Source organism: Mobula hypostoma, chromosome 12, assembly GCF_963921235.1.
Source record: "Mobula hypostoma chromosome 12, sMobHyp1.1, whole genome shotgun sequence".
Taxonomy (NCBI): Eukaryota; Metazoa; Chordata; class Chondrichthyes; order Myliobatiformes; family Myliobatidae; genus Mobula; species Mobula hypostoma.
In genome coordinates this window covers 79,065,171-79,209,349 of record NC_086108.1, presented here as the reverse complement: position 1 = coordinate 79,209,349, position 144,179 = coordinate 79,065,171, and the positions used below count along the sequence as shown (strand labels likewise).

General features: G+C 40.4%; 1 protein-coding gene across 8 annotated transcripts; it reads right to left on the bottom strand.

Moving 5' to 3' along the window:
* Nucleotides 1-81,199: 81,199 nt before the first annotated feature.
* Nucleotides 81,200-132,276, bottom strand: LOC134354940 (very long chain fatty acid elongase 4-like). Of its 8 annotated transcripts, none has more exons than XR_010019932.1 (9): nucleotides 132,120-132,276; nucleotides 102,532-102,618; nucleotides 101,799-101,986; nucleotides 100,829-100,909; nucleotides 96,906-96,962; nucleotides 95,072-95,186; nucleotides 88,241-88,368; nucleotides 86,619-86,718; nucleotides 81,200-85,782 (listed from the first exon to the last, which is right to left on the bottom strand). XR_010019932.1 is itself a non-coding variant. In XM_063064459.1 (9 exons), exons 3-9 carry the CDS (start codon nucleotides 102,587-102,589, stop codon nucleotides 87,158-87,160), a joined length of 795 nt encoding a protein of 264 aa, XP_062920529.1. In that variant the 5' UTR covers nucleotides 102,590-102,618; nucleotides 120,717-120,781; nucleotides 132,120-132,252; the 3' UTR covers nucleotides 81,200-87,157. The 8 variants fall into 8 exon arrangements, 4 of the variants coding, with proteins under 4 accessions (XP_062920529.1, XP_062920527.1, XP_062920528.1 ...); XR_010019929.1 differs by having other exon boundaries at nucleotides 86,619-87,325; nucleotides 132,120-132,253; XR_010019931.1 differs by having other exon boundaries at nucleotides 81,200-81,387; nucleotides 86,619-87,325; nucleotides 132,120-132,253.
* Between the last annotated feature and the right edge of the window lie 11,903 nt (nucleotides 132,277-144,179).

Here is a 144,179-nt window from a genome sequence, read left to right as displayed (position 1 = left end):
CAAAAAAAACCGAAACTGCTGAAGGAGCTCAGTGGGTCAAGCTACGTCTCTAGAAGCAAGAAGATGGTTTCTGTTTTGGGTCAGGACTGATGCAGGATCTTGACCCAAAATGTCGACTGCACCTTTGCCTCCACAGATGCTGCTTGCCCGCTGAGTTCCTTCAGCTATATTCTTTACACTGCAGATTCGAACATCTGCAGTCTCCTGTGTCCCCATGAGAAACAGACGGTTGAGAATTTGAGCAAATACATTCTCTGTCTTCTTCACTAAAAGTGTTTCATTAATAGTAGAAAATTCAGATGCAAAAGCAAGGAAAGATTTAAAACATTTATTAACAATAGAGAAAAATTCTCATGGCGCATAAAAAGCCAAATAGACTGCAGATGCTGGAAATCTGAAATAAGAATAGCAATACTCAGTAGGTCAGACAGCGTCTGCGAAGAGAGAAATGTGGTTTATGTTTCAGATCAAACACCTTTCATCAGGTTAAGAAAAATCAGAAAACAAGAAATTAGAAAGAGGGGAAAGAAGGAACAACTGGCCTGAGTCAAATTGGTTGGGAAATATTAAAATCTTTAGTAAAGGAGATGCCCTGAGAAAGACTGAGCGAGGTCAACATGGATTTATAAAGGGGAAGTTGTGTTTGACCTATTTGGACTTTCTTGAGGCTTTCCACAGGCCCCACACAGAAGTTGCCAAAAAAAATTAAGGTTCATGAATTTGAAAGTAAGATTTGAGAGTGTAAATTGAGAATTCGTTTGCAGGTAGAAAACAAAGAGTAAGAAAAATAGGTCTTTCTTAAACTGGTAGGCTGTAACCAAAGGGATCAGTGCTTGATTATCTGTTCACAACTTATATCAATGGCAGAGAGGACCAAATGTAACATCTCCAAGCTTACTAATGATACAAAGCTAAGTGAGAATGTGAATAGTGACAAGAAATCTTCAACAGGATATGGACAAACTGAACGATTGGGTAATAACATGGCAAATAGGATTGAATGTGGAAACATCTTGTGATACACCTTTGGAAGAAAAGCAGAAATCTGAACATTTTAAAATGAAAGGTGAGATATTGAGAAATGTTGATGTTCAAAGCGTGTTGCAAGCAAATCACTAAAAGTTAACATGCAAAGGGCAGCAGGTAGATAGGAAAGCAAATGGTATGTTGGCCTTTATTACTGCTGGGTTTGAATGCATGAGTCAAGATGTCTTGCCACAATTAGATAGGATATTGAAGAGGCTACATCTGGACTATTGTGCACAATTTTAGTCTCTTTAGCAAAGCAAAAGTGCGTGCAAGCTAACAGTCACCAGACTAATTCCTGGAAAAGCAGGTCTGCATGTGAGAAGTGATTGAGTAGGCTTGGCCTCTTTTCTTTCAAACTTACAAGAATGTGAGTTAACCGCACTGTAACATACAAAATTAAAAGATTAGAAAATTACCTTTATTTGTCACATATACACCAAAATATGTAGTGAAGTGTGTCGTATGAGTCAAATCAAATCAGTGAGGATGTGCTGGACAGCCCACAATGTCATCACACGTCCAGCACCAACATAGCAAACCCACAACTAGGGTTGCTAACTTTCTCACTCCCAAATAAGGAAGAAAAGTAGCAGTCAAATATGGGACACGTGTTTATCCCAAGAAAGACTACCATGACCATGAAGCCTTGCGCCGGCACCTGTGTGCGCATGCGTGATGTGCACATATGTGACGTGCACATGTGCATACGTGCCAATTTTTTTCCCACAAATCGGTTTTGGCTTAATCTTCCCAACTACACTGTACATACATTATTTCTACATTATATAGGCTGTATATTTATCATATCATTCCTGCTTTTACTATATGTGAGTGTTATTTTAGGTTTTATGTGTTATTTGGTATGATTTGGTAGGTTATTTTTTGGGTCTGGGAACGTTCAAAAATTTTTCCCATATGAATGAATGGTAATTGCGTCTTCGCTTTATGCCATTTCGGCACAAAAGGTTTCATAGGAACGCTCTACCTTAGCAGGAGAAATACAGGACAAGGGCGGTCCCGTATGCGACAAACAAATTTAGCCCAATATACAGGATGTCCCGGCAAATACAGGACAGTTGGCAACCCTACCCACAGCTCACTAACCCTAACCATACATGGGAGGAAACGGAAGCACCCAGAGGAAAACCACACATCATAGGGAGAATGTACAGGAGAAACCCCTTACAGACTGAAGTGGGAATCAAATCCTGATCATATAGCTGGCGCTGTAGAGCGTTGCATGAACAATGCTGGTCCCTCCACTGGGGTTCAACAGGGCAGCTGTAGGGAGAATAACTCCCAGGCAGAGAAGTCTAGAATGAGCAATCTCTCTCTCTCAATAAAAGAGGTAGGCTGTTCAGCACTGAAATAAGTACACCTTACACTCAAGCAATTTAAGGTAATAATTTGGATGAAGAGACTGAATATAATGTAGCCATTAGCAATGGTGGAAAGATTAGCAAAATTTCTACAGGTGTACTATGGAGAGCACTCTGAGTGGTTGCATCACCGCCTAGTGTGGAGGCTCCATAGTACAAGATCAAAAGAAGTTGCACAGCATTATAGACTCAGCCAGCTTCTTCATGAGAATAAGCCTACCTGCCATCGAGGACATTTTCAAAAGGCAGCCTTCATCATGAAGGACTTTCACCATCCAGAACATGCCCTCTTCTCATTACCTAGTCAAGTTGAATGTATGACAATCTTTTAACCAAAATTATAAAAGATTGCATTGAAACAGGCACAGAAATTTGACTGCGACAAATGTTTTCCTTTTATCTGTTTTATAATATTTTTATGGAAATGTATTATGTAACAGAGTGCTCTGGATATATTATGAGATATGATTTACATTTCTACCTATGACTCTGATTGTAACCAAGTATCAGGTCACGCAACTCTTAAAAATATAAATCATGTCATACCATCCCATACAGTACTTTGAATGTGTTAACAACTTTCATTTTGATATTCCCCAGGTTAAAGATCTAATGAGAACATTGGAGAGATCAACATTTGATAATTGGTGGCTTTATAAGGAAAGTGACAAAGTCAAGCTCCATTGTCAGTCAAGGTTTCAGACTCCAGGGTGGTATGAAAATTAAGGTCAAAAAAGCACTGCCGCATTTAAGGGCTGTCAGGATTAATATAGTGAATAAAAGCAGTCCAGTCAATCTTCCAGCTACAGAAGTAATGAAACAAGAGGATATTTAATTGCTATCCACCATCCTAAAGCTGCATTTTCTTTTATGTGCGCGTACAAGTTTAGTAAGGTGCTGAAACCATTTACTGAATATTTTGGACCTCACTTATCGTTCTATTTTTATTTCCTCTTTTAAAGCTGAAATAACCACTGTATTTATTTTCTGAGTGGCAGTACATTCACAATGACATTTTGCAAGGTGAAGGACTGTAACGTATAAAAAGGCTAACAAGAATTTGATGTAATATATTTTACATTAAAAAGAAATACATTGTTCAGTGAAGTTTTTTAATGGTTAGGCATCCATAATATTTAAATTCAAATCATTCATCTTGTGTATTTAATACTTCAGTAATATTTGAGTAATATTGTAAATATACTGTTTGATTAAACATTCTTGTTCATTTCAATAATTCACTACAGGTTATAAGTAAAAATACGTGAATTGCATACGTTAATATGCTACCATGTGTTGTGTGGCTTAAAGTTAAATAAAAGTTAGACTTGCAATCCTGGTCCCGTGTCGTTCTAATTAGTTTAATATTTTAGAGTTACGAAACATACCGTACCCTACAAACTCAGTGCTTAAATCAGTTACAAAATATGTACAAATAAATCACAAATGCTGCCTAAATAATTTACTTCTTTAAATTTTAGTTGTATAAATTTGGGAAAATGAACCTCATCAAACTGTTCATAATTAAAGCTGATGATTCAACTTAAACCAGGAACAACTTTGATTAGTAGAGAAATGCAATTGACAGGGCACATGTGTTCACAAACTCTAGGTTGCTCAGAGCTAGTACAACGCACATATGTGGCACTTCGTCTATGAAGTCGATGAAGAGCATTTGCTATTCCCTCTCCCCACCTTCCCTCCAGCATCCATACTCAGCCACTGGTAACAGACTGACAGTAGACTGTGGCTATTTTGCAGAATGCTAGCTGACTGTAGCCTGGTTCGCTCCCTGCTGTATACCAGTTTCACATCTTTGTTCCTTGCCCTGTTGCCCCAATACTTTGCCCCACCTCCAGTATATTCTCAGGCATGGCGTTTCCTGAGAATGCAAATTTTATACAAATGCAAATTTTATACATTAATATCTAAGCTTGCCACGTGTCCTGGAGGTAATTTAGCCAACTGTGAATCATGATATTTGTACAAATTTATTGTCCTGTAGATAATGTGCAACTTTTGGTCTAGTTGAAAGCCAGTGCATCCATTTCTTACTTCTTCTGTCGGTTCTTATTAAAGTACCATTTTCCAAATTTGCATTTTGTTTTTGTCAGTCAAAAATTGTTCCTGTTATAATGTAATGTAAAAATATGTATATTATGTAGCTATGTGCTATAGAATCTGAATAGATCTGTGCAGAACTTCCAATCTCATAGCACAGAAAATTGGCAGCCATTGTTGCATATATTGACCTGAGTGCTTTCAAATTCTAGAAATCTCAGGGGCAAAATCAACCTCTTCTTACTAGTACCAAAGACATACAAAATTTAAAGGCAATAGAACCAAATCTGTGGAGTCAGTACAACTGATAGTCAATATTCTTACATGCACTTGGTACTAAGTACTTAATACAGCTGCAGAATATTCTCAAGAAGGAGGGTGAGAAGCCAGAGGTCATGGTCCTCATTGGCACAAGGGGAAGAGGTCCTGCACAGTGAGTATAGGGAGTTATCAAAAAGGCTGAAGAACAGGACCTCCAAGGTGCTAATCTCGGGATTACTCCCAGCACCATGTGCTAGGCAGGGAGGGAATCGGATGATGGTGCAGTTGAGTGAGTGACTGAGGAAGTGGTGCAGGAGGCAGGGTTTCAAATTTCTGGATCATTGGGATCTCTTCTGGGGAAGGTATAACCTGTACAAAAAGGACGGGTTATACCTGAACTCAGGGGGGAATCAATATCCATGCGAGCAGGTTTGCTAGAGTTGCTGGGGTGTGTTTAAACTAAGTTGGCAGTGCGATGGGAACTGGAGTGATAGGGCTGACAAAAGGGCAGTTAGTATACAAGTCAATGCAGTATGTAGTGAGACTGTGAGGATGGACAGGCAGATGATAGAACAAAATTGCAGTCAGTGTAATGAAGTGAATTACAACATGGGAGCAAGTTCGGAAGGGGTGAAGGATATGGGACTGAAGGTGTTATGTTTGAATGTATGCAGTAAATGGAATAAGGTAGATGATCTTGTAACACATTTAAAGATTGGCAGCTATGGCATTGTGGGCGTCACTGAGACGTGGCTGAAAGAAGATCATAGTTAGGAACTTAACATCCAAGGATACGCATTGTATACAAAGCGCAGGCAGATGAGCAGAAAGGGTGGGGGGCTCTTTTGGTAAAAAGTGAAACCAAAACCTTAGAAAGAGGTGACATATGATCAGAAGATGTAGAGTTAAGAAACTGCAAGAGTAAAAATCCTTGAGGAAGGCACTTAACCACACACTGCTCCAGTCCATCCAGCTGAAAATGGGTACCGGCAAAATGGTGGGGGTTAACCTCGCGATAGACTGGCGTCCTATCCGGGGGGGTGGGGAGTCTCGTACTCTCAGTCGCTACACGCCACGGAAACCGGCATAGGCACTAGCCTGATGAGCCTATAAGGCTTGGGACAGACTTTAACTAACTTAACTATCTAAGAAAAGATGTGCTGACATTGGAGAGGATCCAGAGGAGGTTCACGAGAATGATTCCAGGATTGTAAAATGCTTATCATATGAGGAGCATTTGATGGCCCGAGGCCTGCGCTCACTGGCGTTTAGAATGAGTGGGAGATATAATTGAAAGCTATTGAATATTGAAAGTCCAACACAGACTAATGTGAAGATAATGCTTCCTATAGTCATGAGTCTACGATCAGAGGGCACAGCCTCAGAATAGCGGGATGTTCACTTTGTACAGAGCAGAGAAGGAATTTTGTTAGCCAGAGGGTGGTGAATCTGTGGAATGCATTGCCATGGATGGCTGTGGAGGCCAAGTCATTGAGTATATTTAAAACAGAGGTTGATAGGTCCTTGGGTACTCAGAGCTTCAAAGGTTACGGAGAGAAGGCAAGAGAATGGAGTTGAAAAGGATAATAAATCAGCCATGATGGAGTAGAGGAGGAGGTCAATTGGACTGAGTGGCCTAATTCTATTCCTATTTCCTACTGATTGCCAAGGACATATTCCTTCCACTTCTTCCATTGAGCAAGTCTGCAGTTACTAATCAAGCAGAATGTTAGATAACGCAATATTGTTTTTGTTGCTGTTCCTTTTCGTGCCTTGTGGCGCATTGGGCGGCATTTTTGTTGTCTCCTTAGGATTTGTCTGTGTTTTTTCGAGGCTGCTAGCTCAACGCTCAACCCAGCATGGATGGAAAGCGTGCAAAGGAGCTGACCAGATTTGAACCCAGGACCATTCGCCTTGAAGTCTGGTGTTGATGCCACTACACCACCAGCCTGCTATAATACAATATAATACCACAAGTAATGTACTGTATGTAGGATCTTGCAACCAAAGAGATTCCATGTGAGACCACAACACCCATACTTTAGTGATACTATTATGCTGGACACAGGTTAGCTATGGACTAGAAATGATATTTTACCCATGATTAGACATAAGCATAAAATAAAATAACCATTTCTCCATGGAAATGGACAAGGAACTTTGAATCAAGTCCATTAAGTGAATGGAGACAGCTCTGTGATTATCAACTTTAAACTAAAAGTTCTAGCTGTTTACAGTTCAGTAAATTTCCATGTTTTTCCAATTCATTTTAATAGGCAGCTCCTTTCTGAATTTAAGAACCATTAATAAATATGTTGGGTATACTGCTGCTTAACTCACTCCAAGGTAAATTTTAAAACAGTTTAACACGGTGATTGAAATCATCCACTTCAAAAGTTTGCATTATCTTCTTATGGTTAAGAAAATACTTTTTGTCATCCTTATTATATTTCACATTCAAACCAAACTGTGGTATTATAATCTCAGGAGCTTATTTCTTTGCCTTTATACTGTATTACGAAGCTCATTGAAATGTTTTGGTGTTCAATTCTCCTTCCAACAGCAGAAGTAACTACAGTGAGAAATGAGGACTGTTATCAGATAGGCCAGAGTTCCACAGCACTCAAGTTTACATGAAAGCGTTCTCGATAATTGATTGAGAAACTGACACCAAGTTGCAAAATTAAACTGTCTCTGACAGAATTGATTCTCTTTTGTGTATGTGTAGTTGCCTAGTAAAGTGGGCATCAATTCTTCTGAACTGCTTGGATGCCAAAGAGAGTTCCATCCATTTCAATGAAGATGTGGAAATGTGAAATTAATAGAAAAACAGTCTGGGGAAGGACCTTGTAATTGTGAGGTTTCCTGAGGTCACGACTCTTTCATTGCATTCGTTGGAAATCAGCCAACTTTAGCCTTTGCAAATGTATAATTTTACATTCATCAAGGAAAGCCACATCAGGGTTCTAGATGTTAGTGTTAAGGAAGTCAATTATAGTAAACTTAATATGGAGTTAACATCAGAAGGTGGAGCAGAATGGAGAAGATTAATGGAGCATATCCACCGTATAGTGATGTTAAGGGCTGCCCAGCATTTTTTGGTGGGACTAATGGTGAAATCTAGCTGCTTCACAATGTTGCTCCTTAAAGAAAGCATGAAATTCTTTGCACGTCTGAAAGTGTCTTTTGATGATTTGCACTGTCCATTGCACACCACATACAGTCACAAGCTTCAGGTGACTCTATGGACACTGAGGCCTTAAAATAGACTGCACTTTTTATTTCAGATAACCGTTTCAGGCCTTTATAATGTTATTTTTTTTTAAAGAATTACCTATTTAGAGATACAGCGTGAAACAGGCCCTTCTATCCAACCACCCAGCAACCCATCTATTTAACACTTAGCCTAATCACAAGATGATTTACAATGACCAATTAACCTATCCAGTTAATTACTTTGGACTGTGAGAGGAACGCACACACTCATGGGAAGGATGTACAAATTTCTCACAGAGGACATGCTAACCACTATGCTACTGTTGTGTCCTGTTCTCTGTATATTTCTATGTTCCTTTGAGTTAAGGCAGCACATAGTATTTTCAAGAATCTTTGTATCAGTTCTTATTTTCTAATTTCACTCTCCCCAACCCCACTACCAATATCCACCCTAGTACAAGGAAAGACTTGCAGTGGGAATCTCCTAAAGTGACATGTTTTGTGGAAGAAGGCAAAAAAAATCTGCAGTTGCTGGAAATCTAAGCAACACACACAAAATGCTAGAGGAACTCAGCAGGCCAGGCAGCATCTATGGAAGAGAGTGAACATATAGAACATAGAACATAGAATAGTACAGCACAGTACAGGCCCTTTGGCCCACAATGTTGTGCCGACCCTCAAACCCCTGCCTCCCATATAACCCCCCACCTTAAATTCCTCCATATACCTGTCTAGTGGTCTCTTAAATTTCACTAAACAGTCGATGTTTCGGGCCAGTCCTCACTGAGGTGTCAGCAGTGGAAAGGGTGAGCAATTTTAAGTTCCTGGTTGCCCCGATGAAGGGTTTCAGCTGAAAACATTAACCACTTATTGTCTCCATAGATGCTGCCTGCTCTGCTAAGTTCCTCCAGCGTTTTATTTGTGTTGCTCTGGATTTCCAGCATCTGCAGAATCTCTTAATTTAGTCTTTAAATGACCTGTGTACTGCCAGCAAGCTGTGACGTGACTGTTCCATTCCGCAAAGCTCTTCACCATGTTCTGGGGCAAGGCCTCTTTATTATGCTACTGGAGAACCTATCACTATTCAAACCATAGTTTCAGACACTAAGCCAAGTGGCAGAATTGGCCTTTCACATCCAGAACCAGGAATTACGGAAGCTAGGATGGGAAGCAAGGCTATCACATGCATAAATTCTGAGTTTGGAGGTCACTGGACCAGCAGGATTTGCCCTAAACTTGCAGCTCCCAGCTACGGATTTTAAACTGGAAATTATTACTGTGACCTGAATCCACAATATATTACAGCTACCTTGAAGTCAGAAGTATTTAAGGTCCAAGTTGAATATTTCAGTAAATTCTCTCTGCCGCACCTTGCCACTAGACTTTGTACGCTGACTGAGCACAGACTACTGTATCTTTAAAAGTGTGCATAATTAATATGACCTGACTGTATGCCTGTCCCGAACCCATTACTGTTACCCAGAGACAGACAGTTATGGAATTGGAGCCCTCTGGATGGCATTGGTCAGAAAATTATCAGACTCACAGTGTTCCTTCACAGCAAAAAAGGCTGTACTTCCTTTCAAAAGATTATTTTTGTACACATTGTCTAAGGTGCACATAAGCTTAATGTTCAAAGTGCATTTTATGTCTACAACCTTAATGGGTGCATTCCCAAGAAAATTGCAACAATACTGCAGTAGCTTTAGTATTTTGACAGGCCTGATATAACGTAATGCTTGAGTACTTAAACATTCAGGCTGTACATTCACAAAGTGACACTATTCTACATGCAGGTTGTTAATGGTTTGTTACCCCCCACTGACCTTCCACTCCCTAATCCTTGCACTCACTCTCTTCTGCTAAAAGTTATGAGTTTAGGAAATGATCTCTCATTCCTATCTCTTCTCATTACTACCACTGGGGAGAAGATATGTGAGCCTGAAGACCCTCGCCCAATGTCTCAGGGACAGCTTCTTCACATGTTCCATCAGATATCTGAATGGTCCATGAATTCCACATCATCAACCCTCTTTTGTACTATTTATTTTTTGTAACATAAGAGTCATTTTTATGTCACCTATACTACTGCTGCAGAACAATAAATTTCACAGCGTATGTCAGGAATGATGAACCTGATTCTGATTCATGCCCTTCTAATTTGACCCTAATAGACAAAATCATATTACTGGTTTGGTACATTATGTGCTTATTACCAGTGCCTAACAAAGGTGGGATTTTCACATCCTGGCAGTCTCAAACCCTTGGTGTATCAGGTGATAGGGCTCCATTATTCAAGATCTCAAATTCAATTTGATTGAAGGGACGAAATATATTTCCAAGATTACTATGCCAATGATGCAAAACCAGAAGAGACTGAGCAATGAGGAGGACATAAAAAGGCTTCAAGAAGATACAGACATGCTGAATGAGCAGCTGAGAACTTGACGGATAGAAAATGAGGTGGAGGTCTCATTTCAGACTGAGATGAGAAGAGATTTCCTTTCGAAATGGATTAGGAATCTTTGAAAATTTCTACTTTAGTGGGCTATAGAATCTCAGTGAAATGATTCAAAGTTGAACATGATAGATTTGTGGATGTTCATGGATCCAAGGGGTACATGAACAGTGGGTGAAAGAGATGTGAGGTACATAATCAACTATGGTCTTGTTGTATGGCAGAGCTTACTGTAATTTCTCATTCTCATGTCAGGAAAAGTGGGAAATATTTAGTAACTGCTCTGTGAATAATGGAGACCTTTTTCTCATTTTTAACATCGAAGTTCCACATAATAGAGGAGACAGATTTCCACCCACTAAGATTTATCTTCCCCATTGTAATCCTTATTTACAGGGTTTTGTAGATTCACATGACAGCCAGAGTGTGAGCATAAAGAAGAAGGCTGACAATTAAAAGTCTTGGTGGAGTTTATTTCTACCTTGGCAATAGGTTATTGATCATCAATAATCAAAGGCTATCCCCGCTGTCGATTTTCTATTTTGTGTTCTGACTTGGCAATACTTAAGGGTCTTAAATATTTTAATCACTTTCCATGGCTTTTGATGTAAATTTGGCCCCCATTTTCAATCTTTCATTCCATTATTTTATATTGTGCTCAGCTTTGCAGAGCACCTGGACACTGTATCCTTGCCATTGGCAAAGAACGACTAATGTCCTCTTGGATTGTATTTAGCATTCTAGTGTTGGTTACCCAAAAGTTGGCGATGATTGGAGTGTTTTTTCAATCCACAGCCATGTGTCTACTATACACAGTGGTTAATGTGGAAACAGAGGCCTGATTGCAGCACAATCCCATTCATTATAAATGATTAAAGGATTTTCAAGAAAATAATAGCTGAAAAGTAATCATGCAAGTTCCAAAATGTTTATAGCATATTCAGGATAAGGTTTCCCGTGAAATGACTGTTTCTAATTACAGGATGTTTAGAAATTAGTGAACAGGGGCATATTTCAGAGTCTAGACTGTTTATTCTGTGAAATGCACATGTAGCTTCTTTGCAAGATGGAAAAATCCAATTTCAGTGGAATATTGCTTTCTTAATCCAGGTTCATTTAGAATGCATTGAAACTTCATATTCAATTACATCGTCATTCAATTTTTACTAATTGAATATTCATTGTAACACCTATTCTGATGCCAAATGATCATTTTCTTTTATGGTGAAATGAACAACTTGTGACTAGTTCAATCTTTGTTCAGGTCTTGCATCCCATGCATGACTTCCGGTTCTTCATTTTCTCTTCAGGGAGAGTGAAAAAAGAATTATTACTTTAATAATGGGAACTGAATCAGCTCTGACCAATAGAAACAAAGTTTGTTGCTTTCATAACTGCACTAAGAGTAGTCATGAAGCATAGAACGACTTTCTGCATTCAGTGAATACAATTACCTCAGGTATGAACTGCCAAGTAAATTTCAGTGAGGAACATCATCTCCTTTCTGTCAGGTGATAACAACTCAGTGTCTGCTCTGAAAGGAAATAACAGCTATTCTCTCTTTCGAACAGCACAGGTTCTTCAAGTGAATTTGAGCACAACTGGTCTTTGAATATTAAGCAGCCGGCATTAAAGATGCAATTGTGAAAGAACAGTGGGATGAAGAGAATGCTTCCTTTTTTACACAGTGAGTTATAATGGTCTGGAATATAGTGCATGAAATTTCTGTCAGATTCCACAAAGATTTCTCAAAGGGAACTGAGCACAAGAAGAATATGTATATTGACTCATATGCTTCGATTCAGCTTGATCATGGCTGACTTATGCATATGGATAGAAGAACACATTGGCAGCGCAAAGAAGGTTCACTGAATAGTTTCCTGAGATAAGGGATTTGCCAAAGCCGGTGGTGTTAGCACATCTTGTGTTCAGAGAATCATTGCTCCTTTTGTGGCCTTCTGGGAAGATACAAACTTCAAGTGTTTGGGAGAATTCTACCACAGATTGGTGGCAGGACATTAGACTGTCATTAATCTGTCCAGTAGAGAACACCACCTCCTGACAACAAGGAGAACCAAGTCAATGCGAACAATGGAGCCACTCACCAGCAAGGGCAGACCCTGATGACAAGTACTATACTCTCAGAGATGCTACCTTTTCAATAAGATAATAAAGCAATGCCCCATTTGTTCTCACCAAAGGGCACACATATATCTGAGATAAACAGTGCTCCCTCTGAATCAGGCCTAATATTTATCTCTCAACCAACATTACCAATGTAGATCATTGGTTTATTTCCTTGTCGCTGATGGGACACTGCTATGCACAAATTAGCTGAATCATTTATCTACAACAGTAGATGAATTACTTAATTACTTCAAAAATTACTTAATTGGCTGTAAATCCCAACAGAGATCAATTAGTGTTATGTAAAATTACAGACTAACTATACAGTATTTAGAAGCCACCAAACTCTGTTTCATTATGCTATTTTCTGCCTGCCTTTGAATTAGTATACAAAATAGTCAAAGCACAATATTCTGCAGATCTGGCTGATTAAATAAAAAGGAGCTCTGAATGCCAACACATGTTACATTGTCTCCATTTAAAGTAAATAGGTATATACTGGGGGGGGAGGTGTTTAAGACATACTTTCAGCACCACCGTGCTTAATTCTGATGGGAGACTGAAGTACAATGAATTACTATTTCGGCCTGTTAGAGAACCTTTAACATGGAAGAAATGCGCACAAATAATTCACAGAGAAATAACCAGACTGAAAACAAACAGCTGGCCAAATAATCGTGTAAAATCTAATTCGCTTCTCCATATACTCAAATTAAAAAATGGTGTTTGTGTCCACCTTGACATCAATCGTAATCTCCTTCCAGTGGTAAATTCCTAATGCCCCTAATGGCATTGAAAGCTGCCACTTACTACGTCTGCTGACAGCTGATCTCGCAACAAAATCCTTCAACCTCAACTGGAGAGCTTCGTATGCTCCTACATTGGTATGATGGAGCAATCATTAAACTGGGCTAACAGTTCAATTAGTTCGGCTAACGACACAGAGAATATTTCAAATCTCACCACTGCGAACAAGATATCTGAATTCTGTTAATTTAATAAACCTGGGTTACGGAGCTAGTATGAGAACATAACGAGCAAGAGCAGACTGTTTGGGCTCTTGAGTTTCACCACCATTCAATAAACACCCAGCAGATCTGTTTTATGATTTCTGAAATGTCTTCCTTCTACTTCCTTATAAATGGTTTTCAAGATTTTCCCACATGGCAGACTGATTGGCCTATATTTTGCTGCTTTCTGTCTCTTTCCCATCTAAATAGGGTCTAACATTTGTAATTTTCCAGTCCATCTGAGCCCTTCGTGGAACTTATGGAACTTCAGAAGATCAAACTAATGTGTCCTCTATCTTTGCATCCACTTCTCCTAAGATCCTTGTATGAAAACCATCAGATCCAGCTGATATTTTAGTCTTCCATCCCCTCAGTTTGTCTTATAATAAAAGTTTATATTAATTTCCTTCTGAACTTTTAAGACCATAAGACAAAGGAGCAGAATTAGGCCACTTAGCCCATCGAGTCTGCTCTGCCATTCCTTCATGGTTGATTTACTATCCCCTATCCCATCCTAATCCATTTGTCATGCCTTCTCCCCATAACATTTGATGTCCTGAATAATCAAGAACCTATCAATGTCTGCTTTAAATATACCCAATGACTTGAGCTGTACAGCTGCCTGTGGCAATGAATTCCACAGATTCACCACCCTCTGGCCAAAGAAATTACTGCTCATTTCTGTTTTAAATGCTCTAGTCTGAGGCTCTGCCCTCTGGTCCTAGACTCATCCACTTTAGGAAACGTCCTCCCATATCCAGACCTTCCAGCATTCGATAGATTTCATGAGATCCTCCCTCATTTTTCTGAACACCAATCAGTACAGGCCCAGAGCTGTCAAATGCTCTTCATATGTTAACCCTTTCATTCGTGGGATCATTCTCGTGAACCTCCTCTGACCCTCTCCAATCTTTTCTTTTCTTAGATGAAGGGTCCAAAACAGCTCAGAGAGAGGATTGTCTCTCTGACTGGAGGCCCAAGACTAGTGGGGTGCTGCAGGGATTGGTGCTGGGTCCATTATTGTTTGTAATCTATATCGATGATCTGGATGATAATAAGGTTAACGTGATCAGCAAATTTGCGGATGATACCAAGACTGGGAATGTAGTGGACAGTGAGGAAGGCTATCGTAACTAGCAGAGGGATCAGGACCGGCTAGAAAAATGGGCTGAAAGATAGCTGATGGAATTTAATGCAGAGAAGTGCGAGATTTTGCACTTAGGTAGAACTTTATAAAGCTAATGTAGTTCTTTTAATGGACTCTATGAAACAATTATTTTCTAGATGGAACCCACTTACACTTTCTTTAATAGGTCGTATTCATGCCGTGAAAATGATGATTTTACCTAGATTTTTATGTATTTTTCAAAATATACCTATCTTTTTAACTAAAAAATGTTTTGATCAAATTGATTCTATTATTTTGTCCTTTAGTTGGAATAATAAAAAACCAAGAATTAATAAGTATCATTTACCAAAATCTAAAAAAAATGGTGGACTTGCACTACCTAATGTAAGATGGTATTATTGGGCTGTATTCGACAATGATGTTTTTGTCTATATTGGCTTGACAAGAGCCGAAACCCAGCTTGGATTGATTTGGAATTAAAAGCTATCAAACAATTTAATTTAACCTCATTATTAGGAGCTCCGTTACCTTTACAACTTGCTAAAATTCCAGATTTAAATCTCTACCCTGTTATTAAACAGTCCTTACGGATTTGGTTTCAGTTTCGCAACTCTTTTAATTTGAAAAAAATTAAATTGTGTAGCTCTTTATATCGAAATTTTCTATTTAAACTTTCAATAACTGATCCATTTTTCTCTTATGGAGAAATAAGGGGATCTGTTTTTTTGCAGATTTATGTTGTGATGGTCGATTGATGACTTTTGAAAAGTTAATTAGCAAATATTCTCTATCTCATACACACTTCCTGCAATATCTTCAGGTTAGACATTTTTCACAAAAATACTTATCTAAGTTTCCATATATGCAAGAATCTGATTTGTTGGATACTATTTTGAACATGAATCCTTTAGTGAGAGGTTCCATTGGTAGAATTTATAATTTATTTTTACTACAAAAAGATAACCTCTCACTAAAGATTAAACAAGATTGGGAGAGAGAACTTAATATGACCTTTGTTAATGAAGATTGGTTGCGAGTTCTGAAAATAGTCAATTCTTCTTCAATATGTGCAAATCACTGTTTAATTCAATTTAAAATTGTTCACCGTTAGTGTTTAACAAAGGAGAGACTATCCAAAATATTTCCTAACATAGACAACTATTGTGATAGGTGTAAAACTGAAGTAGCCATTTTGTCACATATGTTCTGGTCATGTTCTTCATTAAAATCTTTTTGGAAATCTTTATTTTCTACAATTTCTAAAGCTCTGAAAATTAATTTACAACCTAATACATTGTCTATTCTATTTGGAATAGTTCCGCATCATATTCAGGATATTTCATTTTCAGACCAACATGTAATTGCATTTGTTACATTGTTGGCAAGAAGGGCTATTTTATTGAAATGGAAAGATACCTCTGTCACTACATTAATTCAATGGTTTTCCCAAGTAATGTTATGTCTTAGTTTGGAAAAAATTAGAAGTAGAACTTTTGATCCTCGATTTGATTTTGAGAGAAGATGGGGCTCTTTTGCCAAATATTATCATTTAATTTGAATTAATTTATATGGTTTCCTTCCAATCTTATTTTATATAAATGTGAATTGGCAGTTGATGATTTTTCTTCTTTATATATATAGATGATTGTAAGACATATTGCTCCGGGAGTTGGTTCCTAATGTTTTTTTTTCTTTTTTCTTTTCCTTTCTCTTGTAGTTAGTGGGGTTTTTTTCTTTTAGTTGGTTGGGGTTCTCTTTTTTCCTTCTTTTCTTTATATAAAAAAATATAATTTTTTTCATTATCATATATTATTCTTTTCTGATAAGTTTTTTTTCAGCTTTATTAACTGTATATATCAATTTGTGAAGTCTTGTATCATTTTATAGCTGTAGAAGATTATGTATCAACAAAAGATTTTTAAAACGGTATGGCACTGAGGAGTGTAGTAGAACAAAGGGATTTGGGAACACAGGTACATAATTTGATGGAAGTGGCATGACAGGTAAATAGGGTCATAAGGAAGCTTTTGATATATTGGCCTTCATAAATCAATGTACTGAGTGTAGAAGATGGGATGATATGTTGAAGTTGTGTAAGATGTTGGTGAGGCCTAATTTGGAGTTTGTGTGCAAATTTGGTCACCTACCTACAGGAAAGATGAAAACAAGTTTGAAAGAGAAAATTTCCAAGGATGTTGCCGAGTCTGCAGGACATGAGTTATAAGGAAAGATTGAATAGGTTAGGGCTGTATTCTTTGGAACGTTGAAGACTGAGAGGAGATTTGATAGAGGTATACAAAATTATGAGGGGTATAGATAGGGTAAATGCAAGCAGGTTTTTTCCACTGAGGTTGGGTGGAACTACAACCAGAAGTCATGGCTTAAGGGTGAAAGTTAAGAAGTTTAAGGGGAATATGAGGGGAAACTTTTTCACTCAGAGGGTCATGAGAGTGTGGAACCAGCTGCCAGGCCAAGTGGTCCATGTGTGCTCAATTTCAACATTTAAGAGAAATTTGGGTAGGTATATCGATAGTAGGGATATGGAGGGCTATGGTCCTGGTGCAGTGTTTGGGAGTAAGCAGTTTAAATAGTTTTGGCATGGACTAGATGGGCCGAAGGGCCTGTTTCTGCGCTGAACTTCTCTATGACTCTATGACTCCAATATTCCAAGTGTGGTCTGACCAATGCCTTATAAAGCCTCACGATTACCTTCTTGCTTTTGTATTCTGGTCCTCTTGAAATGAATGCTAGCATTGCTCTTGACTTCCTCACCAACTGACTCAACCTGCAAGTTAACCTTTAGGGAATCCTGCATGAGGGCTCCCAATTCTCTTTGTACCTCTAATTTTGAATTTTCTCCCCATTTAGAAAAGAGTCAATGCCTTTATTCATTCTGCCAAAGTGCATGACCGTGAACTTCCCTGCACTGTATTCCATTCTTTGCCCATTCCTCCAATCTGTCGAAGTCCTTCTGCAGACACCCTACTTCCTTAACACTGCCCTTCCACCTACCTTTGTACCGTCTGCAAACTTGGCCACAAAGCCATCAATTCCTTCATCCAAATCATTGATGTATAACGTGAAAAGATGTGAAACCCATACCAACCCCTGCAGCATACCACTAGTCACCAGCAACCAACCAGAAAAGGCTCGCTTTATTCCCACTCTCTGCCTTCTGTCAGTCAGCCAATCTTCCATCCATTCCTGTAATACCATGGGCTGTTATCTTGTTAGGCAGCCTCATGTGTGGCACCTTGTCAAAGGCCTTCTGAAAATCCAAATTACTAACATTCACTGACTCTCCTTTGTCTATCCTTCCTGTTATTTCCTCAAAGAATTCCAATAGATTTGTCAGGCAAGATTTCTCCTTTAGAAAACCATGTTGACTTTGGCCTATCATCATGTGCTTCCAAGTACCGTAAAAACTCATCCAAAGTAATAGAATCCAACACCTTTCCAACCACTGAAATTAGGTTAACTGGCTTATAATTCCCTTTTGTCTGGCTCCATCCCTTCTTAGAGAATGGAGTGACATTTGCAATTTTCAGTACTCTGGAACCATCCCAGAATCAAGTGAATTTTGAAAGATCATTACTAATCCTTCCACAATTTCTTCAACAACCACTTTCAGAACACTGGGGCGTACACCATCCGGTTCTGGTGATTTATCTTCAGACTTTTCAGCTTTTCAAGCACCTTCTCCCAAGCATCAATGTCATTCACTTCTACCCCCAGACACTCTAGCATTTTGGGCATTCTGCTAGTGTCTTCCATGTTGAAAATTGATGCAAAATACTTATTATGTTCATTTGCCATTTCTTTATCCCCCATTACTAACTCTCCAGAGTCATCTTCCAGCGGTCCAATATAAAGAAGAAATAGCGAGGCATTTGGAAAGAAATGGATTCATCAGGCAGACGAAGCATGGATTCAGCAAAGACAGATCCTGTTTGACAAACTTACTGGAGTTCTTTGAGTATATAACGAGCGCAGTGGATAGAGGGGAACAGATGGACATTACAGTATTTACTTGGATTTCCAAAAGGCGTTCAATAAGGTGCCGCAAAAAAGACTTATCCATAAGATAAGGATGCATAGAGTTGGGGGTGATATATTATCATGGATGGAGGATTGGTTAACTAATAGAAAGAAGAGACTTGGGATACATGGGTATTACTCTGGTTGGCAATCAGTGGTGAGTGGGGTGTTGCAGGGGTCGGTGCTGGGCCCACAATTGTTCACGATACACATTAACGATCTGGAAGAGGGGAACGAGTGTAGTGTATCTAAGTTTGCTGATGATACTAAATTGAGTGGAAAAGCAAATTGTGCAGAAGATACAGAGAGTCTGCAGAGAGATATAGATAGGTTAAGTGAGTGGGCAAGGTTTGGCGGGTGGAATACAATGTTGGTAAATGCGAGGTCATCCACTTTGGAAGAAAAAATGGAAGAGCAGATTACTATTTAAATGTGCAGAGGGACTTTGGAGTCCTTGTGCATGAATCACAAAAGGGTAGTTTGTAGGTGCAGCAGGCAATCAAGAAGGCAAATAGGATGTTGACCTTCATTGCTAGATTGAATTTAAGAGTTATACTGGAAATGTACAGGGTACTGGTGAGGCCGCACCTGGAGTACTGCATGTGGTGCTGGTCTCCTTACTTGAGGAATGATATACTGGCTTCAGAGGTGGGGCAGAGGAGGTTCACCAGGTTGATTCCAGAGATGAGGGGGTTAGATTATGAGGAGAGATTGAGTCAACTGGGACTGTACTCACTGGAATTCAGGAGAATGAGAGGAGATCTTATAGAATCATATAAAATTATGAAAGGGATAGATAAGATAGAGGCAGGAAAGTTGTTTCCACTGATAGGGGAGACCAGAACTAGGGGGCATAGTCTCAAGATTCTGGGGAGTAGATTTAGGGCGAAGATGAGGAGACACTGCTTTTCCAACAGAGTAGTGAATCTGTGGAATTCTCTGCCCAATAAAGCGGTGGATGCTACCTTAGTAGATACATTTAAGACAATGTTGGATAGATTTTTGCACAGTAGGGGAATTGAGGGTTATGAGGAAAGGCAGGTAGGTGGAGATGAATCCATGGCCAGATCAGCCATGATCTTATTGAATGGCGCAGCAGGGCTCGACGGGTGAGATAGCCTACTCTTGCTCCAATTTCGTATGTTCTTATGTTCAGTCTTATCTCTCTTTTATTCCTTATATATCTGAAAAAACATTTTGTAACATCTCTTATATTACTGGCTAGCTTATTTTTATATTTCATCTTTTCTCATTTTATGTTTTTTTTCTGTTGGTTTTAAAAGTTCTCAATCCTCTATCTTCCCACTAGTTATTGCAATATTACAGGCTCTCTCTTTTGCTTTTAATTTTGTCTTCCCTTGTCAGCCATGGTTGCCTCACCCTCCCTTTAGAACACTTCTGCATTTTTGGGATGTATCTTTCCTCTGCCTTCCAAATTCCCCAGAAACACCAGCCATTATTCCTCTTTGCATCATTCCTGGTAGTGTTCCCTTCTAATCAACTTTGGCCAGATCCTCTTTCATATCTCAGTAATTCCCATTACTCCTCTGTAATACTGATACATCCAATTTCAGCTTCTACTTTTCTAACTGCAGTGTAAATTCTTTCATATTATGATCACACTGTCTCTTAAGGATTCCTTTACCCTAAGCTTCCTAATCAAATCTGGGTGATTACATAACAACAAATCCAGAATTACCATTCCCCTAGTGTGCTCAACCATAAGTTGCCCTAAAAAGCTGTCTCATAGGCATTTTACAAATTTCCTCCCAGGGATTCAGCAAAAACCTGATTTTCGCAATCTTCCTGCATACTGAAATTTCCCCCGGTTATCACTTCATTGACCATTTCATATGCCTTTTCTACTTCCTGTTGTAATTTGTAGCCCATATCCTGGCTACTGTTAGGAGTTCTGTATGTAACTCTCACATCAGGGTTTTTTATCTCTCAGTTTCTTAACTCTATCCACAAGGATTCTACATTTTCCTATCCTCTGTCACCTCTTTCTAAGGATTTTATTTCATTTTTTACCAGCAGTGCCACCCCACCCCTTGGCCTACCTGCTGATCCTCTCAATACAATGTGTGCCCTTGGATGCTGAGCTCCCAACTATGATCTTCTTTCAGCCACAGCTCCGAGATGCCCACCTGGCAATCTCTAACTATGCTACAAGATCATTTACCTTCTTCCATATACTGCATGCAATCAGATATAACACTTCAGTCCTGTATTCATCAGCCTTTTTTTTGATTTTGGCCTCCTGTTATACTTCAACTCATCCTACTAACTACAATTTTGCCCTATCATTTGCCTGTCCTTGCTTACAGTCTCACTACACACTGTATCTAGTTGTATACTAAATGCCCCTCCTCAGCTCTCTCACTCTGGTTCCCATCCACTTGCCAAATCATTTTAAACCATCCACCACAGCTCTAGCAAACCTGCCTGCAAGGATGTTGGTCCCCGTTAGGTTCTTGTGTAGCGTGTCCTTTTTGTACAGGTCATACCTTCCCCAGAAAAGAATCTCTACCCCCTGCACCAATTCTTCAGCCATGCATTCTTCTGCCAGATCTTCATATTCTTACCCTCACTGGCACATGGGCACAGGCAGTAATCAGAGATTACTATCCCGGAGGTTGTGCTTTTTAGCTCTCTACTTAGCCCCCTAAATTCTCTCTTCAGCATCTCTTCCCTTTTTCTACCTATTTCATTGGTATCAATGTGTACCTCAGCTTCAGGCTGTTCACACTCTCCCTTTAGAATGCTGTGGACTCGATCCGAGATATCCCTGACCCTATGCAACATATCTTCTGGGAGTCCCTTTCCCATCCACAGAACCTGCTTTCTGCTCCTTTAACTATGGAATCTCCTGTCATGACTGCACTCTTCTTCTCCCCCTTCCCTTCTGAGCCACAGTCAGATTCAGTGCCAGAGACCTGGTTGCTGCAGCTTCCCGCTGGTAAGTCATCACCCCAACAGTATCTACAGCAGTATGCTTATTTTGAGAGGAAAAGCTTCAGGAGTTTTCTGCACTGGCTGCCTATTTATTTTCCCCCTCTTGACAGTCACCCAGGTACTTGCCTCCTGCAATTTAGGGGTGACTACCGCACTCTCTAACTCCTATCTATCACCTGCTCGTTCTCCCGTATGAGCTGAAGGTTATCCAGCTACAGCTCCAGTTCCTTAACACTGTACCTAAGGAGCTTCAGCTCGGTGCACTTCATAGAGATAAAGTTATCAGGGAGACTGGAGGTCTTGCAGCAATCCCACATCTCACACAAAGGACATACCACTCTGTCCAGACATATTCTCAGCACACTAGCCATGTACTAACAGAAGAAAAAAAATCGCTAGAAACCATATTACTTACTTACTTAGAACATCTGCCTGTTGAGCCAAAGGCTGACACTCTAACATTGGCCCACTCTCACAATGGCCACTCTGTTTAGACCTCTCTTCTTTTTATTGGTGCCGCTCTGATTTCAGCCCAATGAAAGAGCCAAAAGCACCGGAGCTCTTTTCAAAACTGATGCTGCGTCACCAATGAATGACTTCTTGCGCTGATTTCAGCCTGACGACAACAGGATTTTTCTCTTGTTATTGGGATGCTTTTAATGTCATCTCCCATTCCTTTATTTTCTGGTCTTAACATCCATGGGACTAGTGTTTATCTTATATATACTCTTCTCTTTCAAAAACTTGTAGAAGCTCTTTCTGTCCGTTTTAATATTTCTTGCCAGCACACTGTCACAATACATTGTATGTTCTCCTGCTTTTAAAATCATCCTTTGCAGGTTTTTGTAATGTTCACAATCTTACAGTTTAAGATAAATTTTCATAACATTATATGTCTTTTCTTTCAATTCATATTATCCTTAATTTCCTTAGTTAGCCACAGATGAATCATCCTTTTGTAGAGTCTTTATTTCTCAATGGAATCAATCTTTGTTGAGAATTATAAGATAGTTCTTTAAATGCCTGGCACTGCTTATCTACTGTCTCACCTTTTAATCTCTTTTCCCACTCCACTTTAGCCAGCCTTTCGTACCTTTTCAATTGCTTTTATTCATGCTTGAGACATTAGTTTCAGACCCACATTTCTCGATCTCAAACTGAATATCACATTGTGTGTTATCGCCATTCATCACCCCGGAGGATCATTAATTAATTCTGTCACATTACACATGACCAGATCTAAAATAACCTGCTCCCTGGTTGATTCCACAATATATTATTCTAAGAAATTGTCTCAAATATAATCCACGAAATAATCCTCAGAGCTACCTTTTATAAGTTTGGTTTGTCCAATCTAAGTTACCAGCAATTATTATAGTAACTTTCTTACAAGCCCCCATTACCTATTTACTTATTTATACTATCTCTTTCCATGTGGCATCAAGACAACTCCCTTGCTGCAAGTTATTCCTCCCCAAACTGATCCTGTTTCTTCTTCGTCTGAAATGTCAACTATCCATTTTCCTCCATAGATGCTGCCGGACCTCCCGAGTTTCTCCAGCACTTTGCGTGTTGCTCCACATTCCAGCATCTGTCATCTCGTGTCTGTCTTGATCAAGATCAATTCTCATCACCATTCTGATCTTACATTTTGTTCGATTGTCTCTCTTCTTTTTTCCTTTTTGTGTAGCTTTCTCTAAATGTCAAATACCAGAATATTAACTCCCTAACCTGAGCCACACAGAGACATAATTGCAAGGTGACCATAAGACCTGTCTCACATTTTTAATCTGTGTCATTAATTCATGAATTCTGCATCCATTCAGATTATACTTGTATTTACAACACCCCCCCCCCAAAACAAACAGGAAATAATCATCTTCAACAAGAGAATTGATGATTGAGCCTCCACAGCCCTCAGGGTGGGGGGGAGGGGGAGGGGGTAGAGGGTAGAGGGTGGGGGGTTGGTGTGTTTGTAGAAACTTCCAAAGTTTATTATCCTCTGAGCAGAGAAATCGCTCTTTATGTTAGTTCTAAATCACCAGTCTCACATTTTGAGACTGTGACTCACTGTTCTTGGATCCTTAATGAGAAATATTCTCTCTTTTTATAAATTCACATCATCCATACTGACTAGTTTCCTGTGTCTTTCTACTAGATACATTCTCAAGGAACCTCAAGAAATTGATCAAACATGATTTCCCATTCTGAGAGCCATACTGTCATTCCATCATGTTACAGTATTATTTTCTAAGTGAATTAACATCGCATATTTTATTGCTGATTCAGATTTTTAAACTACTTTCTCAGCACTTCAGTTAATCCCCATTTTCACTCCGCCAACTTCCTTAGTGAGTACACATCTGTCTAATCTGTAGGAAACATTCCAGAACTAAAAAACTTTTATTATATATGTAGTAATCTCTTTCAAAGCTCTGGGAGATTGATCATTAGATCATTAGGATTAATCAGTTATCAGGCTCATTTATTCTCTTGTTATTTGTTACTCGTTCTAATCTCTTTTTGTCCTTCATTTGCACTAGATATTGGTTCTCAAGTACTTTTGGGAAGTTCTTTGTATCCACCCCATGGAAATACAGAAAATATTCCATTGCAACTTCTTTAATCACATTATAAATTCTCTAATTTTATCTGAGAGGGATCCATCTTTGTCCTCCCTAATCCATTCACTCTTACATAAGACCATAAGATATAGGAGCAGAAGTAGGCCATTCAGCCCATCAAGTCTGCTCCACCATTCAATCATGGCTGATCCAATTCTTCCAGTCATCCCCATTCCCCTGCCTTCTCCCCATATCATTTAATGCCCTGGCTAATCAAGAACCTATCTATCTCTGCCTTAAATGTACCCAGTAACTTGGCCTCCATAGCCGCTCAAGGCAACAAATTCCACAGATTTACCACCCTCTGACTAAACTAATTTCTCCACATCTTAGTTCTAAAAGGACGTCCTTCAATCCTGAAGTCGTGCCCTCTTGTGCTAGAATCCCCTACCATGGAAAATAACTTTGCCGTATCTAATCTGCTCAGGCTTTTTAACATTTGGAAAGTTTCTATGAGATTCCCCCTCATTCTCCTGCACTCCAGGGAATATAGCCCAATAGCTGACAGGCGTTTCTCATACGGTAACCCTTTCATTCCTGGAATCATTCTCGTGAATCTTCTCTGAACCCTCTCCAATATCAGTATATCCTTTCTAAAATTGTGGCATCCGTTAGTCTTGCGAGACCATGTATCTGTGCCTGGAAAGTCTTGCTTCAGTCCGTGTTAGAGCAGCGCCTGTTGTGGCTGTAGAGGCCCACATGGGAGTGACAGTTTTGGCTGCAGTGACTGCACTTGAAGGCGCTGTCCTCCAGTGTTGTCTTGGTGCTGTTTTTCCGACAAGTGTGCTTTTCTTCAGCAGCAAGCCTCAGCTTCTCTTCTCCTCTTTTTAGACCTCTGCATAGTTCCAGCCTCCAGTGAGAGCGATCACTTGCGATGTCCTCCCACCTCTCGACATTCGTGTTCAGTGACTTCATGTCTCTCTTGCAGACATCTTTGAATCGCAGATGGGACCACCCTTGTGCTCTCTTGCCGGAGACCAGTTCCCCGTACAGCAGGTCTTTCGGGATCCTCCCGTCTGACATGTGGTGTACGTAGCCCAGCCAGCGGAGATGGCGTTGTTGGAGCAGGGTGAAAAGGCTGGGTACCTGAGCACGGGCCAGGTCCTCATTGTTGGTGACTCGGTCAACCCACTTGATGTCCAGGATGCGTCTCAAGCTGTGATGGTGGAAGGCGTTGAGACGCCGCTCTTGTCTGTAGTAGAGGCTCCAGGTCTCACTGCTGTAAAGCAGTGTGCTGAGGACGCAGGCCCTGTAGTCTGCGACCTTGGTGTGCGTCATCAGCTTTCTATTCTCCCAGACTCTCTTCGTCAGCCTAGCGAATGTTGAGGCTGTTCGTCTGATCCGTCTGTTGATCTCGGGGTCTAGGGAGAGGCTGTCTGTGATGGTGGAGCCAGGGTATGTAAACTCGTGAACTACCTCCAGCTCGTAGTTGTTGATGGTGATGGCAGTGGGGTGCTCAAAGCCTTGGCCCAACACATTTGTTTTCTTCAGGCTGATGGTCAAGCTGAAGTCCTGGCAGGCTCTTGAGAAGCTGTCCATGAGGCGCTGCAGTTGCTCTTCAGAGTGTGTTGCCAGTGCCGCATCATCTGCAAACAACATGTCCCTGATGAGTACTTCACGAACCTTGGTTTTTGCCCTCAGCCAGGACAGACTGAACAGCCTCTCGTCTGATCTGGAGTGGAGGTAGACACTATCAGTTGATGTACCAAAGGTGTGCTTCAGCAGGACTGCGAAGAAGATGCCAAACAGGGTGGGGGCAAGCACACAGCCCTGCTTCACACCGCTGCGGATGTTGAAGGCCTCTGAAAAAGAGCCGTCGAACTGAACGACGCCCTTCATGTCTGTGTGGAATGACTGAACTATCCTGAGGAGCCCTAGGGGACAACCAATCCTGGCGAGGATTTTGAACAGGCCGTCTCTGCTCACAAGATCGAAGGCCTCCGTAAGGTCAATGAAAGCGACGCAGAGTGGTTGTCTTTGCTCTCTGCATTTCTCTTATAGCTGTTGAAGGGAGAAGATCATGTCGATTGTGGAGCATTCTGACGTGAAACCACATTGAGACTCGGGATATACCCTTTCGGCTATTTCCTGCAGTCTGTTCAGGACCACGCGGGAGAAGACCTTCCCAACAATGCTCAGCAAGGAGATTCCCCTGTAGTTGTTACAGTTGCTTCTGTCCCCTTTGTTCTTATATATGGTGACAATGTTGCAGTCTCTCATGTCTTGCGGCACTGCTCCCTCTACCCAGCACTGGCACAGTAGTTCGTGCAGGTGGTTTAGCAGGACGCCCTTTGCGAAATTGATGGCCACTGGTGGAATGCCATCCAATCCTGGTGCCTTCCCAGTGGACAGGCTGTCGATGGCTTTACTCAGTTCTTCGGCAGTTGGCAATGCACCAAGTTCCTCCATGACAGGCAGGCATTCCACGGTGTCTAGCGCGCTGTCTGAGATGCTGTTTTCTCTGGAGAGGAGTTCAGAGTAATGCTCCACCCATCTCTCCATCTGCTTGCCTTTGTCATTGATGGTCTCACCTGTTATGGTTTTCAATGATGCTGTCTTGCTCTGAGTTGGCCCGATGGCTTTCTTAATCCCCTCGTACACTCCACGGATGTTGCCTATTTTAAATGATGACTGAATGCTTTCACATAGTTGTAGTCAGTAGTCATTTGCACAGCATCTGGCTGTTAATAAGGAGCCCAAAACTGCACACAATGTTCCAAGTGTGGTCTCACAAGTGCCTTATAGAGCCTCAACATCACATCCCTGCTCTTATATTCTATACCTCTAGAAATGAATGCCAACATTGTATTCACCTTCCGCACCATCGACTCAGCCTGGAGGTTAACCTCTAGGGTATCCTGCACGAGGACTTCCAAGTCCCTTGCATCTCTGCATTTTGAATTCTCTCTCCATCTAAATAATAGTCTGCCTGTTTATTACTTCCACCAAAGTGCATGACCAGACACTTTCCAGCATTGTATTTTATTTGCCACTTCTTTGCCCATTCCCCTAAACTATCTAAGTCTCTCTGCAGGCTCTCTGTTTCCTCAACGCTACCCACTCCTCCGCCTATCTTTGTGTCATCGGCAAATTTAGCTATAAGTCCATTAATCCCATAGTCCAAATCATTGATGTACATCATAAAAAGCAGCGGTCCCAACACCAGCCCCTGTGGAACTCCACTGGTAACCGGCAGCCAGCCAGAATAGGATCCCTTTATTCCCACTCTCTGTTTTCTGCCAATCAACCAAAGCTCCACCCATGCTAGTAACTTCCCTGTAATTCCACAGGCTCTTATCTTGCTAAGCAGCCTCATGTGTGTCACCTTGTCAAAGGCCTTCTGAGAATCCAAGTACACCACATCCACAGCATCTCCTTTGTCTACTCTGCTTGTAATTTCCTCAAAAAAATTGCAGTAGGTTAATCAGGCAGGATTTTCCTTTCAGAAAACCATGCTGGCTTTGGCCTATCTTGTCATGTGCCTCCAGGTACTCCATAATCTCATCCCTAACAATTGATTCCAACAACTTCCCAACGACTGATGTCAGGCTAACAGGTCTATAGTTTCCTTTCTGCTGCCTCCCACCCTTCTTAAATAGCAGAGTAACATTTGCAGTTTTCCAGTCATCTGGTACAATTCCAGAATCTATCGATTCTTGAAAGATCATTGTTATTGCCTCCTCAATCTCTCCAGCTACTTCCTTCAGAACCCGAGGGTGAATTTCATCAAGTTCAGGAGATTTATCCACCCTCAGACCATCAAGCTTCCTGAGCACTTTCTCAGTCATAATTTTCCCTGCACATACTTCACTTCCCTCACACTCTTGAATGTCCGGTATACCGCAGATGTCTTCCACTGTGAAGACTGATGCAAAATATGCATTCAGTTCCTCTGCCATCTCTGTATCTTTCATTACAATATCTCCAGCCTCATTTTCTATTGGTCCTATATCTACCCTCAACTCTGTTTTACTCTCTATATACTTAAAAAAACTTTTAGTATCTTCTTTGATATTAGTCACCAGCTTTCTTTCATAATTTATCTTTTCCTTTCTCATGATCTTCTTAGTTTCCTTCTGCAAGTTCTTAAAAGCTTTCCAATTCTCCATCTTCCCACTAACTTTGGCTTCCTTGTATGCCCTCTCTTTTGCCTTTACTTTGGCTCTGACTTCACTTGTCAGCCATTCCATTCAAAAATTTCTTCTTATTTGGAATACATCCGTCTTGCACTTCTCATTTTTCACAGGAACTCCAGCCATTGCTGCTCTGCTGTCCCTCCTGCTAGTGTCCCTTTCCAGTACAACTTCGGCCAGTTCCCCTCTCATGCCATTGTAATTTCCTTTATTCCACTGAAATACCGACACATTGGAATTTAGTTTCTCAAATCTCAATGTGAACTCAATCATATTGTGATCACTGTTCCCTAAGGGTTCCTTAACCTTAAGCTCTCTTATCACCACCAGATCATTGCACAACACCCAGTCCAGCACAGCCGATCCCTTAGTGGGCTCAACAACAAGCTGTTCTAAAAAGCCATCCCATAGACATTCTACAAATTCTGTCTCTTGAGGTCCAGTACTGGACTGGTTTTCCCAATCCACTTTCATGTTTAAAACCCCAACGATTATCATGACATTGCCCTTCTGACACACCTTTTCTATCTCCTGCTGTAATTTGTAATCCACATCCCGGCTGCTGTTTGGAGGCCTGTAAACAACTGCCATTAGTGCCCTTTTACCCCTGCCATTACTTAACTCAACCCATAGAGATTCTACACCTTCTGATCCTATGTCATCCCTTTCTAATGATTTAATATTATTTCCTATACATAGGGCCACACCACCCCCTCTGCCTACTAACCTATCTTTCCAATACACGTATATCCTTGGACGTTCAGCTCCCAATGGCAGCCATCCTTTAGCCAAGTTTCAGAGATGGCCACAACATACTTGCCAACCTGTAGCTGAATTTCAAGATAGTCCATTTTATTTCTTATGCTGCGTGCATTCAAATATATCACTTTCAGTCCAGTATTTGTTGCTTTCTGTTTTAACTGCACCATGCCTTTATCGCCCTGTAACTCATCCCACTGGCTCTGACTATGCCTCATCTCCTGCCTGTCCTTTCTATCATCTCTGTTGCACGCTATCTTTGATTTATTTCTGTTTTTGCCTTCCTCAACCCAGTTCCCGTCCCCCTACCAAATTTGTTCAAACCCTCCCTAACAGGTCTATTAAACCTGCCTGCTAGGATATTGGACCCCTTTGGGCTCAGGTGTAACCCGTCCTTTTTGTACAGGTCATACCTCCCCCTGAAGAGACCCCAATGATCCAGGAACCCAAAGTCCTGTCTGCCACACCAGTCTCTCAGCCACGCACTAATTTGTCTGATGATGCTATTCTTGCACTCATTAGCACGTGGCACAGGCAGCCATCCTGAGATTACTACCCTGGAGGTCCTGCTTTTCAGCTTCCTACCCAACTCCCTGAATTCGCTCTTCAGGAGCTCCTCGCTTTTTCTACCTATGTCATTGGTACCAACATGTACCAAGACTTCTGGCTGTAGAAGCTGCCAAAGCACCTTCAGTCTTTTTTATGCCTCTCATGGATTTACTCCCAAATTGTTTTCCTACAGTCTTTGTCTGTGCAGAGTAAAAAATATACTTGTTGGACAAACTATCTTGTAATACCTTACAAATTGACACTTGGCATATGCAAAGTGACATACTTCCTACCCCCTTTTGCTAGAGTATTTATCTTAATGCTGGAACAAAGTAATACCATCAAATTCTGCATCATTGTCAAATCATTATTCTTACTTAGTCCAGTCTTTGTGTGACTCTAACCATTAGGAATGGTTGATGATTTAATGATACAGAATTAATCAGTTCAATCTTAATTTGGAATGGGAAAACAACAGTAATACTAGTATATACTTTCTTCTGTAAATGAGTGCATTGAATCAAGTTTTAATTTCCAGATTCTGAATGAATGATGGAACTTTCCCTCCTGGTACACAGGATCAAAGAGCTGAAAAGCAAACTGTAAGGTATTTCAAAGCTCAACAATTTCTCTGCGGGGATCTTAACTACAATATATCAGATCATCCAATGCCCTCTTCCCACTGCAGGTAAATCACTTCAAAGCTTTATGTAGGTTCACAAAGACAAGGTTAAAATAATGTTCAGGCCAAGGAAGCTTTATTTTCTCTTGGACCACTTGTGAGGCCTTTGATTACACTTGCAAAATCTTGAATATAAGACACATGTGAGATGCAGCCCGGCATTGCTTTGAGAAGTAGCCATGAACACAGACTAACCATCTTTCTTTCCTCAGATTCATAAAGTTATGCTTTCAGAAATCCAGAGCAATGATAAAGCCATTGATGAATACTAATAGACAGGAAATATCAACGAAGAGAAGAAGGCATGGAAGATGTTACAATCACAAATTTGAATGTTAAGAGCTACTTGGTGAAGGGAATAATCTGTATTTTTTAAGGAGATGTGAAAATGAAAGAGAAGCAGGAATAGGTCATTTGGCCTTTTGAGACATCTGATTCATCAAGGCCTTCACTGATTTTCTAGCTCTGTTTTCCTTATTGCTTAATCTTTTGCATCAAGTTGGTCATGAGGACTGAGAAAGCACAAGCCACCACATTTTTATGCGAAATCTGAGGCAGAGAATATCAGAAGGTGTTGCTTTGATTCCAAAAATGCAATATAATTTGTTTTGATAATTAATGCTTTGCAAACCTTGTTAGTGACAGCCAGGCAGCAGAATTGCCATCAGTGTGGAAAAGATGGGCCTGAAACTCTGGAGAGACAGATATCCATCAACACTGTGCAGATGAGTAAGTGCTGGGTTTTGTCTCGTGGATATTTGCGAACTGCTGACAGAGCAGGATAAGTTGGAGGTGTAGTGTGCTAGACCACAGTAGAACTAGAGATCGCTTTGGGATTCACTACAGGTTAACTACCACAGCCAGGCATTTCCCACTGAATGCATGGAATGGTCACATACTAAGTAGCAAGGAATTCTGGAGTAACAATAGATGAGATGGGGAGGCTGAATATAACATCTGTTTATTTTGAATTTACATTTTTAAATTTTCCATTCACAGATAGCAACATGGTGTCAATATGGCTTTAATAATTTCCTCACTACTCGTGGCTCATACTGAACAACTGTTAAGGTAGCTTAAAGCTTACGTGAAAATGTAGTTCCAGTGTTAGTCAACGGTGTTGTGGTGGCAAAAATATGACTGGCTGCAATATTGAACATGCTTGGAGATCTTCCTTAAGAAAAATATGCATGACACGACTATCGCTTACATACACTTTAAAATGTAATATGTACAAGATTGAAACAGGCTTTCTTGTATCAAATACAAAATAGCTGTTAGTGAGTCTGGATTCAAAGAGTTAACACAATCACTGGATAAGAGTTCATCTGCTCTGTCCTGTCACTTAAAATTCAAAATTCAAGGTTCAAAGTTCAAGTAAATTTATTATCAATGTACATAGATGTCACTATCTACAATCCTGAGATTCATTTTCTTATGGGCGTTCGCAGAGAATAAGAGAAATACAATAGAACCAATGAAAGACCGTACCCAACAGGATGGACAAACAATCAATGTGCAAAAGACAACAAACTCTCCAAATATAAAAAAGAAAATAATAATACTAAATAAATGAACAATAAATATTGAGAACATGAGATAAAGAGTCCTTGAGACTGGGTCCATTTATTGTGGGAACTATTCGAGGATGGGGTGATGAAGTTATCCCTCTGGTTCATTAGCCTAATGGTTGAGGAGTAATAACTGTTCCTGAACCTGGAGATGTGGGCCCCGAGGCCCCTGAACCTACTTCCTCATGGCAGCAACGAGAAGAGAGCATGGCCTAGATGGTGGTGGTCCTTGATGATGTATGCTGCTTTCCTGTGATTGCACTCTGGTTAGATGTGCTCAGTTGTGGGGTGGGCTTTACCCATGTTGCAAACAGTCAATATACGCTTCACCACACCTATACAGAAGTTTGTCAAGGCAACATGCCGAATCTTCGCAAACTTGTAAGAAAGCAGAGGCAATGCCATGCTTTCTTCATCAAGGCACCTATGTGCTAGACACAGAACTGATCCTCTGAAAATGATAACACCAAGTAATTTAAAGTTGCTGATCCTCTCCATTGATCACCCAATGAGAACTGGCTCATGGACCTCTGGTTTCCTCCTCTTGAAGTCAATTATCAGCTGCTTGCTCTTGCTGACATTGAGTGAGAGGTTGTTGTTGTGATACCACTCAGCCAGATATTCAATCTTCCTCCTATATGCTGATTTGTCACCAACTTTGGTTTGGCCAACGACAAAATTAAAAATGGCATTGGAGCTGTGCTTAGCCGCACAGTCATAAATATAAAGTGAGTAGAGCAGGGTCTAAGCACATAGTCTTGTGGTGCACCCATGCTGATTGAGATTGCGGAGGAGATGCTGTTTCCAGTCCAAACTGACAGGGGTCTGCAAGTGAGGAAATCGAGGATCCAGGAGGTATTGAGGCCAAGGTCTTGAAGATTATTGATTCATTTTGAGGGGATGATAGTATTGAATGCCGAGCTGTAGTCAATGAAGAACATTCTGAATCTATGCATCTTCGCCATCCAGATGTTCCAGGGTTGAGTGAAGAGCCAATGAATGACATGGCATCTGCTGCTGACCTGTTGTATCATGTGCTCGGTGGCCTCAAAAGTCCTCTTCTAATGATGACATTAATCTAGCACTGCCCTCATTCACTGGTTGTCAGTGAATTTCTTACCCCCCCCCCCCGCCCCACCGAGGGTTTGCACAGATTGTATTAATGATCCGGGGCTGAAATGACAGCATTGTTCTGTTCCTAAGAATCCTGTTTACTGCAGACAGCAATGTGTACCCGTTTGCCCTAAATATCCAGCCGAATTTTCAATAAGATTTACTAACATGCACACAGCGTTGTTGCATTAATATACTGCAGTCATACGCTTCATAGGATGAGGTCTGGAACACCGTCTGAAGATTTGACAGGGAAAAAAAATAATAGGTCATCATTTGCCAGCTGCGTCACAGTAGCTGTGTGACTCACGGAGACCCGGTGTGTTTATTTATAGAAGGGGCTGGGGAAAAGCTGAGAGACTTCTTACCCTTGAGAAACAAATGCCGTTTTTTCAATGACCTCGCAAGAAGACTAGGGCTGCAATCACAACAGGCAGGCTGAAGCTCAAGTACATCAAACTCAGTAAAGCTGCTGGTGGTAAGGAAAACGATTTGTTTCAAAGGTTTCAAAAGTTTCAAACGTACATTTAATGTCAGAGAAATGTATACAATATACATCCTGAAATGCCTTTTCTTCGCAACCATCCATGAAAACAGGAGTGCCCCCAAAGAATGAATGACTGTTAAATGTTAGAACCCCAAAGTCCCCCTCAGCTCCCCCCTCCCCCATGCGTAAGCGGCAGCAAGTGACAATTCCCCCCCACCTGCAAAAAGCATCGACACCCACCACCACGCACTCAAGCATGCAACAAGGCAACAACAAAGACACAGACTTGCAGTTACCCCAAAGACTACATGTTCACCCAGTATTCGACATACCACAGGCTCTCTCTCTCCCTAATAAGAGAGAAAGAGTGTCTCCATTTCTCAGCGAGAGAGGACGCATAACAAACAACTCACTGGTTTACGATGGTAAGAGTCCGTTGTGTCACTTTTTCCAAGCTCTGTGCTCAAAGGTCTCAGGTCTCTGGGCGCACAGCCAGAGAGCTTCCGACTCCCACAACACACGGATTTCCTGCTGGGACACCGGCTTTCGATCCGCCTGTCTCCAGATCTCGGACCTTTGAAGGTGAGCTAAGCTCTTAGGCTGCATCCTTGGCAAATCGAATAACGGCCAGTCGTGAAATCCCGAGAGCGGGTCCAATTCCCGCAAAGAACCGAAGTCAGCATGTAACTCCAGGTCAGGGTCTTCAAAAGAACCCTGAACGGGAAAAATAAGGATATTAAAGATTGAAATAGAGCTGTTTCCCAAGATGCAATCAAAAGAGTCGCTATTTAGTGCCATCATAACTAAGCTCCGCCCTCTTTGGATGTTTATACATTTTATTGCAGAACTTTGCCATTCTGTCTCAAAGTTGTATGTCATTTTCTCCAAGGCAGCAGATGGGCGCATGGTGCTCATAAACTTTATCGTTCGTTTATAATTAACTCTCTAGTTCTCTTTAGAAGTATAACAAAACTGCTTCAACAACATGCAGCAAAAAATTTAAACAACCTTCTGTGCAAAGAACTTTTTTCAGACTTTCTACTTAGTAGTAGTGATCTTAAATTTATATTCTTTATAAGTAATAAGTAAAGTTCGAAGTATGTATACAGCATATAACCTTGAGATTTCTCTCCTTATAGGCAGCCACAAACAAAGAACCCCAGTAGAACCCATTAAAAAACTGTCAAACACTCAATGTGCACAGAAAAGCAAATCCTGCAAACAATAAAAGTAAGCAAGTAACATTCAGACCTGAAGCATTCTAAATTTGTTGCCAATCCTCCATTGTTTAGAAGATCCCTGACTAATCATCCCATAAACATTTCAGCTATCACAGATTTTCTCAAGTTTCTCTCTGTAGTTATAATTCTCACTCTAGGCACAACAAAAATATTGTTAAGTCCCAAGCTATCATCTTTGATCCAAATTACAAAACCCCCCAGGGCTCTCCCTAGCAGTTCACTAGAACAGAACCAGGTTCTTTGCAACCCTCATAAAAGTTATGAACTGGGTACTGGACCACTAACTCAGCCACTACATCATGCTTCTAATTCCCCATGAAGCTCCTTGGGACATCAAAGATGCTGTATAAATTCAAGTGTGCTGCTATTGAATCTGCATGGTACCTTTTTTTACATTCATGTGTTCTGCAATGGATCAGATTTTAAAAATATACCTCTTTCATACTGATGATGATAGGAAACATATCCTCATCCTCACTGTTTAGAAATCCATGATTCCTTTAATTAGAATGAAGCCAGTTAACTCTGTTAAGTGTATCTGCAGGTTGTCTCGCTGCATCAGTATTGTTGTTACAAAATGGAAAATGTAACCGGGAGGGGGTGGTGGGGGTGCATGTGTCTGTATGTTGGTGGGTGGTTGGGTAGAAAGGGAAGCACGGGGATGTGGAAATAGTAAGAAATAGGATCAAATGGGCAGAAACCTGTACAATTAGACAACTTTGAAAAAAACTCTAACCAAGTGAAAAGGTAATTTCCCCACTATAATCATGCAGCAAGATATATATTTGAAATTTTTAAAAAGTCATTCTGAAAATTACAATGAATGCAATGACTTTTATTCCTTCTATACCTTTGATCACTTTGTTGACAACTTTCAGCATTAAAGTTATCATTTCAAAACTTGTCTCCAGCCAAAGATAAAACCTTGGAATGTTCACTAATTCTTAAAAGATAGTTGGTTGGAAAATATAATGGGTAAGGCCAAGTTCAAATGGAATGTGATCATCGGAAAAGGAATGCTATAATCCATACAGTAAAAGGCTTGTGTTTTTTTTCCAATATTTTTATTATTAATTTTACATATAAGAATACAGAGTGCAAGAAAAAAATATATATCAATACATTATACTAAATCGCTTATAAAGACTCCTTACCCTATATTCGCACAGATTAATTAATTCGTAACATTGAAATATAGTAATTTTTATTATATAAAAAAATCTAACCCACTACCAAGATTGAAGCTGATTAGTAAAGAAAAAAAGGGAAAAGATTATTAGTCATCATCTGTGCTTTACCAGCAAATCAAAGGTTTTGAAAATAATTCAAAAATGGTCCCCACAATGTTTGAAAGTCTTGGTTATATTTAGAGATTAAACATCGAATCTTCTCTAAATTTAAACATGACATCACATAACGTAACCATTGAGCGTGAATAGGAGGGGCCACATCTTTCTATTTAAGCAAGAGTGTCCTTCTGGCCATAGGAGAAATAAAAGCCAATGTGCAAGTCAGATGACTCCAAAATAATATCCTTTCCTCCAACAATACCAAATAAAGCGGTCAAAGGATTAGGCTTAAAGTTTACTTTGAAAAGTATCGAGAAAGTTTGAAATACTTCTTTACAATATGTTCCAAGACTCGGACATGTCCAAAACATATGAATGAGTGAAGCTTCTCCATTATTACATATCTCTGTATTGTGATAAATGTCTTAATAAAAACAAGACAACTTATCCTTGGTCATATGGGCCCTATGGACCACTTTAAATTGTGGGAGAGAGTGGCGGGCACATAATGATGAAGTGTTAACCAATTTCAAAATTTGATTCCAAGTTTCCTCAGAAACTGAAGTTTGTAAATCTTGTTCCAAATGATTTTTAATTTTATCTAAAGGAACACTTCTCATTCCCAACAACATATTATAAGTATTAGATATAGATCCATTATAAAAAGGTTTCAAATTAAAAATTACATCTAATAGATTCTTATCAGGACTTTTAGGAAATGTACTTATTTGAGACCATAAAAAATCTCTTGGCTCATGTTTTAATGAGACAGTGAACATGTGCACTAATTTAATATCACTTCTGCAGAAACTGTTGACGAAATTTCCCAATCTCATGGAGAGAATGTGGGAGAAGTACCTGGGCTTCCATCACAAGGGTTCGTCATGAAATGTGTTTATTAAATGCAGGGAGTGCGTACAACAAACTAGAGAGTGTAAAACAATTTTAACCACCTCTAATAACTCGGTTTGATGACTTACTCTGACCCTGTTATTTAAGCTCAGAGATTTATTTATTTTTTATTTGAGGAGTGGGACCTTCCAGCACTTCGGGCCACATCACCCAGCAATTCCCCCAATTTAATCCTAGCCTAATCACAGGACAATTTACAATGAACAATTAACCTACCGTCTTTGGACTATGGGAGGAAACCAGTTATGGGGAAAATATGCAAACTCCTTACAGGCAGTGGTGGGAATTGGGCCCGGTTCACCTGTACTGTAAAGCATTGTGCTAACCACTATGCAACTGTGCTACCCATTAAGATTAAAAACAGAGCAACTTTCTACAGAGGAAAAGGGAGACAAGTCCAAACCCCCTCAGTATGGTCATGAATTAGGCTTGTAAGTAAGAAATAAATAATGGGTCAACAGAACTAAAACTGCGTAATCAAATAAATAACTGCTCCTTCTGTTTGAGAGCTGTGGATAATGTATTTTGTAGGATTAAGTAGCTCATTGGCTAGAGTAAGGGTTGTTCAAAAACAAATTCCACTAAAATAATCTGCTGGGAAATTATGCGCATTTTAATTGAATGTTCTTTCCAAGGAACAAGAGTTCATGCAATCAAAAGAATGGAGTCTCAGGAGTGTAATTGCAGTGGAGTAGAAAGCGAAAAAACAAAATTCTGATTAAAGTCACACTGAGTTTGGAACGAAGGAAGGATTAAAAAGAAAGAGAAATGATTCCCAGAATGTTTTGCCATTTCAAAATAAAGAAAAAGGTAGGTCCTCCCAAATGGTCTACTTGGAAGATAATTCAAAACTGCCTTGCTACATAAATAAGTTGGCCATGTTAACCATCAGGGTCACTGTCTATTAGTGCAAAACTAAATGTGATATTTTGCTAATCACAATACATTAAAATGATGAGGTTTGAAAAAAATAATTAATTTTTAAATGTTAGAACTCATTATTAAGGCTAAGAGTTCACATTCTTTTCTACCACTTCACTGCATTTTTGAAACCAGCCTCCTCAAGCATCTCTTGATTAATTTCTTGAAAATCAAAGTTCAGATAATCAGAGCCCCTGGAGAAAAAGAAAAGTAGGCTTCAAAAAGTCTAAAAGCTCATCAGCAAAGATTCCATTACCGGGAATCAATTAGATTGTGCTATTTTTTGTGCAGTGTATTTCTGAATTCCAGTTAGAGTAGATCTAATACAACGTGGATTTATCATATTCATTTCCGTGGATCAATTCAGCCTGACAACACTTCTCCCACCCATGACCTCTCACAACTCAGCAGGAAAAGAGCGCCCATACTTGGGAATGCCATCACCTACAAGTTCCTCTTCAAGTCACTTGCACTTCTGATTTGGAAATCTATTACCTATACTGCAGTGCTACTGGGTGAAGATGTTGAGCACATCTACAAGAAGCACTGTCATATGAAGGCAGCAGCCATGATAAAGGAGCACCACCATCCCACCACACTCTCTTCTCACTGCTGCATTCAAGAAAGAAGTAGAAATTGCCTGTCTTTTCATTTTCATATATGCCACCTGACCTGATGAGTTATTCCAGCATTTTGTGTGTGTTACTTAAGAAGCAGAAGAGCCTTAGATCCCACACCACCAGGTACAGGAATGGTTACGTATTACCCTTCAACCATCAGGCTCCTGAGCCATTGGTGATAACTTCACTCTGAACAGATTCTACAACCTATGGATTGACCTTGTAGGACTCTACAGCATGTTCTCAGCATTATTTATTTATCTATCTATCCATCATTCTGTATTTGCACAGATTGTCTTCTTTTGTACAGTGGTTGTTTGTAAATTTCTGATTGTGTGTAGCTTTTCATTGAATCAATTATATTTATTTGTTCCACCATGAAGGCCTGCAAGGAAAAAGAATCTCAGAGTATTATATGGTAACATATACATACTTTGATATAAATGTAGTTTTCATTTTGATCTTTGAAAATAATAGAATCCTCTACCTATGAGTGCTTCACCTTAACAACAACAGCAGTGCAGCTCTAATCCAAACTCACCATCACCAAGCTAATGCCAATTAAGGATGAGGATTAAATGGCAGCATTCTATGACTAAATAAATGTTTTATTTATTTTTTAACTCAGGCTGAATGTCTAATCAAGAGGAATTAATCAAATATGAAGCACTTTGGAAATGAAAGGGCACTCTACATTCTTTCATTACAGTCACTGATCAATCTAAACAATAGAAGAACTGTTACACTTAATATATAATGTGTAAAAGTACCTGCAAGACTGAATGTAGAAGAAATAGACCAGTACTTGCCATATCAGAGATGGAGGACAAGATGTTTACCTCACTATAATTCCAAACATGATGAATTTCCAAGTTCAGACTAAGTTTAAGAGAATAAAGCTGCATGGTCCTCATAAACTACCAAGTAACTTGTACAGAAAATGGTTGAAATACCAGAAGAGAAGAGAAATAATGTATGCTCTAAACATTGCAACAGAATCAGAATCAGGTTTAATATCCCCTGCATAGAGTGTCGTGAAATTTGTTAAAAGGTTTGAACTTGAATAACACCAAGTAATCCTACCAAATGTCATCTGTGGGAAGGATGCAGAAATCTTTAACAGCTGGAATTATACAGAAAGAATGTTATCAGAACCCAGTTATTATTACAGCTCAAATCAATGGTGAAGAATTGTGTCCAGTCTCTGTTATCTTCATTGATGCCCTTTCATCCTATTATTACTGAGCACTCCACAGCCCAACTTCCCTTAGTTCTCCACTGATATTTATTGTTTGTGCAAGCTAACATCAGAACCTGCAGTTGGTTTTTGGAGGTAACGGGAGGAAATACCCAACACATTTCTTACTACCCTGGGTGAAAGCAGAATGAGGCTTTGTATCCACTAAGTTGTATGTTGCATTAATATATTGCTAGTTTGCAAAGTTATTGGCTTTTTATAAAGGTATTCTCCATAACGACGAGAAGGTTTTAAGGTGGAAAGGCAATGATGGTAAGTTATTTTTAAGAGTTAAAGTCAACACTGAAAAGTTCCAGCTGTGGTCTAATGAAAAAGAATTGAGCAGGGAAATATTGATGGATTTAGAGAAGATGTCCATGATACAGAACTGGGTAATATCTGTTTTAGGATTGTGATCAATGTCCTGACATCTACCATCAGCTTCAGTATGTACTACTTATAGGATGCAGTGCAACAAATCCTCTGCGAGGACCTCCCAACTTCAGGATTTCCATCAGCAATACAGAATTACACAGAATTTACAACACAGAATCAAACCATGTTCACTGATCACTCCAAAGTTCAACTCCATTCACAGTTCCACTGATATTTAGTGTTTATACCAATGAACAATGAGATAGACCATCAGGCATAGGAGCAGAATTAGGACATTCAACCCATTGAGTCTGATCTGCCATTCCATCATGGCTGATTTATTATCCCTCTCAATCCCATTCTATCTTCTCCCCAATAAGGCTAGCTCTGGCCAAGTGTTCTTTAAATACTACATGAATATCATCATTCTCAAGGTTTTCTACCAGTCATGGAAACTTGGACAATGATTGCTGTTCCTTCACTGCTGTCGAGTCAAAATACAGCACATAGCCTCTCTATTAACATCATAAAACAGCTATGCGCACTAGGACTGCAGTAAACCAAACAAAAGATTCAAGATAAATTTGTAGAGCATCTTGAGATGGGGCAACCAGTGCGGCTTTGACAACATTAACCATTCCACAAAAACAAATATTGAATTATTGACTAAACAATTTAGGGTTCACCAATAGATCACAGATTGAACTATAAAGTAAAAATTGTCCGATTTGTCACAACCCATAAGACATAAATACACAATGGAGTGAAGTATTGTGCCTTAAAGAACATTTAGGTTACATCTTTGAACTGAGATTAATTTCAAGGCTTAGCATCCAGAGAAGGGAAATATCTACTCATTATTATTGGCTGTAATACTCCATGAGGCAATGCTCCAAAGAGGAGCAGCAGGAGACTGAAAAAGCTGGGTGAATTTGGATGCACACATTCAGAAGTCAATGGATGCCTTGAAGGTTCAGTACAAGAATATTGTAGTCTTCAAAGTGTATGTCAAATTATAGTCTCCACTTTTAATCTTGGATGACTTTTAATCACTTCATGTGAACTATTCATTGCAAACTCTACTAAATTATAAGACTTAGGAGCAGAATTAGACCACCAGCCCATCAAGTCTGATCCACCATTCAATCCTGATTAATTTATTATCCCTCTCAACCCCATTCTCCTGATTTCTTTCCATAAATTTTGGAGTCCTGATTAATCAAGAAACTACCAACCTCCGATATAAATATACTCAATGATTGGCCTCCACAGCTGTCCGTGGCAACGAATTCCATAGATTCATCACCTTCTGGTTTAAGAAATTCTTCCTCATCTCTGTTTTAAAGAGGTGACCTTTTATTCTGAGGCTGTGCCCTTGAGTTCTAGACTCACCTACTATAGGAAATATATTTTTCACACCTAGACCCCTCAATATTTGATAGGTTTCAATGAGGTCCCCCCCTCATTCTTCTAAACTCCAGTGAGTGCACACCCAGAGCCATCAAAAGCTCCCCATACATTAACCTTTTCATTCTCAGAATCATTTTTTGAACCTCCCCTGGACCCTTTCCAATGCCAGTATATCGTTTATTAGATAAAGAGCCCAAACTGCTCACAGTATGCCAAGTGCAGTCTGACCAATGCTTTATAATGCTTTAGCATTACATCCTTGCTATTATATTCCAGACAACTAAGATGAATGCTAACATTGCATTTGCCTTCCTTACCATCAACTCAATCTGCAAGTTAACCTTTAGGGAATCCTATACAAGCTTTCCCAAGTCCCCTTACACCTCTGATTTTTAAATTTTCACCCTGTTTAGAAAACAGTCTTCACCTTCAGTTCTTCTACCTTTCATCTATCTTCATATCATCTGCAAGCTTGGCCACAAAGTCATCAATTCCATCATCCAAATCATTGACATATAATTTGAAAAGGAGTGGTCCCATACTGACCCCTGCAGAACACCACTGGTCACTGCCAGCCAACCTGAGCTAGCTCCCTTTATTTTGACTCTTTGCCTCCTGCCAATCAGCAATTCCTCTAACTCTGCTAGTACTTTTCCTGTAATACCATGGGCTCTTATATTGTTGAGCCAGCCTCACGTGCAGCACCTTGTCAAATGCCTTCCGAAAATCCAAGTAAACAACATCCACTGACTCTTTTTTGTCTGTCGGGCTGTATGATGATAGGTAAACATTGCAGGAGGTGTTGTAATTGCACAATTCTGATCATATTGTCATGAATCTAGCAGAACAGCTGACATCATTATCAAACTAGCAAATGGAAGAAAAGTGGTTTGTTTTTAAGTTGCGTTATCTGCTACACCTGATCATTTTCACTTCTTGAAAGGTAATCATATACCCCATTGACCCTACCATTATTTTCACATTTTTTGTTCGCACTTGATTCTCATAATGTCTGCTTAGAGATTCAAAAAATGCTTAATGGACATTCAGTGGCCACTTTATTATGTACCTGTTGTACCTAATAAAATTGCCATTGATGTGTATGTTCATGATCTTCTGCTGCTGTAGCCCATCCTCTTCAAGGTTTGATACATTGTGCATTCAGAGGTGTTCTTCTGCATACCACTGCTGTAACACGTGGTTATCTGAGTTACTGTCACCTTCCTGTCAGCTTGAAACAGTCTGGCAAACCTTCTCTGAACTCTCTCATTAACAAGACCTTTTTGCTCACAGAACTGCTGCTCACTGCATGTTCTTTGTTTTTTGCGGTTTTGTCTGTAACCTCTGGTGATGGTTGTGCGGGAAAACATTAGGAAATCACCAGTTTCTGATAGACTCAAACCACCCTGTCTGGTACCAGCAATCATTCTATTCAGATCATATTTCTTCCCCATTCTGATAATTGGTCTGAACAACTACTGAACTGTGCCTGTATGCATTGTGTTGCTGTCATGTGACTGGCTGATTCAAAACTTGCATTAACAAGCAGGTGTGCCGGTGTACCTAATAAAGTGCCATTGAATGTGTAATCAAACATAGATCATCCTTGAGCCAGATGTTAACATTTGCATTCAGAGCCCTAGAGAGTCAATTGAGACTTTATCCTTTCCCTCATTACCACAGGCAGCTAAACTAATATTGACATCTATGGAAAATTATTTGATAAAGTAATAATATGGAGATTGAAAGTACTGTGGGTAACTCACTGGACTTATACTCTGGAACATTTTACTTCAGTCACAGTTTGAACTCTACCATAGCACTTAATCATGCCTGAAATGAAACGGGGACCACCGAACTTCTGAATTGTTTTTGATTTACTTTGTTTCTTCTGGGTAGCAAAACAGTGTCCCTGTAAATCCAGACCCACCATTTGGATGACTGCTTTCAGAGAGGACCAGGGAAGTTCAGATGGCAATTATGAAGAGACAAAAAGATGTTGGATTTGCCAGCACAGTCCATGTCATGTGAATGGATACATTTAAAAAATGATCTTTCTAAAATTATGTTGCAATCAGCTATTGCTGCAAGAGTATCTTTAATCTTAAAGATAAGTAAACCAATTAGTCATGCAAGAGACGATAGCAAAATATTCTTTATGTTAGCAACTTTATTTATTATGCTGGAAAATTACCATATGTGCTGTTGTGAAAGTCTTAAAATATCACTTTGCATGTTTCTTAGCCAATGATGCATTTTATAGACTTAAGAATGACTTGCACATTTGTTTTTGTTTTATAAACATATCTGGAATCCAGTTAAAATGTACATTGTACTGCAATTCACATTAACAGGTAATTTCCAGTTGATTTATCTCACCTTGTGCAGTGAGAGGTCAGATACTGATTACCGTCTGGAAATTATACAGTTTGACTCACAGATTAATATTGCCTTTGATTCAGTGCAGTGAGCTGGATGCAGCATCAGATAAACCCCTTGTTAAACTGTTCATCTGTCAAGTAAACTCGTTATTAAACTGTTAATCTGTCAGGTAAACTCCTTGTTACATTCCTCATATGTCAGGTAAACCCCTTTTTGAACCATATAACTGTCAAGTAAGCACTTTGTTAAACTGTACATTTCTCATTTTTCTGAGCTTCCTGCTGTGAAATTTTGTTGAAGAAGATGGAGCCTACAACTAAACAATGATCAGGTCCTAAACAAAGCATTATGTAAATATACTGACATCCAATGAAAGGAATTTGTGTGTTAAAGAATTAATAACTCTGGTTAGGTAAACATCTGACTGAGAACCATTGTGTGCTATCATGTGGACAAGGGCAGCTAGTACATAAGACGTCACCACTGCCAATTTAAACTCCACCCTAATCTTGGAAATTTATTGGCATCCCTCAATTGCCATTGAATAAAAACCAGGATCTCCTAAACTTAAAAGCACCATGGGAGCTTCTTCAGTGCAGTAGTTCAGGAAGAGCAATCAAAGACATGGCAGGCAACATTCTGACAAGCATTCTTGACCTTTAACATCACTTTGTCTTTTCCAACTCGTGAATTGGTCTGCTATCGCTTTATTCAAGGCATTCAATAAAGCAAGTTATTTCAGAGATGAAAGACAGAAACAAATGGACTATTTTCCAAGAGTACCATATCAAGATAGCCATAACTACATCATCCTCTCGCAGTGATGTAACCCATGCCACAATGAATCTCCTAGAAAACATTGTCAAGCTAGAAGAAGGGTTTGATGAAATAGATCAAGATGGTTCTTCTTGTTGGTGGCTGGTAAATGAGGCTTAAGAAGTTGTAGTTGGAAAGCTGTATGGCTTTTTCATCCTATAAAGCTTCTTAGAACAAAGCATGATGTTTTCATTAAATGCTGCAATCCACATAGCACTGGTTTTTTTTTGAAGGTGAAGTGCATTCTTGATACGGTACAATGCCACCAAAAAGGTCCTCGCGTTGAGTTGTTCTTGTAGAGATGGCACTATCTTAGTGGCTTCCTTTCCTCTTCTGACCTCTTTTGTTCAAACCCTAAAAGACACTTTAGCAAGAAATTTCAATAACTGCTGCATATCATTTTGGTCAACTTCTTTCAAATTGATAATGGGGGATTGTTCAAGTTCAAAAACATGCAAGTTGTACATACAACACACATCAAAGTTGCTGGTGAACGCAGCAGGCCAGGCAGCATCTCTAGGACAAGCATCTCCTGACGAAGGGTCTCGGCCCGAAACGTCGACTGTACCTCTTCCTAGAGATGCTGCCTGGCCTGCTGCGTTCACCAGCAACTTTGATGTGTGTTGCTTGAATTTCCAGCATCTGCAGAATTCCTCATGTTTAAGTTGTACATACACTTTGCCCATAATTTCCTCCATGCACCATTCAATTATTGTGTGGGTTATGTCATCACAGAGAGTATTGCAGTAGTTATGGCTATCTTGATATTGTACTTCTGAGAAAATTTCATGAATGATACACTTGTTCTCATCATTGACCTCCAAATTGGCTTGCTCTATTAAATGCTGCAGCAAATGAGTCTTGAATGTAGTGATAGCAGATCAATCCATGGCTTTAAATGACAAAGTGATGTTAGGGATCAAGAATGCTACCCAGAGTGTTGCCAGCCATGTCTTTGATGGTAAGCACATGTCTGAGACATCATTCACAATGAGGAAGGCTCTTTCTCCCAGTCCGTTGTTGAAAGAGTACTATTTGATCACAGGCTCTTAGATATTAAAGGATTTAAGGGATATCAGGTTAGCACATAGAACTGGTACTAAAGTAAAAGATCAGTCATGATTTTTGCCAATGGCAGAGTAGCATGAGGGCTCAAGGATCCACTCCTCTATCTCTGGGATAAATGCTGAAGCTTTTATTATTCATTAACATCTATTTCAAATACAACATCATTGAAGTAAAACACTTTGGACTAAGACCAACAGAAACAGACACTGCACTGAGGTGAGAGATAACACATAAAGCAATGATCAGTTATTGACTGCGACCACACTCAGGTTGGAGGAGCAATAGCTTATATTCTGTCTGGGTAGCCTCTAAACTAAAGGCATGAACATCAATTTCTCAAACTTTTCGTATTTGCCCCGCTTTCACCATTCACCATTCCTGTTTCCCTCTCTCACTTTATCTCCTTAGCTGCCCATTGCCTCCCTCTGGTGCTCCTCCTTTGTTGCATGGTCTTCTACCCACTCCTATCAGATTCCCACTCCTATCAGATTCCCCCTCCTACAGCCCTTTATGTTTTTCACCAATAAACTTCCCAGCTCTTTACTTCAAACCCTCCCCCCTCCCAGTTTCACCTATCACCTACCACCTTGTACTTCTTCCTCCCCTCACCCCACCTTCTTACTCTGACTTCTCATCTTTTTTCCTCAGTCCTGATGAAGGGTCTCGGCCCAAAACATTGACTGTTCGCTCTTTTCCATAGATGCTGCCTGGCCTGGTGAGTTCCTCCAGCATGTTGTGTATGTTGCTCGCATTTCCCGGATCTGCAGATTTTTTTGTAGTTGTTGAGTGGAATGGGTTTCAAAACTTCGTGAGAAATCAAAATGAAAGGAACTTCACAACTTTAAGCTTCCAGAAATGAGTGCATCTGAGTGAATTATACTGCAACGAGCTAAGGTTTCAAAACTCCATTGAAATAGGGCATTGAAAGAACTCGTAGGATTTTGTATATTTGGAGTCTTGTAGAAGGAAAGTTAGTTTAGGAAACAATGAATCACACTAATTGAAAGGCTAGAGGATGCAACGTGTTAGTGTTGGGCTGTGTGCAAACCCTGGCATCCAGAAGTTTGGTTTATTTGTATCTTATTTTTTATAGAGATACAGCATAGTAACAGGCCCTTCTGGGCCCTCCCATTTACACACAAGAGACAAGATAACCATCTAACCAGTACAGCTTTGAAATATGGGAGGAAACAGCAGCACCCAGATGAAACTCGCGCGTTCATGCAGAAAACATACAAGGTTCTTACTGACAGTCGTGAGACTTGAACCTGGATCACTCGCGCTGAAATAGCATTACACTAATTGCTACATTACTGTTAAAAACTCAAAGTAAATTTATTATCAAAGTACATATGTGTCACCATTTACAACCCAGAGATTCATTTTCTTGCAGGCATACTCAATAGAGCTGTAGTAGAATCGATGAAAGACCCCACCAACTCGGGCATTCAACCAGTGTGCAAAAGACAACAAACTGTGCAAGTACAAAAAGAAAGAAATAAGAAGAAGAAATAAATAAGCAACAAATAGAGAACATGAAATGAGGAGTCCTTGAAAGTGAGTCTAGTGGTTGTGGAAATATTTCAGTGATGGGTCAGGTGAAGTTGAATGAAGTTATTCCCTCTGGTTCAAGAGCCTGATGGTTAAGGGGTAATAACTGTTCCTGAACCTGGTGGTATAAGACCTGAGGCTCCTGTATCTTCTTTCCGATGGCAGCAGTGAGTAGAGAGCATGACCGATGATGGATGCTGCTCTCCTGCGACAGTGCTTCACGTAGATGTGCTCAGTGGTGGGGAGGTCTTTACCCATGATGGACTGGGCTGTATCCACTACCTCTTGTCGGATTTTCTGTTCAGGGGCATTAGTGATTCTATACCAGACTGCGATGCACCCAGTCAATGTACTCTCCACCACATTTCTACAGAAGATTGTCAAAGTGTTAGATGTCACACTGAATCTTCACAAACTCCTAAGGAAATAGAGACACTGCCGTGCTTTCTTCATAATTGTGCTTACGTGCTGGGCCCAGGACAGATCCTCCGGAATGACAGCATTGAGGAATTTACTGTGCCACACCACTCAAACATTCATGCCTGTTGCATGCGCCTATGCCACTATAACTCTCGGGACAAGTTGTGCTAATGAACCACGTGGCATAAAACCATCTAAAAGCGTCAAAACTATCACTGACTTATTACGATTGTGCCCGGATCATCTGGGAACTCTTCATGTGGCATCAACTACCCCAAACACCACCTCCTGACAAACGTGCTTTTCTCTTTTACAGTGCTACTGAACATGAGATTGAAACACTCAGCGCACTTCTTTCACTTTACAGATTCTCCACCTGCAATTCTACATCACACACCAATAAACCACTTATTTATTACTACATTAAGTTATCTTTCTACCCAAGCATTAACAACTCACGCAGAGGGAAGAAGAATTGCTCTTCACAGTGCAAGGTCACATTAATGTTAAATATTATACAGCCTGATGTATCTTTTAAAATATATTAGCTTGTACATTTCTGTATTATTTATTTACTTTTCAATAAAGTTTATTTTGCTTATCATAAAATATATCACCTGGATTATTTATTTAGCAGCAATAATGTTTCATGCTCCAATAAGTGGCATTATGTTTGAGCAGTGGGGTTCTTGTGATGCTGTGCCATCCGCGTGAATGAATGCATGAAATTTATAACTCATTTTCCAACTCGTAATCTAGTTTCCAAGTCAGAAAAGCTTCTTCAATAACCTTGAAATTCTATTTACAAAGCAGTCATTTTTCTCTGCCTATGATGATGAGATGCAAACAGAGCATCTTTCTTTTTAATTCATGAATTAAGCATTATTTTACTAACCTCAGGTCTACAATTGTTTGATTGACAGTCATCATCCGATTCTGTTCAAGTAACCATGATTAAAAAAATTGCAAAGATTTCTTTCGAGTTGAAGCTTTCTGTTTAAAAGAAAGAGTGAACATCTTCTTTCTACCTGAAACTGGGTATTGTTTACTTAAGTACATATAATTAGTCCAACTCATTGCCGCTTTGCTAAATATGGGAGTGAATGTTTGACTGAGAAATATAACCAGAAAGAGGAAGTGGGTCCGGCAAAGAGCAGAAATTTACGAGCAGCTCATGTCTGCACCAGCTAACGAAAAGGGCCCTAAAATCCACTACTGTGAGTTACTCATTTAACTTGATAACTAGTCCGGACTGAGATGTCAAATTCACACCTACTTTTCAAGACTGAGTGCATTTCCACATGGGGAACTGGAATCGCATTACATAAATTTGTTTTCACTTGGAGTTACAAAGAAATACAAATCAAATTGGGGAAATTTTTATTTTATTTCAAAAATCCAAATGTTTCCATTTTATTCCACTGCATTTATATAGAAATCAGTAAATGCTGTTTAGGATTGTACACCGCGGATGAACATAAGTTCAACTGTTTATTTGTTTATTGTTTGATACTGCGCAGAGACGGCCCTTCCGGCCCTCCGAGCCACGCCGCCCCAGAATCGCAGATTAACCCTAACCTAACCTCGGGTCAATTTACAATGACCAATTTACCTATCTGATAGGTCTTTGGACTGTGGGAGGAAACCGAAGCACTCGTGGAAAACTCATGCATTCCATGGGAAGGATGTACAGAGATCCTTTGCAGAACTGCACCGGAAATGAACTCCAAACTACGGAAAGCCCTGAGCTGCAAGAGCGTCACGCTAACTGCTACGCTACCGTGATTGTTCTACTGTATCATGTGATACACTTGCTCTATTACAAAGGTCATGTCCTTCAGGTCAAGTTCTTTCTAAAGGCCAATTTATACTTGTGCGTCAAATCGACGCCGTAGGTACGGCTTAGCCGCGTACCCTACACCATACCCTACGCCGTAGCCTGGCGCACACCTCCCCAAAAATGTAACTACGTGTCACGGTGACGCAGACCGCAACAACTGTGATTGGTCCACTTGGTAGCATCGCATTTCCTGCTACGCTGCAATAGCTTCCCATTGGGCGACTGAAAGGCAGGGAAGGAACTCTGGCTGCAATGCTTTCCATAAAGCTTTACAGACCTCCGAAATTATGGAGGACCCTGTGCTTGATGCCAGTTTGTAGCTAGCTGCTACAGCATGTTGACTTTCACCTGAAGCTAAAACTCGAATGGTGATTGCCAGTCTCTGAGTGTACTGTGCGTACACTGATGCGAAATAAATGGTTGGAGACGATGAACCAAATCATCAAATCTACCTGCCGACATCTGAAAATATTTGAAATGCATTTCCTCGTCCATGTTTCTCAGTGGCCGGACAAGCACAGAAAATTCACCCTCCTTCAGTTTCAGTCGCCATTGTTTGAAGTTTGAGTTCAGTGGCATAGAAACCCCACCACCAACTAGCGTTTTGGTGGTGAATTGCAGAGTGACGCAGACACACCAACGCACAAGTATAAATGCTCACAACGGCGTAGCCCACTTGCGTAGGCTACAGCGTAAACTAGTACACACAAGTATAAATCAGCCTTAAGAAACATGAGCATGTTTTGTTTTTAAACCATGCCAATTTTGTCATTAGTGTATTTTCTTTATTTCCTAACCTTCCTCCAAATCATTTCATTTGCCAATTAGTTCACTAAGTGAAGCCTCTAGTTATAGTGGATTATTTGACCAATTGGCAGAATCTCTACTCCCTACAAACATAAAAGGCCTAAAACCAGCCTTTTACCTGATACTGCAAACAGACTGTATTCAAGGAAGCATTTCAAATGCTGGAACCTTAAAATTAAAATTAATTCTGAGTAGTCAGTTTTAATTTTTGACAAGAATGACACAGTTATTTGGTGTGGAAATGAGAAGGTTAAAAAAAAATAAATAGACATATATTTATGGTCCCTAAAATACCAGCAATGATCAAATGCATTACAATGAATGTATTTTTCCTGTTTTCTTTTAAAAACAATGACTGTCTGAATTTTTTTCACAGCCATTCTTATTTAAAAGATGAGATTGGAATCAATTGTGGAAATCTATAATTGGTCCACTAATGAATGCACCCTTCTGAAGTATAAAAAAACGGAGCCATCTGAATCTAAGATGAATTAATCATCAAAGCTGCTCCCATTTGATAAATAACCCTGGTCTAATGAAAACACATTGCATGGTTTGGCCCAACTAATGCACCTGACGAAGGCGAAAGATAAAACCCTTATTGATGGCTGAAAAGGTTAGCTGGTGCCCTTGAGGTGCAAGGCAGTTAATGAGGCCTTCCTCCTGACACAGGGCCCCTGCAGAGTGGGCTGAGTTCTTCACACACTGCCAAGCTCCTGTCATGGGGAGACTGGAGACTCCACTCTAAGGCGCAGTGTATTAACGAGATGGATAGAGTTGAATTACTCCTCAGAAAATTGGATGAGGGGACCTCATTCTCGTCAGCTGAACTGAATTTCAACTGGAGATAGACAAGAAAGTAATTATTAAAACTTTTATGGGTTTGCAATGTTTAAAATTAATTCAAAATTACTAGCTTTCATAAAAGGTTTGTTGCACTAATACATACCAAGACACCTAGTGTCACATTTGAATAGGTCTGTTGCTATAACAATTTTGACAACAAATAAGACATTCCCTAACAAATAAGAAATACTAATGATATACATTCTGAAATCAATTTGCAGATAAGTAATGTATGCCATATTATAAAGAGACTGTTTTGTGCATTATCAAATGCAGTAGGGAAAAGAAAAAATAATCATTTTTTGTATTTTTTAATAACTCACACTTCCTTCTCTTGTATAAAATAATAAGGATACTAATAAGGTTATGCAGGGTTAAAAGACGGCCCTACATGGTTCTCACAAAACACACTCTCTCTATCTGGAGTGCGTATGTTTATTCAAATATTGAGTTGCTGTACACTGGAATTATGACTGTCCACATAATATGTGTGGATCACTTTGCATCAATATTGCAAATGTTAATCTTGCAGTGTTACTACACTATTCGCAGCACTGCCATGAGTAACAGCCTGCTCCATAAATACAAAACCAAAGAAAACAACACTAAAAAACAGCACAGAAAATGCTAGATATATACATGGTGAGTTACTATTAATCTGACTCAGAACCTCAGATAATGGTTATATATTTCACAATCATTTCTCTCAAAGTTTATAAAACCATCTTGATTAAAAGGAAGCTCATGAGCAATACTGGAAGAGGAAATCACAATGGCAGCTACAGATTTATAGCTGTTGTTTCCCACTTAAATCCAAAATGGCTGACTTTGTTTCTCACTGAAAGTTTCAGTCAGGTGACATCATTAAAATACTGTATTTGTATTACAGTTTCAATTCCTTGTCCTTCTCTTGACACATTTTCACTGGCAGCCATGTGCAGAGAGACCCAGGACCCAGACGCACTTGGGACTCGAGTTTAAAAAAATACAGAAGTGGGGTAGGGTACGGGAGGAGCTGGATTGTAAATCGGATAGATGAAAAAAGGATGTGAAATCACATTTATCTGAGAACAGGAACAGCTGTGATTCTTCTTGCAATTTGCTGCAATCAACAATTGTTTGTAATTGTCCAGAGTCTGCAGGGAGGAAGTGACTTTGATTATAGGTCTGTGCCCAGTCAGCTATTGCAAGGTACATTGCAACACCATTGCCCTCCCCTGTCATTGGTCTCATTAGTAGGAACTTACTCGGCTTTTTTTTGGGTGCTTACCCAGGACGTGGCTGTACTGCAACATGTTAAGAAACACAATATGCTGTGTCATTATTAATCACGTTAGCGAGTTCTGGAACAGAGTAGAATACAGAACTGGGCATACAACACAAGCAATTCATTAAGGACTTTGTTGTTTTGTTTTCATTAATCATCCCAACCTTCAAAAGAGAAGATGATATTGTTTAGTTCCATTCATGCTACGTGTAACTGAAGCTTCCAAGGATGAATGTGGACTTGAGTGATCATATGAAATATGATGGTGCTCCTGGCACTATGCAAGTATCATGTGGACTTGGATAGTAGGAATTAAATAATAACAAAAGCCTTGGGTAGTTAGAGAGACTTTTCTGTAGTTAGAGAGACTTTTCATATCCTGTGAGTTAGAGAGACTTTTGTGAAAGGGAGAAATTTAACCAGATGTTTTACAGTGGAAAAAATATATGCATAGTCACTTCAAAGATATATATTGTACACCCATGGAATGAATATACTGAATTACTAATATGCCATACTTTGTTTTAATCATTACTATACTACCTGGAAACATACTTGACTAAGCTGTACCCTGGCTGAATGTGTGGCTTCAGCTTTTTGAAGAGCATTAGATGAATACATAAAGATATAATAAATGTAGGTTCTGTGATGAAGAAAAAGGGCACAGGGTTTCCCAACCTTATTTACCAACGTTCCCCCAAATCACTTCCATACTTGCCAAGGACCCTCTTAGGCACAATATACTTTCCGGCGCCTCCATAGTGTAAAAACTTGTCAACCATATGCTAACATGAGAAAAATGTTTCTTTAAATTTTTATTTGTCTTTAAACCTAGCGTACACAGTACCTGTGCGCTGTACAGCAGCTTCGATATCACTGTGATCCTTGAGCTTGATGGTTTTTACCAAGAGTTGAAATATCTGATTCAGGTTGTGACAGCAAAAGCCTTAATTCCCCATGCGTAACAATGTCCAAGTGATTTCAGATTTTTGTGAGTATGTGGTTCACTGCACTGAAGCCCCTTTCAACAAGATAGGAGGATGGAAATGCAGCTTGGCTTTTCTCCAAAGACCAGGAAACTTCATTTGACAGCGTAGCCACATACCACAAAGCAGACATTTTTGAAAAGCATTTTTGGTTCTTCATCATTCTAAATTTCGATAATTTCTTCTTGCAAACTCTCTTCCTGTTCTTCCACCTTGCAAAGAAATGGGTTAATTACCCAGTCTGGAACTTCCAGATTATTCAAATCCTTGAATCGATTCTGAAAATCCTTCTTCAATGACTGCAGGTGTAAGCAGTGCTCTTGCAAATGGATGACCTACAGCTTGCATGGGAGAGGGAAGAGATCATCGATCAGAGTTACAGGGAAGTAGTGACCCCTAAGTTGCAGGAGGCAGGTAGCTAGATGACCGTCAGGAAAAGGAATGGGAAGGTGAATGGGCACTTAGCACAGAGTACCCCTGTGGCCATTGCCCTCAATAATAAGATAACTGTTTTGGATACTGTTGTGGGGGGTGCAATCGAGACCAGGTCACTGGCACTGAACGTGGTGCAGAAGAGAAAGGGGGGAAGAGGGGAGTGGTAGTGATATGAGACTCGATAGTCAGAGGAATAGACAGGAGATTCTGTGGATGTGAATGGGACAACTGGATGGTACGTTGCCTCCCAGGTGCCAAGGTCAGGGACATTTTAGAGAGAGAGGGAGAGCAGTCAGATATCTTGGTACCTATTAGTACCAATGACGTAGGAAGGAAAAGCAAAGAGGTCTTGAAGAGAGAATTTAGAAAGCTAGGCAGGAAGCTGAGAAGCAGGACCTGCGGGATACTAACTTCAGGATTGCTACCTCTGCCAGGCACCAGTGAGTGTAGAAACCGGATGATTTGACAGATAAATGCATGGCTGAGAAGCTGGTGCAGGGAGCAGGGATTCAGGTTCTTGGTTCATTGGGATCTCTTCTGAGGGAGATGTGACCTGTACAAAAGGGACTGGTTGCACCTGAACCCAAGGGGACCAATATTCTCATGGACAGATTTGTTAGAGCTATTGGGGAGGGTTTAAACTAATTCTGCAGGAGGATGAGCACTGGAATGAAGGGACACAGGATAGGATGGATGGTAAAAAAAGCAAAGATAGCATGCAGTCAGACTGTCAGGAAGGGCAGGCAGATGCTAGGACAAAATTGCAGCCAGCAGAGTGAGTACATTAGGGATGCAGCATCAAAAAGGGTAGCAAATGCAGCACTCAAAGTGTCATATCTCAATGCACAGAGTATAAGAAATAAGATGGATGGTCTTGTTGCACAAATACAGATTGTCAGGTATGATGTTGTGGCTGAAGGATGCTTGTAGTTGGGAGCTAAATATCCAAGGTTACACGTAGTATCGGAGGGATAGGAAGGTAGGCAGAGGGGGTGGCGTAGCTCTACTGGTAAAGAATCCAATCAAATCAGTAGAAAGATATGACATAGGATCGGAAGATGCTGATTCCTTGTGGGTTGAGTTAAGAAACTGCAAATACCCTGATGCCAGTTATGTACAGGCCTCCAAACAGTAGCTGGGATGTGGACCACAGATTACAACGGGAAATAAAAAAGGCGTGTCAAGAGGGCAACGTTATGATAGTCATGTGAGATTTTAATTTGCAGGTCCATTGGGAAAATTAGGTTGGTAATGGATCTCAAGTGAGTGAATTTGTTGAATGCCTGTCAGATGGCATTTTGTCTTTGATCCTGTGAGGGGATCAGCTATACTGGATTGGCTGTTCTGTAATGAACCAAAGCAAATTAAAGTAAAGGAACCCCAACAAGACAGTGTTCTCAATATGATTCAACTCAATTGAGTTGAACTTGAAATTTGATAGGGAGAAACTAAAGTCTGACGTAGCAGTATTTCAGTGGATTAAAGGAAATTACTGTGGTATGAGAGGGGAGTTGGCCAAAATAAACTGGAAGGAGATGCTGGCAGGGATAACAGCAGAGCAGCAATGGCTTGGGTTTCTGGGGAAAAAAGAGGGAGGTGCAGGATAGAGGGATTCCAAAAATGCAGAAATACTCAAATGGCAATTAGTACAATCATAGCTGACAAAGGAAGTCAAAACTAATGTAAAAGCAAGAGAGGGTATACAACAAAGCAAAAATTAGCAGGAAGATAGAGGATTGGGAAGCTTTTAAAAACCTACAGAAAGCATCTAAAAGAACCATTAGGAGAGAAAAGATGAAATATGAAAGCAAGCTTGCAAACAATATTGAGGTGGATAGAAAAAGCTTTTTCAAGTATATAAAAGAGAGATGAGAGTGGATATAGGACTACCAGTAAATGAGGCCAGAAAAATAATAATGACAGACAATGAGATGGCAGATGAACTATATGTGAATTTTGCATCAGTCTTTACTGTGAAAGACACTAGCAGTGTGCCAAGTGTTGAAGGGTGTGAGGGAAGAGAAGTGAGTGCAATTATTATTATAAGGGAGAAGGTACTCAAAAAGCTTAAAGACCCAAGGATACATGTCACTCAGACCAGATGAACTGCACCCCTGGGTTCTGAAAGAGGTAGTAGTAGATATTGTGGAAGCATTAGTAATGATCTTTCAAGAATCATTAGACTCTGGCATTGTTCCGAAGGACTTGAAAATTCCAAATGACACTCTACTCTTCAAGAAAGTAAGGAGGCAGCAGAAAGGAAATTATAGACCAGTTAGCCTGACCTCAGTAGTTGGGATGATATTGGAGCAAATTATTAAGGATGAGGTTATGGAATACTTGGTGACACAGGAAAACGTTGCTGACTTTGTCCTATGTTTCCTTAAGGGAAATCTTGCCTGACAAACCTGTTGGATTTTGTTTAAGGAGATGACACGAAGGATAGATGAAGGGGTTGCAGTGGATGGTGTATATTTGGACTTTCAGAAGGCCTTTGACAAGGTGCCACACATCAGGTTGCTTAAGAACCCGTGGTATTACAGGAAAGTTACTGGCATGGTTAGAGCATTGGCTGATCAGTAGGAGGGAGAGAGTGGGAATAAAAGGATCCTTTTTTGGTTGGCTGTCAGTGACTAGTGGTGTTCCTCAATGATCGATGTTGGGTCCACTCTTTGTATGATTTTGATGATGGAACAGGTGGCTTTGTTGCCAAGTGTGCAGATGATACGAAGATTGGTGGAGGGGCAGGTAGTGTTGAGGAAACAGGAAGACTACAGAAGGACTTAGACAGATTAGAAGAATGGGCAAGAAAGTGGTAAATGAAATACAATGTTGGAAAATGCATGGTCATGCACTTTGATAGAAGAAATAAAAGTGCAGACTATTTTCTAAATAGGGAGAAAATCCAAAAATATGAGATGCAAAGGGACTTGGGAGACCTTGTGCAGAATACCACAAAGGTTAACTCGTAGATTGAATCGGTGGTGAGAAAGGCAAATGCAATGTTAGCATTCATTTCAAGTGGTCTAGAATGCGAGGCCAGGGATATGATGCAGAGGCTTTATAAGGCACTGGAGAGGCCTCACCTTGAGAATTGTGAACAGTTTTGGGTCCTTATCTAAGAAAAGATGTGTTGGCATTGGAGAAGGTTCAGAGGAGGTTCACAAGGCTGATTCCAGGAATGATGCTGGAATCAATATAAAAGATGAAATAGCAGCATATTAAGATAGCAGTGGCAGGATAGGTCTGAGTCAGCATGGATTTATGAAGGGGAAATCATGCTTGACTAATCTTCTGGAATTTTTTGAGAATGTAACTATGAAAATGGACATGGGAAAGCCAGTGGATGTAGTGTACCTGGACTTCCAGAAAGCTTTTGATAAGGTCCTACATAGGAGGTTAGTGTGCAAAATTAGAGCAAATGGTATTGGGGGTAGGGTACTGACATGGATAGAAAATTGGTTGGCAGACAGGAAACAAAGTAGGGATTAATCGGTCCTTTTCAGAATGGCAGGCAGTGACTAGTGGGGTACCGCAAGGCTCGGTGTTGGGACCGCAGCTATTTACGATATACATTAATGATTTAGATGAAGGGATTAAAAGTAACATTAGCAAATTTGCAGATGACACAAAGCTGGGTGGCAGTGTGAAATGTGAGGAGGATGTTATGAGAATGCAGGGTGACTTGGACAGGTTGGATAAGTGGGCAGATGCATGGCAGATGCAGTTTAATGTGGATAAATGTGAGGTTATCCACTTTGGTGGCAAGAACAGGAAGGCAGATTACTATCTGAACGGTGCCAAGTTAGGAAAAGGGGAAGTACACCGAGATCTAGGTGTCCTTGTTCATCAGTCACTGAAAGTAAGCATGCAGGTACAGCAGGCAGTGAAGAAAGCTAATGGCATGTTGGCCTTCATAACAAGGGGAGCTGAGTATAGGAGCAAAGAGGTCCTTCTGCAGCTGTACAGGGCCCTGGTGAGACCACACCTGGAGTATTGTGTACAGATTTGGTCTCCAAATTTGAGGAAGGATATTCTAGCTATTGAGGAAGTGCAGCGTAGGTTCACAAGGTTAATTCCCGGGATGGCAGGACTGTCATATGTTGAAAGATTGGAGCGACTGGGCTTGTATACACTGGAATTTAGAAGGATGAGAGGGGATCTGATTGAAACATATAAGATTATTAAGGGATTGGACACGCTAGAGGCAGGAAACATGTTCCCGATGTTGGGGGAGTCCAGAACCAGAGGCCACAGTTTAAGAATAAGGGGTAGACAATTTAGTACAGAGTTGAGGAGAAACTTTTTTCACACAGAGGGTTGTGGTTCTGTGGAATGCTCTGCCTCAGAAGGCAGTGGAGGCCAATTCTCAGGATTCTTTCAAGAAAGAGTTAGATAGAGCTCTTAAAGATAGCGGAGTGAAGGTATATGGGGAGAAGGCAGGAAAAGGGTACTGATTGTGGATGATCAGCCATGATCACAGTGAATGGTGGTGCTGGCTCAAAGAGCTGAATGACCTACTCCTGCACTTATTGTCTATTGTATTGTCTATTGAAAGAGTTATCATATGACAAACATTTGATGGCTCTGGGACTGTGATCATTAGGATTTAGACAGATGAGGGGGGATCTTATTGAAACCTTTCAAATGTTGAAAGGGCTGGACAGAGTAGATGTGGAAAGGATGTTTCCTATGGTGAGGACAAGAGGGTATAGCCTCAGGAAAGAGGGGAATCCATTTATAACAGAGATGCTGAGAAATTTCTTTAGCCAGAGGTTAGTGAATTTGTGAAATTTGTTATCACAGGCAGCTGTGGAGGCCAGGTCACTCTGTGTATTTAAGGTGGAGACTGATAGGCTCTTGATTAGCCATGGCAACAAAGGTTATGGGGAGAAGGCCAGGCAGCAGGACTGAAGAGGGGGAAAAAATGGAACAGCCATGATTGAATGATGGAGCAGACTCAATGGGCCAAATGGCTTAATTATGCTTCTATATATTCTGGTCTTATGGTCAAATCACCATCTGTGAAAGAGAGTGCCATATTTTCCATGCTGGGGAAACTGTGAGAACATTCTTCTTCCAATGTTTTACTTACATATTTCCAATTTTCCAATCAAAGTGGACACTGTACTTTTTGCCAGGATTAAATTGAAATTCTCACCCTGCATTTTTCTATTTAGAATGTTCATTTTGTCATACACATCAGCTAGTATGCCACATCTCCACATAGAAGTTCAGTCTTATTCCCCAAGCTCTTCTTGACTTTGAGCAAAAATTCAACCAGTGTGAAAAAGATCAAAGAAACTGTTTAAGCAGCAGCCTTTTGACAATGCACTTCAGTGTGAAGAAGCAAGCGTTCAAACTCTTCGTCATTATCTTGGCATAACTGGCAAAATATTCTGCTATTTAATGGATGAGCTTTAATTTTGTTAATAACAGATATTACAAGAATCATCCTTGAAAATAGTCACTGACTGAGATGTTTGGCTGTGAGATGTTGACGATGAATTACACAACCGATTGCAAACAGACTTGGAATTTCTTTATTCATAAATGCCACTTAACCAGCATGGTGACCTGTCATATATGGTGCTCCATCTATTGCACAAGAAATCATGTTCCTAATTAAAATACTTTTATTCTCAATGTACATTTTGAGCTCATCATAGTTTGATTCTCTGTTGATATTTGTTTTCAACTTTTTACAAGAGAATCTCTTCATAAACTTTTCCATTTTTGATAAACCACACATATGCCATTAACAATGCCTCACAACTGGATGAGTTAACACACACAGTTGACTCATCCAGTTGTATCCCAAATTCTGTTTTTGTAGCTCTGTGCATAGTTGATACTCAATAGCTTCACTCATTTCATCAATACGACTAGCTACAGGGTTATTTCTCAGAGGAATTGATTTTAAAATACTGGTATCCATTTTGAGAACATTGGTGAGCACTTCTGATATATCACCTTTCACCAATTATATGAGATTTTCCAGACTTTGCTATCATTTTGGAAATATTATAAGAAACAATGAGACGACTATTGACAAGCAAGAGAAAATCTGCAGTTGCTGGAAATCCAAGCAACCCACACAAAATGCTCGAGGAACTCAGCAGGCCAGGCAGCATCTATGGAAAGAATACAGTTGATATTTCAGGCCGAGATCCCTTGGCAAATGACTTGAGTGTGCAATGCTTTTCAAATGCTTCTGTCATCTTCTGGAATGAGAAATACCATAAGTAGCCTTTTTAGGGCTTCTTTTACAGAAGTGTTCCGGCAATCTTGATGGTTTCATGGCTTCATTAGACAGTACATTATTACAAATAAGACAGATGGGCTGTTTCTGATCTGATGGGAATAGAATAAAACCATACTCCAGGTATGTAAACACGAGGAACTCTGCAGATGCTGGAATTTCAAGCAACACACATAAAAGTTGCTGGTGAACGCAGCAGGCCAGGCAGCATCTCTAGGAAGAGGTACAGTCGACTTTTCGGGCCGAGACCTCTTCCTAGGGATGCTGCCTGGCCTGCTGTGTTCACCAGCAACTTTTATGTGTGTTGCTCCAGGTATGTAACATAGTATTGATGCACTTTCTGTAAATATTTTAACATGTCCAATATATCATTTGCTGCTCATGTACAAACCAGGCAGGAAGCGTGCATTAGAGGGTGAGATGTTTTCGAGTATGGTACATATACATCTATCCTTATTAGCATTAAAGCTGATCACAAATAAAACACGTTCTTGGCTCCTTTGTAACTGGGTTCCCATCTCACCCCCAATCACTTTGAATGAACCAATCAAACACCATGAAAGATTAAAAAAGGGACTATGATGGAAAGATCGATAACCAGAGGAGCCAAATGAAATTCTGCAATAGTTATACTGTCCATTTCTGCACCACTGATTCTGCTGATCCACAGTAATCTACCCTCAGCTTCCTCCTGTTTCACAACCATATACTGCTCGCAGTAAAGGTCTTCAACCCACTCCATCTCATTAATTGCTCCCAATCTTGGACTGTCAAAATTGTCACACTTCTTGTTCAGCATCCAATGTTGGATGAGCAGGTATCTTTTTGCAGCTAAAACCAAGCTTTAATAAGAATGTTAGCAGTACCCTCTGTTAACAGGGTAAATTGGATTGCAATTTCTGACATTCACACATATGCAATACCCTATCAAATGGTGAAAGGCCTTAATAGAGTGGATGTGGAGAGGATATTTCCTAATGTGAGAGAGTCTAAGACCAGAGGACATGGCCTCAGAATAGAAGGGGCATCCTTTTAGAATGGAGATGAGGAAGAATTTCTTAAGCCAGACAATGGTGAATCTTTGGAATTCTTTGTCACTGGCCGCTGTGAAGGCCAAGTCTTGATGCATATTTAAGGCAGAGGTTGATAAATTCTTGATTGGTCAGGACTTGAAGGGATACGGGGAGAAGGCAGGAGAATGGGGCTGAGAGGAAAATTGGATCAGCCCTGATGAAATGATGCAGCAGACTCGATGGACCAAATGGCCTAATTCTGTTCCTATATCTTATGTTCTTATGGTCTAATTATGGTCTTAGTGACAATAGACAATAGGTGCAGGAGTAGGCCATTCGGCCCCTCGAGCCAGCACTGCCATTCACTGTGATCATGGCTGATCATCCACAATCAGTATCCAGTTCCAGCCTTATCCCCATAACCTTTGATTCTGCTATCCTGAAGAACTCTATCCATCTCTTTCTTGAAAGCATTCAGAGACTTGGCCTCCACAGCCTTCTGGGGCAGAGCATTCCACATATCCACTACTCTCTGGGTGAAAAAGTTTTTCCTCAACTCCGTTCTAAACGGCCTACTCCTTATTCTTAAACTGTGGCCTCTGGTTCTGGACTCACCCATCAGCGGGAACATGCTTCCCGCCTCCAGCGTGTCCAATCCCTTAATAATCTTATATGTTTCAATAAGATCCCCTCTCAGCCTTCTAAATGCCAGAGTATACAAGCCCAGTCGCTCCAATCTTTCGACATATGACAGACCCGCCATCCCGGAAATTAACCTTGTGAACCTACGCTGCACTCCCTCAATAGCAAGAATGTCCTTCCTCAAATTTGGAGACCAAAACTGCACACAGTACTCCAGGTGTGGTCTCACTAGGGCCCTGTACAGCTGCAGAAGGACCTCTTTGCTCTTATACTCAATTCCCCTTGTTATGAAGGCCAGCATGCCATTAGCTTTCTTCATTGCCTGCTGTACTTGCATGCTTGCTTTCAGTGACTGATGTACAAGAACACCTAGATCTCGTTGTGCTTCCCCTTTTCCTAACTTGACTCCATTTAGATAATAATCTGCCTTCCCGGTCTTACCACCAAAGTGGATAACCTCACATTTATCCACATTAAACTGCATCTGCCATGCAACTGCCCACTCACCCAGCCTGTCCAAGTCACCCTGCATTCTCATAACATTCTCTTCACATTTCACACTGCCACCCAGCTTTGTGTCATCGGCAAATTTGCTAATGTTACTTTTAATTCCCTCATCTAAATCATTAATATATATTGTAAACAGCTGTGGTCCCAGCACTGAAACCTGTGGTACCCCACTGGTCAGCGCCTGCCATTCCAAAAGGGACCCGTTAATCGTTATTCTTTGTTTTCTGTCAGCCAGCCAATTTTCCATCCATGTCATTACTCTGCCCCCAATACCATGTGCCCTAATTTTGCCCACTAATCTCCTATGTGGGACTTTATCAAAGGCTTTCTGAAAGTCCAGGTACACTACATCCACTGGCTCTCCCTTGTCCATTTTCATAGTTACATCCTCAAAAAAATTCCAGATTAGTCAAGCACGATTTCCCCTTCGTAAGTTCATGCTGACTCAGACCAATCCTGTTACTGCTATCCAGAGATGTCGTAATTTCATCTTTTATAATTGACTCCAGCATCTTTCCCACCACCGACGTCAGGCTAACTGGTCTATAATTCCCAGTTTTCTTTCTTCCTCCCTTCTTGAAGAGAGGGACAACATTAGCCACCCTCCAATCCACAGGAACTGATCCTGAATCTATAGAACATTGGAAAATGATTACCAATGCGTCCATGATTTCTAAAGCCACCACCTTAAGTACCCTGGGATGCAGACCATCAGGTCCCAGGGACTTATCAGCCTTCAGACCCAACAGCCTATCCAACACCATTTCCTGCCTAATATAAATTTCCTTCAATTCATCCATTACCCTAGGTCCTTTGGCCACTATTACATCTGGGAGATTGTTCGTATCTTCCCTAGTGAAGACAGATCCAAAGTACCTGTTCAACTCGTCTGCCATTTCCTTGTTCCCCATAATAAATTCACCCGCTTCTGTCTTCAAGGGCCCAATTTTGGTTTCAACTATTTTTTTCCTTTTCACATACCTAAAGAAGCTTTTACTATCCTCCTTTATATTCTTGGCTAGTTTACCTTCGTACCTCATTTTTTCTAACGCGTATTGCCTTTTTAGTTACCTTCTGTTGCTCTTTAAAAGTTTCCCAGTCCTCCGGCTTCCCATTCGTCTTTGCTGTGTTATACTTCTTCTCTTTTATTTTTATACTGTCCATTACTTCCCTTGTCAGCCACGGCCTCCCCTTACTCCCCTTAGGATCTTTCTTCCTCTTTGGAATGAACTGATCCTGCACCTTCTGCATTATTCCCAAAAACACTTGCCATTGCTGTTCCATTGTCATCCCTGCTAGGGTATTGTTCCATTGAACTTTGGCCATCTCCTCCCTCATAGCACCATAGTTCCCCTTGTTCAACTATAATAGTGTCCTCCTGAAGTGATCTTGGGCTACAGCCCATTTATGCCTATTTCTTATCCTCAAATAATTTATGCTGGAGGATTTTTAATTGAACTAATTTTGCTTCACTTATCTTTACTTGTAGTTCCATCTCGATTTTTAAAGCATTGTTTTGCTTTTGTATTTCCTGTTTTCTAATCCTGATTATATGGCCTCTCACTGATGATCCCTCAGTCCAAAGCAATACTTCACATTATTTGTGGATGCCACAGATTATGTGTGTAGCAGCAGATCCCAAAGTAGAACAAGTTTCCAGATGCAACTCTGAGTCATTGACCTTCATCTCCCTAAACACCAAATGCAAGCCAGTGACTCCACCTTTCTTCCTAGCAATTGGCTGGGCCAGATCCAAACTATATTCCTTAATGTTGAATTCAATACCCACTTGTCAGCATTCGGTTCATATTCCTTCACTCTTTCCTCATCCAGGTACCTTTCCAAATGCCTTTTAAAGATTGTAATTGTTTCCACCTCTGCACTTACTCTAACATTTTTTCAAAGAACCCTCTTGAACTTCTCTCTTTAATCTTAATCTTTCACTCTCTGTTCCAGTTAACTTGATGCCTTGGAAGAACTTGCTGAAAGACAAACAGACCACAGTGAGACACCAGTTGGCTCAGTAAGTCTGCACTGGCTCCTTGGAAAAGCAATTCCATTAGATTCACAGCCTGGCTCTTTGCCCCACACCATGTGAATATTTTCCTTCACGAACTTATTCAATTCTTTTCAAGGAGATTCAATCATGCCAATTTCTCCTATGGGTCTTACCACCACCTCCCCCCACGTGCTCAGCATTTGTTGAGCAAAACCATTTACCTTCATGCTTCATTTGGCCTTGATTTGAAATCTATGACCTCTGACCTTTTGGAAATTGGAAATACTTTATCTTGATTTATTCTCAGTCCATCCTGATTCCAAACAATTTTCTCATATCTCTTTATATTTTTCCCTCTTTTAACTTCTCCAGTCTATCCACTAAACTGCAATCCCTAAAATTATTTTAACGGAAATTAGGAACAGGAACAGCAAATAATCTCATTGAATCTACTCCTTTCAATAAGATGATCTATTTGTAATTTCAATTCTGTGTTCCTTCTTTTTCTCAGTGACCTTTCACCCTTTCATATCCGCACCAAACTCTTAAATACCTTCTTAAGCACAATGCTTGGAAGTGGATACAATATTCCAGCTCGGCCCAATTAACATTTGATAAAAGATTTAGTGTAGTCTTCTACCATCTGTATTCTGTGCCCCAGATCAAATTTGATTTGGTCCCTGTCACGTTAGCCTGACCCATTACCAACGAGTTGTGCACAAATACCAATAGGTCTACATGCACTTGCATCCTTTTACAAAATGATGTACCCTTCCCCTGACATCTCAGCCTTCAATATTTCCACCAAAATGCAACACCCCACCGCATGTTATATTTCACCTGCCCAGTGACTTATCCTTCCATTAGCTCCTTCTGGCTCTTATTCAGTCAATCACTACCTTCTTAACACCTTCAGAAATGTAAGATCATCTTCTGACTTCCAACAAGGGTCTTCTAGTCAAGGTGGCTCCTTTGGTCGACATTGCCTGGATAGATCATGAAACCATGTACTGTATTTCACTTCTCTTATGTATTTTACAATTGTTTTTTTGTCTTGAATGGTTTCTAGAACTGTTGGAGACTGTGATTTTTTTGTGGGGAGGAGGGATTTGGGGGTTGATGATGTTCTTTTCTTTCTTGGTTTTGTGGCTATCTGGAGAAGAAGGATTTTAAGTTGTATACTTTGATAATAAATGAACTTGGATTTCAAAATGGTGCTCTGTACCCCCAAATCCAATTCAATAGGCAGGGGAAAATTATAGAGAAAACAATCAAATTGAAGCGCATTAAGAAGAGTTACATCGTATGGTGTAGAGAGCAATAGTATGACATTTTCAAATCTCATCATTTAATCGGCTTCTCATTGCAGAATCAGAATCAGGTTTATTATCACTGACATAGGCCATGAAACTTGTTGTTTTGCAAAGACAGTGTATAAGAATTACTGTAAGATTTTAAAATGTTACTGCATTGATCCAACAGTGTGACTGGATTAGAGTCATAGAAAATTACAGGACAGAAACAGGCCATTTGGCCCATCTAGGCCATGCCGAAACATTTAAACTGCCTACTCCCACCAACCTGAAACAGGACCATAGCTTTCCATACCTCCATCAACTATGTACCTATCCAAGCTTCTCTTAAATGTTGAAATCAAGCTTGCATTCACCGCTTGCACTGGCAGCTCATTCGACACTCTCACGACCCTCTGCGTGAAGAGGATTCCTGTCATGTTCCCCTTAAATTTCTCACCTTTCACCCTTAACCCATGACCACTAGTTATAGTCCCACCCAACCTCAGAGGGTAATTACAAGCAGGCTTTTTCCAATCTATAATCCTCTTATTTTTTGTATACCTCTATCAAATCTCCCCTTAATCTTCTACATTCCAAGGCATAAAGTCCTAACCTTTTCAATTTTTCCTTCTATCTCAGGTCCTCCAGACCCGGCAACATCTTTGTAAAAAACTTGCATTGTGTAAAATTTGTAATGCTCCAATATATGTATGTATGTGTATCATTATCAAATGGTAACTTAAACAATAAAACATTCTATAAAATAATTTAATGTAATCATTATGACATTTCACTATTTAATGTTAGAGAGCTGTGAGCAGAAAAAGGTGTGCAAAAGCACAGTAACTTTTTACCAATGTACCCTATGCCATCGCCCTTCCCTCACCTTCAGTTTTCAGAAGGACCAACCCACGATGTGGAGTTCAAGGCAGTGCTGTATCACCTCCTCTTTTAGTGCTGCTTAAAATGGAGTAATCCCTTGAGAACTTGACCTTGCATTATCTCCCCACATGCGCCTTGTGGAGGGCCAGGTGCCTCTGCACGACCTGTCCTCTCTGTGGGAATAATGACATTGAGCAGTCTGGTGAGACGGTGCCCTGGCAATCGATTGAGTTTGGAACTCATGAAGGAATTACATTGATAGATGGAGTACATTTCTGTGTAAACCTGCAACATTAAATGTTGATTCACACCAGTGGCACCGACGGAGCATTTGTGTAATGAAAATCGTGGCCGTAACATAACTTGCACCTTCTGATCCGGGTCATCTGAATTAAGCTCAAACACTGTTTTGCAATACAGAAAGGAAACTCTCCCCAACATTAATACTGAGGAGCTGCACACATTTTGTTTGCTCCATCATTTTCAGCCCTTTATTTACTATCATTTGGTCTTTACGGTATTTTCCATTTCTCTGGATTTCTCTCAAGTAGCCTGAAATAAGTTGCATTTTAGAGAGTAGGGAACTCAGTATTTTTCCTCGAACTATTGTTTTTACTCATAAACAGTGAGGAAATTCGGTAGTTTTATTCCCCTGGTGACGAGGAAATGCGGGACCAAGACTGATGATTATTTAAAACACAGGCACGTTTACGAGCTTCATTGATCCCGCGTCCGCAGGGCCGAACTCCTGAGCAAAACACACTTGTTAATAGATACCTTGTAGAAAGGTAAATAGTGACATCTAGCGTCAAATGAGACAATTGCAAACGCTTATTAACTTATTAGCAGTATCTACATCTGAATTTCCAGTGGCTCAGGGAATAGCAACTGCAATCACTAGAGGACTTTTGGGAAACAGCTTTGGACCCTGTTGTTATTGGTGCTAATTGGACTAGGAAATATATACTATTTTTGGAGCAATGTATTTGGCTTAATTGCAAAAGTTAATAGAGCGCAATTTTGAATGAATCATCCCTAATTAAAGCAGCCAGGGTTTCTTTCCTCCACACCCCACCCTAGTCTTTATCATTGAAGTTCTAGACTGAATGAAATTCAAGTTAATGTCTAAAATACCATATTACATATTTCAGGTCAGTGCCTTTTGCCATAGTGCAAAATGTATGGAGGCTTATACCATCATTGTCAACTGCAAATTTGTTTTCTTTAGGTTTTCCCAGTACAGTAATCAAATGTTATGTGCACAATATTATGTCATGTGTCCAGCAACAATGAATATAGTTGAATTGAGTCAGGTTTTATAAACAAACATAAAACATTTATTAAACTCTGCTCAACAATAGTGAAAAGTATTCAAACAACTAACTTAACCGGAAGTTAACTGCTATACGGCAACTCTAGAACAGTTCTTAAAATGGTAAATTCGAAAGTCCAAGTGATCTACACAGTCAATAAGGAGAGACTTCTCTGGAAACGGATTTCTTCGAAGATGTGACGTTACTGCTGATTCTGTCCAAAGGATTCACGATGAAGGTAATAAAACGTGTTAAAGGAACTGACCTTTTCTCTGGCAAATGAATACTGCACAAACCTTCCTGATCTTACAGGGGTTATCTTAGATGCAGGCCACTATTTCTGAACGAAGATTCAATAAGGTTGATCCTGTGTTAAACCACCAAATGACACCAACTTTACTCGATCCTTCAGGGTCCCGTACTTTAGTAAGGTCCTCACTCTCCAATACTAGACTGTAAAGGTAAATCAAAGTTACCCCAAACAAAACTGGCAGCGATGGGCAAAACTGCTGGCACAATGATTTTACCTTACAATAGAAAGTAAAACTTCACCTTAAAGCACAACTGCATCATGAGACGAATACACAGCATAACGGAGTAACTGACAAATTAAACAATCAATCAACTGCATGACAACAGGGGTTTCCTGTTATATACCTGTTGAGAACATGTCATCACGTGACCTCAGACTGGCAGGAAAATTACATCACTCCACCATCACAAGACCATTACATCATGCTCAAAGGATACTCAATTACACCATGGTCATAAGACAGTCACAAGATACCCACGAGGTATGTAACAGTTAGATCTGAAAGGTTTTCTCACCTGTTGGAAGCACAGATCAACAAGGAAATGAGAGGAAGTAGAACTTTTGCTCCCCGGGAGACGAGCTGGACAATTGCAACTATATGGCCATCTATGACTGTGGCTCAATCCCCCAAAGAAGTGGTATTTTAAAGTAGAATCCCTTGTTATGCAAATAAGCTACTCAAGGTTTCTCAGTATTCTATGCTTGACCTGCTGTACTCCTCTAGCAGTTTAAAAAATTATGCTATGGTGTTTTAAACACATCATAAATACTTGATAAATTTTGTAGAAATCTCCCAATGAACTGCATTTAATTTAGTCTGACTGGAAGATGCATCTACAACTCCCTCTTCAAATTGCCTCCAGAAATATTACAAAGAATTGTCACATTTACATGGATACAGTACATCCAACACACTGGAAAGTGTTTTGTGGTCACTGTTCAAATATATAGGGTTACTGTTGAAGAGAAATATGTACTGTTATATCAAAGTAATAAGAAACAAAGCCAAAGCAAGTATAGATTAATCCAAGAACACTCAAACAAGTCTCCTAGTTCTGCTCTTGTCCTCGCTCATTTCAACTAAAAAAGATGAGGTTCCCTTTGTCCTTGCCTTCTGTAATCATAGATGATACAGATCATCTTCTGTAATTTGCACCATCTTTAATGGATTCCACCAGGCATTTCCCCTTCCCTTTCAACCTTCTTCAGGGTCTTGCTTCACCAATCATTCTAATGCAGTTTTTTACCATACAACACTTGCCCTTTTTCTTTCTGCTTTCCCACCATTGAGAATCCCAGTCTTTCAATCTGGAGCAGCAATTTATTTGCACTTACAATTCATGCCAAAGTGGACTTTTTTTTATATACTAAACCTGTTTTCCAGCCTTTGTCCTGCAGCCTGTTATGCCATGGCGACACAAGGCTACAGATGCTGGAATTTGGAACGAAAAAAAAACAAGTTGCTGGAGAAACGTATCAGGTTAGGTAGTACTGTATCTGTTAATGAAATGGACAGTCAACCTGTCAGGTCAAGACCTTTCCCCTCTGCAGATGTTGCTTGACCTGCTGAGTTCCTCCAGCAATTGTTTTGGGGTTTTTTTATGCTTTGGTGTTTTGAACACTCATCATAAATACTTGATAGATTTTGTAGAAATGTCTGCTTCCATCAGCCCTTCCATCTGTGTGTACCAGATTACAAACATCCTCTGATGAAGAAATTTCTTTTTTCAGATCCACTCTGACTCCTTTACCTCAAACCTACGCCCTTCTGTTTTGGACACCTTTGCCCTGTGGTAAAGTTTATGGCTATCTATTCAATCTATGCCCTTCAATTTCTGTGCATCTCAATCAGGTTCTCCAGTGCTGATCTATAAAAAGTACAGATTCTGGACATTTGAAGTAAAAAGAGACATGGCTAGACACGGCTAGATACATCCAGAAGACCAGACATCACTTAAAGGAAGGAGAAACAGAGCCAACTCAGCTCCCAGACCCTTTGACTATTTCTCTTTTTGCAGGTACTGCCAAACCTGAAAAATGCTTCTAGCTTTTTATGCTTTATTTCTTCTCAGCCTCCTCTCATCCAAGGAAAACAAACCCAGACTACCTGGCATCTCCTTATGACAGAAAAGCACCATTCCATGCAATATACTGGCAATTCTCCAGTGCAACCTATCCAGTATATTCACATCCTTTCTTTAGTGTGGTGACTAGAACTGTACGCAGTATTCATGCTTTGCCCATCCAATAATTCATTACGTTGAGCAATGTCTTTCCTGCCCTTACACTCAATGCCCCAGCCAAGGAAGTTAAATGTCCTGTGTCCTGCAGTAGCCTCCTTATCCATCAATGCTGCTGCTTTCAGACATCCTCTAATATGAACATTCAGATGCCTTTGTTTCCAATACAGTTGAAATCCCAACTACTTATTGTGTATATCCTGATATTATTTATCACATTGTATTTTTAGAGTTAAAATTCTCCTGCCACTGTCCTCTCCCATCAACAGATCAATAATGTCTGTAGCCAAAAATTATTCCCCTCACTATCAACACCACAATTTTCATGTCATCTGCAATCTTCACGATCATATCATTTACATTTCAGATCAATGTAGGTATCAAACAACAAGGGTCCCAATAGAATTAGTGCTTGTTAAAATATAGGACGTCCTTCAGGATGTCTGAAAATGCCAGGCATTAATACAAAGGAGAACTGGTCTTCAAATTAAAATTAAACCACAAACAGTAATCAGTTTTGAAATTAAAAGAGCAACTTTGTGAATAGCTGCAGAACTCAGGCTACTAGACCCCAGCTTGAGGCTGCTCAAAAGATAGGGTTTATAATCTACCATGACCATGAAAACTCCACCATGAACAATCCCAAGCCCACCTGTGAAAGGAGGTAGTTTGGGACTGGGGCTAGCAACCCTGTCCCATAAAAACCCAGTGCTACAGACATACCCACAGAAGCTCCAAACACATCATTCCTGGGAAAGGAAGGATCTTTGCCTAGAAGACATAAAGATGTGAAAAACTGGCCAGGACAGAGGACTCCAGTGAGCTTCTGTCGGTGGCCTATGCCCCAGTAAGGGTAATGGGCTGAAGAAGAAGGTGATCATGAAACATGAAACATTCTCAAATGCATCAACCAAATGTAAGATAATGGAGTGGTTAATTGGCCTATTTTAAACCAGGCATCAGACATCTTCAGCTAAGTTATTTTGCATCACTGTGGTAAAGATTAAGGAAGTTTCCAGACCAGACTTATTATGTTACTTAGCCCATCAAACCCGGTCATTGGTATATTTGCTGTCTATCAATATTAGTATATTTGGTACACAGAGATTCAACCCCCCCATACACTAATTTTAAATGTCTGGGTTCGGTCTTCAGAAGCCTTTAGCCCACATGCAAATTACTTTGTTCCAGCAAAGGTATTGAACACAAGGTGTCTTGTCACTTACAGTGCACACCCACAATTAAACTACTTGTTGGACCCAATATGTTGAAGTAAATGATATCATCATAGCTATTGAATCATCTGCTGTTACCTTTCTTCTTAGAGTATAAAAACTCTTAAAAATAAAATCATTGGAAAAACAGATGAATTTGGATCCTTGTTAAGGCAAAAGACACCAAGTTCCAAATTCTTGATATTCTAATACTCCTTTGCACTTAAAAAGCTTTGAAGGGTCTACTATTGACTGTATGGTTTCTGCTTTCATTTGACCTTCAAAATACATCATACTTGCTTGGTTTAAGCTCTATCTGCCACTTCTCTGCCCACATCCATAACTAACCTATATCCCAATGTATTCTTTGATAGCCCTTTATACTGCCTACAATTCTATCTATCTTGGTGTCATCCACACAATAGAGGGTGTAGATGTTGGCTCACTCTGGGACAAGGTTAATTGAGTAGGGATCCTTAAAGGACATTTTGTTGTCTTACATAATTAGAACCCCTTAAACTTTGGCTACTCTGGGATGTACAGGGAGCTAACTCTCGGGAGCAGGGTAGAAAGGTGCTAGGGGACAGTGTTATTGATTGTTAGACATTGAACATCTTTCAGGAAAAAGGTAAATTTGCCTTAAAAACTGTTCATAGGTTATAAGCAGTTAAAGTTTTGCAATTAAAAGGAAACTTTTTTTAAAACTGATCAATACTGTCTACGGAGTACAGGTTATAGACCTGCAGAAGGGAACTACTCAAAAGATATGATCTGAAAACTTATCTGACTACACATAACTCAGATGCATTAGGCAAATGCAAGGGCTATGTTGATTGGACTACTACACTAATTTTGGATGTCTGGGTTACAGATGTTTTTAGACCACAGATGTTTTTTAGACCATCCATGTGAATTACTTTGTCGCAGGAAAGGTGTTTGAACATGAGGTGTCTTGTTCATTACAAAGTGCTGTCGTTGTTTAAAAAAATGTTTTTCTGTGGAATCATTTGCCAGTCTCAAAATACTGAAGCACACAAATATGGCTATTCAAATAGTTTTTAATCATCTTTTGTTATAAAGAATATTAAAACATGATGTATTTTTGAGTTCGGGTAACTCTTACCTTTTTTTTGAATCAATCTAAGTCCTTTCTGACATGCATGTATACTGCATCAACTGCACTGCCCTCACTGACTCACCTGCCCCTTCAATGCAAATTAATCCTGTCCTCAAGGCTTTTTTTTGCTTTTAGTAATACTCCTCCTCAATACAAACAAGAGAAAATCCGCAGATGCTGGAAATCACAGCAACCCACACAAAATACTGGAGGAACTCAGCAGGCCAGGCAGCATCTAGGAAAAGGCTACAGCCCATGTTTCATCCTGCCCAAGGGTTTCGGCCCAAAACATCCACTGCACTCTTCTCCTAGATGCTGCCTGGCCTGCTGAGTTCCTCCAGCATTTTGTGTGTTGCTCCTACTCCCCAATATTTGTTTCAACATTTTTAAGTAAATAGCTTTGTCTGCTTGTGTTAGAAGTGACCATTTGACACAAGCCAGCCATCTGTAACACTAACTCAGTAAATGCTGCCCGATCTCTTGAGTATTCCCAAGTTTCTTTTAGTTCACAATTCAACCAAGCACCATGATCTGCATTTGACTGTTCAAATGCATTCTAGTAGCTGGCCTCAAAAGTATCTGTACTTGGACAACCTTTGTCACCAATCTCTTACATCACCTCCCTGTATTCCCTCCACTTGTCCATCTTACTTAACTTAAAATATTCATTTTCTATTCGTTTTCAAAGCTGATGAAAGATCATTAGCTTGAGAGGCCGGTTGTTTTTCAAGATACAAGAAGGTTTAATGTAACTTCCAATACAGAAGTGTAAAGTACAAAATAATTGTTACTCCAAGATCATTGGGGTTTCTCTGCCACCCATCAGAGATTTTTTTTTTTTATCAAGAGCACTGTGTATGCAGGACCCATTCAAGCAACAATCTCCTCGACTCCTTGTTGAAGTTGAATAGATGTTGGTGAGGCCTAATTTGGAATATTGTGTGCAGTTTTGGTCAACTACCTACATGAAAGATGTAAATAAGGTTGAAAGAGTAAAGAGAAAACTTACAATGATGTTGCCTGGTCTAGATGACCTCAGTTATATGGAAAGACTGAATAGGTTAGGACTTTATTCCTTGGAACGTAGAAGACTGAGGGGATTTGAAAGTAGTATATAAAATTATGAGGGGCATAGATAGGGTAAATGCAAGCAGGCTTTTTCTACTGAGGTTGGGTGGGACTACAACTAGAGGTCAGAGGTCATGAGTTAGGTGTGGAAGGTGAAAAGTTTAAGGGGAACATGAAGGGAAATCTCTTCACTCGGAGGGTCATCAGAGTGTGAATAAACTGTCAGTAGAGTAGCGTATGCAAGTTCAATTTCAATGTTTAGGAGAAGTTTGGATAGGTACATGTATGGTGGGGAAAAAAGGGCTATGATCTCCTATGGCACAGGTTGGGGGGGGAGTTCAATGGCTCAGCCCAGACTAGATGGGCAGAAGGGCCTGCTTCTGTACTGTGCTTTTCTATGACTTATGAAGTTCAAGTGGTGTCCTAATATTGTAAATGCACCTCATTACTCATTAATTTATTTGTGGAAATATTATATTATTTGTTATGTGTGTGAGTTATATATACTGTGTTGTGCACCCTGGTCTGGAGAAACATTGTTTTGTTTGGCAGTATACTGTGGAAGACACTAGCAATGTGCCAAATGTTGCCGTGTGTGAAGGAAGAGAAGTGGGTGCAGTTACTATTACAAAGAAGGTGGTGCTCAAAAAGCTGTAAGATCTAAAGGTAGATAAGTCATCAGGACCAGATGAACTGCACCCTAGGGTTCTGAAAGAGGTAGCGTTAGAGATTGTGGTAGCATTAGAAATGATCTTTCAAAAATCATTGGACTCTGGTATGGTGCGATAGGATTGGAAAATTGCAAATATCACTCTTTAAGAAAGGAGGAAGGCAGCAGAAAGGAAATTATAAACCAGTTAGCCTGCCCTCAGTGGTTGGGAAGATATTAGAGTCAATTGTTAAGGACAAGGTGATGGAGTACTTGCTGACACAGGACAAAATAGGACAAAATCAACCTGGTTTCCTTAAGGGAAAATCTGCCTGATGAACTCCCTTTTGGAATTACAAGTAGGATAGATAAAGGAGATGCAGTGGATGTTGTACATTTGGACTTTCAGAAGGCCTTTGACGAGGTGACACACGAGGCTGCTTACCAAGTTAAGAGCCCATGGTATTACAGGAGAGTTACTAACATGGTTAGAGCATTGGCTGATTGGAAGAAGGCAGCGAGTGGGAATAAAATGATCCTTGTCTGGTTGGCTGCCAGTGACTAATGGTGTTCCACAGGGTTCGGTGTTGGGACCACTCCTTTTAATGCTGAATATAAATGATTTAGGTGATGAAATAGATAGCTTTGTTGCCAAGTTTACAGATGATACGAAGATTGGTGGAGGGGCAGATAGTGTTGAAGAAACAGGTAGGACACAGAGGGACTTAGACAAGATTAGGAGAATGGGCAAGAAAGTGGCAAATGAAAATACAATGTTGGAAAATACATGGTCATGCACTTTGGTAGTAGAAATAAATGTGCAGACTATTTTCTAAACAGGGAGCAAATCCAAACACCTGAGATGCAGAGGCATTGGAAGCCCTTGTGCAAAACACCCTAAAGGTTAACTTGTAGGTTGAGTCGGTGGTGAGGAATGCAAATACAATGTTAGAATTCATTTCAAATGGTCTAGAACACAAGAGCAGGGATGTGATGCTGAGGCTTTATAAGGCACTGGTGAGGCCTCACCTTGAGTATTGTGAACAGTTTTGGGCTCCTCATCTTAGAAAAGATATGCTGGCATTGGAGAGGGTCCAGAGGAGGTTCACAAGGATGATTCCAGGAATGAAAGTGATATCATACAAGGAACATTTGAGACTCTGGGTCTGTGCTCGCTGGAATTCAGAAGGATGGAGGGATCTCCTCGAAACCTTTCAAATGTTGAAAGGCCTGGACAGAGCAGATGAGCAAAGGATGTTTCCCCATGGTGGGAGAGTCTAGGACAAGAGGGCACAACCTCATAATAGAGGGGCATCCATTCAAAACAGAGATGCGGAGAAATTTCTTTAGCAAAAGGTTGGTGAATTTGTAGAATTTGTTGTCACATGCAGCTGTGGAGGCCAGGTTGTTGGGTGTATTTAAGACAGAGATTGATAGTTTCTTTATTGGATATAGCATCGAAGGTTATGGGGAGAAGGCCAGGAAATGGGGTTGAGGAGAAATAAAGGATCAGCCATGATTGATGGGTGGAGCAGACCCGATGGGCCAAGTGGCCTAATTCTGCTCCTATGTCTTATGGTATACATGTATACAGTTGAATGACAATGAAGATAGAGAAACAGAATTAGGCCATTTGGCCCATTGAATCCGCCCATTTCATCATGGCTGATCAATTTTGATTTCATCCCTCTCTTTGTTTTTAAGTTAGCTTTGATTTCTCTTGTTATCCACGCTTGTGTCACCTTGCCTTTAGAATATTCCTCCTCCTTTGGGATATATCTATCTTGTGCCTTCCCATTTACTCAAAGAAACTCCAGCCACTGCTGCTCTGCCATTATCCCTGCTAGTGTTTCCTTCCAATCAACTTTGGCTAACTCCTCTCTCATGTCTCTATAATTCCCTTTACTTCACTGTATTACTGATACATCTAACTTTTAGCTTTATCCTCTCAAATTGCAGGCTGAGTTCTATCATATTACAGTCACTGCCTCCCAAGAGTTCTTTTCAATTCATTGCATAATACTCAATCCAGAATAGTGGGCTCAACGATAAGCTGCTCAAAAAAGCTATCTTGTAGGTATCATCTAAATTCCCCCCTCTTGGAATCCAGAACCAACCTAATTTTCCCAATGTCCCTGCATATTGAAATACACTATGACTATCACATCATTGCCCTTTTGATATGCATTGTCGATCTCCTGTTGTGATTTGTAGTCCACATCTTTGCAACAATTTGGAAGTCTGTACAGTATATAATTTCTATCAGGGACTTTTTACCCTTGTTGTGTCTTAGCTCTACCCTCATCAATTCTACACCTTCTGATCCTCTGTCATGTCTAAGGATTCGATTTCATTTTTTTTAAACCAAAAGAGCCACCCCAACCCCTTTGCCTTCATGCCTGACCTTTCAATATAATGCATGTCCTTGGATGTCAACCTCCCAGCTATAACCTTCTTTCAGCCACAATTCAAGTTTCTTCAGGTACATAAAAAGTAAAAGAGAGGCAAGGGTGGATATTGGACCACCAGAAAATAATGCTGGATCGGTAGTAATAGGGGCAAGGAAATTATGGGCAAACTGAATAAGTAGTTTGCATCAGTCTTCACTGTAAAAGTTCCAGGTGTCAGGGGTCATGAAGTATGTGAAGTTATCATAACTAGACAGAAGGTTCTTGGGAAGCAAATGTCCGAAGGTAGATAAGTCACCTGGACCAGATGATGTAGACCCCAGAGTTCAGAGAGAGGTGACTGAAGAGATCACGGACATTAGTAAAGATCTTTCAAGATTCATTGGATTCTGGAATTGTTCTGGAAGACTGAAAAATTGTAAATGTCACTCCACTCCAAGTGAGAGAGGCAGAAGAAAGGAAGCTATAACCCAGTTAGTCTGACCTCAGTGATTGGGAAGATGTTGGAGTCAATTTTCAAAGATGAGGTCTCAGGGTACTTGGAGGCACATATAAAATAGGTTATCGTCAGCATGGTTTCCTCAATGGAAAATCTTGCCTGACAAATCTCTGGGATTCTTTTAAGAAATAACAAGCAGGATAGACAAAGGAGAATCAGTTTGATGTTGTATACTTGGATTTTCAGAAGGCCTTTGACAAGGTGCCACACATGATGCTGCTTAACAAGCTACGAGCCCATGGTTTTACAGGAAAGATTCTAGCATGGATAAAGCCGTGGCTGATTGGCAGGAGGGAAAGAGGGGGAATAAAGGGAGCCTCATCTGATTGGCTGCCAGTGATTAGTGGTGTTCCACAGATGTCTGTGTTGGGGCCAGTTCTTCCTAACTTATATATGTAAGTAATTTGAATGATGGAATTGATGGCTTTGTTGTAAAGTTTGCAGATGATATGAAGATAGATGGAGGGGCAGGTAGTTTTGAGAAAGTAGAGTGAAGCTCCAGGACTTAAACAGATTAGGAGAATGGGCAAGGAAATGGCAGGTGGAATACAGTGTCAGGAAGTGTATGGTCATGCACTTTGGTAGAAAAATATGAAAGGGTTGACTATTTTCTAAATAGAAAATACAAAAAACAGTACTTGGGAGTCCTTGTGCAGGATTCCCTAAAGGTTAATTTGCAGGTTGAGTCTCTGGTGAGGAAGGTAAATGCCATGTTAGCATTCATTTCAAGAGGACTAGAATACAAAAGCAAGGATGCAATGCTGAAATTTTATAAAGCACCGGTGAGGCCTCACTGGGAGTATTGTGAGCAGGTTTGGGTCCCTGATCGTAGAAAGAAAGTGCGGAAAATGGAGAGGGTTCAGAGGAGGTTCACAAAAATGATTCCAGGATTGAATAGCTTGTCATACTTTGTCTTTCAAAATTCTTTGGACTGGCACGGTGCCAGAGGATTGGAAAATTGCAAATGCTGTTCCACTCTTTAAGAAAGGAAGAAGGCAGCAGAAAGGATATTATAGACCAGTTAGCCTGACCTCAGTGGTTGGGAAGATGTTAGAGTGAATTCTTAAGGATGAGGTGATGGAGTACTTGGTGACACAGGACAAGAAAGTACAAAGTCAGCATTGTTTCGTTCAGGGAAAATCCTACCCGATGAACCTGTTGAATTCTTTGAGGAGATTACATGTAGGACAGATAAAGAGGATGAATTGGATGTTGTACATTTGGACTTTCAGAAGGCATTTGACAAGGTGACACACGAGGCTGCTTACCAAGTTAAGAGCACATGGTATTACAGGAAAGTTACTAACATGGTTAGAGCATTGGCTGATTGGTAGGAGGCAGTGAGTTGAAATAAAAGGATCCTTGTCTGGATGGCTGCCAGTGACCAGTGGTGTACCGCAAGGGTTGGTGTTGGGACCACTTCTCTTTACGCTGTATATAAATGATTTAGATGATGAAATAGATGGCTTTGTTGCCAAGTTTACAGATGATACAAAGATTGGTGGAAGGGCAGGTAGTGTTGAGGAAACAGGATGCAGAAGGACTTATACAGATTAGGAGAATGGGCAAGAAAGTGGCAAATGAAATACAATGTTGGAAAATGCATGGTCATGCATTTTGGTAGTAGAAATAAATGTGTGGACGATTTTCTGAACAGGGAGAAAATACAGGAATCTGAGCTGCAGAGGGACTTGGGAGTCCTTGGGCAGAACACCCTAAAGGTTAACTTGAAGGTTGAGTCGGCGGTGAGAAAGGCAAATGCCATGTTAACATTCATTTCCAAAGGTCTAGAATACAAGAGGAAGGATGTGATGCTGAGGCTTTATAAGGCACTGGTGAGGCCTCACCTTGAGTATTGTGAACTGTTTTGGGCTCCTTATCTTAGAAGAGATGTGCTGGCATTGGAGAGGGTCCAGAGGTTTACAAGGATGATTCCAGGAATGGAAGGGTTATCATACAAGAAACATTTGATGGCTCTAGGTCTGTACTCGCTGGAATTCAGAAGGGTGGGGGGGGGTGTCATTGAAACCTTTCAAATGTTGAAAGACCTAGACAGAGTAGATGTGGAAAGGATGTTTCCCATAGTGGGAGAGTCTAGGATGAGAGGGGCACCCTTTCAAAACAGAGATGCAGAGAAATTTCTTTAGCCAAAGGGTGGTGAATTTGTGGAATTTGTTGCTACATGCAGCTGTGGAAACCAGGTCATTGGGTGTATTTAAGGCAGAGATTGACAGGTTCTTGATTGGACATGGCATCAAAGGTTACAGGGAGAAGGCCAGGAACTGAGGTTGAGGAGATAAAAAAAAAGGATCAGCCATGATTGAATGGCGGAGCAGACTTGATGGGCCAAATGGTCTAATTCTGCTAGGTCTTATCAATAGTGTCTGATGGCTCTAGGGATGTATCACTAGAATCCAGAAGAATGAGGGGTGACCTCATTGAAGCCTATCAAATGGTGAAAGGCCTCAATACAGAGGATGTGGAGAGGATGTTCCCTATGGTGGGAGCGTCTAAGACCAGAGCACGCGGTCTCAGAATAGAGGGGCATCCTTTCAGAACGGAGACGAGGAGGAATTTCTTTAACCAGAGAGTGGTGAATCTGTGGGATTTTTTTTTTGAACAGGCACACGTGGAGGCCAAGTGTTTATGTATACTTAAGGCAGAGTTTGATAGATTCTTGATTGGTCAGGGCGTGAAGGGATACAGGGAGAAGGAACGAGTTTGGGGCTGAGGGGAAAATTGGCTCAGCCATGATGAAGTGGAGAAAACTCAATGGGCCAAATGGCCTAATTCTGCTCCTTTGTCTTATGCCCACGTCATACATACCAATCTGTAACTACAAGTTATCTACCTTATGTTAACAACATCAGTCCCCTGTATTCATCACCGTTTTTGATTTTATCCCCCCTTTTGCATCGCAACTCATCCAGTTGACAATTTTGCCCTATCATCCTGTCTTTGCCAACAGTCTCACTACACACTGATTGCAAATCCACTGCCCCATCACTCCAATTTCCACCCCATCAAATTAGTTTAAACCCTCCCGAACAGCTATAGCAAACCTGCCCGCAATGATATTTTGTCCCCCTGGGGTTCCGGAGCTTTGCAGAGGTCATAGCTTCCACAGAAGAGATCCAAATGAACCAGCAATCTAAACCACCGCCCACTGCAAGTGGCACAGGCTGCAGTCCGGAGAGTTTTACCCTGGAGGTCCTACTTTTCAGCGTGCTACCGAACTCTCTCAAATCTCTTCAGGACCTCCTTGCTGGTGTGTATTTAATATTTCAATAACATTTAAGTAATCTTGCATATTGTTTGGTTAAGTATTCCTGTTCATTTAATTAATTACAAATTATACGTAAAAATGTTAATTGCATACACGTGATACATGTGCGCCTCGCTTAAACTCGAAGATACACCCGTATTTCGTACTCACCGCGTTTGTCTTTGAATTACTTTAATGTTTTGAAGTTACGAAACTTAACACTTTCTTTTCCAACCTACGTCATTGGTGCCAATATGTACCAAGGCTTCTGGCTGCTCACCCTTCCCCTTTAGAATGCCGTGGACCTGATCCGAGACATCCCCGGCCCTGGCACCTGGGAGGCAACATACCAACCGGGTGTCTATCTCGTGTCAACAGAACTTGAATTTGGAGGGTTGGGGGGGGGGGGGGGGAGGGGAGAGAACCAAAATGATAAATTCTCCACAGATACAACCTGACCTGCATGATTTAGCATATAGAACAATATATTTAATAAATAGAACATATTGTATAGAACGAATTTCCAGCATGATTTTATTTCACATTTCCAGTTCCTTGTTTTTTTTCCTCAATTATAATTCATGCAGTAAATTGTGTTAGTAAAATAACTGCGGTATCCCATTGTTACATCACACAGGATGACCACTGAGTCGTGCTGTTATCATCTTTAGCAGAAATTGTTTATGTAATAGAGCTGGAACACAAGATAGATGTAAAGAATTAGAAAATAAAACCACATTTAGACACTGCATTTCAACTACACAATGTCTTCAATACTTTATACCTTAAGTACTTTCTGAATTGTATGTAGTCAGGTTTGATGTGGGCAGATGATTTGCAGCAACATCCCACAAACAGCAATGGAAAAATTAATATATTTTTTAAAAAGTGTTATATTAAGTTACAAATGATTGACTAATAGAGTCAGCGGATTTTTTCAGTCCAGCCGAGAGCGCTTACAGGGCTTCCGATTAAAAAAATAGTAATGCTAATAAGACAGCACTTCCTTAGCTTGACTGCCAGTTTACATTTTTGTGTACGAGTTTGTGGAATGGAATTTGAACCCACATCTTTGTGAATTAGAGCTTTATTAACTGAGCACAGCGGATAAAAAGGCATCATACCAAATCACACACAAGCATCACAGAACTAAAAATGATTGAATTGTTAGCTTTTACTGAAAATCTTGGAAACAAGTCATTGAACAAAATGGCTGCAAAATATTAGTGAGCAGTATGCCATACATAAAAGACAGTTTTAATTTAACCCATACTTATGCTTTCACTGAATGAGTAACATTAGTCTCTGTGTATTTTAAAAGTCATATAGAATAAGAATGCATTCAAGATATCCAAATAACAGAAGGACGAGAGGGACAAGTAATAATTCTTAGTTAAATTCTTTTTTCACTCATACCACCAAGCCTTGGGAGGGGGCAGTGTTGGCAGTACAGAGTAACAATGAGACAGGCCACGGACTTTTAGCAAAGATATGTCTATATTACTTGAAACCACATGAAGGCAAACTTGGGGGGAAAAAAATCAAAAATTAATTTCTTTGATTAATCTTAAGTCACTGACACCTTTACGCATTTGCTATTAGTCATGCAGCATTAACATGATCGATATTTTGAAAACTATCTACTTTGCTTATTTAAGGATGGTGAAATGGTGGAATTCATTGCCACAGACGACTGAGTATATTTAAAGTGGAGGCTGAGAGGTTTTTGGTTAGACAGGACAAAGGTCACAGGGAGATAGCAGGAGAACGGGGTTGAGGGGCAAAATAAATCAGCCTTGATGGAATGGTGGAGCAGACCCAGTGGGCCAGGTAGCCTAATTCTGCTCCTATGTTTTATGGTCTAATTTCTTCAAGTGCAATAATCAACACAAGTTTTTGGAAAACACTTGTAACACTGACAAATCTTAAAATACTGTTCCATTTTGGTAAATTATTAAAATTAACTGTGGTTTCTGTATTTTTACCCTTTCCATCAAATTACTCCAGAGGATTTGTAACAATGATACAACATGTTGTTCTTGGGTACAAAAAGCTCAATGCTGCTCAAACATTCCAAATTCCAGGCATTTCTTATCTATTGTTGCATGTCAAATTCGTGACCCGTTACAGATCTATGCATGATCTATCACATGGTGCACAACACAGCAAGACTAACATAATGGATATTGTACCCCCCAGAACAACAGCTTAGTTATTTCAGCTGGAACTCCGGGCCTTGCTCCATATTCTAGCAGAGCTCAAAAGTACTTCTGCCTCTCCGTCAGACTTTCAGAAACCCTTACAGTAAACAAAAATAACTTTAATGCATACCATTTCTAAGTAGCACAAGTGGTGAATGGTATGTTTGGTTAAAGTGATAATGCATGCTTGTCAGCTTGCACAAGGCCAAATATCTAAAACGTCCTTCATCAGGGATGACCTTAAAAACGCAGTAAGGTGGTGCACAGACATAATAATCTATTAAGCAGCATGACGCCTCAGGAGCATCAGCAGTAGCAAGTCAGCTCTCAAGACTGTGCAGTGCAGGAGGACGGATTATTCTGCTTGTGTTTTTTTGGGGGAGAGAGATGGGGGGAAAAGGCAGATTGCAGTAAAGAGGAAAACCAAATGACAATTCAACCAGAAATCTGGTTAATTATAAAGACATTACAGTGCTGATAAACGTGACCAGGCTCCTTTTTTGGGATTATAAGGCCCTAATTCATTCAGAAGGCATCCCACTGTGCATCAGTGCTGTAAGTGCATCACTAAATGTGCAACAAAAAATAGGACACTTATTTTCCACTACATATCTGCTAGATAAAAGCACTTTCTATCACTTTAGAGAGTTAACTTACAAAACATTTTCTACCCAGCGTATCGATATAAAATTGAATCGCTAGACTTCTAAACAGATCAAAAAATATTGCAAATGGTGACAAGGTCAGTCAACTTTACAAGATAGGTTTAAAATTTTTGGCAGGCATACTGCTCTCTCCATATTTTTAACAAAAATCTGTTTAAAAACTATAAAGTTATTAGCTCCTTCATTGTAATAGTAGTCTTCATCTTTGAACTTGGTACCCACAGTATGTTGTAGGATTTTGTGCTTTTTCAGCTTATTCCTACTAACAGAGATTTCTGAAAGTAAGGTCCAGTAAATGAACACAAAATCAAAAAAAAAAATTACAGCATAGAATGAGATCTCTGCCTGTTGGAAAAATGAGCTCCTCAATTTAATCTCATCTTTTACCACTTGAAGAGCCATGTAACGTATTGCAGTGGACCAAATAGGTGCTCCAGTGACCTTTGTATGTAATCCGGGTTTATACCCCTACCACGCTTTCAGGAAATTAGTTCAAGATCACTACCACTCTCAGAATGAAAAATATTTTCCTAATCTCTTTTTTACCAATTACTTTAAATTCCATGAAATAAACTTGCAAATGCTTGCTTATATTACTAAGACAGTACAATAATTAAAAGTATTATGCTTAAAACTGATGCAGAACAATTTCAGGGCTTGTGGAAAATCCTTCATTAGCACATTGTATGGCAAAAAACAAACTAAACAATGAGGTCACAAAATTTAGCTTTGAATCTAGTAGCCTAAATATCTCCTTGAAACACACTCATACTCTAACAGTCCTCAAGATAAGATGTGGCCTCACAACACATGCAAGCTCCTCAATCTTTGCTGTACATTAACACACATTCAGACAAAGGTGAGGAGAGGCCTATTTAAGGAAAACTTAAGACCGTTTCAATGAATTTTTGATATTTCCTTTCTTTTGGGAGAAATAACTATCAACTGTCTTCTCACATTTCACCCTACTTGCATATGATTGTCAACTGAATGTCTTTAGGAGGCATTTAACAATTGGGAAGAGACAAGTGACCGAGTCCATCTCAACTTCATTCTTACTTGGTACTTACATTGATTTCCTCCTGAGGACAGGTAAACATAATGCAGGAATTAGAAGATAATGAAAGCACTGAAGACATAGTTTTCAACTTCAATTGGTGGAAGTAAATAGCAAAATAAATTGATAAGGCCAGGCGAGAAAGCAGAAAGTGGGATTCTATCCTTTTGTCTGATCTTACAGTACTTATTTTATTATGTTCGTGTCAGTCAAAAAAAACACCCTACATATTTCCCCCTTCCAGTCCTGTAATTCATGGCTCTTCAAGGGCAAAGTACTTCCTAAATGAAGTGACGTTTTCTCCCACTTTCACCATTTTAGGCAGGATGGAAAAAAAAACCCTCCAGTCTAATTCTTCTACCAATTTCAAAGGTCCATGACTTGAAGAGACTTGCTAAAGCAGCAACAGAACTCTGGATGTGCAGAACAAGGCACAACAGAAAAGATATCAAGCCATTTAAGCACTCTGAAAAGCAGAAGCCAGGTGCTGATAAAGCAACGGACAGTAGTAGGAAAAGGTCCCAGCCTAATAACAGAAAACAAAAACTGGGATCTTAGTGAGAGCAGAATTTGAGGCTTGACTTGGAGCCAAGAAAAACAACAATGCTGAAAATATTGTCAAAGGTAACAAAAAATAATAAATTTAGGGATAATACTTAACCAGTTAGAAAGCACACCAATAATCGCAAAGCTAAAGGTGCAGTCAGATAAGCAAGAGGTTGTTTGCACAAAACTTCCATTCTTGCACTGATCTTGTGTATACTCAAGGGCCCGAGGCAAACTATTCCATTATTGACACTTTCAAAGTTAAGAACACAATGTTCAGTGGAGATGAATCACAAAGAGATAGAACACATTTTTACTTTAGGAGCAGGAACTCAACTGGAAATAAGTTTCACTCAGTTTTATGGGATAGCTCATCAGCTGTAGAATGAATTTTCACAGCATCATCTTTACCACAGAGCACAAAAGGTTCCACGGTCACCTGCACATGTGGGCAGCAAATCACTTCTTTTTTGCTTAATAACACTATTAAGAATGGAATATTACTGGACCACAAATGCCAATCTCAGTCAAGAAAACCAAAAGTAATTTTCTACAGGATCTTCAACCAAGTAGCAGCACTGTACTTAAAAGTCTGTAGGTACTTTAATATTCATCCACGACTGAAATTCAAAAGCAAAAAATCATTTCAGGGTTATTCCTTCTCAAAAACGTATGCAATAAGATCATTTTTGAAAGTATTGTTACAAAAGCAACTCAGTGCAAAAGGCATGTGTGCTTTAGCCCAATACAGGCTGAAAGCTTATCCCCACATAAATTAGAATTCATCATATTCAATATTCATGTATTATGTACTGACCATCTATGTTAGCTTACTTGAAAATTATAACAAATGATCATTAAAGACAGCCGTATTTTCCTAAAACACCACTTTCCCTCTTATACAAAAAATTCCTTTCTAGCAAGGTACAGAGAAATAGGAAAATAGACCCACTTTTGATTGTGGCAGTTTTTTTTGGTGAAATTATAAAAATTCTTCTGCATTGAAAAGGCACATTTGCTCTGTATTAGAAGACCATTCAAATGGCAAAATCTTCAGTTGCAGTGGTCAGCCACACAGCTTCTGATGGTCTTTTAACTTGGCCACAAATAATTGTGAAAGGTTTAGCCATAATATAAATAATAAAATCATTTGTTGCAGCATTAACCTGCTTTTGTGCTGTTATTTGCTTCCTCAAACTATATCAGAGGAGAATTCTACATTACAAGACAATGAATAAAAAGAAAGGAGTTGCACAGGCAGTTCATCAATACCCAAACTTCATTATAATTGCATCTATAACACATGCATTTGGAGAAGGAACAGCAAAGATGTTTCCTGTTGATGGGTGCTCACTAGTTGAATAGACTAATGAAATTTAGCATGAGTAACATGAATACCAGCAGAAATTATAGATTTGCATTAAAGTGTTGAAGTGCAATTCACTCAATACATCACCTGGCAGCTGTAGCAGAACTCTAATTATTCAGTGTTGGCCAAATGAAATGCCTCATTTAGCTTTAAGAAGGATTACCAGAGCCATTTTCAGTGCAACTACCTGCAAAGAGGCAGCAAGTTAAATGCTTATACAGAGACATCTGCAAAACAGTCCCTGGTACAGGAAAGTCACCATGGACCACGCAGAGAGCAGATTCCATGGAACTGGGAGCCTCAATACAGCAACACCAATTCCATTCAGCTCTCTTAAAAAAAAACTTGTTTGAATCATAGGTTTTAAAAAAATAACATGCTTACCAACGATAAGGTGTGTGAGTTTGCAAAATGGAAATCCAGATAATAGACAAATATCTTTGATTGCAGGGATGGGAGCAGCAAATAAACAACAAGACCATTTTCAGCAAAGATAAAGGATGTATAAGAAAATACAAAATTTTTTCTACCACACCACCCGCACTGATAAAAATTAAACATTTGTAATTAACAGAAGGATTTTTTTAAACAGATAGTTCAGGGAATTATAAGGTAGTCTGCAGGATTTATCGTATTTTTGTCTTTGTCTGGATGTAGGTTTTATAATAAAAGTTGGTGAACAAAATAATAATAGTGATGATGTAGATGAAGACGAAAAGGTTAAACCCATCTGGGAAATCGCAGTCTGTGAAGAGATTATAGGCAGTGTGCACGGCGATACCATAAAACTGGAGCTAAAAAAACAAAATGGAACACGTCATTTATACAGAATTAAATTTAAACTATTAACCTACTTTTCCTTGGTAATGATGTAAAACAGGCATTTTGGGTATTTGTTAATGGTAAAGAGAAGCTTAATGTGATTAGAAGCATTCCAGCATCTCCCTTTCTCTCATGTGCGGATACTCAGCAAAAGCTATACAACACTAACAGTTTGATTCTTCTTCCCAAATTTCATCCATTACCAAGTGTTGTAATGTTCCACTGCATGCTGAACAGCAAGGACATCTACCCTCGAATATTTCTCTTACAGTCCATCCAATATACTAAGCCAACTTTGAGATTCCAGAGCACAAAGAACTCCACAAAATGTTATTTTCGCCTTTCATCTCAATTCAATCTACCTTTCTTAACTTCAGTTACGCACATACAACTCCACCCTTAACACATTATAAAGTGCCCTGATTAAGGGTTTTGGCCCAAAACATTAACTGTTTATTCTCCTCTACAGACGCTGCCTAACTTGCTGAATTCTTCGAGCACTGTGTATGTTACTCAAGACTACAGGATTTGTTGAATTTCATGTGTTTATAAGGAGATCTTTCCCTTTAGCATAGGTATAGACTGCAGATCTGGCCCTAATTGTCAGCACTGTCTTGAAAGAGAAGGCAGCAACATCAGTACTATAGTGAAGACCCAAACCCAAGCCCAGCAGAAATCAGAAAGCTACACCTGCAGCGAAGCATGCAAGACGCAATGAATTTCTGAGATACCCCAACAGAAGAGCACAAGTATATCCCAAAGAGAAGATTATGAGTGGATCAAATATCCAGGTATATTAAATCTCACTTTTATGTCCAACTCAGAATTTTATGTGCTCCTCCACCATTTTGAAATCTACATAATGAATGACTAAGTTACCAACATACCAGCTGAAGCATTGTGAGATAGCGCTTCCACCACAGGTACTTGCGCATGTGTGGCCCCATAGCAGCAATTCCATAGTACAGGTACATCACAATGTGTACAAAGGAGTTCAACAAGCCGATGAAGAAGGCTGAAAAAGACAAAGAACATAGATTAAAGACTATTAGTTACATATTCTACATAATAAGATCAAAGTCTAGTTATATGTAAAGAATTACTGATTTCGCTCACTATTCTAATCGTTTAGAAAGATGAAACAAAGATGACAGCCAAACAGCTTTCTCTGCTACAAGACCCACATTTCAAAGGCATGCAGGTTATGTAGCCACTGTAAGATGCCCCTAGAATGTAGGCTGAGTGGTAGAATTGGAGGAATTGATGAGAATATGGGGAAAATAAACATGAAATCAATGAGGGAAATTGATGATATTTATATGTTGGAAACTCAAAGAAATTTTCTTTACCTGAGACAAAAGAATTATGAAGTAGGAGGTAAATCAGCTAGATTATTAGCATATAAATTACGAAAACAACAAGCAGACAATACAATTCATAAAATAAAGAATCCAAAGACAAAGCTTGTGGAGAGTACAATAGGGAAAATTCAAGAGAGTTTTGAAACGTATTATCGAGAGCTGTACTCCCAACCCCGGGCCCCCAATGAGCCCTATATAGACAGTGTATTGAATTTTTTAGATCTACCTAAACTTAGAGATTTACAAAATGAAAGTTTATTAGAACCAGTAACTGTCAAAGAACTGAACGTGGCCATCTCTAGGTTAAAGGCTGGAAAGTCCCCGGGTTCTGATGGGTTTACCTCAGAGTGGTACAAGTCCCTGAAGACACAGTTAGCCCCATTACTACTTAACACCTTTAATTGGATCTTGCAGAGAGGAGAAACTCCACCTTCCTGGAGAGAAGCGATTATTTCAGTTATTCCTAAAGAGGGTAAAGATAAACTAGAATGTGGCAATTATCGGCCAATTAGTGTTCTTAATTTAGATTACAAACTATTTACATCTATATTAGCGCGCAGATTGGAAAAGCTTTTACCTGGCCTAATCCATTTAGACCAGACTGGATTTATTCAACAAAGACAAACACAGGACAACATAAGGAGAACTCTGCACATATTAGAACAGGTTAATAAGAACAAGACAGAGACAATGGTAGTAGGATTGGACGCTGAGAAAGCTTTTGATTCGGTTAGTTGGGCATTCCTATACAGAGTGTTAGGAAGATTCGGCTTTCAAGAAAGGTTTATTAAAGTAATTCAGACTCTGTATGACAGCCCAACAGCCCGAATTAAGATAAATGGGGACCTCTCTGACTCCTTCATTTTAGAGAGAGGCACTAGACAGGGATGCCCAATTTCTCCTCTCCTTTTTGCGCTATATATTGAACCACTTGCCCAACTAATAAGACAGAGCGAAATCGTAAAAGGTATCAAGGTGGCAGGGATTGAACAGAAAGTGGCGTTATTCGCAGATGATGTTTTGGTTTATCTGAGTGAACCAGAAAAATCATTTATAGGATTGTTTACACTGTTGGATGACTTTGGGAAAATATCAGGTTATAAAATAAATGTAAAGAAAACGCAGGTTATGTCCCTAAATTATACACCATCCAAAAAATTGCAGGATACATACGATCTTAAGTGGGAAGCTAAATCATTAAAATATTTAGGAATAACCCTGCCGAAGGATCTTTCAACACTGTCACAGGTAAATTATGGGCCATTAATCTCAGAGATAAAAGCAGATATGCATAGATGGAATCTTATCCCCTTTTTAAGTTTAAATTCAAGGATAAATACTATAAAAATGAATATTCTTCCTCGGTTATTATATCTTTTCCGTACTTTACCAGTGGAGGTGGATGATAATCAATTCAGGGAATGGGACAAATGGATTTCCCGCTTCATTTGGCAAGGAAGGAAACCTAGAATTCGATATAACACCTTACAGTTAGGGAAGGAAAGAGGAGGTATGGTTCTTCCTTGCCTGAGAAATTATTTTTATGCCTCACAGATAACCCCTCTGTTATATTGGTGTAATAGGTAATATAAGGCTAGATGGAAGGAAATAGAATTTGGATTAGTTGACAGTTTTCCTCTTCAGGCCTCAATAGCTGACAAAGGATTGATGGCCCAGTTGGAAAAATTTAATAATGCTTGGATAAATCTTACATTAAAAGTATGGCAGAATGTGGTTAATTCATGTGGAATTAATAACATGCTAAAACTCTTTAGATGGTGTGCATATGATACCGAATTCCTTCCCAACAGAGGAGATAAAAGATTTGAGCTATGGATAAAGAAAGGTCTTACAACCTACCTCTCATTTATAGATAAAAGAGTATTACAAAGTTTCCAAATCCTGCAGGACAAACATGGCCTAGAACATAATGACTTTTTTAGGTACCCTCAAATACAAAACTATGTTAACCAGAGTTGTAGATATACAGACCTATCAACAGTAGAATTAGAATTTTTCAAGATTCTGAATTCGGCTTGCAGTTCAATACCTAGTAAATCAGTTTCTCGCCTATATAATGCACTCTCTCATGCTAAAAATGTAAATACACTGTATATTAAAGAGAAGTGGGAGAAAGAAGCGGGGTTGGTACTTTCAGAGGAGGCTTGGGGGAAAATCTGCAGCTTTCAATGGTCCTCAACTAATTCTTTGACTTGGAGAGAACATTGAATATATAACCCCAATGCAAGCAGACTTTAGATGACTCTCCTAATGATTTATATTGCTCTTCTCATCAACACAGTAATATTGCTAACGTAAGCACCCCTAGTCTAAATGTTTGTTGTTTTTTTTTGGAAAATAGAGAATTAACACAAGTAAAGGGAAAGATTTGGGAAAGGGATAAAAAAAAATGAAAAAATTAAGTAAATAAGTACATAGGGATTGGATAATTATGTCTGTGGGCAGGAACAAACACGAACAAATTGGGATATAAACACCTACAATGGTTGGTATATTGGCTTGTATGCAACATTTTGGACCAGTGGAAATGGTCCAGAGGGGTTGTATGGAAACTATTATTACCATTTTTCTTAACAACTAATTTCATTACTTAGCCTAATAGGTTAGATTTACCACAGTACATAATTATCTATTTAAATGTTTATTTTGCTTTTATATCATCTCAATGTGTACTTAAGAATGTATAAATAATTGTAGTTTTATACATATAAAAAAATGGAAAAGGTTATATGTGTGAAAAAAGTACATGATAATTGTGAACTCCCTATCCAAATAAAAAAAAAATTAAATTAAAAAAAAGAAATCAATGAGGGATTAGTGTAAATGGGTAGTAATGGTTGGCACAGACTCATTGGGCCAAAATGCCATTTTCTGTGCTGCATTTCATTGACTCCATTATCTCACACAGAACCTTTCATATTGCATATCTATTTTTTTAATAATATAATTTTTATTGAGTTTTCAAAAAGAATACATGAAAAGATAAAATCTACCATCCCCACTCCCCTTAACATTAGGAAGTTGTAACCCTCCTAACCTAAATTTACATGTCAGTTTTTCCAATGATATTCTTGACATTTTACCTTTCCAAAGAAATTTTCTCACAGATTTATTTAACTCTTGAAAAAATTTCTGTGGCAATTGTATTGGTAATGTTTGAAACAAATACTGTAATCTAGGAAATATATTCATTTTTACAACATTGACTCTACCTACTAATGTTATTGGTAGTATCATCCATTTGTCAAAATCTTCTTGAATTTTTTTCAATAGTGGTAAATAATTAAATTTATATAAATTCTTTACATCATTATCAAGTCTTATACCTAAATGCTTTATACCATTTACCGGCCATCTAAATTGGGTTACTAATCGACATTGACTATAGTTTCCTTCAGTAAGAGGTAAAATTTCACTTTTATCCCAATTTATTTTGTAACCTGATACCTTCCCATATTCATCCAATCTAGAAGATAATTGTAACGAATGTTGTGGGTTTGTTAAGTAGATCAAAACATCATCGGCAAAAAGATTATAATTTTATATTCCTCCTGACTAACTCTAAAACCCATAATATCTGGATCAATTCTGATTAGTTCTGCTAATGGCTCTATCGCCAGTACAAATAAAGCAGGTGATAAATGGACAACCTTGTCTAGTTGACCTTTTTAACTGGAATGGTGTTGAAATTTGAGAGTTTGTCACTACTTTAGCCTTAGGGTTAGAATTTAAAGTTTTAATCCAATTTATAAAAGATGTTCCTAACCCATATTTTTCTAATACTTTAAATAAAAAATCCCATTCTAATCTATCAAATGCTTTTTCTGCATCCAAGGCTACTACTATACTCTTCTTGTCCCTTTTTTGTGCCAAATGAATTATACTGAGTAGCCGGGTTACATTATCTGCCAATTGTCTATTTTTAATAAATCCTGTTTGATCCATATGTATTAATTTTGGTAAATATTTAGATAAGCTATTCGATAAAATTTTTGCTATTATTTTGTAATCTGTATTCAATAGAGAAATAGGCCTATATGATGTTGGTTTCATAGGGTCTCAGTCTTTTTTTGGCAATACTATTACAATCGCTGTTGAAAAAGATTCTGGGAGTTTATGTGTTTTTTCTGCTTGACGTATTAGTTCCATAAAGAAAGGAAATAATAATCCTTTAAATTTTTTATAAAATTCAGGTGGAAAACCATCTTCTCCTGGAGATTTATTACCTTGGAGTGATCCTAAAGCTTCTTCAACTTCTTTTAATGTAAAAGGCATATCTAATCCCTCCTGTTCTTCCAAATTCAATTTTGGAAGAGATACTTGTGATAAAAACCTTTCTATCTCATTAACATCATTTTGTGATTCTGATTGATATAATTCAGAATAGAAACTTTTAACGGTTTCATTTATTTCAAGAGGTTTATAAGATATTTTATTTGCCCTTGTTCTAATTGCATTTATTGTTTTGGAAGCTTGTTCTGTTTTCAACTGCCAGGCAAGAATTTTATGTGCTCTCTCACCTAACTCATAATACCTTTGCTTAGTTCTCATAATTGCTTTTTCCATTCTATATGTCTGAAGCGTATTATATTGTAACTTCTTATTGACAAGTTGCCTTCGTTTTTCTTCTGACATATATCTTTGAGATTCTTTTTCTAATTTTGTAATCTCTTTTTCCAATTGATCTAGTTCTGCCATATATTCTTTCTTAATTTTAGACGTATAACTTATTATCTGGCCCCTAAGATATGCTTTCATCGCATCCCATAATATAAATTTATCATCCACTGAATGAAAATTTGTATCCAAAAAAAATTGAATCTGCTTTTTCATAAAATCACAAAAATCTTGACGTTTTAATAATGTTGAATTAAATTGCCATCTATAAGCCACTTCTTCCTTATCAGCCATTATTATTGTCATTAATAAGGGAGAATGATCTGATAATATTCTTGCTTTATATTCCATATTTTTCACTCTGTGTTGAATATGCATTGATAATAGGAAAAAATCTATCCTTGAATAAGTTTTATGTCTATGAGAATAGAACGAATAGTCTCTTTCTTTAGGATTGATTCTTCTCCATATATCAATCAAATTTAAATCTTTCATCAATGATGAAGTTAGATTTACTACCTTCGATTTTATAACAGCCTTGGTTGATCTATCTAAGACTGGGTCTAAGCAAAAATTAAAGTCTCCTCCAATTAATATTTTTTCATGTGCATCCGCCAAATTCAAAAAAGCTTCTTGTATGAATTTTGCATCATTTTCGTTTGGTGCATAAATATTCATAAAAGTCCATAGTTCAGAGAAAAGTTGACAATGTATAATCACATATCTCCCCACAGAATCAGTTATTACATTTTGTATTCTAATTGGTAACGTTTTATTATTCAAAATTGCTACTCCCCTCGCTTTTGAATTAAATGAAGCCGCAACAACACTACCCACCCAATCTCTCTTTAGTTTCTGATGTTCTGCTTCTGTTAGGTGCGTTTCCTGTAAAAAAGCTAAATCTATCTTCATTTTTTTAATATGTGTTAAGATTCTTTTTCTTTTCACTTGTCCATTAAGCCCGTTAACATTAAAACTCAAAAAATTCTATAAATTAGTCATTATTCTTAACAAAGTTACTCCAATCTAAAACATTAAGTATCTTCTCAACTCTCATAGTTCCTTGGGGAATCTCTTTGAACTTCACCATGTTGCTATGTGTTTCCCCCCCAACCCTCCAGGCAAAAAGAAAAAAAAAAGATAGAAAGGATACAAAAAAAGAAAAAACAAAATACCCCCCCACTAATGTTGTGAATGAAAAGATACACAACACTACCCCCCTCCATTTTACGGGTCGTGGCTAAAGCCACGCTTGCACACATGAATAGCGTAGCAATTGGTCAGTGCTTCTTCCAGCTCCCCCACAACAAAAAAAAATTATATATATATATAGACAAAATTAATGTTACTATTCCCAACTAATATTCCTCCAATTTTAACCTTTCTTACCCCCCTGCATATCTATCTTAAAGAGCCAACACAGAACAATGGGCAAATGGCCCTTTCTGCACTGCAAGGTTCCACTTTTCCAGAGAGTTGATCAAAATAAATTCCACATAGTGGATGATGTAATAGATGGGCATTTATAAAGCAGCAACAGTATGATCACAATTTTACAGACCAGAATATTACCCACCTTAAAGAAAACCAAAATAGTTTACTTACCAATCATTTGCTAATTGACGAACTGCAACCTGCCTTCTAAGGTTTGACATTACATATCAATGACTGATTATTTCACGCAAAGTTTGCATTTTTCTCCACTATCTGAATACTTACACTGTCCCCCTGGTACGTATTTCACTCCTGCCCACCAATTGAAAATCATCGTGCCGTGGTGGTAGATGTGAAGAAATGTAACTTGATTGTGCTTTTTCCTCAGAATAAAAAATACCTGCCAAAATGAAACAAGATGAAGTTAGCAGACAGGAACAAAACAAAAAATCACGATTTGCATGTGCCACGTGGAAATCTTATCAAATTAAATAAAAAACAGAAATATGTCTCAGTGACCAAGACTATGTGAATCTCATCTCTTGTCATCTGGCAGTAATCAAAAAGGCTGAGAATTCAGAGCAGGAGACTACTTTATAAAATTTGGATTGTTCACTTTCATCTTAATTGGAACAAAGCTCTGTTCTGGTGCATATATCAGCTTGGTTAATCTCTGTAGCTATGATGTTCATTATATTTGACATACACAAAATACAATACTCTAGTTATCTCTGATATCAGCAGACTTGTCTATTACTGAGTGCCACTAAGAATACTGGCCTGGATGAAAGTGCAAAATCTCTGATATTAGTACCAATTTTCATTTGAATCCCATTTTGAAGCCATGAAAATTATGTTTCTCACTGGGAGATTAAATTTCTAATAGGATTGCATTTAGTCTCATCTTGTGTGGGATTCCATGGAGATGAACGTCAAAATAACTTAGCAGCAAGGCCACTGAAAATTATGCTTGCAACGCTCATTTAATTCTATGGATAAGCCGATGCAGAAAGATGAATTTGAATAACATGATGTTAGACTCTAGAAAATGAGCATGCAAACACATATTGAGATGCTTCAATTTTTATAAGGATCCCCATAAAAAGCTACTAAGTAGAAAGCTACTCATTTGTTCTCCTGTTCAATAGCCAAGTACCATAGTTCAAATGCTAATAATTCATCACTATTTTGAACAGATATTCTAACTAATTGATACTAACCCGATTTAGTAATCTAATCCCAAATTGGCAATTATCCAAGCCATAACAATATTCAATGTACATGATACTCATCTAGAGTTTCATTGTTTCGTTTTTTCAATTTCAACAAAAGTTAGAAATAAAGTAATTATTTTTGGAGCATATTCAACAACTATACTTGAAATGATCACCCTCTATTCTACATCAAAGGGATAATAAAACCTGTACTAAAACGGTAGCTCATCACTTCCTTCAGCAATATCTCAGAGCAGAGTCATGTAATTGAAAGATTTTCTTTGCACACAATCTCCACAAACATTAATCAGTTCAATGACTGGCTCATCAACCTCTTGTGGTATTCTTTTAAGGAAGAATATTGACCAGGATACAGAGAATTTCTGTTGTTTCCATTTATTTCCAATCCATCAAGGAAATGGGGATGGACTTTACCTCTAAGTGGCACATGAGCTTATAAAATGAAAATAAAACTTCTGGAATTTTCTGACTTTCAGTCTAGAATTTACCAAACAGACCCTAGTCAGAAGTTAGTCAGTGTTGGTCAGAGTTGAAAGCTAAAAATAGTCCCCTCCTCTAATGCACTTAGAAGGAAATTTATTCCAGGATTGGAATGTTATTATTCTAATGAACAATATTCAAATCTTCATCATACATTTAAGAACACAAATTTGCACATGGCTTTATTTTCACTTCCTGTTACATCAGACTTGCAACCACTACCACTTAAAGTTTAGGAGGTTATTTCCAAAAAAAAAGTTAACACTAAAGAAGCTCATTGAAAACAATTGATACATTTTTTTGTTGAAAATCTCATACCGAGAATGAGTCAATGTTGCCCTTATAATCCTCCAACACTACTAACATAACTGAAATTACCTTCTAAAATGAAGATATTTACTTACTGTATCCATCAATTCAATGACTTTGGAGAAGAAAAACCACCAGCACACTTTTGCCATCTATTAGGAGAGAGAATAAAAAAGCTACAAACTTTAAAGCAAAACAAAAACAAATTGTAAAGCATCTTCACTGGAATTGGTGGAAAACAAAAGGTTGACGCAGAGTCCAATAAATCTGATGGAACTGCCTAAAACATTGATTTATCACCTGATTGATTGCATTTGCAAAATACATTATACATTTCTTCTTCAGAGCTTAGTGCAATTTTATTAGTAACATTAAGCTTCATTCACAATTGTTCGGCTTAGCTGCATACGTTGTCCAACATAATTTAATTTCAATCTTCCTTTGTTTTTAAAATCAAAAAAATTACGAAATCCTTACTGTACCTTATTTAGTTTCCAAAACAATCAAACTTCTAAATCATCAATATGCCAACAATACACAATCTTCTTCATCAGGTGGGATTTCCATCGATCAGCCTCCGACAAATTTGGGATGTCTGGGTTTGTTTCACATACATGCTGACATTTCTGCAAAATCTAATCTAACATAGTCTATTTTGAAATTTCAGTAAAAGTGGAAGTTTCAGTGGATTCTTCGTAAGAAGCATAACTGAAAAAAAAGAAATTGGAGCAGGAGTCGGCCATTTGGCCTGTTGAGCCTGTTCCACCATTCAATAAGATGATGCCTGATCTGGTCGTGGACTCTGTTCCACCTACCTGCTTTTTCTCCAAAACACTTCATTGCAGTGTTTTGCAAATATCTCTGCCTTAAATGTATTCAATGCAGTAGCATCTACTGCTTCCTGGGCAGAGATCGCCATAGATTCACTACTCTCTGGGAAAAATAGTTGCTCTTCATCTCCATCCTAAGTCTATTTCCCCAGTGAAGTCCAACATTCCATATGTTTGCTTGATTACCTGTTGCACCTACAAACCAACCTTTTGCATCCACACGTGCTACAAAGTCTCTCCAGACAAATGCAGGGTGTAATCTTTCACTATTTAAATAATAATCTGATCTTCCATTTACTCCTTCCGAATTCGATGACCTTGCACTTACCAGCATTATATCCTATCTGCTGGACGCCTGTCCACTCATTAAATCAATCTATATCTCTCTGCAGGCTCTCCATATCATCCGCACAATTTGCTTTTCCATTCAATTTAAGAGTCATCAGCAAGATAAGCCACACTCAGTCCCCTCTTCCAAATCATTAAGTGTATATTTCATGAACAGTTGCGAGCCCAGCACTGTGGTAGAGGGCACAAGTGCCTCAGGACTCACACCATCAAGTTCAAGAGCAGATACTACCCCTGAACTATCAGGCTCTTGAACAAAATGGGATAGCTACACTCATTTAAGGACTCTTATCTTGTTATTTCATACTTGTTATTTATTGCTATTTATTTATATCTGCATTTGCAGAGTTTATTGTTCATTGTTTAGAGTTACTGTTCAAAAGATTTGCTGAGTATGCTCCCAGGAAAAAGAATCTCAGGGTTATATGTGGTGACATATATATACTTAGATAATGAATTTTACTTTGAGCTCTGAACTAGTTTTGTCTTAAGATAGCTCTCAAACTGCAGTTACAATGTTGGACAAAATGCTACCTATAATGTTATGACCCTTTTTAACGTATACTGTGCATATAATTTTCAAATAAGAATGCATTGATCAGACTTTCAGTGTTACAGTTCCATATATTGTCTAGGCTTTCAAATCAAGGGCATCTTGGACACCAGGCAATAATACATTAAAATTAACAAAATTTGTCTTGGAAGGTTCCAGTAATGCTATTAAAATTGATTGCAAAAGAAAAGTTCCTCAAATGCAAAACTCCCCAACATGAACACACAAGCAACAATGACATCTAGTTAAAGGCCGAGTTTAGCTGGAACAAAAAGGGAAGGTCACTCATGCAGCACAGGAGGGTACAGAAAATGGCATATTTACAATGGACGCTAATGCAGAACTTCAAACACTGGTCTGCAGACTCTTCTGCTGGCGAAGCACCCAACTTCTTCAATGCCAATGCTAATATACCCTGTATCCATGGACAACCTTACATCAATACAATTCAAATATTTATGTTTTAGAATTACGTAGCAAATGTTTAGATTGATTCAGCTAGGTCCAGCTACAATATCATGTCCACAGCAACATGGAAGTGTAGCAGCTAACAGCACCAGACAGCCGGGTTCAATTCCGCTGCTGCCTGTAATAAGTTTGTACATTCTCCCCATGACGGCATGCTTTTCCTCTCAGTGCTTTGGTTTTCTCCCACATTCCAAAGACACGCGGGTCAGTACTTAAATGCTCACATGGGTGTAACTGGGTGGCATGGGGCTGTGGGGCCGGAAGGGTCATGGCTGTGCCGAACTTCTAAATAAACAGCACCCAGGAATTTTAAACAACACTGAATATTAATGTTGAAGTGAAAAATAATGTTAAGGCATTATGCAAACAGTAGATATGTATACACTGATACATGACCTTATGTTGGGATGTCCAATTTATCAACCCATGAATGGAAAAGCAAGAGAGGCCAGATTTTGCAATAGAGTTAGAGGGAATTTTCAAATGAAGGTCAGTGAATCAAAGCCAAAAGTGATTACAAAGTGGTGCAAGAGGACTGAAACAACTGTGGGCTTGTCCAAGGGAAAAAGAACATGAACGTAGAGGTCATTCTGCCCAAGAAGCACAACCTGCCAAAGTGTAACTAGCATTGTCTGCACTTTATATGCAAAATTACACTAAGTATTTTTGAACTGAGCAATCACAATCATCCTTATTTCTCCACGTATTTTATGTCATGAAATAAAACAATTAGATCCAACCCAGGTTTTTATTTATTTACTGTTAACAAAACAAACATTCAGAAGGTTCAAGTACATCTGGTCCCAACTGCAAATGTTATAGAAGCCAATTACACTACTATATTGCAAAATAAATCTCCTGTTAGAGATCCAAATCCGTAGCCGAGTTTGCAAATGGAAATATTGTCACCACAATTTTTGGTCTTACTCACTTTTCTTCCCATTTTAAACTTTGAAATGGAAAGGATTCTTTTTAAATAAGACCGTAAGATATAGGAGCAGAATTAGGCCATTTGGCTCATGGAGTCTGCTCCGCCAGTTCATCATGGCTGATCCATTTCCCCCTCAGCCCCAATCTCCTGCCTTGTCCCCGTATCCCTTCATGCCTGGACAAATCAAGAATCTATCAACCTCTGCCTTAAATTTACCCAATGATTTAGCCTCCACAGCCGCCTGAGGCAATGATTTCCACTAGTCTCCGACTGAAGAAATTCCCCATCTCCTTTCTAAATAGATGCTCCTCTACTCTGAGACTGAGTCCTCTGGTCCTCGACTCCCTCATCGTAGGAAACACCTACTCAATTGAGGACTTTCAACACTTGACAGGTTTCAATGAGATTCCAGCCCCCTCCCCCATTCTTCTGAACTCCAGTGAGTACAGGTCCTGACAGCCATCAAATGCTCCTCATATGATAAGTCTTTCAATCCCAGAGTCATTTTTGTGAACCTCCTTTGAATTGTCTCCAATGTTAGCACATTTCTTCTCAGGTAAGGAGCCCAAAACTGCTCACAATACCCCAAGTGAGGCATCACCGGCGCCTTATAAAGCCTCAACATTACATCCTTGCTTTTATATCCTAATCCTCTCAGAATGAATACTAACATTGCATTTGCCTTCCTCACCACCAACTCAACCTGTAAACTTTTAATCAGCAATGAAATTAACTAGAGAGAACAAATCAGAACGCCAAAGAGTTCTCATTTCTTTTCAGAAACAGACTCATAGATATGCTATGGAATAAATGAAAAGTACTTCCCTAACCCACAAGTCAAAATTTAATGCTACATAACAACCCACCCATTTGGGTTTTGCTTCTTACCCGTAATCCAAGTTCACTGTTGCTGTAATCCACAGGTTCACAAAGATAGCTGTAGTTTGCACGAATGGATGTCACTAGAAACTAGAATGCAGATTTTTTTCCAGATTACCAAGGTACATAATTGGTACAATTGTACACAGAAAGTAGTGAAATAGAATCAAATGACAAAGTAGTTGACATAAAGAGATACAGTTCACATTAGTCAAAAATCTTGAAGAGAATGTCATCCTAATGATGAACAGGAGCAGGGAAAGTAACTTCCTTGTATTTTACATACAGATACTGATGGCTCGGAATGGGATTTCTGGCTACTTAGGGTTCAGAAAATTGCCTTTGATCATCTGTTGCAGTAGATATACTACACATTCATATTTGGAACATCGGCGTCAATAGCAAGAATAAAAACAGCAAGCACATGGGAATACCACTGCCTGCATATCAAATATGGAAGTATATTTCATTGTTCTTCATTATCACTGGATCAAAGTTCTGGGACTCACCACCAAACTATATCACAGATATCTTTAGCATGAGGACTACAGAGGCAGATCTTCCTGAAGGCAATATGTACTGGTCCGGTCAGTAAGTAGTCATATCTCATGTGAGAGTGTAAAGGATATTTAATATATCATGAGATTAAGACAATTATTTTACTTAAAAAAAAATTAGTGTTGTGTACAACATTCCTGCAACAAAATAGGGAAGAGCAAACACCACCATTTTTATCATTTTTCATTGATACTCTCATTAAACAGGTAGTTTTTTTTGTTGTGGAAGCTCTTTTATGCAATCAGAGACAGAACTTTGACTTTATTCCTTCAGTCAGAATGAAGCCCACATTCCAGAGATAATGATAGTGGACCAGCCTGATTTGCCCACAAAACTATTTAAATCAATAGAACTGAGCAAGCATATAGCTCAAATAAAAAGCAAAACATGGTTTATTATAGTTCAAAAGAAACATGTATACCTCCCAGAAAATGTAAGCTGAAATCGCGACAAGAGCAAAATTGTAAACGATGAGAACATATTTCAGATTGAATGGTTCTCGATTCAGCATGTACTTTGGTCCATACTTGCAGATTAGAAGGTAGATAATGAAGGTCACAAAAACAGGAATGGGTGAATAAACCAGAAACCAAGGGTCAGTCCTCTTATCTGAAATGGATTTTAAAGATAGATAATTAGAGATAAAAATAATTCAATTCACAAACAGATTTTAAAACTTCAAAATATTGAAACTCATTTATCCTCAACTAGCATACACAAAAAATATGGATTGCCCTCCACTTTAATAATGCTCTGTACCTACTCCAGGACGTCCTTGAGCCTGGCATGAGCCCAATGAGAATTTCAAGTCGGTAAGGTGAAAGTGAACCTTTCTGCAAATAGGATAAATATTTGCAAGAATTGAAATTAAAACTCCTTCAGCCTCTCTCTCTAAGCTCCCATTTGAAATATTTCAGCAATTTTCCCTTAAGAGTATCAGTGACCTTTCTTCTGAACCACTCCTTGGAACAAAAATAACCCAGGTCCATCTGCTAAGACTGGAACCATTGCTGATGCCGAAAAAGTACACAAACTGTAAAATCAACAACCCATTTTTATCCCCGAATTATTCTGTAAACCACTCCAACTTGTACCTTTTAAAAACTAGAACAAATTAGATTCTCAAGATCACGTTGCTATGCTGTTATACTTACCTCCATTTTCTACAGCCCAGTCATAAAAATCTCTTATCTTCTCCCAGGTGGAAGCCATGGATATCACAAAAGCCTTATTCAGAAGTTCTGGAAAACAAAACATTAAAATATGACACTAAAATTGACTTAACAGTCAAGTGCCGGACTATTTTTATTTTCTATTTTGTAATTAATTCCTTTTAGAAGACAATACAGACAAAACAATTTAAATGTTCCAAAATTGGCCATTAGGAGCTCCGCAAGCCTTTTTTATAATCCCTCATTATTAGGGTACTGCACAAGCAAGATGACAAGTTAGAAAAATGACAAAACCTATGCCTTTTTATTCTGGAGCAGCATATTTAAGGCCCAACATTCTGAGGTAGATAATCTATCGCCCACAGCACCTGAGTAAAATAGTTTAGATAATGCGAACATCTAAGATTGCTTGGAGACATTATGATCAGTTGAACATTTTCAGGGTCTGATGAAAGTTATGTTGCTCAGGAGACAAAATGTAAACAAGTTACCCTCTGCCCACACAAGTCTGCTTTCAAATTGGGATGAAAAAAAAGCATTTGTTATCTACAAGTTGCACAGAAACAATCCATTCAGTTCAGCATGTCTGCATTGACACTTGTACCTCACTCACACATCCTCCCTAATCTCTTCAGTATAACCCTCCATTCCTTTCAGTCCAATCTGTTTATTCATTTATTCCTAAATTCATCTATTCTATTCACCTCATGTCAGCAAATTCTACATCCAAACCATTCTTAATGATAGAGATTTCCTTTGAATCCTCTGATTCTATGTGGCCATCCTATATTGATCATTATAAAGATCTCTATTAGGTCAGAATGAGAAAACAAAAGTCTGTTCATCCTTTCCTGATAGATATACTCCTGTATCTCTGGAATTATCCTTGTAAATCTTCTCTGCATCCTCTTCAGTACCTCATTACATTTTATATGAAGGCAAACACAAGAGGCGCAGGAATCTGGAGAAAAAAGATAAAATCTGCTGGGAGGAACTCAGCTAGTCAGGCAACTTTTGTGATAGCAACAATTACATAACCAAGGTGCAATAAAGATTCTGAATAATTGTCCTAATTTTCAAAGCAGTCTCCCTAGAAATATACCCCAAAGCTTGACTTGTTTTCTCACCTCCCACACTACAAATGGCCTCACTTAGCAGTGGTGCAACTTCTGGTCGATTATACAATATACTTGCAGTCAGAGATCTTTTAGTTGCTCCACTGCACGGAGACTCACTCCTTCAATTACTAATACCAAAATACACAAATTACATTTACCCATGTACAGGGTTTCTTCTTTGTTATGTTAAGCTTAAAATGGCTTCTTTGTTATATTAATCTTTTATACTGCTGCGTATGTGGATTAAAATGGCTTCTATGTTATGTTAAATGCTGAGAAAGTCTCCAGCTAGAAATTTGCTTGGGTTAATACAGATAGCAGAGGTACTATTAGACAATGGGTGTCCATGTTATTCTTTCTTGGGGTGATAATGCTGCCTCATATGACTGGGAACCAGGGGCTTTTGGCGGGGAGTCGGAGGAGACACCAGGAGGACGACGGACGCGCGGGAAGGCGCCGGTCGGCCACTCCAGGTGGTCCCGAGCCGCGAGTCGACAGGGTCAGGGTGGTCCCAAAGGAATTCCTGAGCTCCAACGTGTGCACGAAGAACTTGAACTTTGATAAGTCTGGTGCCTTTTCCATTCCCTTTTTCTGTATTGAATTTATATTAATTTCATAGACTTAGTGATATCTATAAAGTGTACTTGGTAAAACGTACTGGGTGTGCTGGCTGATAATTGATGTTTGAAACTGATTTTGGTGGCAGTGGTACAGCAACCGAGACAACTAGAAGTGTTCAGGCAGGCGCCGGACGGGATTTTCCCTGAATATATACCAGCCAATATAGCTGAGCGTTACACCCATATTGAATTTCAATTCCCATTTACATGCTCACTGTGTAGACTTTAATGATATCCTCTTAAATCTTACTGGAGTTTTCTATAATTTGAATTGTGCCACTATACTCCCATTTTTCACTTCTACCTTGTAGTAATTACCCATTCCTGTACACGAGGAACAAACTTTGGTACCAACAGAACAAGCAAAATCGAGTCTCCTCTACCTTTATTCAAGTTCTGACTTGCTTTTCATCAATTTGCACTTTTTAACTGGACATCTTTTGAGTAACTACAATTGGAAATTAACTAAATATATTTGACCATGGAATCATTTTGTAAATAAGCTTACTACTTCAAATGCACATATTTACATGGAAACTACATAAAACAGCTCACAATTGCTTACATCAAACGTCAACATTCAAAGTGACAGTCCTTTCCAAATTTTCATGACTGCAACACAGTGGTACAAAACAGTTTTGTTACACATAATGGCTAATTCAACTATCAGAATCAAAATCAACTGGTATCTAACAAAAAGGGTTCACAATGGTTAATTCCATGAATTTAGCTCCTTCGAGTACCAGGCTCATAAATGCAGCCGTAACAATAGTACTTTCATTGGAGATTATGCAATCCCTTGAGACTGGGCATGCCCTGGGATCATAAATAACTATAGCGTGCATTGTATTGGAGAAAAATTGTAAAGACATTTTGAGGCATATTTAGGATAATAAAATACAAATAAATGAATAAATATGTTTAATCTGATGGCTTTATACAAGCAAGTAATGAAAAGTGGGGGCTAAATATTCTGGTTGCTTTACATTCTTCAGAAGAATAGGAGAAAAGAAAAGGTGGGTGAGCAACACACACAAAATGCTGGAGGAACTCAGCAGGTCAGGAAGCATCTATGGAAATGAATAAACAGTCGACGTTTCGGACTGAGACTGGAAAGGAAGGGGGAAAGATGCCAGAATAAAAAGGTCGGGGAGGGGAAGCAGGATAGCTAGGTGATAAGTGAAGCCAGGTGGGTGGGATAGTTCAAGGGCTGGAGAGGAAGGAATCTGATGAGAGTGAACCATGTGAGAAAGGGAAGAGGGGCAGCAGAGGGAGGTGATAGGCAAGTGAGAGGAGACGAGAGGCTGGAGTGGAGATTAGGAGAGGGATGGGGGAATGGAAAAAAAAACTTCACTGGAAGGAGAAATCAATGTTCATGCAATCAGACTGAAAGCCACCTATATGGAATATAAGGTGTTGCTCCTGCACCCCGAGAGTGGCCTCATTGTGGCACAAGAGGAGGCCATTGACCGACATGTTGGAACTGGAATGGATACAAGATGCTGAGGATGTTCTACGAGTCTGTGGTGGCCAGTGCTATCATGTTTGCTGTTGTGTGCTGGGGCAGCAGGCTGAGGGTAGCGGACACCAACAGAATCAACAAACTGATTCGTAAGGCCAGTGATGTTGTAGGGATGGAACTGGACTCTCTGACGGTGGTGTCTGAAAAGAGGATGCTGTCTAAATTGCATGCCATCTTGGTCAATGTCTCCCATCCACTACATAATGTACTGGGTAGGCACAGGATTACATTCAGCCAGAGACTCATTCCACTGAGATGCAGCACAGAATGTCATAGGAAGTCATTCCTGCCTGTGGCCATCAAACTTTACAACTCCTCCCTTGGAGGGTCAGACACCCTGAGCCAATAGGTTGGTCCTGGACTTATTTCATAATTTATTGGCATAATTTACATATTACTATTTAACTATTTATTGTTCTATTACTATTTATTATTTATGGTGCAACTGCAATGAAAACCAATTTCCCCCAGGATCAATAAAGTATGACTATGACTATGAATATGAAAATGTTTGGCCACCAGGAAATTCTGCTTTGATGGATGGACCGGTGGAGCTCAACAAAGCGGTCCCCCAATTTACAGCAGGCCTCACCAATGTCGAGGCCACTTCGGAGGCAGCGAATATAATAATGTTACCTCACCTGGAAAGACTGCTTTGGGCCCTGAATGGAGGTGAGGGAGGAGGTTAATGGACAGGTGTAGCACTTTGGCCACTTACAGGGATAAGTGACAGGAGATTAGAGAGGAGGGATGAATGGACAAAGGAACCACAGAGGGAGCGATCCCCGAGGAAAGTGCAGAGTGGGGGGGGGGAGGGGAGGTCAAAAATGTGTTTGGTGGTAAGATGCAATTGAAGCTGGCAGAAGTCACAGAGAATGATGTGTTGGATGCAGAGGCTCATGGTATGGTAAGACAAGTGGAACTCTTTCCTGGTTAAGGCCGCAGGAAGTTAGGGTGAGTGCCGATGTCCAGGAAATGGAGGAGATGTGGTTGAGGGCAGCGACAATGATGGAGGAAGGGAAAACCTGCTCTTTGAAGGAGAACATCTCTGTTGTCCTAGAAAGGAAATTCTCATTCCGGGAACCTATGTGGTGGAGACAAAGGAACTAAGAAAAAGGAATAATATTTTTACAGGAGACAGTGGGAAGAGGTACAGTCAAGACAGTCACGGGAATTGGTACGTTAATAAAAGATGTCGGTCAACAGTTTGTATCCAGAGATGGAAAAAGAGCAAGAAAGGAGACGGAGGTGTTAGAAATGGACCAAGTGAATTTAAGGGCAGGGTGGAGGTTGTAGGCAAAGTTGATGAACTTGACAAACAGGGGTGCAGTCATAGCCAGAGCGCTCTGGAACTCGTCCGGCGCCTCTGTAAGAAAAAAGCCGAAATAAACAAGCTAATTAATTAGGTGATGCCCAGGGTGATTTGAGTCTCTCAGAAACTGCTGATCTCCTGGGATTTTTACGCACAACAGACTCTAGGGTTCACAAAGAGTGGTGCCAAAAAACAAAAAAGATCCAGTGAGTGGATTTAACACGACGTTTTCGCTCATGGAACAGCCACTCGTTGGATTTCCTTTTATTTTTGGCACCATTCTTTGTAAACTCCACGACTCCAGGGTCAAAGAGTCAAGACAAAAAAAGATGAGAGAAGAAGAGACAGAGGAGGAGAGGCATGCACGTCTCCAGGATCAGAGACAAACAACAAACGCAGAAGAGATGAAGAGGCGGGGGATGAAAGGACTGCACATCTCCAGAATGACAACGAGAGGCACAAGGGTGGCAGATAAACCAGAAATGATGCCATCAAAAGTGTCCTTCGTTAAACGAGGAGCAGTTATATTTGCTTTGCTACACGTCGTTCTTCTTTAATAAACTGAGGTTTTCTACTTCAGTTTCCAAAGCAAAGCGAAACCAATAGCATTCAGGAAAATTTAATGTTCATTCTGGTCACATCAGACTGCACTACCCTTCTCTCAAAGGGTGCCCCAACGGGTCACCCCGTTGTCTAGTACAAGTATAAGGTTCTGCCCCACCAGCCACTGGACTCGTCTTTCCCTCCCCTACTCTCACTTCATTATTCCAAAGAGATCGTTTTTTTACACAACTTTCTAGAACAAAGAGTACAGCATGAAACAGACTATTTGGCCCACAATGTTGCACCGAACCAACTAAAAAGCAAATCAAAAATACCCAAACACTAATCCCACAAACCTACACAATGTCCACATCCTTCTCTTACATCCATGTGCCTATAGAAATGTCTCTTCAAAGCCTTTAATGTCTTTGCCTCTACCACCATACCAAACAGTGCATTCCAGGCATCCACGACTCTTTGAGTGAAAAAACTTGCCTCTCACATCTCCTTTGAATCTATCCCTTGCATCCCCTTTGGTATTAGACATTTCAATACTGTGAAACAGATACTCCCTGTCTACTGTATCTACAATATGCCTTTCATAATTTTATAAACTTCTGTCAGATCTCCCCTCAGCCTCCAACTCTCCAGAGGAAACAATCCAAGTTTATCCAGCCTCTCATGATAGCACATGCCCTCTAAACCAGGCAGTATCCTGGTAAACCTCTTCTGCACCCTCTCCAAAGGCTCAACATTCTTCCCATAGTGGGGTAACCCTAATGCTGGATAGAAGATACGAAGCACTAACACCAAAGGATGCTGATTATTCTTGATGATGTGGTTGGTGCTCTCCTAAATGGATGTGATATAGTCACCGCTGTCCTTTGACTGCAGCAAAGGGTTTTATGGGTGTCTCAAAGTACGTCATTATAATAAGATTTAATTATCTGTTATTGATGGGTGGCAGTTAGATCTATCCCAATTCTGCACATGCTGATGGTGATTAGCAGAATGTGACCCCTCGAAATAGAGCTGCCTTGCTCTTTTGCTTCAGTAGGTGTCACTGCTGAGGCTGGCCGTGCGCATGCGTCCGGCTGTCGCATCCCGATTTCCATGATGGCTGATCGGGTCTCGGGTGAAAGCCAGACTGTTGATTTTTGGTGAATGAGCAATTTTATATGAATATATAACCCTGAACTTTGCCTGCATTCTGTAAATTAGCGCATTTTAATTCGATTTAGCCAGAAAAAGTGCCGCTGTAATGCACCATTTGCGCTAAATGGAGGTCACAAACAGACAAACAGAGCATGAGAGTTTTAGTAGTATATAGATTATAAGGTACGGAACAGATTAACCAGTGACACTTCAAATACGAAGCAGCAAGGAGTCCGGGAGGCTAATAGCCTGAGGTACAAAACTATTTCTCATCTTGACCGTTCTTATTTTTATGCATTGTAGACTCCTGCCTGATGGTAGAAAGTCAAAGAGGATGCTGGATGAATAGGTGGGATCCTTAATAATACTAATGGCCCTGCGTACACAGCACTCCTGAAAAATGTCCCTGATGGATGGTAGGGAGACCCCTATGATCCATGCAGCTGTTCTCACAGTCATTTGTAGGGACTTCAGGCTGATGCTCAACTTCTCCCATATCAGATGGCGACACAACTAGTCAGGACACTCTCAATGGCGCCCCTGTAAAACACAGTTAAGGGAGGGCGGGGGGGCCTTGCTTTCCTCAATCTCAGGAAGTGGAGGTGCTGCTGTGCCGCCTCATTCATGAAGGTGATATTAAGGGACAAGGTAGGTCACCCATGACGTGAACTCCCAGGAACTTGGTGCATTTAACTCTCTTGATGGTGGAGCCATGTATTCGGAAAGGGGAATGGTTTGTCTGCTCCTTCCTAAAGTCCACAATGATTTCCTTTGTCTTCCCCACATTCAGGATTAGGTTGTTCTTCTCAAACAATCCACCAACCGCTCCATTTCCTCTCTATACACCATTTCATCACCGTTCGTGATAAGGCCAACCACGGTTGTGTCATCTGCAAATCTGATGACAGAGCCCTGGTCAGATGCAGAATCAAATTTGGGTAGAGGTGCAAAATTGTATGAGGAAGGCAGGGTTAGGCCACAGATCGCTTAACAATTCCTAATGTAGGATAGGGGGTACAAATCATCGAACAATTCATGCTTGCAGAAACATTATTGTTTAAACATAGTCAACTTTATTGATTGGGCAAGTTACCAAAGGAGAACTCGAGGACAAACTTAGATTATATCAGCAATGTATTTTTAATCACATGCACTATGCCAGGGGTCCCCAACCACTCTTTGCAACGCGAACCGGTTTATTATTGACAATATTCTTGCGGACCAGCCGACCCGGGGGAGGGGGGGGGTTGCCAACTGACAAGAGTAGCAGTCAAATACATTGTGTCATTGTGTTACCCCGAGAAAGACTACCATGGCCATGAAGCCTTGCACGGGCACCAGTGCGCATGCGTGTACGTGCCGATTTTTCTCCTCAAATCGTTTTTGGCGATTCTGTTCGGGGGGGGTGTTAATCACGACGGAATATAGGTGATAAGTGGCTAATACACTCAATTTCGTTTCTAAAAGGGTTTATCTAACGAATTTAATATTAGACACACTGCACATATTTTCCTCGCATGAATATACTGATAAGTCAATTATCAGGGGAGGACAGGGGAGCTTGAACTAAGTGTTGAACGAACTTCCAGTAGAAGTGGTAGAGGCAAGTTCGATATTATCATTTAAAGAAAAATTGGATAGGTATATGGACAGGAGAGGAATGGAGGGTTATGGGCTGAGTGCAGGTCGGTGGGACTAGGTGAGAGTAGCGTTCAGCACGGACTAGAAGGGATGGCCTGTTTCCATGCTGTAATTGTTATATGGTTATATAAGTCACTTATAAGTCAATAGCATCATAATATTTTAAGTAACCTTTGGATATTAAACACACAGCACATATTTTCCCCATATGAACATATAAAATCATTGCAACACACCAATATCGCTGAATCAGTGGGAGCCCTGGGCTTGTTTCCCTGCAACAAGACGGTGCCATCGAGGGGTGATGGGAGGCAGCAATACTCGAAGGGGGTTCCTTATGTCCAGTCTATTCTGCAATTTAGTTTTCGTTGCATTCACTGCAGAGATAGGTTGGAAATGGAAGCAACGTTTTCAGTGCTTTCGTGGCTATCTCAGGATATCTAGCCTTGACTTTGATCCAGAATGCCGGCAGAGGTGTTATGTCAAACACACTTTTCAACCCACCGTCATTTGCAAGCTCGAGGAGCTGATCTCCTTCCCGCGTTGACATGGATGACGCGCGGGTAATGACCTCGCGTGTGTTCAAGCTCAACAGTGGGCGTGACAGGGAATGAGGAAAGGTGCAGCTGACTCATATCGCCAAATCATATCGTTTCCTCGCGGCCCGGTACCGGTCCGCGGCAGTTGGGGACCACTGCACTATGCAACCAACCAGTACCTAGCCTACTTCAAATCTGGCCACAAAAATTGAGACAGGATTAGTTAATGGGCTGACAGCAAAGTATCCTCAGGGGAAGCATGATCTTAATTGACATGATACAGTTTCAAATTCAGTTGAAAAGGTGAAAAATACAATTCTGCAGCAACTAACTTAAAAATGTAAATAAAGAAAGTGAGAACTAAGACTGGGAAGATAGATTGCCAGTCAAGTCAGAGTAGTGGCAGATATTTAAAAAGTTACTTCATAAATTTACATTACAATATCAAACAGAAATAAAGACCAAGTATGACCCACCAATGGCTGAGATAGGTGGAGCTAAGGAGCTAATGGCACCTAATGGTGACTCCTTTCCTTTCATCTTTGGAAACAGCTCTATTTCTATCGTTAATGTCTCTATTTTTCCCTTTCAGGGTGCTTTTGAAGACCTAGAGTTACACACTGACTCGGTTCTTTGCGGGAATGGGACCCGCTCTCAGGGTCTCACAACTGGCTGTAAGTCAATATACCAAGGATGTGGCCTAGAAGGTTAGCTCACCTTCAGAGTTCCGGGATTTCCTGGCTCTGGAGGCAGGTGGACTCAAGGTCGGTGCCTCTGCAGGAAATTGGTGTGTCGTGGGAAACAGAAGATCAAAAGCAGCCAGCTGGCTACTAGCTGTGTGCCCAGAGACCCGAGTTCTTTGGGCACAGAGCTCGGAAAAAGCAATGCAATGGACCTTTAACATCGTAAATTAGCGAGTTGTTTGCTATGTCTCCCATCTCACTGTGAAACGGAGACATCTCTTTCTCCTTCAATAGGGAGAGAGAGAGCCTGTGGTATGTCAAATTACCAGTTGAATGAGTAGTCTTTGGGGTACTAAGAGTCTCTGTCCTTATTGATGCTTTGCTGCACGCTTGAGTGCTCAGTGGGGGGGCGCCAATGCTTTTTTGCTGGTGGGGGAGGTTGTTGCTTTGCTGCTGCTCACGCATGGGAGGGGGGAGCTGAGGGGGGGCTTTGGGATTCTAACATTTAACTGTCATTTATTCTTTGGAGCACTCTGTTTTCGTGGATGGTTGCACAGAAAAAGCATTTCAGGATGTATATTGCATACATTTCTCTGACATTAATGTACCTTTGAAATTCAGAAATAGCATTAAATGCAACACGTAACATTATGAAGATTAGTCATAAGCCAGTAGATTGGGAAAGAAAAAAAATTAGATCAAAACAAAAAAAAGTAACAACCGGCAGTAATGGCATCAAAGTGTTTGTTGCTTCCGGAGATGAGACTGGTGAATAAATAGTGTGAAAATAAAAAATGATAAAATTTTTAACATGTATTTTGCATATGTCTTTACAGAAGATGACAATAAGCACATACAAATAATATTAGAAAATCTGCAGAAAAATTAAGTTAGAACAGTTACAAGAGAAAATGTACTGTGTTAATGATACTGAAGGCTGTTTGGACTTCTGGACACATTAACCTGTGAGAATTGCCAGCATTGCAGGGAAAATGCTAGAATCCACTCAGGGAAACTAAGAAATTCTTAGCACAGTCACTTACCATTGACATGTTTTTATTAAAGGGACGAATTAATTAGAACACCTAAGAAGATGTAACGAGCAGAGAGCATAAAATGGAACCAGGCAGATTTGGATTTACAGAAGGCATGAGATGAGCAGCTACACAATGTTATTATGATATATAACAATTACTGAAATTAGATGCAATATATGGAGAATGAATTAGCTAATTAACAGAAGCAGAATCGGAACAAACTGATTATTTTCAGGATGGCAAGTTTTACTAGTGAAATGCCATAGGGTTTAATGCAGGAATCTCAATTATCGATATTAAATGCCTTAAATAAAAATACCAAAAGTATTTTAGCCAAATTAGTTGACAATACAAAGAGAAATGAGAGGGCAAGTAGCGCAGAGGTGTCCCATTCTACAAAGGATTTGAAAACATTTTGAATAGGTTAAAAATATTGGCAGATGGGCATATTGAAGGGAAGGGTGATGGGTAAAAACTGAGAACCAGAATCTTGTTGAAATGGAGAGAGAGGCTGAAGAATGCTACAGTGAAGTGTGATCTGGGTATTCTTATGTGAAATTAAGGAAGTTAGACAGATTAAGCAATTAGGCAGACAATGGAACATGTGTCTTGTAGAACAGAGTGGAGAAGTAGCCAAGTCCTGATGCAACTGTACAGGGCTTACAGAAAGACCTGCAGCACAGCACCAAAGTCTTATTTATGGATAAATCGGGTTGATAAAGGTAAAGGAATAGTCTTAGTAAAGATGGTGCAAGGTTGAACTTGGAGGCTTTGATGTTTAACAGAATGGGAGATCATCCTAGCAAAACATACAGTAACAAGAGTTTGAAAGACTTGACAAGGTAGATGGACGACTGCGCAAGCGCATGGACGTCAGCGAGTTAGACCAGCTTGAAGAGTTTAAAAGGAGACAGCTTTATAGAGTGGGCGCCAGAGGAGCACTCGACGGAGTAGAGAGAGAGACAGAGTAGGAGCACTTTGGTTCAACAGGGCTTCAGCGATAACAGGTCGAGGCTAGGTAAGCTTCTTGTGAGGAATAACAAGTATGTCTGTGAGGCCGGTGTTCTGTACTGGGTGTCAGATGTGCGATGTCCAGGAGACTCTCAGCCTCCCAGCCTCCCAGAAGGCCACATCTGCACCAGGTGCATCGAGCTTAGGGACCTGGAGCTGCAGCTTGACCTTCGTCTGGTCAGGAAAAGTGAGGAGATGATAGAGAGGAGCTACAGGCAGGTAGTCACACCAGGGACTCGGGAGACAGATAAGTGGGTAACAGTCAGGAGGTGGGAGGGGCAAGAGTCAGATACTAGAGAATACCCCTGTGGCTGTCCAAATAAATACTCCTGTTTAAGTACTGTTCGGGGGGAAAAGACCTACCTGGGGGAAGCAACAGTGGCCGTGCCTCTGGCACAGAGTCTGGCCCTGTGGCTCAGAAGGGCAGGGAAAGGAAGAAAGCAGCAGTAATAGGGGACTCTATAGTTAGGGGGTCAGACAGACGATTCTCTGGATGCAGGAAAGAAAAGCAGATGGTAGTTTGCCTCCCAGGTGCCAAGGTCCGGGATGTTTCCAATCGCGTTCACGATATCCTGAAGTGGGAAGGTGAACAGCGAGAGGTCATGATACATATTGGTACCAACGACATAGGTAGGAAAAGGGAGGAGGTTCTGAAAACAGACTACAGGGAGTTAGGAAGGAAGTTGAGAAGCAGGACCTCAAAGGCAGTAATCTTGAGATTACTGCCTATGCCCCGCGACAGTGAGTATAGGAATAGAGTGAGATGGAGGATAAATGCATGGCTGAGGTATTGGAGCAGGAGGCAGGGATTCAGTTTTCTGGATCACTGGAGCCTCTTCTGGGGCAGGCATTGCACTTGAATCCCAGGGGACCAATATCCTGGCAGGGAGGTTTGCTAAGGCTATTAGGGAGAGTTTAAACTAGAACTGCCGGAGGGCGGGAACCAAACTGAAGAGACAGAGGAAAGGGCGGTTGGCTCACAAATAGAGAAAGCTTAGAGACAGTACAAGAAGGACAGAGTTGTCACCATTGGTGTAGGACCAGCAAGCTTCAGCAGCTTATTAGTCGTAAGATCTGACCTACTTGTACTCTCATGAAGAAAGCACCAGATCAATGCAAGTCAGTTTTATAATCTAGTTACTTGAACTATTAAAGATTACATTTCCAAATTTGGTTATGAATTCACAGGTTAACTGGAATAATGTCATGAACTAAAAACATTATCAAAATAAATTGCACAGAGAGACAAGAAATAGGTGTAGACTGGATTGTGGAGCCTCTTGATTATGATCCAGTATATCAAAGACAAACTTAAGATTCAGCTCTGAAAAATTAATCTACTTGACACATCATGTTACGATCAAGTAAAGTCTTGCATAAGAATGTAGCCTGGTGAAAAGTACACGCTCAGGACAACAAAGACTTTTTCGGGTTTTAATTCCTTTGTCGGTTTTCGATGTTTAAGTGCCAGAAGAGGGTTGTGAAACAAAACGAATGAATTTACAACCAGTTCGTGCCATTACAATTTCAGTTTAACTTCCGATTCACACCCTTGTGTATGGACAAAATTGCGTATGCAGTATATAAAAAAAAACACCAGATCTAATACGGTACAAATACGGTAGTGGCAATCTTGGATGGTGAGGAACTTGGTATAAGCTACACTACCCAGTGTTGATTTCTACACTCATGGAAATCTTTCCTCACCATGCCCAGCATACTCTGGGAAGAACCCACTTACAACACCTTACCACGTCTTCAGCAGAAAGCAAAATGGTCTCCCCACTATCCCGCGCGTGCGTAATGACATCGCCGTCTCCCTTAAAGGCACAGCCAACTATTCTAGCATTACCCAGATGGATTCCAAAGTACACTTTTAACGATACTGAATAAGATCCAACGGTCATCCAGTTACATTCTCCTCTGTATTCAAGTAATCGTCCTCGATTACTCGCTCACTACAAGGGTACTTTTAACTTCCTTAACTGCTTCTCTAAAGAGAACTGAACTGAGACTAGCCAGTATCTCAGACACTGCTGCCGGACTTATGGAGACCTCATCTTGGTTCGCAACGTGGGTTAGGGTGCTGTCCAGCATCTACTCGTTTACTCCTGCGGGGTGCTGCCACAGGAGGGCTACCAACCTCTGCCCCTGCATTAGCCGTCATCGGCTCCCCTGTCTCAGTTCCAGAAGGTGTCATATTTTCAGAAGATATGCTGTCTAGGCTAGGGTCAAGAGTCTGTGCACCCTGTTCTGACACATCTTCTACCAATATCACACCATTTTCTGAATCCTCAGAATCTGATTCATGCCCCAGGGGCGAGCCGGCCTGAGTTACTGGAGTTTGCAGTCTCCTTCGGGTAGCTGGAGTGGGATGGTTCTCACAGGGCCTTATGTCTACCCTGTTCACCCTTTTGCTAGGCCCACCCTCCCAAGGTTCCACAGTGTAGGTGCTGCCCAGTACCTCTACTACCCTGTAGACGGCTGAGTTCCAAGCATCCTGGATCTTATTACGACCTAACGGTCTGTTCCTCAAGTAAACCAGTGCATCCACATCAACTTTGGGACAGTACACTTTGTCCTCCTGCCAGGCAATGCATTCTGCCGCCTTCTGCTCAGAGTATTCTTTTGCTCTGGCATGCACATCCCTCAGCCGGCTCTGGTGTACAGCTAGCCAGTCATGTTTCCAGTCCACAGTCTGTTCTTGCCCCAGCAGAGCATCCACGGGCAAGTGGGGATCCACCCCAAGCAACAGATAGCAAGGTGAATACCTGGTGGTGGCGTGAGGTGTCGCATTATATGCATACACCAACTCCGGTAGATGTTCTGGCCGTCTGCGCTTCTTTTCTAGAGGCAACGTACGCAACAGATCGTGCATCGTCCTGTTGAAACGCTCGCACTGCGCATTTCCAGTAGGATGATGAGGTGTGATACGGCTCTTCTTTACCCCGTATAGTTTGCAAAGCTCCACTATGACCTCACTTTCGAAGTTATGGCCCTGGTCAGAATGCAATCTCTCAGGAACACCATACTTCATGAACCATTCCCTCAAGAGCACCCTTGCTGTGGTATCCGCCTTTTGATCCCGAGTCGGAAATGCTTGGGTAAATTTAGTGAAAACGTCCGTGACCACTAAGACAGTCACACGCCCATCAGTTGCCGGCTCCAACACAGTGAAATCTACAGCTACAACTTCAAGCGGCCTAGAAGCCAGAAATGACTTCATGGGGTGGGGGGGGGGGGTGGATCCTAGGCTGTGGCATCTTAGTTAGTACACAACATGGACAATTTTTGACCCACCGTGCCACATCCTCGTGTATGCCCACCCAAAAACAACAACTGCAGAGTACGTTCTATGCCTTGATGACCCATAGAATCATGTACATACTCTAACACTTTGCTCCTCAAGCTGATAGGTACCAGAAGCTGGTAACACTCCCCAAGCTTCTCATCCTCAACTACCCTATACAGTAACCCTTTACGCTCCCTGATACTGTCCCAGTGTCTTAACAGAGACAAAACAGGTTTAGGCAGAGTTTTTCGCTCCTGGCCACTCAGCTTCCTTTTCTGATCCCATAAGTCTCTTAGGACAGTTAACGCAGGGTCTTGCTGCTGAAAAGTACGCAAGTCCCCATTAGAATAACCTGGGAGGGTTGGAGTGTTCCCTTGGGTCGGACCACTTACATCGCTAGTACCAGCTTCCCAGGCTCGAATCTGCTTAACCCTACAGCCGTTAAGACCAGCAGTAACCAGTGCCAGGTCAAGGGCAGTGCCGTGATTGACCAAACTACCAATCGCCACAGCCCCATCAAACTCTGCATCCTCTGAGACAGGCTCAGGCTCCCCCGCAAATGGCTGCCTAGAGAGTGCATCAGCCACGGTATCGTTCCGACCCGAACGATACTGGACATCGAAGTCAAACACTGCATAGACAAGTTGCTTACATGGCTGATAATGTTCATGCCCACAATACATGGGATAGGTGGTTCGGTGCTAACAGGATCCCTGACTACTAGAAAGCCACAATTTGGTATCTTCATGCCCATTGCTTGAACCTCTAGCTCTAGATACCCAAAGTAAGGAATATCAAGACTGTCTGCAGCTGCTAGCCTAAGCCAGCCATCAATGGACAACATTTCCTCATCCTCTCCATTCAAGTGTTCTCGAAAGAACTGTTCGGTCAGGGTGCTTACCTGACTACCTGTGTCCAACGGACAACGACACCTGATACTTCATGCTCCACAACTGGACATGTCCCTATAGCGCATTGCAGCAACTGGTCACAGGGTAGCTGTACATTATCTGTGAGGTTCCGCCGAATTGCCCGACTCCCAACCTCGAGGGCAGGAGGATGCAGACTCCATTTCCCTTGCACCCCGCTTCCGTGGGCAATTCCTGGCCAAATGTCCTCCCACCTGACACTTGAAACATATTGGCTGCCCATCTTCTGTGAACCTAGGCCGTAAATTACGTCTGCCCCTAGTAGCGCGTGTAAAATCCCTCTGTACAGTGAGATCTTTCACTGCTTGAGTCAATTCACAAAGGGCTTTGCCCTGCTCTGCGACTACTTTAAGGATGTCATCTAGTGTGACTGACTCAGATTCCGGAGCTTTAAGAATCGAGCACTGTGCCTGGCCACTGCTACACTTTGACTTTCCAGACCTTGTATTTCCCAGGGGCTCTTCTACAAGCCACAGACGAGCCTCCTCCCTCACTTCTATCATTGAGGATTCAGGGTGGTTCCACACGAATCTGTAGAGCTCCCTTCTGAGGGAAAGATCCCTGATCCCCTCTATAAATTGGTCTCTTAGCACCGCCGCTTATCAGTCATGGCATCAGGGGAGTGCTTCAGTATCAAGTTAAGAGCTTGAGCTAGGACATGGGAAAACTCTCGTACATCTTCACCCTCAAGCTGCTTGCGACTGTAGAAGCCATGCCACAGCTGGGGTGCACTACATTTGACTCTAAAAGCTTCCCTGAGATAGGTGAACAAGTCATCAGCATGGTCTTCCCCAGCATCACTGCGCATACGTGCTTCTTCTAAGGCTGCACCCGAGTAGGGACATAACAAAGTCATACTGATCCTGGTCAGACTGATTTCTAGTATGAAGTGCACGTTGTATTTCTTCAATTGGGGTGTATGGGGTGTCAGGGAGGGGTAGCACCTCTGGTGGGGGAACATGTCGCGTCCTTTTCAGGGCGGTTAGTCCACCTTTGGTCCCCACCTGGCACTCAGCTCTCACCTGTGGCTCCTCGTAGATGTTTGCATGCAACAGCAGCCACACCCCGGGCAACGGCTTCGACAAGCCGGCTAAACCAGGGGAGGGTAGCCGATGGGTCTCAAACCCTCGGTGTGATAGGAAGTTGTCTATCCCAGCATGTGAAGACAGACTCCGGCGGATTGAGTGGACGAGACCAATGGAAGGTCCAACGGTTGAGAAGGCGGTCTCTGCAAGCGTCGTGGAACGTGTAGAGCAGGACAAGACACAGAAGACGTCCTGGTCATCCACTGCGCCTAGTCCCATCTCCAGCCGTCTAGACTCTGTCTTGCCACTGGATCCAGATGGGAATTGGGAACAGAGAGTGAGGCTGACGCTGCGCAACTCTCCCTCACTTAAATCCAAATCACGCGCTAGTCTCGACACCATCATAATGGTGTCGAGGTCCTCATCGACGTCAACGATGGACGAACAACCAACCAACCAATTTCTTCAATAAAGTCATCAACAGACCTCCCATCTTTCTCAACATCCCCCGTAAATGGAACAATGTGCCTTTCCCTTGGGACATATACATAGGACCTTCTGCTTAATTTATCTATGGTTGCCATGGCTTCATCGTACCTACTACACAATTCACTAATTTGTTCATTCAGATCAAGTTCAACTGGTATATCCTCTGAGCATGACATAGTAAAACCTCAAGCCTTTAAAGTTCACACAACAAGCCTGCAGAAAGGAGCTGCTGCTGTCCTTTGCTGCAGATGCGATGGCTTCACGGCCCGCAGTCCCCGAGGTCCACGTCACCGCTCTGCATCCTGACGTCAGTCGCTGACGTCCCGGCCCGTTCCCGAGGTTCCTGCGCGCTTTCCACAAGGCTCTACTGCGCTGTCTCCTTCCACCCGATGGGAACACAGTCCTGTCTTCACCACTACTGTATTAGGTACTGTATAATATACTGCATACAGCAATCAGAGACCCTCTAAACTGGCTTGGAATTAGCCCCACTCCTGGTACCAGATTTTGTAGCCTGAGGAAAAGTACACGCTCAGGACCACAAAGACTTCTTCGGGTTTTAATTCCTTTAACGGTTTTCAATGTTTAAGTGCCAGAAGAAGGTCGCAAAACAAAACGAACGAATTTACAACCAGTTCTTGCCGTTACAATCTCAGTTTAACTTCCGATTCACACCCTTGTGTACGGACAGAATTGCGTATGCAGTATAAAATTACCAGAAGTAATAGGGTACAAATACGGTGGTGGCAATCTTGGATGGTGAGGAACTTGGTATAAGCCACGCTACCCAGCATTGATTTCTTCACTCGTGGAAATCTTTCCTCACCATGCCCAGCATACTCTGGGAAGAATCCACTTCCAATACCTTAACCACGTCTTCAGCAGAAAGCAAAATGGTCTCCCCACTATCCCGCGTGTGCGTAATGACATCACCGTCTCCCTTAAAGGCACAGCCAACTATTCCAGCATTACCCGGATGGATGCTTAAGTACACTTTTAACGATACTGAATAAGATCCGACGGTCACCCGGTTACAAGAAGACCCAAACTCGATGTAATAATTCCCCTTTTCCTGAGCCTCCATTCAGAATAAAAGGACAAGCATGTAGTCCTGTATACCACACAAGAATAGACTTATGCAGCCTTAAAGTATATTATTACATTAACAACATATTTTAAAAGTGTGCAATTATATTTATTTGTAAGGAGGACGAAAGATGAAGCAAGTGGGAGGTCGTGGAGAATGCTTACATTATGGAATCTCAGCGTGGGAGGTGGTTTTCAAGAAATGGAGATTTGTAGAAGGGTCACCCAATCTGCCAGAAGAAAAAAAGAGAAAAGAAGAAAATTAAAGTAACTTTCATACCACGAGTAATATAGATGTGTCTCCCTGATACAAGGTGATCAATAGCTTTGATCATCTACAAGAGAAATAATGCAAAATCATTAGACAAGGTGTAAAGTCATAAAATCCTTTCATAGATATGTGTTTGCATATTCTTTTGTACAGATAATTCACACCCCAAGATTTGAACAAAAAGTCGAACACAGAATGCATACAACAAAACCCATAAAAAACTATCATTTATCAGTGTCTCAGCTCCTCTGGAAGGCAGAATGATCACATCATAAACAAGCATTTATTCGACAAGAGAGTCATAGTCATACAGCACAGATATGAGCCTCCCAATCCATCACATCCATGCCATCTTTTAACCATCCTGACTAACTCCCTGCCTACTAATGTAATTAGGTTTGCATTCTTCAATGACTCACCTAGTCAATTGCCTGTCGAAATGTCTCTTAAACATGTTTGAACCTGATTTCACCACCACGTCTGGTGATATCAAATATTCTGCGCCAAACTTTCCCCTTCAAATTTTACAGAATACTTTCCTCTCACCTAAAACTCATGCCTTTTTTTTAAATATACCATGGGAAAAACCTACCCTATCCATATTTCTTCTAATTTGATACACCTTTGTCACCCCTTAGATTCCGTCCCTCCGGGGAAAACAAGTCCAGCCTATCCAATCTCTCCAAATAACTGAAGTCATCTAATTACAGCAACACGCTGGTGAACCTCTTCTACACTTTCTCCAATATAACCACATCCTTCCAGCACTGCGTGCAATACTCCAAGTGTAACCTAACTGTGCTTTTTGAAGTTGGAGCATAACCTCCCAACTTTTAAACACAAGAAATTCTGCAGATGTTGGAAATCCAGAGTCTCACACACAGAATGCCGGAGGAACTCAGGTCAGACAGCATCCGTGGAAAAGAGTAGGCAGATAACGTTTTGGTACAAGACACTTCATCAGGACTAGAAAGGGGAAGAGGCCACAATAAGGTGGGAGGGGAATATGTACAAGCTACAAGGTGATAGGTGAAGTCAGGTTTTTGGTGGGGGGAGGAGAAGAGAAGGAATGAAGTGGGAAGCTGGGAGGTGATAGGTGGAAAAGATAAAGGGCTGAAGAAGGAATCTGACAGGAGAGGAAAGAAGACTATGGGAGAAAGGGAATGAGGAGGGGCAACAGGGGGACGTGACAGGTATGTGAGGAGAAGAGAAGATGCAAGAGGAGGCTATCCAGACTGAATACGAGGTGTTGCTCCTCCAACCTGACAGTGGCCTAATAGTGACACACACTAGTGATGATGGAACAGGACTGATGAAATATATAAATATACTGATGAAGTTAACTGCTGCAGGGAGAAAGGAAATTTCCGTGAAGCAGAAACACTTGGTGCTGGAGGTGTCATCAAACTTATAATTTGGGACTGAGATCAGAGAAAAACGTTTGCTTCAGCAATTTTTTTAATGTATGGCCAAACTGCAGATGAAGCTTACTTATAATGTTAATGTGAAAAGCCCTACATGCTAAAGGTCATACATTTGGCCATCACACAGTAAAGCAAGTTTAGGAACTGACATTTCACCATTCCTTCTACAGATATTATAACCATATAACAATTACAGCACGGAAACAGGCCATCTTGGCCCTCCTAGTCCATGCCGAACTCTTACTCTCACCGAGTCCCACGGACCTGCACTCAGCCCATAACCCTCCATTCCTTTCCTGTCCATATAGCTATCCAATTTAACTTTAAATGACAACATCGAACCTGTCTCAACCACTTCTGCTGGAAGCTCATTCCACACAGCCACCACTTTGAGTAAAGAAGTTCCCCCTCATGTTACCCCTAAACTTTTGCCCTTTAACTCTCAATTCATGTCCTCTTGTTTGAATCTCCCCCACTCTCAATGGAAAAAGCCTATCCATGTCAACTCTATCAATCCCCCTCATAATTTTAAATACCTTTATCAAGTCCCCCCTCAACCTCTATGCTCCAAAGAATAAAGACCTAACTTGTATAACCCTTCTCTGTAACTTAGGAGATGAAACCCAGGTTAACATTCTAGTAAATCTTCTCTGTACTCTCTCAATTTTGTTGACATCTTTCCTATAATTTGGTGACCAGAACTGTACAAAATACTCCAAATTTGGCCTTACCAATGCTTTGTACAATTTCAACATTACATCCCAACTCCTATACTCAATGCTCTGATTTATTAAAGCCAGCATACCAAGAGCTTTCTTCACCACCCTATCCACATGAGATTCCATCTTCAGGGAACTATGCACCATTATTCCTAGATCCCTCTGTTTTACTGCATTCTTCAATGCCCTACCATTTACCATGTATGTCCTATTTTGATCAGTCCTACCAAAATGTAGCACCTCACATTTATCAGCATTAAACTCCATCTGCCATCTTTAAGCCCACTCTTCTAACTGGCCTAAATGTCTCTGCAAGCTTTGAAAACCTACTTCATTATCCACAACTCCACCTATCTTAGTATCATCTGCGTACTTATTAATCCAATTTACCACCCCATCATCCAGTTCATTAATATATACGACAAACAACACTGGACCCAGTACAGACCCCTGAGGCACACCACTAGTCACCGACCTCCAATCTGACACACAGTTATCCACCACTACTCTCTGGCGTCTCCCATCTAGCCACTGCTGAATCCATTTTACTACTTCAATATTAATACCTAATGATTGAACCTTCCTAACTAACCTTCCAAGTGGGGCCTTGTCAAAGGCCTTACTGAAGTCCATATAGATAACATCCACCGCTTTACCCTCATCAACTTTCCTAGTAACCTCTTCAAAAAATTCAATAAGATTTGTCAAACACGACCTTCCACGCACAAATCCATGTACACTGTTCCTAATCAGACCATGTCTCTTCAGATAATTATATATACCATCTCTAAGAATACTTTCCATCAATTTACCCACCACTGACGTCAAACTCACAGGCTGATAATTGCTAGGTTTACTCTTAAAACCCTTTTTAAACAATGGAACAACATGAGCAATACGCCAATCCTCCGGCACCATCCCCGTTTCTAATGACATTTAAAATATTTCTGTCAGAGCCCCTGCTATTTCCACACTAACTTCCCTCAAGGTCCTAGGGAATATCCTGTCAGGACCCGGAGACTTATCCACTTTTATATTCCTTTAAAGCACCAGTACTTCCTCTTCTTTAATCATCACAATTTCCATAACTACCCTACTTGTTTCCCTTACCTTCCACAATTCAATATCCTTCTCCTTAGTGAATACTGAAGAAAAGAAATTGTTCAAAATCTCCCCCATCTCTTTTGGCTCCGCACATAGCCGTCCACTCTGATTCTCTAAGGGACCAATTTTACTCCTCACTATCCTTTTGCTATTAATATAACTGTAGAAACCCTTTGGATTTATTTTCACCTTACTTGCCAAAGCAACCTCATATCATCTTCTAGCTTTTCTAATTTCTTTCTTAAGATTCTTTTTACATTCTTTACATTCCTCGAGCACCTCATTTACTCCAAGCTGCCTATATTTATTGAAGATCTCTCTCTTTTTCCGTACCAAGTTTCCAACATCCCTTGAAAACCATGGCTCTCTCAAACTTTTAACCTTTCCTTTCAACTTAACAGGAACATAAAGATTCTGTACTCTCAAAATTTCACCTTCAAATGACCTCCATTTCTCTATTACATCCTTCCCATAAAACAAATTGTCCCAATCCAATCATTCTAAATCCTTTCGCATCTCCTCGAAGTCAGCCTTTCTCTAATCAAAAATCTCAACCCTGGCTCCAGTCCTATCCTTCTCCATAATTATATTGAAACTAATGGCATTGTGATCACTGGACCCGAAGTGCTCCCCAACACATACCTCTGTCACCTGACCTATCTCATTCCCTAACAGGAGATCCAACACTGCCCCTTCTCTAGTTGGTACCTCTATGTATTGCTGCAAAAGAACTATCTTGCACACATTTTACAAACTCCAAACCATCCAGCCCTTTTACAGAATGGGTTTCCCAGTCTACGTGGAGAAAATTAAAATCTCCCACAATCACAACCTTGTGCTTACTACAAATATCTGGTATCTCCTTACAAATTTGTTCCTCCAATTCTTGCTCCCCATTAAGTTATGAATTCTGGCACAATGGAAAATGTTGAATCAAAATGTTCTCTTTCAGATATGACAAGCAGGTCACAGTAACTTGCTCAAATAGCTTTTGAAACATTATAAACCACCTCACCATTACATCGGCACCAACTGATGCATCTGTGAAAGAGTTTTTAGCTCCCATATTGATTATCAATATTTAATCATTAATTCAGACACCACAAAACCACAGTGAATGCACTCAGACTTGATCACAAGCTACCCGTGAAGAAGAAAGCCAAAAATACACAGTATATTAAGAATAATTATAAAGTTAAATGTTACCCTCATTTAAGTTGGACTTTATTACATTGGATCAGCATAACTAAGCATAGAAATACAGTGGATTCCAGTTAATTTGCCCATCAGTTATCATATACTTATTTGGGACAATTCTTAAAGAACAAAATAGAATTGATAGATATACCGTCGTTGGTACAGGAGACTTACATCCCACACCACCAGGTTCAGGAACAGTTAATGCTCTTCAGCCATTAAATTCCTGCACCGGTGTGCATATCTTCACTCTCCTCAACAATGAACTGATTCTACAATCCATAGACTCACCTTCAAGGACTATAAGTCAGCTTCTTAGTTTTATTTATTTACTTATTTATCATTACTATTTTATTGTATTGGTACAGTTTGTCTTCTTTGGCATATTGGTTGCTTGTCAGTCTTTATGTGTAGTTTTTAGACCATAAGACATAGGAGCAGAATTAGGCCATATGGCCCATCGAGTCTGCTCCGCCATTCAATCATGGTTGATTTTTTTTTCTCTCCTCCTCAACCCCAGTTCCCAGCCTTCTCCCCGTAACCTTTGATGCCATGTTCAATCAAGAACCTATCAATCTCTGCCTTAAATACACCCAACAACCTGGCCTCCAAAGCTGCACATGGCAGCAAATTCTACAAATTCACCACCCTTTGGCTGAAGAAATTTCTCTAAATCTCCATTTTGAAAAGGCACCCCTCTATCCTGAGGCTGTACCCTCTTGTCCTGGACTCTCCCACCATGGGAAACATCCTTTGCACATCTACTCTGTCTAGGCCTTTCAATATTCGAAAGGTTTCAATGAGATCCCCTCTCATCCTTCAGAATTCAAGCAAGCACAGATCCAGCACCATCAAACATTCCTCGTATGATAACCCTTTCAATCCAGGAATCATCCTTGTGAACCTCCTCTTGGCCCACTCCAATGCCAGTACATCTTTTCTAAGATGAGGGGCTCAAAACTGTTCACAATACTCAAGGTGAGGCCTCACCAGTGCCTCATAAAGATTCAGCATCACATCCTTGCTCTTGTATTCTAGACCTCTTGAAATGAATGCTAACATTACATTTGTCTTCTCACCACCGACTCAACTTGCAAGTTAACCTTTAGGGTGTTCTACACAAGGGCTCCCAGGTCCCTTTGCAACCCAGATTTTTGGATTTTCTCCCGTTTAGAAAATAGTCTGTACATTTATTTCTACCACCAAAGCGCATAACCATGCATTTTCCAACATTGTATTTCAGTTGCCACTTTATTGCCCATTCTCCTAATCTGTCTAAGTCTTTCTGCATCCTACCTATTTCCTCAACACTACCTGCCCCTCCATCAATCTTCGTATCATCTGCAAACTTGGTAACAAAGCCACCTATTCCATCATCTAAATCTTTTATATACATTGATAAATCACTTTTCATTGATTCTATTGGATTTCTTTGTTCTACTATGAATGCCTGCAAGGAAATGAATATCAGAGTAGTATATGCTGACATGTACATACTTTTGTTTCCTTAAGGTTGCTATATCTGGGGACAATAGTGGGGACAAGCTCCCGCTACCAATTAAATGCCCCCAATGTCATGCACCTCAAATAGGCTCTGACAACGAAGTCCAGCTCCTGGACTTACGTGCAGGGGAACTATTTCTACTGATGGGAGAAGGGGCAAAGCCAGGTTACTGGTGCCTTAAAACCAGTCGCTTTGAGCAAATGGGGCTTGGCATCCGTGGTTGGCAGCTCACCTAGGAGAAAGAAAAGTCTAATTTCAAACCTCCGCTGCCTTGGGACTGTACCCATTCATGGAGAAGGTTTCAAGAGTAACCGTAAGAAAAAATCCAGAGTAGGAGTCCCTAAGGCTGTCCTACGTTCAGTTTAATGCTGACTGCCAACTCCTGTGATACCACTGGTGCCAAACTGTATTAACCTCAGCCGTCCCTTTGGATTCATCAGCTTCGTGGGGAGGGAGGGGGAGCTTGCATCATGGGCAACAGCTTGCTCTCCATATTGTACTGCCCTGGCTTGCGAATCATGTAGACAGCTGGAATACAGCATCCATGGCTGACCCCGTCAGTGGAGGGCCTCAAGAAAACTACTTCTGATAAAATTTACTTTCAAGTTGGATGATGCTCAGGATAGATACCTAATATCATTTCTTTCTTTCATTTATCAGCATTGACTGGTGTTTCTCACAGACGTGTGATTTTGTGTAGTTCTAAACTGCAAAATCATTTTTGGAGCATTATTAGTGTCACAGAATATTACAACACAGAAAAGGCTCTTTGGTCCATCTAGTCCATGCTAAATTATCATTCTCCCTAGCAATCTAGTATTCTAAAAAGCATTTATGAATCTCAAAGATGAGAAAGCTTTAAAAAGTTCTCACAAGATTATTAAGACCAATTGCTGTTATTGATACAGTGGATTCCAGTTAATTTGGCCATTGGTTCATCAGAACAGCCACTTACTTGGGACAACTTATAAAGAACAGGGTGCAGATACATTTCTACCAAAGGAGGGGTTAGGCGCTCCTTCCCTCCGCTAGTCTGCAGGTCACCCTTGGGCAGGGCGTGGCACCTGCTTAGCACCTGCCCCCCCCAACCCCCCACCCCCGATCAGGGTCACTTGAAGCCATGGAGTAGGTGGTGGATGGGCGTATGAGCACCGGGTACATATCACAAGTCCTGGTTATGTGACCACTGATGCCAAGCGGACAATCTCTAATGGCTGGGATTACCCGTTTTGTAAAGACGCGGGACAGAAGGCAGCAATGGCAAACCACCTTCTGTTGAAAAATTTGCCAGGAACAATCATAGTCATGATCCCCTTTGTCGTACGACACTGCACACATAATGAACAAACTTACAGAACAAAAACTAACTGAGAAAATAACCAGGGTTACTTTTGTTTATTTGGCACACTGTGCTGTTTAATTGGGACAGGAGAATATTGCCAGTTTCTAACTAGAGTCAGTCACATGCACTCATGTGGCCGGTAGATACTACTTTTAGTGAACAGTTCTAAATAGCACCAATTGCATGTACTTGTCATTGATAGTTGTCAAGAAATAAGCAGTAAGGCAATTCAGAGCTATTCACTGCAGTTTCAAGCATTCAGGCTTGGAGATGCAGTAGACGACTGGGAGTGAAAATGAAGCCATGAATATTAAATTCTCCATTTTTTGTTAAGTGCTTGTCCCTGTCCCTTTATCCCCTCTTTGTTCACTCCTCTTGATTCACATGGGCCCTATCACCATATCTCTTTCTCTTCATCCATTCTATTTGCCCGTCACCCACACTCTCCACTAATTAGTTTTCCTCCCCACTGCAGTCCCTTCATTCCATGCTCCACTTTCCTCTCCTATCAGATTCTATTTTCCTCGGCCATTTGTCACTTCCACCTATGACCTCCAAGCTTCTGATGCCATTCCCACTAATCCCACTTCCCCATGTGCCGATCACTCCATTCCCGCTTCACATGGCTCCATCTATCACCTGATCCATCCTTTTCCTCCATCTTTCTGTACTGGCGATCTTCCCTCGATCTTTCAGTGCAGATAAAGGGTCTTGACCCGAAACACTGTGTGTCCGTTCCTCTACATTGATACTACTCGACCTTTTGAGTTCTTCCAGCTTTTTGTGTGTTGCTCCAGACTTCAGCATCTGCAATCTTGTCTCCAATTATTTAGAAATACCAAATAAAGACTGAAGAGTTTAGTCCAAGCTGTTTGATTCCAAAAATAGTCAGAATTCAAATAATTGCTTAATGGCATGGGCAGAGAAAAAGATTTTTGCAAGTTGCACAAAGTCAGCCTACAGGATTCTGGTCTATTGGAAATGCACCAAGAATCAGTATACATAGGAAAGCTAAATAGTTAAAGGCTTTCTTCTGAAACATTTTTATCATTTTGTTGTAAAGTTGATTGCAGTTAATATTCCCTTTGTCAAGCACCTGATGGACATTAAAAGCATCAACAAAAAGATGGGAAAGGGTAGGAAAATGGTACGAGGTAAAAAGATTTATCACGATCTTGCTGAATGGCAGAACAGGCTCAATAGGCCTTAAGTCATTTCTTAAGTCATTTATCTGCCTAGGTAATTTTTAATTCTATTCAAAACATAATTATACCATTATTATATATAAGGCAGAGCAATATTAACAACTGAAAAACAAACTTACAGTCATCCTACTAATATTTTGGTCTTCTTCCACATTGTTTTATTGCCAAATACCATTACCCAAGCATATACCAAATGTTTCTGTCCCCATACAGCATTCAAGGACGGCTTCCTTTATGCTGTTTCAAATTCGCCATTCAAGATTTATCAATTCAACTTCTAAACTCCAAGTTAGATAAGAAAATACACATATTAAGCAATCATTAAGATTGCTTTATTGACAGGGCTCATAACAATAGAACACTAATTACTTTTTCACAAGGCAAGCCCAGAGCTAGACAAGCAATTCCAGCAAGCTATCAATTTTATATAAGTACTTGTCTATCAAACCAGTAAAATTTCCATATATTACACTGATCACTAAGACAAACTGAGACAAAGAATGTGTGTGCTCAGAGAAGCAAACGAATAGCTTCAGCTTACAAAGAACATCCCCCACAGCATTGCTCATGATTCAATGCTTCCGTGAGTAAACTTTCTCTTTTCAAAGTTACTCCTTCTCATTTAATCACTTCATCTGCTTGAGGTCCTGCATTTCTTCTGCACACTGGTTCCCTTCACACCAAGCAGAAAATAACAAGTGACAGGGAAAGCACTTGCAGCTGATCCACATTCTGTGATGCATCCCGTAACTCTCAATCAATACTTTCCCCCTTCTTTCTGACAAATCTGCCCATGCAGCTTCTTCATCTGAATTTCATACCATCACCGAAGTTACTATCATATGCCCAACCTTCGTTATCTTCGCCCTTCACTCGCTCTCCTCTGCCTGATTCCAAATGTATGCTGTGTTCCACCACGGAGCTTGAAAGAGAAAAGGATAGATCCACCTTGGCTAAAAGGGTCAGAAAAGTGGCCCATGGACAAATGCCTGAAATTACAGTGTCTGTGATTTCATCCTGAGTGATATCAGCAACCAATACAATGTTCAGAACTACAGGAAGAGAAGTTGGCAAGACAGTTATGACTTAAAAGAGGGGAAACAAATTTTTAAAAAGTGCATTTAAACCTCTTTGTTCAAGATCTTAAACTTGAATAGCTTAAAGAGCAGTCACTAAAAATTAAATAATTTAAGAGGAACTTCTTTACAAACAGCAGTTAAAATGTAGAACTCACTACCATGGCGAACGCTCCAGTTACATCACTGGCTGGTATGGGGGTGCCAATGCACAGAATTGGAAAAAGAGGCAGAGGATTGTAAACTCAGCCAGCTCCATCATGGACACTAGCCTCCCCACCATTAATGACATCTTTAAAAGATGCTACCTCAAGAGACAGCATCTGTTATGAAGAACCCACATCAACTCTACCATCAGGGAGGAGGTACAGGAGTATGAGGACGCATGCTCAGCATTTTAGGAACAGCTGCTTCCCCTCTGAAACCTCATTTCTGAATGGCCCATGAACACTCCTTCACTATTTTGCTCTATTCATTAACGTATATATTCTTACTGTAGTTTATTGTAGTTTTGCAGTATTGTGCTGTACTACTTCTGCAAAACAACAGATTGCAGGGCATATGTCAGTGAAAATAAATCTGATTCTGATTCCATGTGCTGTGCTTGAAACAGGTAACGCTTAAGGGTTGCTGGGGTGGGGGGGGGAGGAGAGGGTAGGTGTGGTCAAGAGCAAAAATCAAGTTATTCTGGGCAGTCATCATCAAACAATTAGAGCTGGCAAAGCCATGTGTGGAATATAAACACCCACAATAAACAGGCCTCCCAGCCTCCTTGTCAAGCTTTAAGTTTCACATGACGTTAGTTAATAATCTCAGCTACCAAAGTCCATATTCTATGGTTTGGTCTCTTCATCGATCCGAGTGTATGTACTTCAATTGAGTACACTGAGCAAAAGTTAACTATTTCTTTTAGATGTTGCCAACTGCTGTGGCAGTGTTCTTTCGAGTCAAAAAGCTCAAACTAGAGACGAACTTAACAATGTGAGGCTTCGACACAGCGATGCCCATCCTCGACCACCGTAATTGAAGACACATTACATTATCACGTTGCAGTGACCTGTCTTTGTCGCACTTCTCGTTTCTCTATAGTGCACAACAACTGCACTTCTATAAACGTGTACAGCTGGGACATGCTTGTAAAACATCCCACGATCCCGAAAAACGACATATAACGGTTCTCTCTTTCGTGAGTACAGTACTAATATGCTCTGGTGGAAGATTAATCGCAGCGAGCAATGTGAGACCAGGGCAAGGCGGTGCCGGTTGGTGTGCTGTTAGTGCCAACATCCCACCAACAGGAAACTAGCCATCGATAGGCCTGCAACCATCTCAACACAGCCAGTACTTGTTCCAAAAATATAATTAACTTGTACCAAAGACTGGATTCACAGTTAAACCGATTATCCTTGAACTTCAAGAAAATCTTAAGAATTGGCACTTCTCCACCCCACCCCTGGAAAGCGGCCCCAATCTAAATATCCCCAAAGCAAAACTTGGTTCCACAGACTTTTCCAAAAGAAATGCTCTCCACGTGTTTGCGGCCGCCATAAAAGGTGCACTAAAGCTGATTTAAAAGAGCTTTTTCAGCACAGTATTCAACATGCGGTGCAATCAATGACGACTGGGCGATGCCACGCCTCGGGGAAGAACAAAAGGCAGCTACGACTTCAATAGCGATAAAGTTGTCTACGTGAGGTCCGGTCTACCGTGGCCCAGCCACACTCACCTCGCCAGACGCCGAATGCTCCTTGAGTCCCCCCAGAGTTAAGTTGCCTGAAGGCAGACGCTGGGCGAGCCGGGCGGAACGCTGCGATACTCTGACGGGACCAGGCGTCTGCTTCCCCCGTGCTGCGCATGTGTCAGAAAGCAACAGATGCTACCGCCAATCCACTTCACGGAGGAACTTTTCCTTCCGAGCGAGAGTTAACCGTTTCACTTCGATCAAAGATCATCCAAGGTGAAATGTGATGTTCGAATATAAAAGTTACAAAATAATTTCGAATAATTATTTTTGGCGCCGCCTACCTTGCACAATTCCAACGGTCCTTGAATGTCGTTTTACTTGATTAACTGCCTTCAAAAATTACTGTATCTTCCTATCGCTGATCATATTTTTTTGTGAGGGAGTTGGGCTTATTGTCCAGAAGCTAGGAGGCAGAGGGTGATGGACAGTAGTTATTTTTGCGGCCTGGACAGTGGTGAAACGCAGGGATTGGTGCTGTGACCTTGGCAGTTCTGTTTTACATTAATTAGTCTCTCTGGCAACTGTAGATGGTGGCAAGAGATGGCGATGTCAGGAGGTGATGCGGGGCGTCCAGCGACGTCGGATGGCCTCTTGTAGCGACTATATTTTAATTGCTAGTTCACTTGAGTTCCTGGTCAAAGGATGTTGACTTTGAGAGTCTCAGCGATGTCCACCATTCATATATAAATATAGCAGGGCTATACGACTTTGATTTAATCTTGTGGAGGTGGGATTGCTAACGTTTTTATTTCGTGCACTTTTGCTGCTTCACGCACTTGTAATACTGTTTTGTATCTTCGCCAGTTTAGGGGTTTTGGGTATGTTAGTGCTGGTCCTGGCGTAACCTTCTGTACTCTATTGATCCTAAGTTGTACCTCGACCTATTTCAACAGTAGATGAAAGGGTTTGCTGGGCCACGGGGTGCCCGTGGAACACAATTCTACCACTTCTGATGCTTCACAGTACCAACAGAATGTGCAAAGATGAGCAACATGGTACAGGAGGTGTCCTTAGTGGCTCTGCAAGGGCAGTGCAGTGGTGACTACATACAATGCCACGTGGGAGATGCAACAGGAACAACTTGATTCCTGAGGATGAAGTCAAGTAGATTGAAGCCTCCAGTTTGCTGACTGCATGCTGCAGATGTATTCTGGTAGTTAAATCTTCCAAGACTTGGGTATCTCAGTCAAACTGGTGGTGCTGACAAGCCATTCTTGTTAATGGGCATTGAAGTTCACCCCCTTCCAAATACCCCAGCCCACCACCACCACCACACACACACACACACACACATCCCTTCAAAATGATGTTCAACATTGAGGATCACTGATTCATCATCTGAGGTGATAATCAGGGGGAGGTTTTTTTGCCCATGTTGAATATGATTTCATGTGTTCTCATTGTTTTGAAAATCAATGTTGCGGACTTTTGCAAATAATCCTCCCTCCTGTATAGTGGGATAGGGCAGAACAGTGATTGTGATGGAGGACTCTGTCATGTTATTCATAAGGTATGTTTCCATGTCTTTGACTATTTTAGACCATCTCTTGACTATGGTAGAGAACAACTCTCCACTCATCTTCAGGTATTTTTGAGAAGCCTATTGGGCCAGGAGTGACTTTACCATATATGGGTTCTTTTTCTATTATAACATAGAGAATATGTTGCAACTCTGTTGCTTGCTAGGCCATTTTAAAGAGGAATCAAGAGTCAGCCACATAGCTGGGCTGTCTGGGATTGGTTTTTGACCTCTTAATTATTATGACATAGAAGAAAACTTTTTTCTGGACCATGTGAGCTCCCAGAGGAGAAATCCTGGCAGTCCAGTACCCCTCCTCCTTATTTCCCAGTACTCCTAAAACTTATTCTCCAATGGCCTAAGCTCAGCAACAATTCCTCTGATTTTTTCCTCCCTTTATGTCTGTTTGAAAATGCACTCAGAACCCATTTACTTTGACTTATCTATTTCGCCATCTACTCAAAATAGGCTAATGTAGCTTTATGTCTTTTTTTTTGGCTAATGCTCTTTCTTGTGAAACATTTTGACCTTTTTTTTAAAAAAATAGCATTCAACCATGATGAAATAAATAAGTTAACTAAAAAATTGATTAAATATTTTCCTTAAAGGAAGAGAGTTAAATGTATTGTGGTATATGGTAGAAATTCCAGAGTTTATATTTAGGCAACTAAAAACATCTGACAGTGGAAAAGCAAAAAATAAAATAAAATCCAGGTTGAGTAAGAAGTCACATTTGGAGAAATCCATCATGGAGTTGAAGGATGATATAGCACTAAGACCAATAACAACAATCTTGTCTTTCCAGAGATGTCCACATCTTGTAAGCAATAAAAAATATGTATTGAACATAATCTATAATAAATTTTCAGGAGTATCTGATAATCAGTTTTAACCTATCTTCCAAATGAGAGATTCTATACATGTAGCATAAATGCTGCAACACTCGGCCTGAAACGTCGACTGCACCTCTTCCTAGAGATGCTGACTGGCCTGCTGTGTTCACCAGCAACTTTTATGTGAGTTGCTTGAATTTCCAGCATCTGCAGAATTCCTGTTGTTAGCATAAATGCTGCAGTGGATTCCAGCAACATGCTACAAGATTGCTTCACTGGATGCAATGGTCATTAATGGAGCCAAATAGGATTTGAAATACTGACTCTCACATGTCTACTATAAACCTACTGACTCTCACAGCTGACTATTCCTCTTCTCACCCTGTCTCTTGCAAAAATGCCATCCCCTTCTCGCAATTCCTCCGTCTCCGCCAAATCTGCTCTCAGGATGAGGCTTTTCATTCCAGGACGAGGGAGATGTCCTCCTTTTTTAAAGAAAGGGGCTTCCCTTCCTCCACCATCAACTCTGCTCTCAAACGCATCTCCCCCATTTCACGCACATCTGCTCTCACTCCATCCTCCCATCACCCCACTAGGAATAGGGTTCCCCTGGTCCTCACCTACCACCCCACCAGCCTCCGGGTCCAACATATTATTCTCCGTAACTTCCGTCACCTCCAACAGGATCCCACCACTAAGCACATCTTTCCCTCCCCCCCCCCTTCTTTCCGCAGGGATTGCTCCCTACGCGACTCCCTTGTCCATTCATCCCCCCCCCACCCCTCCCCACTGATCTCCCTCCTGGCACTTATCCTTGTAAGCGGAACAAGTGCTACACATGCCCTTACACTTCCTCCCTTACCTCCATTCAGGACCCCAGACAGTCCTTCCAGGTGAGGCGACACTTCACCTGTGAGCTGGTTGGGGTGATATACTGCGTCCAGTGCTCCCGATGTGGCCTTCTATATATTGGCGAGACCCGACGCAGACTGGGAGATCATTTTGCTGAACACCTACGCTCTGTCCACCAGAGAAAGCAGGATCTCCCAGTGGCCACACATTTTAATTCCACATCCCATTCCCATTCTTATATGTCTATCCACGGCCTCCTCTACTGTAAAGATGAAGCCACACTCAGGTTGGAGGAACAATACCTTATATTCTGTCTGGGTAGCCTCCAACCTGATGGCATGAACATCGACTTCTCTAACCTGCTAATGCCCCACCTCCCCCTCGTACCCCATCTGTTATTTATTTATATACACACATTCTTTCTCTCTCTCTCCTTTTTCTCCCTCTATCCCTCTGACTATACCCCTTGCCCATCCTCTGGGTTTCCCCCCCTCCCTCTTTTCCTTCTCCCTGGGCCTCCTGTCCCATGATCCTCTCATATCCCTTTTGCCAATCACCTGTCCAGCTCTTGGCTCCATCCCTCCCCCTCCTGTCTTCTCCTATCATTTTGGATCTCCTCCTCCCCCTCCCACTTTCAAATCTCTTACTAGCTTTTCCTTCAGTTAGTCCTGACGAAGGGTCTCGGCCTGAAACGTCGACTGTGCCTCTTCCTAGAGATGCTGCCTGGCCTGCTGCATTCACCAGCAACTTTGATGTGTTTGAAGTAATCCATGTTGCTTATCCTCTTTAAAATTGTAAGTTATGAAATAGTAATGCCACTTCCTCCAAAATAGGAAACCAAATGAAAATAATTACACATCTCTGGCAATTGACATTTTGTTTTAGTCCTACTGATGTATTAATATTGCAAACATGCATGGCCAAAATTCATTTTCAGACAACTGTGGTTTTTGTTTTGCTTCAAACAATGCGCAACAGTAAACTTTCCAATCAGTAGCATGCTAATTTATAATTATTGCATAGCAATTAAAACACACTTCATAAATTCTCTGCTGGAGAATTATTGGTCTCAAAGGAAGCATCCTTCATACAACTGCAGTAACATTGGGATAAGGTCTTCCATGTGCCATATCATTAGTATTTCCACCTAGACAAGAATGATGATCCAAAGGAAGGATTTGAGTACCAAGGGACTGATTTTATTTTGTATTCAGGAAGTCAAGAAAGAAAGTTAGTTGAAAAGTTTACATACCATGATTAAATTAATTCTGAAATAAGTTATGGGTCTAGGCCACTGAAACACACAAAACAAGCGGTTTGAGATATTTTAGTGTAACTCTGAAAAAAGGACATGGTGAGAAAAGTTTATGGTGTACTCAAAGACGCTTCTGTGTTGCAACAGCTAATTCTACAATTATTCAGAATGTTAAATATTATTTTATTAAATGAACTGAAAATTGCAGTGTATTAAAACTTAATCCAGTGGATCTTTGCAATGAAAACAGTTCCTTTTCACAGCATCTAGATGTCACTGGTAATACTGTACCAGCAATTATTTTCTATCCCTCCTTGCTTCTGAACTAAAAAAAGCTATTAAGTGTCAAACACATTAGTGATGGTGCAACACAAAAAGTACTGCAGGAACGTAGTAGGTTAGACATTGTCTATGGAGGGAAATTGACAGGTGACATTTAGGTTGGGTCCCATCAATGGTCTATTTCCCTCCATAGATGCTGCTTGACCTGTTGTGTTCCTCCAGTGTTTTGAGTATTTCTCCAGATTCCAGCATCTGCCATTTCTTTGGTCCTAATTAGTGGTGGATCTGAATCACATCCAGGCTATGAAAGGGTGGCAACATTTCCTTTCCTGAAGCAATTGAATTCACCAAAAATATTCTTGAAGCATTTCTAGGATTACAACATTTTACCATTACTGAAATTAATTAAAAAGGAATTTCTGATTTATTTAAATACTTGAATTTAATTTCCTTAGATGGTATGATAGGAATTAAATCCAATTATTTGAAGAAATTACCCAAAACTTGAAATTATAGTCCAGTGTTAATCAGCACACAATTGAAGACACCATACCATGTGGGTAAAATTTAATCATGTTCCAACAACAAATGAAGTTACATGATAGTCTTTAAGCTCTTGCACTATGGATAAAATTGCCTAAACAGGAGATAGGGAGCAAGATACTTAGTAATGGAAGGCTCTGGAAATAAAATGTGGCAGGATAGTCGAAAAGAAGACTAAATGGATATGAAGAAGATAAGTCAGAGATTCTTTTGCAGAGCATCATGTTTTATATCCCTTTTGATACAATTTTATTTGCAGTCTAATTGCTAAATGTGATTGGATCCTTTGTGTATGTTTCACAAATTGAAAACAAAAATTGGGTTACTCTCAGAAATGTGCGCATGTACAGAGGGTCGCAGGATTGAACTCAAATATTAAACAGGCTGGGCATCTCAAACTGTGCGCCGCCCTCTGGTGAAAAATGATATCATATCTGTTCAATAGGGGCCGTGGACAATTTTGATTTGATGGAGACGGACGTGAAAGCACAGAGGAACATCTGGAGAAATTTCTGAAACGCCCGTTTGCTGCTGTCGTTACTGTGTGGTCGGGAATCTTTCGGAGGGTAGGCCTCAAAATCCCCGGCCTTGCCTGCTTTTGGCGACTGAGAAGGAGGTCAAATCGTTCGGACCGTTCGGACAGAGATGCCCCTCAGTACTCGGTGTCGGAGAGCTGATCAGAGCTCAAAGTTTTCGGATGACTCTGAGTCGGATTGTGGTCAGCATGGCAGGGAGAGTTTTTCTTCCTTCTCCCGTCTGTATGAGATGTGGGACATTGAGAAACTTTGAACTTTACTGTACTCACGGACTTCTTCATCAAGTTATGGTATCATTACACTGTTTGTAACTATATGTTATAATTATGTGGTTTTGTCAGTTTTTTCAGTCTTGGTACATTGTCCTGTGTTTTGTGATATCACACCGGAGGAAATAAAGTATCATTTCTTAATGCATGCATTACTAAATGACAATAAAAGAGGACCATGTGTCTTCATAGTCATATAGTTCCCTAATGCATGGTCATAATGGCTTTGCATACGCACTTGGAGCAAGTCACGGAATGGCCATTGCATCAATTTCTTCAATGATAACTAACATATTGGGCTTGGCACCTTGCACAGTCCTGATTCAACATGCTTTCTTAATCAAGGTCAATATATACCAATTTAGCAAATTTTATTCATTTGTTCACTTCCACTGAAAATGTTTGGAATGGCTGAAGACCTAAATAAATTATAAAACAATTCTATGCATTCCAACAATTTTATAATCAACATTTTGGCTCAATAATCAAGTAGTTGTGTGATTTACTAAAGCATTAAAATACTGCAAAAATTTTGCAAATTCAGTAAATTCTTTGACTATATGTCTACACGGAAAATGTATGCAGTTCACTTGAACAGTATTGCCATTATTAATTTCTTCAATAGCACATTTTTTTTCAGCATACTCTGTGGGATGATTTTTTTTTGCTCTGTATTGTTACATTATTTATTGGTATTTAGAATTGCTGTCAAATAAATCCATCATGCAGCTTTAAGAAAAATTATATATGGTTTTCCTGTCTCTACTGATTAATGTTAAGTGCAGAACATGAGGGAAAAGAGCACAGATGAAATTAGTCTCAGACAACCTAAAGTGACAAGAAAAGATTCAATATCCAGTTCAGTCCAGCTCTACTGTTAACACAAAGTTGATCAATGTATTTTTGAAATAATTAGATGAATATCTGATCATGAACAAGATGATAGACACAAAGGATCATGGTATGAAACATCCTTCCTGAGACTTTGAGTACATTGAAGTGTCATATCAAGAAATATAACTGGTAAAGATTGAATATTTTATGATATCTGAAGTTTTCCTTGATTTTTTTGTCTTGGAACTGAGGACATCCTTGCATATCCTTGGTATTTTCTATTATTTCTTATGCCATAATATGTTTGGCTAGTTAAATAGTAGAGTCACAAAATTGTACAGCATAGAAACAGGCTGTTTGGTCCACTGTATTGATGCTAGTCATCATCCGCTCCTTAACAAATCCCAAGTCCCTGTATTAAATTCATATATGTACCTACTTATTCAAGTACTCTGGAAGTAGTTAACTTAAATTACTGGTTTAGTGTAGTGACTTAGTTTATTGATTTGGAGATATGATTTTGAATCTCTGGTAACTGCAATTTAAGTACAAGTAAATAATAATAATAATTTGAAATATCTATTAAAAACCATCAGACTGTCATAAAAATTATCTGGTTTATATACTTTGAAGAAGGAAATCATACAACCTTATCTGGCCTGTATGTGATTCTCAGACACACCACTCTTAATTGGCTTTGGAAATTCCAAGTAAGCTCCTCAGTTCTAGAACAGTTGGGGATGACCAATCAAATTTAGTCTGGTTAGCAATATCGTCATAATGTTAACAATAAAATAAAACTTAATTCCACAGGGAACATTGTTAAGGTCCTAAATGAAAACAAAGTGGATTTTAACAAACACCTTTCAACAAATTTTAAGTTATTCTGTAACCTGTCAATCTTGAAGAAATAACAAGCAGGATAGACAAAGGAGAATCGATGGATGCTGTGTACTAGAATTTTCAGAAAGCCTTTCAGAAGGTCTGGAACACTTTGCATTTTGTGGCCATAATGCCAATAGTTTCAAAGTAAATATGCAAAAAGATTGGTCTGGTCCACAAGTTGAGATTCAAAATTGGAGTAAAGTTAATATTGATGGTATTAGAAATAATCTGTCAAGTGTGGATTGGAACAGGTTTTCTGGCAAAGGTGTACTTGGTAAGTGGGAGGCCTTCAAAAGTGAAATTTTGAGAGTACAGAGTTTTATGAGCTTATCAGAATAAATTCCCTATAACAAGTATAGGGAACCTTGGTTTTCAAAAGATATTGAGGCCCTGGTTGAAATAATAAAGGAGGTACATTGCAGGTATGGGCAGGTAGGAACAAATGAGATACTTGAGGGGTATAAGAAATGCAAGAGAACACATAAGAAAGAAATCAGATGGGCTAAAAGCAGGAGTGAGGTTGCTCTAGCAGACATGGTGAAGAGACTCCAAGGGATTCTACAGATATGTTAAGAGCAAAAGGATTGTAAAGGACAAAACTTGTTCTCTGGAAGATTAGAATGGTAATCCATATGTGGAGCCAAAACAGATGGCGGAGATCCTCAATGCTTCCTTTGTCTTTGCATCTGCATTTACTCAGGAGACGGACACAGAGACTAGAGAAGTGAGGCAAAGCGGCATCAACTTCATGAACCCTGTACAGATTACAGCAGGAGGTATTTGCTATTCTGACGCAAATCAGGGTGGATAAATCCCTAGGGTCTAACAAAGTGTTCAGTTGGACCCTACAGGAAGCAAATGCATAAATGGCCAGGGCCCTAGCAGAGATACTTAAGTCATCCTTCATGACAGGAGAGGTAACAGGATTGGAGGCTAGCCAATGTTGTTCCACTGTGTGAAAAATATACCAGGAAACATAAACCAGGAAATTATAGGCTGGTGAGCCTGCCATCAGTAGTGGGAAAGTTATTGGAAAATACTCTAAGGGACCAGGTATATAAGTATTTAGATGGACTTGGACTGATAAGCAATAGTCAGCATAGCTTTGTGTGTGGTAGATCATGCCTAACCAACCTTGTAGAGTTTTTTGAGGAAGTTATCAGGAAAGTGGATGAAGATGAAGGCAAGGCAGTGTATGATGTCTACATGAAATTTAGCAAGGCAAGTTAGTCAAAAAAGTTCAGTTGCTTGGCATTCAAGAAGAGGTAGTAAATTGAATTAGACATTGGCTTTGTGGGAGAAGCCAGAGAGTGGTAGTAGATGGTTGCCTCTCTGACTGGAAGCCTGTGACTAGTAGTGTGCCACAGGGATCTCTGCTGGGTCCTTTGATGTTTGTCATCTATATCAATGGTCTGGATCATAATGTGGTCAAATGGATCAGCAAATTTGTGAATGACACCAGAATTGGGAGTGTAGTGGCTGGCAAAAGGAACAGGACCAGCTGAACAAATGGGCTGAAAAATGGCAGATGGAATTGAGTGCAGACAAGTGAGAGGTTTTCCACTTTGGTAGGACCAGAAAGAACAGGACAGTGAATGGTAGGGCACTGAGGAGTGCAGTAGAACAAAGGGATCTGAGAATACAAGTCCGTAATTCGTATGTAGATAGGGTTGTAAAGAAAGCTTTTGAACCTTGGCCTTCATAAATCAAAGTATTGAGTACAGGAGATGGGATGTTATAGAGAAGTTGTATAAGACATTGGTGAGGCCTAATTTGGAATATTGTCTGCAGTTTGGGTCACCTATCTACAGGAAAAATGTAAACAAGTTTGAAAGAGTACAGAGAAAACTTACAAGGATGTTGCCGGGCCTGAAGAGATCTGTCATGGTCCGGACCGTGAAGTCCACATTCTGGTTCACGGTCCAGTCCATCGATCCTTGTTCCGGGCTTTCCTGTTTTCTCCCTTGTTCTGTTGGGTGCCTTAATTGAGGCACCTGATTCTCATTTTGGTCTGGCACATAAATACCTCTGCAAACCAGGAATTGTTTGCTGGACTGTTCCCTTCCCTCTCCCTTCCTTCTGAAACCTTCTCCTGAAACCTCGTCAGCAACCTTGTCAAGTTCAACTGCCGGAGTGAGACCAGAGCCTTGCCATGCCAAGAGAAGGAACTATCTATCATTGAGTTTGGAACTGTCTCTTTGTGTCCCCGTGTTCAGTGTTCCGTTTTTTGTGTACGAGTCCCGGCCCTACGTCCTGTTCCCAAAGAGGGATCCTGACTCTGTGTTCCCTGTTCCTGTGCTCAAGTCCAAGGCTCTGTGTTCCTGTGTTCCAAGACCAAGTCCAGGTGCTGTGTTCCAGCCCTGTCCAAGTCTGAGCTTCATATACTCTTCCAGTCCGAGTACCTCGCCCAGCCCGGTGCTGGAGATTCCTCATCCTGTGCTGGATCATCCCCATTCGAATCCTCGGCAGTCATCCCGGCCCTGTGTCCTAGAAAGGGTCCCGGCCCTGTGCTTCTTGGAGGAATCCCAGCTCCGTACCCAAGGGCCTAACCAAGCTGAGTCCAAGAGCCGAGCCAAATCTAGTTCAAGAGCCACATCCTGTGCTGGAGATTCCTCGCCCAGCTCGGTGCTGGAGTTCCCTTGTCTTGTCCAGGAGTCTCTCGTCCTGAACAAGCCACATCCAAGAACCTCGTCCTGTCCAAGCCAAGGCTTTGTGTTCTCGTCCTGTCCATGTGCCTCGTCCTGCGCAGGAGTCCCACGTCCTGTCCTGTAGCCACATTCTGTCCTTGCCAAGATCCTAGTCCCGAGTCCTAGCCTAGACCCGGGTTCCGGTTCCGGTTCCGAGTCAAGACCCAGGTTCCGGATCCTTCTCCAGACTCTGGTTCTGGAGTTCCGAGTTCCTAGTCCAGGCTCCTTGTTCCTCATTCCACGTCCAGGTCCCGTGCTGCTAGCCCAAGTCCTAGCCCAGGCCCTGAATCTTAGTCTCATCCAGGGCCTGTGTCAATGTCCAGCATCGTCTCTTCCTGACTCCCCTTGCTTTCTTGCCAAATCCAATCCTGTGCCTAGAACTGCAGTGTCTCTGTCTTGCATTTGGGTTCGCTCCCAGCATAACAAGATCTGAATTATAAGGAAAGTTTAAGCAGGTTAGACTGTATTCTTTTGAACATAGAAGACTGAGAGGAGATTTGATAGAGATATGCAAAATTATGAGGGATATAGATAGGGTTAAGGCAAGTAGGCCTTTTCCACTATGGTTCGGTGGGACTACAACCAGAGGTCATGGGTTAAGGGTGAAAGGTAAAAACTTTAAGGGAAACATGAAGGGAAACTTCTTCACTCACTGGGTCTTGAGAGTGCGGAATGAGCTGCCAACACAAGTGGTGCATGTGACTTCGATTTCAAAATTTAAGAGAAGTTTGGATAGGTACATGGATGGTAGAAATTTGGAGGCCTCTGGTCCTGGTGCATGTTGATGGGAGTAAACTATAGGATATAGGTACAGAATTAGTCCATTTGGCCCATCGAGTCTGCTCTGTCATTTCATCATGGCTGATCCGATTTTCCTCTCAGCCCCAATCTCCTGCCTTCTTCCCGTATCCCTTCATGCCCTGACCAATCAAGAATCTATCCACCTCTGCCCTAAATATACATAAAGACGACCTCCACGGCTGCCTATGGCAAAGAATTCCCCAGAATCACCACTCTCTGGCTAAAGAAATTCCTCCTCATCTCCATTCTAAAAGGATGCCCTCTATTCTGAGTCTGTGTCCTTTGGTCTTAAACACTTCCACCATAGGAAACATCCTCTCCACATACATTCTAAATCAAGGACTTTCACCATTCAATAGGTTTCAATGAGGTCACCCCTCATTCTTCTGAATTCTAGTGAATACAATAGGCAGTTTAAATGGTTTTGGCATGGACTAAAGGCGAAGGGGCCTGTTTCTGTGCTGTATTTTTCTGACTCTAATGTGTCACACATGAGGCTGCTGAACAAGTTAAGAGCTCCTGGTGTTACAGGACAGATAATAGCAAGGATCAAACATTGGCTGATTGGTATGAGACAAAGAGTGGGAATAAAGGGAGCCTTTTCTGGTTGTCTGCCAGTGACTAGCAGTGTTCCACAGGGATCTGTGTCGGGACCAATTATTTTTGCATTATATAATCAATGATTTGGATGATGGAATTGATGGCTTTGTGGCCAAGTTTGCAGATAATGTGAAGCTATGTGGAGG

Coding starts and splice junctions, on each gene's coding strand:
- LOC134354940 (XM_063064456.1), bottom strand. CDS start 132,249: ATGCGCAGCACGGGGGAAGCAGACGCCTGGTCCCGTCAGAGTATCGCA. Junction 96,963..100,828: donor ACAGTGAACTTGGATTACGG/GTAAGAAGCAAA, acceptor CTCTCCTAATAG/ATGGCAAAAGTGTGCTGGTG. Junction 95,187..96,905: donor TCATTGAATTGATGGATACA/GTAAGTAAATAT, acceptor TCATTTTGGCAG/GTATTTTTTATTCTGAGGAA.